We start from the raw sequence: 137,914 nt of genomic DNA on the forward strand, positions 1-137,914 counted from the left end.
GGGGCTGTGGGCCCAGGAATGCCTGGCCCGGGAAGGAAGCAGGGGCGGGAGCGGTGGGAGATAAGAGGTGGGTGGAGGCTGGAGGCCCGGGGAGGTGGGGGGAGGGGGAGGAGAGGGGGGTGCTCCCCACCCTGCAGGTGAGACGTCCCACCTTCTCCAGGAGCTGCCGGCCCCCTTTCCCGGAACCTACGTGCTCCTCGGCGGAGAGGGGCGGCAGGGGCCCGGCAGGCGACGCCCCGCGCACGGTGCCAAGAACCCGAGCGGCCGCGATTCAGAAGGGAATATCTGAGCCAGCGCTGATGCCAGCAGTCTCAGTTCCCACTTTCCCCGACGCCTGCAAAGCCCTTGGTGCCCTGGGTGCTCTCACGGGCAGGGGGGGCGGGGGGGCTGACAGGCCCGGCCCCTCTGCTAAGAGTCGTGGCATGAGCAATGAGCAAAGGCAGCCGAGGGCCATACTTCTGCTTGGGCCTTGCTGTGTGTCTTTGCATCGGCCACTTGCCTTCTCTGGTCTCGGTCTCCCTGTCTGAGTCGAGGTGCTCTCTCTGGCTCAGCCCGGCTTAGGAGTTGAGACTTTCCATAGAGCTCTGTGCGCCTCCCCCGCCCCCGCCCCATGCACCCTCACCCCTGCCCAGGTGGGGGTGGCCAGGCCACGCCAGAGGGTGTCTGCTGCTTGTGGAAAGAATGTGAGGGCAGGAGGCCCAGAGGGTGGGGTCCGGGCTGGACAGCACAGAGGGCAGCGTGAGATTATGGCGTCTGGGGCTTCTGCCCAGGCCCTCTGGGGGTTGGGGTGTCTTCAGGCCACGCCCCCAGGTCAGAAACAACCACCTGGCTCCCTCCCCGCTGGGCCCAGGACAGGCCCTGGACAGGCCTGAGTGCGGCGTGCAGGGAGCACTGGGCCCCGTCTCCTCGCCTGGACCATGGCGGGGTCAGGGTGGACAGTGTGGGCCGCTGTGTCCCCCAGGCAGGATGTGTGTGGGGGGGGCACAGCTTTGTTCTGGCCAAGCCCCCCACTCCTGTCAGCGGTGAGCAGGGCAGGAAGCGGGGGGCACCGCCGGCCGGGCCAGCCTCCCATCTTCTGAGCGGGTCAGGCGGCAGGGGCCTGGGGTCACCAGGTCTCCCCAGGAATGCGCCACAGGAAGCAGTGCCCGACAGGGGCCTCTGTCCCTGACGCAGCTGGGGAGGAGCTCCAGCCCCCATCTGTCTGTCTGTCTGTCTGTCTGTGTGACCCCCCCACCCGCCACCCCTCCCCGAGGCCCACAGGCCCCCACACTATGGACAGCGCCCCCTCCCCGCCCCGGCTCTCCATGGGGTCCCCGACTGGGGTCCAGGGGGTGGGGACCACACAGCAGGCCAGGCCATCCCCCTCCCGGCTGCCGTGAGCCCCCAGCCTGCAGGTCCCCCTCCACCCTGCTGGAGTCTGTGGGAACCAGACGGCCCAGGCTGTCCAGCAGACTCGCTTCCTCCCAGGCCCCAGGGGACCCGGCGGGGGAGGGGGCCGGCACTGCGGCTGGCCCAGCCGTGGCAGCCTGCCCGGCCTCAGGGCCCCTGGAGAGGCCTGGGCTGCCTGCCTGGCCCCCCGCCCCCCTGGGTGTCTCCCCGTGAGACTCAGACCCCCTCCAGGCCCCTCTGCCCCAGACCAGAAAGGGGGGTCCCTGCCTGTCTCTGGCCGGTCTTGCCCCCTCCCAGCCACGGCGCAGACGGGGAGGTGAGGCTTGGGGAGGACCTTTGCCCCCGCGCCTCTGGCACTGGGGGTCATGGAGGTCCAGGCCCCTCAGGTCCGGGCCGGAGAAGACCATTAGCCATCCAAGGTCATTCTGTCACTTCCCAGCCTCGCCCACTGGGAGTCGCCCAGGGCCATCCCTGGGAGCTGGGTGGGGGGTGTGCAGGGTGGCCCCCCCGCAGCAGGACTGGGTAGGCAAGGCAGATACGGGGGTTGGGGCTTGCCTTTAGGGCCTGGTGCTCCACGCCCCCTTCTAGGGTCTCTGGCTCCCTTGTGACCCTGTGTCCTCAGCCAAACTGTAGCTGGGGGGTGGTGGGGAGTCTCCGAGCTCTGCTTCTCATTTCCTCCCGCCACTCAGAGCCGGCTGAAACAGGGCGGGGGGGAGTAAGCCCCAAACTCGGCGTCTCCGAGGCCTTGTCGTGGAAGGGGCTCCTGCTCCTGCCACACGGGGCGCAGGGAGGGGACGTGGCCAGCTGCGGGGCACAGCATCACCGCCCTCTGTGTGGACCCCGTGTGGTCAGGCCGGTTCATCCCTGCTGTAGTCAGAGTTTGGGACGGAGGGACCCCCGTGGCCTGGGTGTTCCTGGTGGGGGTCCTCCTCTCCCTGCCCCCGCCCCCTTCCTCTGTCTCCTTGGGAAACTCCCCAGGAAGTCCCCAGTTGGAGAAGGGATCATGAGGGACACTTGCATCTGAGTCCCCTGAACCTGCACCCCGCCGCCCCCACCACTGAGAGCCCCCAATCAGCCAGCGAGTTGACCCTGAGCATCACATCACCTTTATTGGCCCTGAGGGCACAAAGCAAACTGCCAGGGGCCCCGCACCCCCTCACCCCCAAGTCGCCCCTCCAGTCTTGGCTTCTTGTCCCAGGGCCGTCGGCTCGCCAGGGAGAGGTCCTCGGAGGGCTGCCCAGATCCCCGAGTCAGGTGCGACCCGGCGGGAGCTGCTCCGGGCCAGGCCGGCTTCATTCAAAGAAGAACATTCCTGGTGTCCGGTAGAGGCAGGGCGTCAGCCCCAACGGGTAGCCAGAGCCTCCCTGGACAGGGAAGCCGCCGGCCACCCAGGATTCTTTGGGGTCGGCTGGCAGGGGCAGTGGGGCTCGGAGTGAGGCCGGCGGGGTGGGGGGCGCCGGGGAGGGGGCTGCTGAGGCCAAGAGGTGCTCCAGGCCCGAGTCGCTTCCCACGCAGAAGTTCAGCGTCTGCAGCCGGCACTGGTAGCTGCTTGCAATGCCCGTGTCAGGGCCCAAGACGGGCGTGGGGGTCTTGCCGAAACCCTCAGCCTCGGAAAAGCCCGCGGGAAAGCCGAACGCTGGGCAGGGGGACGGCGAGGTGCCCACGGTGAGCTCCCCGGGGCCTGCAGACTTGGGGGTGGGCATCTCCTTGGGCTCCGCCAGAGGCCGAGACCTGCTGTCAGTGGCGGCTGGGCACAGGGGGCCTGGCAGGGCCCCCACCAGGCCCCCGAAGCTGAGGCCTTTGGGCTCGGGCAGCTCCCGCGGGAAGGGGCACTGCCTTCCTGTCGCGGTGCTGGGGGCGCCCGCATCCTGGCTGCCGGCTCTCAGGGCTCCTCGGCGCGCCTTGGCAGGGCCCCTGGTGCCCTCGGTGCCCGCCCGCCGGGTGAAGCGGCGACGACGGCGCAGGAAGCTGCCGTGCTCGAACATGTCATGGCAGTCGGGGTCCAGCGTCCAGTAGCTGCCTTTGCCAGGCTTCCGGTCGTCACGGGGCACCTTGACGAAGCACTCGTTGAGGGACAGGTTGTGGCGGATGCTGTTCTGCCAGCCGGGCCGGTTGTGGCGGTAGAAGGCAAAGCGGCCCATGATGTAGCGGTAGATGCCGCTGAGCGTGGCCCGCTGGCCTGGGGAGCTCTGGATGGCCATGGCGATCAGGGCGATGTAGCTGTAGGGAGGCTTGGTGGGTTCGGCCGCGGGGGCCAGGGGCCCGGGCGGGGGCGGCTGCTGCATGCTGGCCGGGCGGGCGGGCTGGGCTGCGGCGGCTGGGACCACAGGGACCGGGCAGGGCGTCCAGAGCTGGCGGCCGGCACAACTGCCCGGGCTGGTTAAAAGGCCCACTGGCCCAGCCTCCCCGCCTGGAAAGGCAAAAAGGGGTGGGCCCCACTCAGCTGCCCTCCCTTTCCTCCCTCGCCCCCTCCCTCAGGGCCCAGGAGGGGCGGGCAGGAGAGGCCTGGATGGGGTGACCGAGAGCGGCCGCCAGGGGTGAGGAGAGGGGAGGGCAGGGACGGAGACCCCCAGCCCTCACGCCTCATGGGCTGGTGGCTGGGGAGGGACAGGACGTGAGGCAGTGGGACAGAGACGGGACAGAAAATAGACAGGGCGGAGAGAGAGGGGAGGGGGGAGAGGAGAGAGAGAGGGAGAGAGAGAGGGCAGAGGGAATAGAGGCAGAGACATAAAAAGAGGGAGCGAAAAGCAAGCTGAGGTCGAGGCATGCAAGACAGGAAACACACACACACACACACGCACACACACGCACACGCACACGCACACGCACACGCACAGCAGAGGGAGCAATTGAGAGCCGTGCAGAGAAGTAGTATACAGAAGGTTAGAATCACCGACACACAGATGGGCCAGAGAGCACAGAGACGCACAACGGGGAAGGAGGCAGAGTCGGAGAGAACGAGAGCCCCCGGGCCTCTCAAGGCCCCGCTGGCTCCCCGTCTTCTCGCACGGGGCAGAGTGGGCAGGCCACCCTATTCCCAGGCCTGCTGGCAGCGGGGTGTTGGCGGGCCGGCCGCCTGGCGGTCAGGAAGCCTTCCTGACCCTTTCTGCCGAGCCCCAGCGCCCTCTAGTGTCCTGTGGGGGGAGGGCAGCCACCCGTGCAGACATCAGCAGCTTTGCAAGTCCCGGTCTTGGAGTGAGCCCCAGTTTTCCCTTCCTGAAAGTGGACACGGGGACCCCCTCGGCTCTCTGGGCCATGGCAGGGAGCACCAGGCTCCCTCACATAAAGAGATGCCCTGGGGAGCTGTACACAGAGAAGAGCGGGGTAAGGCTGTGGCTCTGGACTGGGGGGTGGGAGCCCATCTCTACAGGCTGCAGCCTCGGGATGGGGGACCACCCCCCCCCCCCGGCACAGCTGGGCCTTCTGACAGAGGCTCAGCCTCTCCAGCCTCTCCCGCCCACGAGGGGGCACGCTGGCCGGGTGCCAAGTGTTGCCACTCCCTGCAGACCAGCTTCCCGCATGCCCCTTGGGATGCCTTTGACCCACCAGAGAGCCGGCTTATTCGAGAAGCACAGAGGAGACAGTGCTCATGAGTCACAGCACCAGGATTTGAAGCTGAATCCTCTTCCTTCTTTACACCACCCCCTTCTGTGAGGAGTAGGGGTGGAACAGCCCCCCCCCCACACACACACACTGGAAAAATGACTGTGAGCCCCAAGGGAGTAAGGACCCTTGCTCTGCTCCACCAGTCCAATACTAGATTGGAACAGAATAGATGCTCAATAAATATTTGCTGAATGCATTAAAAAATTTTGAGATTCAGGGGCTGGAGCGATAGCACAGCGGGTAGGGCGTTTGCCTTGCACGCGGCCGACCCGGGTTCAAATCCCAGCATCCCATATGGTCCCCTGAGCACGGCCAGGGGTAATTCCTGAGTGCAGAGCCAGGAGTAACCCCTGTGCATTGCCAGGTGTGACCCAAAAAAGCAAAAAAAAAAAAAAAATTTGAGATTCAATTGAGCTGCATCTTTTGTTGGATCAACACTCCCCAATTTAAAAAAAGGCTGAGAAAAGTTATTAGGTTGTCACCTGAGTTATCTTTATTTTATTTTTGTTTTTTTGGGGGGGCCACACCCAACAATGTTTAGGTGTTACTTCTTTCTCTGTGCTCAGGAATTACTCTTGGCATTGCTGGGGGGGTGCCCGTATGTGGGGAAGGGGATTGAACCTGAGTTGGCCACATCAAAGTAAATACCCCACCCACTGTACGATCTATTGCTCCAGCTTAAAACACCTGAGGCTATGCTCAGGGCTTACTCCTGGCTCTGCATTCAGGAATTACTCCTTGGAGTTCGGGAAGAGGGGAGGAACCATACTGGTCACTGGAGATTGAACCCTGGTTGGGCACATGCAAGGCAAATGCCCTGCCTGCTGTACTATCTCTCTGGCCCTGTCTTTCTTTCTTTCTTTCTTTCTTTCTTTCTTTCTTTCTTTCTTTCTTTCTTTCTTTCTTTCTTTCTTTCTTTCTTTCTTTCTTTCTTTCTTTCTTTCTTTCTTTCTTCTTTTTTTTGCTGTTTTTGGGTCACACCCAGCAATGCACAGGGGTTACTCCTGGCTCATGCACTCAGGAATTATTCCTGGCGTTGCTTGGGGGACCATATGGGATGCTGGGAATCAAATCCGGGTCGACTTCGTGCAAGGCAAATGCCCTACCCACTGTGCTATTGCTCCAGCCCCACTGGCCCGGTATTTCTAATGGGGTACCCCGAAGTGCTGGAGGAAAGTGATACCCAGGATCACTCCTGACAATGTTTGGCCTGAAAGTGGGGACCCTCAGTGCTCAGTTTGGGCAACTCAATGTTGCTCAGGGCTATGAGGGTCATGTTCAGTTTGGGGGTTTGAGGGTCTCCGTCAGTTTCTCCAAAGACGGTCTGGGCAGGCACCGAAGGTCACATTCTCGTTCTGAGTTTAAGTCTTCTGTTTGTTGGTTTGGTCTTGGGGCCATACTTGGCGATGCTCAGAGATTACTCCTGGCTCTGTACTCAGGAATTGCTGTTTGTGGGGCCCGGGAGCAAGGGATCAAACCCAGGCCGGTCACATGCTAGGTAAACGCCCTACCCGAGCCCGTTGTGCTATCTCTCTGGTCCTCAAGTCGTCTGGTGTCAAAGAGGAGAGACTTGTGAGAGGTGGGATGGAGGCTCTGGACACCCGGAGCCCCCAGCTTCTCTGCCAGTAGGTGGCCCCTCCAAACAGTCCTGAGGATCTGACTAACTGCTGAAGGCGGCTTGAACTTGCTGCCGTCTGTGGTACTGAATTTTGGGTGAAGCCACAGTCAAGAGTGAGCCCCCAGTTTGTTATTCAGTAGATGTGGTCACGGGCAGGAAAGGCATGAGCGAGGTGGCGTTCTCCAACCTTTCCACATCTGCGGGCCGTGCTTGTCTGTGCAGCAGCCGAAGACCGGGGCGCCCCGCGAGGCCTCCAGAGACAGTCTTGTTCCTCACCAGCCGTTCCCGGCACCTCCCGTGGAGCTGCCGTTTCCGCCTGAGGAGCCGGGCCCGGGCCCAGGGCCAGTCTACCCGCTGCTGAGCTGTCAAAGGTGGGGGCTTCCACTGTCCCCCCGACCCGGGCCTTGTGTGGTGCGGGGTTCCCTGGTCACTGGCACGGTGTGGGCAGGGCTGCAGGTGGCGTCAGCGGCCCGCTGTGTGGGGCAGACCTGAGGGACAGGGGCTGCGCTGGGCTGGGGAACCGTGAAGGACAGTCTGAGAGGCGGAAGCAGCTCTTCAGGCGGACTCAGCGGGAGACCCGGGGCCGCAGGGTTCAGACCCTTGGAGCGAAGGAGGAGTTCTCGGGCGAAGAGGGGTTCCACCTGTGGGTGCAGGCAGTGAGCCAACCATCTGTGGCATCCACCCCTGCACCCACCCTGAGCTTCCTGTGGAAACTGAAGCCCCCAAGACACTTTATGTGCAGCCTTCTGAACTGAACCTGCCAGCCGGGCAGGGCTGGGCCAGGGAGTGTGAGGGACAGTGACAGGGGCTGGGCCGGGGACCGTGAGGGACAGTGTGACAGGGGCTGGGCCGGGGACATGAGGGACAGTGTGACAGGGGCTGGGCCGGGGACATGAGGGACAGTGTGACAGGGGCTAGGCCGGGGACATGAGGGACACAGTCTGACAGGGGCTGGGCCGGGGACCATGAGGGACATTGTGTCAGGGGTTGGGCTGGGGACTGTGAGGGACAGTCTGACGGGGGCCAGCACATGCAGTCAGCAGCTAGAGTGGGGCTGACTCACGTGAGCCATGATTAGCCGCTCCTCAGGCTGGCCTGGGGGCCCCGGATACTCCTCCCCAAAGCACAGTCGGATCTTGTATTCAGGCTCCGGGCAACCTTCCAGCAAGTGGGCACGCAGTTCTATGGCACGAGACAGCCGGCGCTGGACCCTGATGGGCATCCCATGTGCCCCAGTGCCCACCTTGTGCTCATAACCCAAGCCCATGTCCTGTAATCCCACGCCCCCCCTGTGTGCCCAGGCCTTGCACCTTCTTGCCATCCTGATGCCTGCCTCATGCCCATGTTTTAGCCTCCCTCAGCACGTCCCGTGCCCCTCTACCCCTGGCCACTCCCTTATGCCCACCCCATACCTCCTGCCACTCTCTGTGCCTGGCAGTGGCATGCATTGCTCGTGCCTGACCCGTAGGTTTCTCAGCCTGCACAGGTGCCCGTGTCCAGCCCCAGAGCCCCGACTCCCGCTCACTTCTCGATGCCCCTGGCCTGGACGGTTCCCAGCCCTGGGCCCCGGAGTCCAGTCGAGGTCCACGTCTATCCCAAGCATCCCGAGCCCGCGTCCCTGCACCCACATCTCACGGGCCCCTCTCCTCTGCCAGCTCCCCCCCCCCCGCCCAGCCGCGGGGCCCCCGTGGCCTCACCCGCGAGGAAGCGGCGTGTGTCCAGCAGCTGGCAGGTGCGCTCTCGCTCCAGCTTGTTGGGCCGCGTGCGGTGCGGGGCGAGCGGGCCGCTCCAGTACACGCGGCCCTGGCACAGGCGCTTGGCGAAGACCCCCTCGGGCAGCACCCACAGCAGCACGCCGCGCTCCAGGTGTGGCAGCAGGCGCCGCAGCACGAGGGTGCCGGGCGGGGGCTCTGGGAAGCGAAACTGCGCCACGTGCCGGGGCCACCCCAGCAGGTGCTCGGCAGATCCCACGGTGGCCCGGGGGCACAGGTGGCAGCCCTCGGCCGTGCGCACCGTGGCTGCCCGCACCAGCTCCGCGCCGTAGAACAGCTGCACGCGCAGCCAGCAGTCTGACAAAGGAAGGGGGCGCCTGAGACCTCCCCGCCCCTCCCCGGCCCTGCAGAGGGGCCCAGGTGTGCCTCCCGGGAAGGCGTAGCAACTCTGCGTACAGCAGCAGCGATAGTCAGGACAGTGGTGGTGGCAACAGCGGTGAGAGTAAGGGAGTGGTGGTGGCAGCAGCAGTGGCTGTAGTAAAAGTGGCGAGCATGGTGGTGATGTGGCGGTGGCAGTAGTACTGATGGGAGTAGTGTTGTGGTGGTAGCAATACCAGAAGAGGAAGCAGAAGCAATGGTGATAGTAGCAGTGGTGGTAGTAAATAGTGGTAGTAGTAGAGTAGCGGTGGCAGTGGTAAAGGTAGCAGTGGTGGTAGTAAGTGCTGGTTGTAGTAGAGTAGCAGTAGACTAGTGGTGGTGGTAGTAGTAGAGTAGCGGTAGTATAGTTGTAGAGTAGCAGCAGTGGTAGTAGTAGAGTAGTGGTGGTGGTAGTAGAGTAGCAGTGGTAGTAGTAGAATAGCGGTGGTGGTGGTTGTAGAGTAGCGGTAGTGGTAGTAGTAGAGTAGCAGTAGTGGTAGTAGTAGAGTAGCAGTGGTAGTAGAGTAGCAGCAGTGGCAGGAGTAGAGTAGTGATGGTGGTAGTAGAGTAGTGGTGGTAGTAGTAGAGTAGCAGTCATAGTAGTAGAGTAGCAGTCATAGTAGTAGAGTAGCGGTGGTGGTAGTAGAGTAGCAGTGGTGGTAGTAGAGTAGCAGTGGTAGTAGTAGAGTAGTGGTGGTAGTAGTAGAGTAGCAGTCATAGTAGTAGAGTAGCAGTGGTAGTAGAGTAGCGGTGGTGGTAGTAGAATAGCGGTGGTAGTAGAGTAGCGGTGGTGGTAGTAAAGTAGCAGTCATAGTAGTAGAGTAGCAGTGGTAGTAGGGTAGTGGTGGTAGTAGACTAGCGGTGGTGGTAGTAGAGTAGCGGTGGTGGTAGTAGAGTAGCAGTCATAGTAGTAGAGTAGCAGTGGTAGTAGAGTAGCGGCGGTGGTAGTAGAGTAGCAGTGGTAGTAGTAGAGTAGCGGTGGTGCTAGTAGAGTAGCAGTCATAGTAGTAGAGTAGCAGTGGTAGTAGGGTAGCGGTGGTAGTAGACTAGCGGTGGTGGTAGTAGAGTAGCGGTGGTAGTAGTAGAGTAGCGGTGGTGCTAGTAGAGTAGCAGTCATAGTAGTAGAGTAGCAGTGGTAGTAGGGTAGCGGTGGTAGTAGACTAGCGGTGGTGGTAGTAGAGTAGCGGTGGTAGTAGTAGAGTAGCGGTGGTGCTAGTAGAGTAGCAGTCATAATAGTAGAGTAGCAGTGGTAGTAGGGTAGCGGTGGTAGTAGACTAGCGGTGGTGGTAGTAGAGTAGCGGTGGTAGTAGTAGAGTAGTGGTGGTGCTAGTAGAGTAGCAGTCATAGTAGTAGAGTAGCAGTGGTAGTAGGGTAGCGGTGGTAGTAGAGTAGCGGTGGTGGTAGTAGAGTAGCGGTGGTGGTAGTAGAGTAGCAGTCATAGTAGTAGAGTAGCGGTGATAGTAGAGTAGTGGTGGTAGTAGAGTAGCAGTGGTGGTAGTAGGGTAGCGGTGGTGGTAGTAGAGTAGCAGTGGTAGTAGAGTAGTGGTGGTGGTAGTAGAGTAGCAGTCATAGTAGTAGAGTAGCGGTGATAGTGAGTAGTGGTGGTAGTAGAGTAGCGGTGGTAGTAGAGTAGCGGTGGTGGCTGTGGCGGAGGGGGTGGTCTTGTGGCAGCAATGGTGTGGTAGAGGGAAGAGCCGTGGTGGTGGGAGCAGTGGCGGTGGTGGCAGGAATAGTGGATGGAGGTGGTGGTACTGGGAGAGTACTGATAAATAAGTCACTTTCGGCAGAAACAACTGGGAGTTGGGCTTAGCACAGGTCGGGGTCACCTGTACTGTGGGGCACGAGCGAAGCCCTCCCGCCTCAGCTTCTGGGAGTCCACAATTAAGTGCCCACCCGCAAATATTCAACCCTGTGGAAACAGTGACCACCAGGCAGGACCCTCAGGCGAGGTGCCAGCAGGGGTTACGGCGGTGAGGGCCATGGACTTCGCATCCCAACCTCTCACGGGCCCTCAGGGGTCCCCCACCTGTGACAGGCAGTAGGTCCTGCAGGGGCGTGGGCGCCTCGCACCCCCAGCGAGTGTCAGCTGTGGTCACTGCGGGTCTGGCTCCTGCCCTGTCTCTCCCCGGCTCTGTGCATGGTCAGCGGGCAGGGGCTCCATCTCCTTACCAGGGTGGCCAAAGTCCTGCCAGGGTGAGGGTGTCCAGGGGAGAGAGAGGTCCTGCGCCTGGTACCCTGGGGACAAAGCAGAAGCAGTGTGGCCCGCCTCACCCTGGGCCTGCAGCCCTACCGCCAGGTCGTGCCATGAGAGGTGAGGGGGAGCCCCGTCCTCGTCCTTACTGTGGTCAGCCAAAGGATCCGGGGCCAGGGCAGCCGGTGGCAGGGAGCCCCTCTGGGCCCATCGGGGGTGCGGCTCCTTGTCCTTCTCGGTGGCTGCTTCACAGCCATCCTGGGCGCCGGGGGAGACGGTCGTGGGGGTCCCGAGGGTGGGAGAGTGAGACTGTGGGCACGGACGTCCCCAGGCTGTCCCTCTGGGGTGGCTGGGGTTGAGCAAGACTTTGGGGTGTCTGGCTCCTGTCCCCTAAGCAGGGGATAAGAGAGTTGAAGACCCACTGAAGGTGATGGGCCAGACCGAGGCTTACAGGGAGCAGGGCGGGAGGCGCTGGAGACAGGAGCCACGGGACCAGCACTGGGATGGCGGCGGAGGGGCCCCAGGGACGGCGGATGGGCCCCGGGCGATGACGGGGACAGAGATGCGGGTGAGAGGAGATGGGGCTGAGGAGGTGGCGGCGAGGGGGGTGTCGGCAGAGGGAGGTGGTGGAGCGATGGCAGGAGTGAGATGGGCATGGCAGGGACTGCGCGGTAGGGCCAGAACTGCTCAGAGTAGAGGAAAGCGGTGGACGCGGATGGAGACGTGGGCAGAGAGAGCGGCAGGCGACGGAGGTGCGAGCACAGGGGGGAGAGGAAGCAGCTGCCCAGGACAAGGACAGTGACGGGGAGTGGGGTGAGGGGAGTGAGGGGAGCCTGCCGAGATCAGACAGGCCATCGGGGTGAGGGCACTGAGCGTCAGGGACCCAGGGGCTGGAAGGTGGGGACACGCTGACCTTTTCTGTACCACGGCCCAGCCCGGTCGTCACTTCTCCAGGGGGCGCCTGCTGGCTCCGGAAATGGCCCTTCTTTTCAAGGGGAGCAAAATCCTGGGGATCTGGGTGGAGTAGAGTGACCCGGTTGCCTTCTGGGTGCTGAGAGAGAATCCTCTCCACTAGTCTGATCCCAGACACGAGTCCCTCCCAACCCCCGCACGATCCTGGGCTCGCCCGGCTCTCTCTGGGCCTCGGTTTCCCCTTCTTGAATGGGGAGGGAAATGGGGTTGGTCTGTGAGGAGCTGAGTGACCAGCCTGGGACTCTGGGTTCCAGAAGCCCACCACGACCCATCTGGCAGAGGGGCAAAGTGAGCTCGGCCCGGCCGCGTGGCAGGGGCAGTGGTACCTGGCCGGGGGGCTCCGTCCGACACAATCCGGTAGACCTTGTAGGGTTCGGCGCAGTCTAGCTGGCTGCTCTCCCGCACCTCCAGGAAGTCGGTGCTCTTGTTGAGGGCACAGCGGAGCCGCGTCTTCCAAGCGGGGGGGTCCTCCTTGTCGATGCCCTCCTGATGTTTGCCCTTGTATATGGCCCAGGCCTGGGGGGTCAGCAGGGGGCGTTTGGGGGGAACAGCCTGGGAGGGCAGCAGCACCCCTGCAGGGGCAGGACGGCTCTGCCGCCCACCCTTCTCTGAGCACCCCCATATCCTTCCCTCTCTTCCTCCTTCCGTCCATCTAACACATTCCGGAAAATTTTAACTTTTGGGGGCTATATCTAGCCGTCCCTGGGGGAACCGTGTGGTGCTGGGGATGGGTTTGGGGTTCCCCACATACAAAGCATGTACTGCAGTCCATTGAGTTAGTTCCCGGTCCTCTGGGGAGTTGCTCTTAATTACCAGAGCTAGGGGTTCAGGGCTGAATGGGGAACACTACTGACATGTCCCTGTTCCCAAGGAACTCAAGTCTAAAGGGAGACAACAGGTGCAAAGAGCTGAGTTTATTACAATTCCAAGGTATGGATTGTGGTCAAGAAAAGCTAGAGAGAGGGGCTGGAGCAATAGCACAGCAGGTAGGGCGTTTGCCTTGCACGCGGCTGACCCAGGTTCGATTCCCAGCGTCCCATATGGTCCCCTGAGCAGGCCAGGAGTCATTCCTGAGTGCAGAGATAGGAGTAACCCCTATGCATTGCCAGGTGTCACCCAAAAAGAAAAAAAAAGAAAAGAAAAAGAAAAGAAAAGCTAGAGAATGGTGAGATTAAAAACCCATGGTAGCGATTTGCTATCTAGAGAAACATCAAACAAAATCCTGACCCAGTGACACAGATGGTTAAGAAAAACGAAGCTAAGAGGTGAACTATAAAACAGATAGGAGACAATATAGGGGGAAAATCTACAGGCAGAGAGGATGCTTCTTCTTTTTTTTTTTTTTTTTTTTGCTTTTTTTGGGTCACACCCGGCAATGCACAGAGGTTACTCCTGGCTCTTCACTCAGGAATCACTCCTGGCGGTGCTCAGGGGACCATATGGGATGCTGGGATTCGAACCTGGGTCGGCCGCGTGCAAGGCAAACGCCCTAGCCACTGTGCTATCTCTCCAGCCCCCGAGAGGATGCTTCTTAAATAGAACTTCAAAGGTATGAATCACAAGGCAAAAAAAAAAAAAGGTAAAAAACCCACAAAGAAACAAAAACCAGCATCTGAGATCAGCAAGAAACCAAAATCTAGAAGCTACCAGAGACTTCTGCAAATCAACAAAAAACAGAACATTCCTCACCGCAGCCCTGCAAGAAAAAAATTTCCCTAACAAAGGACAAGAACAGTTTCCAGTACAGACACGAAGGGCAGCAGATTATATGATCCCATTTACAAGAAATCTTCAAAATAGAACATTGTTAGAAAATAATTAGTGATTGCCGGCGCTGGGGAGGGTGGAGCGGAGAGTAACCATACAGGAAGCTGAGTTTCTTCTGGTGCTAAAACCACTCTGGTGTTGGCATGGAAATAGCAGCTTGACTTTGAGAAGAGCCTAAGACCCTGCACTGTCAACTCAAAAGGATGAATTGTAGAGCATGTGAATTAAATCTCAATAGAAACATCGATGTGGTTAAAAAAAACCAATACGTGCTTTACAGAGAAAGCTGGACTCGTAGAAGCACATGAGAAAGTCCTCAAACTCACGGGTGTCAGACAGATGCAGATAAAAATAGGAGCTGCCATCTCCGAGTTGACCAAGACCAGGGCTGGTCAGGATGTGGACACTGGTGATGGGCGGGGCTGGGCACATGCAAGTGCTACTGGGTGGTGACCTGAAGGGAAAGTCTCTTTGAGCGGAAATTTCAATCCCAAAGGAAATCTCACAGACACAGGGACATCCACAGCAGGGAGACTTGGCGGCAGAGAGGGGACCTGTGTCCCTTCTGAGAAGAACTATTGTGGCTGTAAGGAGAAAAGTTTAGGAAGAAGCGATAATGAATATCCTCCAGGCTAAATTTTTATTCTAGGGACCCAGGGTCCCTGAGGGGGTTGGAAGGTAGGGAGTAGTGTGTTAATGGATGGGTCAAAACAGATGGAGGGAAGTGGGGGACAGCCCCCACATATCGCCCGCCTCTGAACAGCACTTAAGTCTCTCTCTAGGAAGAGAAAAAGCAACCAGATGCTCTGCACGTACCAAGTACACCCTGAGTAATGCTTAGCACTCCCAGGGAAAGTTGTGGTAGTGGGGGGAGCAGAAGGAAGCAGGGGTGAGTTGAGGGAGGCAGAGTTGGGGCTGCATGCAGGCAGCTCCTCTGAGGAGCAGCTGTTTACGCTGAGGGGAGTTGGCCAGGCAAGGAAAAGTGTTCCAGGCGGAGGGAAGCGCCGTTGCCGAGGTCTGGCAGTGGACAGAGATGCGAACCATTTAGAAACTGAAAGAACTGTGGAGCCGGGTCTAAAGTTGAGGTGGGTAGTGGAGAGAGATGAGGCGAGGGAGGAGCCATTGCTGCAGGGCTTAAAGTCCTGGAAAGGAGTTGGGACTTTATCCTGAGGGCAATGGATCCACAGAAGGATCCTGAGGAGAGGAGTGTCAAGGCAAGAGGGCTGGAGTGATAGCACAGCGGGTAGGGTGTTTGCCTTGCTGGGTTCGATTCCCAGCATTCCATATGGTCCCCTGAGCAGTGCCAGGGGTAATTCCTGAGTGCAGAGCCAGGAGTGACCCCTGTGCATTCCTGGGTGTGACCAAAAAAAATGCAAAAAAAAAAAATCCCTCTGGGCAAAATGAAAGCAGGGGCTGGAGGGGTAGTACAGCGGATCACTGGCACCCCATATGGTCCCCTAAGTATCGCCAGGCAAGTCCCCTAAGTGTCACCAGGCATAATTCCTGAGTGCAGAGCCAGGAGCATCACTGGGTGAGTGATTCCTGAGTGCAGAGCCAGGAGTAACCCCTGAGCATCACTGGGTGAGTGATTCCTGAGTGCAGAGCCAGGAGTAACCCCTGAGCACCACTGGGTGACCCTCCCCAGTAAACAGAACTATGGAATCTTGCAAATCGCTGCGACATGGACAGAACAAGAGGGTATCAGGCTGAGTGAAATCATCCGGAGGGAGAGGGACAATGCAGAACGAGCTCTCCCAGATGTGGGGCCTAAGGAAACTGAGTAAGGGCATAACAGACGGCCAAGGTCCTTCCTCAGTGGTAAGACCTCGAGTCTGCCAAGGGGGCAGGGTGGGGGCAGGAGGAGACCTCGGGACCTTGGTGGACGGACGCTGACACTGTGGGTGGATGTGGAATTGGAGCATTTTATACACCCGAAAAGCTAATATTAACAATTGCAGATCACGGTGCCTAAATGAAACTGAGGGGAAAGAGAAAGATCCCTCTGAGGGGCTCCCTCTGAGGGGCTGAGGGGGGGTGCAGGAAGCCTGGGCACTTCAGGGTGGGGGTGGGGTTTTGGGGAGTGATGGTGGCACTGGGTCCAAGCTGCAGGACTGGAGGAGGCACTACCGGTCTCAGTAAGGGATCAGGACGAGGTAGGGACAGCAGTGACAGGCCCGGCACCTGCTCTGTGGTCTGGGCCGCGTGGGCCTCATCTTCCACAGGGGAAACAGGAGTGAGGAGGGGGGAACTGAGGTGCATGGTCTGGAGCTGTGCTGAGTGGGAGAGGGTTGGGCTATTGAAGCACAGAGTCCAGAGGTCCCTGGCTGGGAGGTGTGGGAAGCTCAAGGCTGGGGTGGTGGAAACATGGCAGAATAGGGACTTAAGGGATTGAAACACAGAAGGAAATTTGAGGGTGAGGGTCCCTGAAAGAGGAGAGGATGGGGTGGAGGCTGAGAAACACGGACTAACTCGGGAAGAGGAAACTGAAGCAGGTGAGAGGTGAGAGGTAGACTCGGAGGTTCTGAGAGCAGGGATGAGGGAGGGTCCCCAGCCTCAGACCCCCAGGGGTCCGATTAGACAAACACAATTGATCCCAGCCTTAAATGTAGTCTCTGGAGAACTTAGCAGCAGGGGTGGGGTAGAGATGGAGGTCGGGCGGCAATCAGGAAAGGGGCCTGTGAGAGGTCGAGACGGCTGAGGTCCTGGAGGTGTCTGCCCGTGGACGGGCTGGCAGCTGCTAGGGCTCCGGGCAGAGGTTCCCGCGTTAAAATGTGGGTGGGCAAGAGCCAGTGGGGGGGGGCGGGCAGAGACTGAGTGAGGACTGAGCAAGGGAAGCGCGGCCCTGGGGGTCCCTGAACAGCTTTCAGCGGGGAGTAGAGGGAATTCCCAGCCAGCTGGTGGCGGGGTGTCTGATTTCACCCGGGGAGCGGTGCTCAGAGGCATCCCGGGGCCAGGCCCGGTCGGGAAGGGCCAGGGCGGTGTCCAGAGCGTGTCCCCGGCGGCCCGCACCCCCTTACCCTGAAGAGCGCCGCGTCCTGCTGCGCCCGGTAGTCCTGCTTGGCCGCGTGCTTCCAGGGGATGCGGAAAACGGTCTTGGCCGCGTCCTCCCAGCGCAAGCCCGCGTAGCGCCCGCTCTCGATCTGCGCCACCAGCCAGTCGCGGAGGCGCAGGGGGCGCGGGCCGCCGGAGCCCTGGCCCTCCGTGGCGCGCCCGGGGTCGCGGGCCATGGGTGCGGGCCATGGACGCGGGCGCGGGCGCGGCCACCTGCAGGGTGCGCGAAAGCGAAAGTCGCCGCGGGCCCGAGTTTCGCTTTCAGTTTTCGGGCTCCCGGGCCAGCCCTTTGGAGGTCGCCGGGCGCGGAGCTTCCCTCTTCGCAGCAAAGCGGGCGCTTTGGGCTCCTTTCTCGGGATCGGCGGGGAGAGGCTGGCAGGGTGTCAGTGCTTCTCACTTCTCCTGCCAGATCCAGGTGGGCCCCCCCCCCAAAAAAAAAAACACAAAAACTCCAAATACCTACATCACATGCAGGCTCTTGGGTCAGAGGGAGAGTTCCCTGGCTGAGCGCGTGCTTCACATGCTGCAAGCACCTTTGGGTGACCCCCATTGTCGCCCCTCCTCCCTCCCCCCCCCAACTTGCATATTCTTGCAGACCTGCAGAATCAGATTTTCTGGCCGGAAAGCCCAGCCAGCCACTCTAAGGAACCCCAGCCCCAGGGGACGCTCCCAGCGATGTGTACAGCCACACTTGAGTATGATTTCCTTCAATAAAGCCCCGACACACCCATTTACTGGCTGCCCCCCACAGTGCTGGCTTTGCTAGAGCCTTTCCTGCACTTATTGCTTCTCACCAGGCAGCTGAGAGGAGGTTCTGAGAGCACCAAGTTCTGTAACAAGGTCTCAAGAGGTGACAAGCTCCCAAGAGGTGAAAACCTCTTCCTGCATTTTGAACCTGTGTCCCTCGGCACCAGGACCCCCGCAATAAAGCCAATGAATTCCTGGTGGTCTGTGACCTTCCCCTGGTGGAGCATTTTGCTAGTGTTTGCATCTCTCCTTGTCGAATGGGGCAGGTGGGTGGAAAGAGGTGAGGTAGTTCCGAAGGAGCCTCCTTGTTGGGTACCTGCAGAACAAACTGGGGGCAGAGGCTCCTTCCTGTGACCTCTAAGTCTAGAAGGATCTAGAAGGATCCAAACAATCGTCCTAGGATTAGTGCTACTGAGGTTCAAATTCAGCACCGGGCTGCTTCTCCTCCGTTGCAAGTGTAGCTGTTGGGGTTTTCTCTGAGCTCTTTTCCCAAGGGGGTGTGTGGGGGTGGGAAGGGACCACCTGCAGGGAGAGATGGGATTCGGCTGCGCTGCTCCAGTTTAATCTAGGGAATGTAAAACTGGGGCGGAGAGTGCAGGGCGGTAGGCAGGTGAGGTGCTCGCCCTCGGCCAGGAGAGATCCCTGAATGCAGAGCCAGGAGTCAGCCCTGAGCAATGTCAGGTGTGGCTCCAAAAGGAAAACACCAAATCAAGAATGGGGCAAGGCGGAGGCGGGGGCAGGGGAGGCGGCCTGGCTCCGGGAGGTGGGGAGGGGCTGCGGAACGAGAGAACCCGGCTGGAGGAGAGCAGGGCCCCAGAGCCTTGCTAGGACGCCGGCGCTGGGGAGAGGTGGGGTGCGGGTCGGGAAACGGTACTCTCTCCGAGTTGCTTATGGAGAAGGGCGGACTCCCGGGCCCCGGGGCTGCAGACCTACCCCTGTCACCCCGGCTTTCCCTTCTCCTGCCTTTGTTGAATGATCGGGAGACGCTCACACAGGCAACCACTGTGTCTCTTTAATACCCACCAGGCCGCGTCCAACCCTTCGCCCACCCACCCCTCCCGCCGCCTTTAAGGGGAGGCCCCGGGTGCCCCCTCCACCAGCCCCAGGATAAGGCACCAGGTGGCTGCAGCAGGCCGCCCAGACACAGAGACCGAGGACGCAGACGCGGACAAGCGAGGGGAGGGCGAGGGGGCCTCGGGCTCTGGGTCCGTCCCGGGAGCCGCGGGAGGCCCCGGCGGGCCCCGGAGGGAGGGGCCGCGGTCGGGAGCGAGGGGAGCCGCGGCGGGCGCGCGCCTCACTTGCCGCCTTTGCGGGACAGGCAGCGCGGGAGGCACGAGAAAGTCTGCTTGACGCGCGCCAGCAGCGGCAGCGGCCGGTGGGCGTCGCGGGCGGCGCGCGGCACCAGGCGCTGCAGGGCGGCGTCGGGGCCGCGGGGCTGCGGCGCCCCCGGCGCGCCCGACGCGCCCGACGACGCCGAGCCCTGGCGGCAGCGCTTGCACAGCGGCAGCAGCGTGCGCACGTCCTCCTCGTCGCGGAACGGGCTCTCGCCGAAGCGCTCCTCCAGCTGCCGGCGAAGCTGCGGGGGCGCGCGCCGCCTCGGTGGGTGGCCGCCCCCCGGGGCCCCGCGCCTCCCCCGCCCCTCCAGGGTCTCCAGCCGCTCCAGGAGTCCCTGCCCTGGCCCTGAGCCGCCCTGCTCCAGGGATCCCGGAGAACACAGCGGGGACCACTGTGTTCTGCTGCGTGTGCCGCTGCAGCACACACACACACACACACAAACACACACACGCACACACACATAATCCCTCCCGCTGCGCCCCACGCACACGCGTGCACACACGTGAATTCTTCCCGCTGCACTCCACGCACACACACGAATCCCTCCCGCTGCGCCCCACGCATACGCGTGCACACACATGAATCCTTCCCGCTGTACGCCGCGCGCGCACACACACACACACACACACACACATACATACACGCACACCCCTGCCTCCTCCTTAGCTTCTTTCCCCTTCAGGGGTGCGGCAGGACACCTGTTGAGGACCTACAGGTCTCTTTCTTCCCTCTCCCCTCTCCCCTCTCCCCTCTCCCCACTCCCCTCCCCTCCCCTTCCCTCCCCTCCCCTTCCCTCCCCTCCCCTTCCCTCCCCTCTCCTCTCCTCTCCTCTCCTCTCCTCTCCTCTCCTCTCCTCTCCTCTCCTCTCTCTCTCTCCCTCCCTCTCCCTCTCTCTCTCTCTCCCTCTCCCTCTCTCTCTCTCTCCCTCCCTCCCTCTCATTTCCTTGCCTTCTCTAGCTTGTTTTCCTTCTTTCTGTTTCTGTCCTCTCCCCTCCCCCTCCTTCCTCCTCTCCCTCCCTTCCCTCCCCTCCCCTCCCCCTTTCTCCTTCCTCTTCCCCTCCCAGAGCAGCTCAGTTTCAGATTCTGCACCTGCTTTCTGCCCCACACGTATTAGAGAAGAAACTACTTGGGCTTCCTCAAGGACCCAGAGATTGGACAGGAAACGGACAGACATTTCTCCCCAAGGAGCCAAACACTCAGATGCCTACAGGGTCCAGGCAGGTGGCTCAGGTGGCTCTGGGACCTGGCCAAATGGAAGGGCGAAGGCAGGCTCCAAGGCCACGCTCTGAATTAGGAAGGGCAGAGAGACCGTCCTGGCCAGAGAAATCACACCTGTGGGGTTTAGGCTAGCACAAGAGTCGTGAGGTCAAGAGCCCCCCACTCCCCCCCCAAAAAAAAAATCTTTGGATGGAAGCTAATCTCTTTCCAGCCCGTGCTCAGAGGGCAGGAGAGGCTGCCAGCCCCCGCCAGCCCCTGCCAGCCCCTACCTTTCGGGAATTGCCCCAGCCAAACTCTTCAAGCTGCTGCCGAAAGCCAGGGTTGGGGTTGGCGATGGGCCGCGTGGCCTTGATAGCGTCCAGCACGTCCCTCCAGCCCAGTCCTGTGACTGTCATCACATAGGCCGTCACGATGGTGGTGCTGCGGGAGATGCCTGCAAAGCTGGGACGCCCCCGCCGCCGGGCTTCAGGTAAGGCCCACTCCCCTCCGCCAGACACCCCGGCCCCCACGCCGCCCTCCACGCAGGCCTCCCTGAGCTCCAGCCACCGCGGGCAGCACCTGGCAGCCGCCTCCACACGTGCCCCTCTGTTCCCTCTGCCTGGGACAGCCCCAGGCCTTCTCCGGCACCAGCTCTGCTCAGCATCTAGTTCTTTCTCAGGCACTAGAGAGACGGAGGGGAGCCAAACGGACCTGGACTCTGCAGGACCTGGGCTCTGCAGTTCGGGGCCTGACCTTCTGGCGGAGGGAAGCAGATGCTAGCTCAGGGGGTAATTTCGGGCCAGTGGTCATGGCTTTGAAGATGAGTCTAGGGTCAGGAGCTGGCATAGGAAAAGATTTTAATCTAGTGGGGGGTAGGGGACAATTAGGGAAGGGACATCAAACAGCCCTGAAGATGGGTAGCAAAGAATGTTCTGGGCATGTGGAGACCCTGAGCGGGGAGCCGGGTGGATTGAAGGGCAGCGGGAGGGGCCGGGAGGCTGGAGCAGGGCGGTGAGAGCAGGACGCAGGAGCCCGAGCTCTGTCTGGGCCTCGGGAGAACCACCCAGCAGCGGAGAAGTCAGGGGCTGACTGACAGCCACTGCGCCAGACACCCCTGGGAAGTGAAGTTCATGAGTTCTTCCTCCTAGCCTGGGTACCAGTGCGTGCCCCATCACCTCAAAGGCCAGACAAGAGCCAGGCGTATGGCGGGTGGGCAGTGGTGCTGGCCTCTGGGAATGACCTTACCTCTCCCTGACCATAGTTTGCCAGATCTTCCCCGTCCCCCACCCTCTTTTACAGAGGGAGAAGTTGAGTTTTGGGGAGAAGTAGCTCTTTGGACCCGAGTCCCCCAGCTACTAAGGGACAGAGCCCCAGTTGGAGCTCCCCCCCCCCCCCCCGCCCCGACTTGGTCTCTCAGCAGGCATTGTGACAGGCAGAAAGTCTGTCCCCTGCTCTTTTTTTTTTCTTTTTGGGTCACACCTGGCGATGCACAGGGGTTACTCCTGGCTCTGCACTCAGGAATCGCCCCTGGCGGTGCTCAGAGGACCATATGGGATGCTGGGAATCGAACCCAGGTTGGTAGCGTGCAAGGCAGTGCTATGGCTCCAGCCCTTTCCCTGCTCCTAGAGGATGCGCATGTCTGGAGGACCCCCAACCGCCCCTGCACTCCCCCCCACTCACCAGTGCACCAGGCAGTTCCCCCCATTGAGGCGGCAACAGTGGATAAAGTTGATACATTCTTTGAAGTGTTTTTTGCTGGAGAAGAGAAAGACAGTGTCCCGCACTGGCAGGCAGAGATTCCCGGAGCTGGGACTCCCCGTTGGTGAGAGTTCCAGTCCGGGGGGACTCTGGTCAGGCAGGGAGCGGTGCCAGTGTCGTCGAGGGGGGTGTGGGTAGTGGTGGGGGCCATGGCCAGTTCAGTAAGAGCAAACCCTGCAGTCCAGGCAAGAACAGCTGCTCGGGGCCTGGGGATTCTGTGTCCACCTTCGTAGGGAACGGGCGGCAAACTCCCGGCACCTTTACCCTCTAGGCCCTGACTGGGAATGTCAGCTCAAGCCATCTGAGCTTTGAAAATCTCTCTCTCTCTCTCTCTCTCTCTCTCTCTCTTGAGCCACCCTGGCTGTTCTCAGGGGACCATACACGATGCCTGGGAGCAGCACATGCAAGGCAAGAGCTCTACCTGCTGTACTCCGTGTTGGTGGCTGCACCCCTACTTTTTGCTCTCAGAGAGAGGGGGTAAGCCTAAGGTCACATGGGAAACAAACGGCCAAAGGCTGGCCAGGACCCAGATATCCTCTGCATGGCCCAGCTGGACCCGTGGGAATCAGGGAGGTGGATCTGATGGGGTTGCGGGCCTGGGGGGGCCTGGGGGGCCTGTGGGAATCAGGGAGGTGGATCTGATGGGGGTGCGGGCCTGGGGGGGGCACTTGCTCCACTGCACCACAGCAGAGGCAGCGGGGGGAGGGCAGGGTAAGAGCCAGTCAAGGGGTACGAGAGTGGGGGTAGCTGAGAGAGGGCTCAACCTGGATCTGGGTCCCCAGGACAGCTCTCTGGCCTATGTCCTCTGTCCTCCCTCAGGACACCTCAGGCCCCCACCCCACCCTTTGCCCCCCACCCCACAGCAGTGGCTGCCTGGTCCATGTGTGGGTCCGTTCGGAACTTACATGTGTACCTCAGGGGTGTCACCCACTGGGATGCGAAGGTAGGTTATATCCTGCAAGTACAAAACAGCTTGGGCAGTGGGTGGTCCTGACCTGTGCCCCCTTCCCCAGGCAGGGCCACCCAAGCACCTTGGAACCCCAGGCCAGCTCCTGGCCATCTCTGGGTGGGCCACCATTGCCCTCTCTGGCCAAAGAGGGTGGATGCCATCTATCAGGGCCTTCCCGCTCTGACGGCAATTTCAGAACCCTCTGAGAAGGTCTAACCACATAGGTGACTCGGGCCCCAGAGACCCTTTTATTGGCGAGCTCGGAATGAACAGCTTAGAGTGACTCTTCTCCAGAGGAAGACTAGGAAGAGGGCATAGCAGGTGTTTATATATTGAAACTAACAAATAAAATGACCCCTAAGGGCTGGAGTGATAGACAGCGGGTAGGGCACTGTAGTCAGTACACACAGCTGACCTGGGTCTGAACCCCAGCACCCCGTATGGTCCCCCAGGCCCTGCCCAGAGTGATCCCTGAACACAGAGCCAGGAGTATCCCCGGAACATTGCCCGGTGTAGCAAAATAAAAAATAAAAATGTTTGAAATCCACAAATGGGATTGTAAAACTATGTGCTAAATATCAAAATGCTCCACCTGAAGATTAAAGTAAATATTTGTTTGGGGGGCCACTCCCAGCAGTGCTCAGAGATCACCCCGGGCGGGGCTCAGGGGACCATATGGGCTGCCGGGGATCCAACCCAAATCAATTACATGCAAGACAAGCGCCTTCCCCACTATAATATCTCTCTGGCCCCTAAAATCAATCATTTTAAATATTAAAATAATCACTGTCAGTAATTTCTCTGACAAACTTGCAGTAATAGCCTTTACTTTATGCTTGACCCTCACACAAGATTATAAAAGTTGATTTTGCCATGTTCCAAGGATCTCATCATCTTCTCATCACCTGCCCCACTTTTTTTTGGGGGGGGATGCCATCGCCTATCATGCTTAGGGGCTACTTCCAACACAGTGGTGGGGAACCAGGTGATGCTCAGGATGAAATCCAGGGCTTCTGCATGCAAAGCATTTGCTGCGGCCCTCTGAGAGATCTCCCGGATCCAAGAATCTCTCTTAACCCTGTGGTTGTCAAATGACCCTTTTCAGATGCCTTTTCCTTCGCTGGCTTAGAAAGCCTGATCAGGTCCTCATTGCTGATGGCTGTGTGTAAAACTCCTGTCCTTTCCTAACTCACTTTCTCCAAGGTCACAGATTCCTGCATCTTTTGCAAGGTTTGCGATTTCACTTTGCAATGCCTTTGGCCTTGGGTTGGCTGGACATTATCAGACCCTGACTAGTAATCTCACTGCAGAGAGGGGAGGAGAGAAGCTTGTGGGCAGAGCCAAGGGCTGTTAGGGCAGAGACTCATTTTGTAAGCAGGCATTCCATTAGTAAATATATTCATGACTTGACAACCTTCTCGTACAATCTAATGACTTTCTACCCCAAACACTCCAAAATAAGCCTGCCCTAAAAAGTGAAATCTGACTCCAGTGACCTGGAAAGCTCTTATTGGAATGACACAGAGAATCACAGGTTAGGGGAGGCTGCTCTTAGCTAAGGTCCCAGCTTACACGTGGGGAAAGTAAGGCCTGGAGAGAGGAACCATCCTGCTCAAGGTCACACCTCAGCTGGCGACAAAGCCTGGTCTGGATCTCAGCGGGCCAGTGCCCTTTCCCGCTCACAATTCTTTTCTGTTAGTTGGTGACACGGACTCTGGAGAGCCAAGGAGGGGACTCTATTCATGGGCTATGAAGATGATTAACTTGGCTATTTTAGCAGCTGTCATTTGTCAAGAATCTATTATGTGGCTCGCAATAACTCAGATGCTGGTATCAGATTCCCTTTTTACAGATTAGGCAACTGCAGCTCAGAGGGACCAAGGTCACTGAGCACAGGGAGAGGAGATGGACTTTCCCTAGTATGTGTGTGGTCTTAACGGCCTCCTTCCCTCTTCAGACTCACAGCACCCTCTCCCCCCCTTTTCTCCAGGACCTGAGACTACCAGCTCTAATCCGCTGGTGGGGACTGTGCTTGGCAGCAGATAAAGCACCTTCACTCTCCCACAGCCCTTTTGCAGCCTCATGATGGCCCTGAGGGCAGAAAGGGCTAAGGCCCGGAGTCCTGGAGTCGAGGTCACACAACCAAGACACATTCCCAGAATCATCTACTTGGAATGGTGTGTTCAGCCAAGGCAACGGGAAGGCCATGTGGGGCCTTTGAAAGGCTCAGGCCTGTGGGTGTGGACGGTCTGGGTTCAAATCCCAGCTCCTTACCTTCTTGGATTGTGGCCCTAGGTGAGTTACCTACCGTAACTCTGGCCTCAGTTGCCAAAGAAGGATGCTAGTGTAAACCAGGCCCGTGTTTAACCAGAGGTACCAGCCTGCATCAGGAAGGTCACAATCTCAGATATCTGATAATCTGGGTGTTGTGGGTTAAATTGGAGCACTTCTGACCTAGGCAGAAGCTTGGGGGAGGGGACAGGAATACCTGCAGTAGAGGCTGGGGGGACTCATGGATGGAAATGATGTGTGTGATCTTATTCCGGCTCAGCTGATCCAGGTCTTTGGCATCTGAAAGAAACAGGAAGCTCAAGCCAGTCTGACAGGTGTGACTTGTTCCCTTCCAAAGCCCAAGCTCTCAGCTGGCCCCTCCTGCTCCCCACGCCTCACTCTCTGCAGGCTATCACTCCTCAGGCCTTCCCTACCTCCTCCTTGGTGCTCTCATACCCCAAGGCTTCAGTCTTGTGACTGGGAAACCCCACAGCAACTGCCCAGCCTCTCCCTGGCTTTGCCTGTACTTTTTTTTTTTTTTTCCATTGCCAGCATGCTTCCCTGGTATCTTCTTGACCCTGCAATTCTACTTCTAGGAAACTTGTCTGCAGAATGCTTTGCTGACACAGAAAGCTGGGGGAGAACATGCTGGGATGCAGTGCTGCCTGGAACAGCGAACCCATTGGAATAGTTAAAAAATGGGAACACCAGGGCCATAGTACAGTGGGTCGGGCACGTGCCTTGCATGTGGCTGACCCAAGTTCAATTCCTGGCACCCCATTTGGTCCCCTGAGTTGAGTAAGGAGTAAGTCCCGAGCACCACCAGGTATGGCCCCCCCAAACAAGCAACAAACAAAAAATGGGAACAACTTAAGTGTCCACCCATTGCTGGGATAAACAGCAACCTGCTCATTGAGTGAAAACCATTGAAAAGGCCCCATGTGCTGATGCCAGGGTGTCTGAATTTCTAGTAAACGGGAAACACAGCTTACACAACAGCATGCAGCATCGGTTTCTACTTTTAAATATTCCATCTAAATCCACCCACCTTTTGACGAGTGACCAGGGCTATGCCCCCTACTACTCATGCGGCTGTCTCCAAGGGCGAGCTTTTCAGAGCACATGCACACCTCGTATAATCAGTGACTTATAACCAGCTACGTGACTAAGTGACTTCTCCCCCATCTCGCTGGAAATATCCACTTTCTCCTTGAACACATGCTTCCTGAGCGCTTGCTGTGTACAGCCTGACCTAGGGGCTTGGGGTCAGCCTCTTGGTCCCTGCTCTCTCACTGGCTACTTGAGCAGAAGGTTCAGGCCTCACGGAGCCAAATTCTCCAAGATCAAATGGCGTGAAGTACTCGAGCTGCTCTCAAGAAGATGGGGACCCCCAGAGAGACCCCCCCCCCCCGTTCAGCCGCCTACCCTCTCTGCAGCTTTCTCTAGTTTCACAGAGGCAAATGACTTTTCCCAACTTGAGCCCTCCCACGTCCCGAACCAGCCTGTCCTCTGCCCAGGACAAGGCCTCAGGACAGAATAGGCCTGGAATGGCCAAGAACTAGGCCTCAGGACGGAATAGGCCACTGAGGTCCAGCCAGAAACCAGAGATGTTCTCTCCACTGAGGAGCTGGTGGGGGGTGGGAAAGAGATTCCAGCTATTCAGCTAGAAGCAGCCACCCCCTCCCCCCTCGGCCAAATTCAGATCCTCAGGCAGCAAGAGCTCTTGGAGGTAGGTGGGCCTTGCACTGAAGGGAGCTGAAGTTTGGAGCAGACTGGCCCAGTGTCAGCACACGAGGGACCCTCCTGGGCTCCATGCCCCTGGTCCTCAGGCGCTCCCGCGATTCTCCCAGCCTGGCATCTCTGCCCTGGCCCACCCCACCGCAGTCCCCAGCCCTCAATGGCACAGAGCGTGAAGGCAGGTTGTGGGCCTGGGGACAGGGGATGGAGTGCTCACCAATGAAGTTTCCGAGGTAGAGTCCAGGAAGTACCTAAGGAAAGACAGGCAGGCCTCCGCTTAGGGGCGGCACCCCCAGGCCCACAGGCCCCCTGGCCCCAGGAAGGCTGGCTGGATCTCAGGCCTGGGAGAGTAAATCCCCCTCTCCAGGGGGCCTCCGCAGTGAGAGGGGCTGGGGAGGGGGCCTGGAGGGAGGGAGGCGAAGTGGGTAGAAATGAAAGGGGAGGGGGCAGAAAGATCTCGAGGGATGGGAGGAGCAAGCAGGGAGGGGCTGGGCCAGGACCACAGAGCAAAGGGGAAGGCCTTTGCCAGCTCGCTGCTGCCCACCCAGGTTCGGGTCCCAGCACCGAGTAGGATGGCCCAGGCGCCTCCAGGAGTGATTCCTTGAGCACAGAGCCAAGAGTAAGCCCTGAGCAGCACGGGGTGTGGCCAAAAATAAATAAATAAATAAAAGCAAACGGGTTGGGGAGGAGGTGGAGTTGCGGGTGGGTGGGGGGAGGCTGGGGATGAGAACAGAAAGGCAAGCACAAGTGGAGGGTCCTGCTGATGGGGGCAGGGGGCGGATGAAGCTCCCTCCCGTTTCACAGAGCCAATCCCAGCAGTCGGAGACGAGGGAGACTGAGTCTGGGAGGGACAGCCAGCGAGAGACCGGGGGTGGCTGGCGGCGTGGGGGTGGGGGAGGAGGATAGGGACAGGCAGGAACAGGTCCCCAGGCAGGGCAAGCCAGTGAGCCCGGGAGACCCGGCCTGACACCCGGGGAGACTCGGAGCCCAGAAGGTCAGAGCTGGGGGCAGCGCGGCCGGCCGGAGCAGCCCACCACCCCCACCCCCCGGCGGGCTACGCGCCCCCCGCCGCCGCCTTACCTTGGTCATGCCATTCCCCATGGTCCTGCGGACCGGGGGCCCGGCGCACCCCCAGACCGGCTCAGGGACGGCTCTCGGCTCACAGCTGCACGACCGGCCCAGGCTCGGCGCCTGCAGCCTGCCGGGGACCCGCGGGCCTGGCGCGCCTCGGCCCGCCCCGTCCTGCCCCGCCGCCGCCGCCAGCAGAGCCGGTGCCCGGCCGGGAGATGATGGTGGAGCCGCCACCGCCGCCGCCGCCGCCGCCGCCGCCGCCGCCGCCGCCGCCGCCGCCACCGCAAGCTCCTCCTACCCCCTCGGTCATGTGGGCCCCCCTCCCTCGGGTCGCGGCGGGGGGCTGGACAAAGCCTCAGTGTGCCGGGCCCCGGGCCCGCGGGACAACGGCAGCTTGTTGGGGCCGCGTGGGGCCGCCACCTCCGGGGTGGGGGCGGGGAGGCTCCCCCCGCCCTGGCACTGTCAGGCGCGGGCCGGCCGGCGCGCCCCTGGACAGAGCCCCTCGCCGGGGACGCGGGCACCCGGGGCTGCGTGCAGGCTCTGCCCGCCGCCTCCCTGCGGGTCCCCGGGACGCCCCGGCCAGCTCCTCGGGCCTCTGCTTTCCAGCAGAAACGGCATGCGGGCTGGTCTTGGAATGCTTGAGTAACGGTACTCTTGAGATTCTGCTGGAGATGAGGGAAAACGGGCACATCTGCCTCTGTCCATCCCTCTCCTGCCCCCACCAGGCCCTCGGACGTTCTACCTGGCAGCCATCAGCCTCCCAGACTCAGTCATCGCTTCCTTCCTTCTTTCTTTCTTCTCTCCCTCCTTTCTACTCCATTACCATTCATCTAGCTCAACTAACCATCCATTCATCCACCCATCCATCTATTCCTCCATCCATCCTCCTCCTCTATCTATCCTCTCTACACTCAACCATCACCCACTCAACTAACCATCTGTCCATCTTCTCCATCTATCTATCCTTCTATACATTCAACCATCCATCCACTCAACTAACCATCCATCCATCCATTCATCCATAATTCCTCCATCCATCCTCCTTGTCTATCCTCTATACACTCAACCCTCCACTCACTCCACTAAACATCCATCCATCCATCCATCCATCCATCCATCCATCCATCCATCCATCTATTCATTCACCCATTCATCTATCTACTCACTCACCCATCTATCCATCCTCTCATACCTTCCTCCCATCCTTTGGCCCCTACAAAGATGGTGCCGTTTGGATCAGCTCTGCTGGAACCAAGCATAACTGCCCTAATGGGTCCCCTAAAATCAGAGATAAATGTGAGGAGGAGGAGGGAGGCAGGGAGAGTTACAGTCACTTTGGTCCTTTGGATTAGAGGAGACTCCAAGGGATGGAGTCAAAAGCAAGAGTCCTGGATGATAAGTTTGGAAACCATGGTTCAAGAATCTGTTCACCTCTTACCTGCTGGGCAGCCCTGGACCAGTTCCCATGGTGGTGTCAGGACTGGGGCTCAGTGCTAGAGTTCATGCCTGGTGTTCTATACCCGCACCATATACACGCACAGGTCAACTTGGGGTCGCAGCTACCCTATACGCCGCAGTGTGTTGAGGTTGGCCCTTCCTGGCTCCTAGGACTAGCTTAAGAGTGCCAAGTAGGGGCTGGAGCAATAGCACAGTGGGTAGGGTGTTTGCCTTGCATGCAGCCGACCCGGGTTCAATCGCCGACATCCCATATGGTCCCCCAAGCACCGCCAGGAGTAATTCCTAAGTGCAAAGCCAGGAGTAACCCCTGAGCATTGCTGGGTGTGACCAAAAAGCAAAAAAAAAAAAGAGTGTCAAGTAAGTGAGATCAGAGGGACTGAAATAAAAGGAGTGGAACCAGCTTTGTTTTCTCCAGTGATCCCCTATGCCCAGTCCTTCAACTAGACTAGCGACCTTCATGGGCAGCATGACGGCACAGAGCAGGATAGAGAGTGGAGAAAAATAAAACTCTTCATCAGATTCACAGTGTACATGGGCCTTCCTCAAATTATGCAATTTCTCTGACCCGATTTGATCTCCAGCACTGCACGGTTCTCCAAGAACCATTAAGAGTGGCCCCTGAGCACAGAGCCAGGAATGGGCCCTGAGTGCACCAGATGTAGCTCCATTCCCCTCTCCATCCCCCAAATAGCACTTACTCTTTATTTAGGGAGCATCTACCTTACTGTAGGTACTAGGGATAGAGAGGTAGGCAGAGAGCTCTTAGCATCATTGGTAGTACTCTAGCCAACACTGCCCAATAGGAATGTAAGAGGCACTTATGCAACTTTAGATGTTCTAGGAGACAGATTATAACAGTAGAAACAAATTGTTAATGTTTGCATTTAACACAACAGATCCAAAATATCACATCAACATGTTATCAGTACTCACACATGATTGATGACAAATTTCACAGCCTTTGATTATATTAAACCTTAGAGTTTCATGCCTTGTGTTTTTCTGTCTTTCAAACGGAGCACACATCTCAGTTCAGGCTAGCTGCAAGTCAGATGCTTCATAAAACCCTGTTTGGCCAGTAGCCACACAGTGGATATCCCAGATTAAAAGAGGGAAGGTGAAGGAACAAATGAGGCAAACAGACAAAGCCTATACAAATGGACACATTGTTCTCTGAGGAAACAAAGGCAGGGCAGGAAGAATCTCTCTGAAGAGATGACATTTGAGATGAGACCTATCTCTGAGCTATTTAAAAACTATAGAGAACATTCTCCAGCAGATGGAACAGCAGGAGCAAAGGCCCTGTGGTGGGAAAAGCTTGACCTTTGTAAAGAACTAGGAGGACTGGAGAAATGCAGGCCAAAGGGAAGTGGCACAAGACCAGAATGAAGAGGAGAGTGGGGGACTCGGAATGCATGACCATTTATGGCTGGGATGGGTTATTACATTTCCTGGGGAGACCAGGGAGGCTGACTGACTTTTTGGTTCATGTGGAGCGAGATGGGGTGGGGGGATAGTGAGGAGGTAACCGTAGAACCGGGGAGGACAAAATGGTGCCCTGAGACAGAGTGGGAGCTAAGAAATGAGACACAGGAGTGGAAGGGCCAGAATCAGCATATATTAACCTTTCGGCAAGCTGCTGACAGCACTTACAGATAGAGTGGATGTGGGGCAAAGGAAGGAGTTTTGGGACCAGCTCCAATGCCCTGCCCTGTAAATCACTGCCGGGGCACAGAAGGAAAGCTGGGGTTATTTATCTGTTATCTGATGTTTACCAGGTACCAAGTTTGACACGAAAACCTGCATGCAGAATGTGCTGCTGTCTGGCTTGTTTCCCAGAGTGCCCCACCCCATGGCATAAAGAAAAACTGAACAATGAGGGCCGGAGTGATAGCACAGCAGGTAGGGCATTCGCCTTGCATGTGGCCGACCCGGGTTTGATCCCCGGCATCCCATATGGTCCCCTGAGCACCACCAGGAGTAATTCCTGAGTGCAAAGCCAGGAGTAACCCCTGAGCATTGCTGGGTGTGACCCAAAAAGCAAAAAAAAAAAAAAAAACAAAACTGAACAAGGGACCTGATCAACGAAGCCCTTTGTACCCATACTTGGTTGCTGGGAGGAGAATGAAATCATAGACACAGAAAAACTGCCATTTAGTTAAATATCCTTTAAAAAAAACTCATAAATGTAGTGACTAGAGTGATAGTACAGTGGGTCGCGTGCTTGCCTTGCACACAGACAGCCCAGGTTTGATCCTTGGCATCCCACATGGTCTCTTGAGCCCTGCCAGGAGTAATCCCCAATAACGGACTCGGGAGGAGGCTCTGAGCAACCCTAGGTGTGCCACCCAAACCAAAATAAAACGAAGCCAACTATCTCTCTGGCCCCAATCTTTTTGTATTTAAAACTAAAAGGTAAAACTGAGGTGTTAATTGACATTTATGTGAGAAATTTTTTTAAAAAAAATTTAGGCACATAATTTGCAATATTGTCAATGATGGGACTGGAGCGATAGTACAGGGGGTAAGGCGTTTGCCTTGCACGCTGCCGACCTGGGTTCGATTCCTCTGTCCCTCTCAGAGAGCCTGGCAAGCTACCGGGAGTATCCCGCCTGCATGCCAGAGCCTGGCAAGCTTCTCGTGGCATATTCGATATGCCAAAAACAGTAATAACAAGTCTCACAGTGGAGATGTCTCTGGTGCCCGCTTGAGTGAATCAATGAACAACGGGAGGACAGTGCTACAGTGCTACATTGAGCCTTTGAAAATGTGAGTTGTCTCAAAGTCCAATTTGCCTCATGAAGTGACTGCTTTGTAAAACCAATAATATGAAGAGGCTGCAATGTCAGGTTTCACGTTGTCATTTCTTAAAACCCCTCAGTGATTTATTATGATGGGTCAAGTAATTGAGGCAACTGGTAGCATGACTTTGGTATTTATCTGTTTTTAAACAGATACTAATATTGCCATACCCATATGTATATAGAATTACTTTTGAGTATGTGTTTATATCTAACACAGAATGTAATCTTTAAAATGTACTTTGTTTTTTACAGCTTATACCTAACACAGACTGTAATCTTTAAAAAGTACTTAGCTTTGTGGGGCTGGAGTGATAGCACAGCGGGTAGGGCGTTTGCCTTGCACGCGGCCGACCTGGGTTCGATTCCCAGCATCCCATATGGTCTCCTGAGCACCGCCAAGGGTGATTCCTGAGTGTAAAGCCAGGAGTAACCCCTGTGCATCGCCGGGTGTGACCCAAAAAGCAAAAAAAAAAAAAAAAAGTACTTAGCTTTGTACAGCTTTCTTTCATGCACTTCAAAAGTTTGGAGGATATTTCCATATTGATAACAATCTGAATATTCATTTTTCATATCCGTATGTATATATGCTATGTGTATTCATATATATTTTTGCAGTGCTGAGGATCAAATCCACATGGTTTACACATGGTTTACTGTGGAGCCACACCCACAGCCTGCAAGCATTTACTTTACCACTGTATAGTACTTCCTTGCCACATATCCCATTTTATTCATCCACCTTCCTATAAGTTACATTTAAATTGTTTCTGATATTCTCTATAATGGAGAATGTTGCAAAAAATACCCTTATATTGGGGGCTGGAGCGATAGCACAGCGGGTAGGGCGTTTGCCTTGCACGCGGCCGACCTGGGTTCGAATCCCAGCATCCCATATGGTCCCCTGAGCACCGCCAGGGGTGATTCCTGAGTGCAGAGCCAGGAGTGACCCCTGTGCATCGCCAGGTGTGACCCAAAAAGCAAAAAAAAAAAATACCCTTATACATATGACCTATGCACAAGTGTGAAAGTTTTCTTAGGAAAGGTTGTAACTTTGCACACTAACTGCAAAATAAAAGGTTGTTGGTTGTGCAGCTATATTTGGAGCTACTGCAAAATATATGTCCAAGAGTTAAATTGATGGGTTGTGTGCTATGTGCATTTTCAGCTCTGGGATATTATCAAATTGCCTTCCAGAGTGTGAGTTTTCCAGAGCCTATAAAGGTTTCCATTGCCCAACCTCCTCACAACTACTTGGCATGGATGCAGTTTCTATTTTTTGTCCAACTGGTGTAATTCAAAGCATATCTTGTACTTGCTTTAATTTCTCTCTGTCTTTGGCTTTTGGATCAAGGCTGGTGATGTTCAGGCACTACTCCCTGCTCATTGCTCTGGGTCACTGTTGGTGGTACTCAGGGGACAATACTAGGGATTAAACATGACTTTCTGCATGCAAAATATGTGCTCTCACCCAGTGAGTTGTCTCTCCAGCCCTGATTTGTATATCTTAATTTGCTTACTGGCTACCTGGACTTCTCCTTTCCTTTGTCCATTTTTTTCTTTTATAAGATTTTTCTCCCCAGTGGTTTATAGGAAGTTTTTTTTGAGGAATAGTTTTTTTTAAATAAATATTGCATATCCTTCTTCCTTAGTCTGTAATTTGTCTTTAAATTTACAGTATCGGGGGGCTGGAGAGATAGCACAGCGGGTAGGGTATTTGCCTTGCACGCGGCCGACCCGGCTTCAAATCCCAGCATCCCATATGGTCCCCTGAGCACAGCCAGGGGTAATTCCTGAGTGCAGAGCCAGGAGTAACCCCTGTGCGTTGCCAGGTGTGACCCAAAAAGCAAAAAAAAAAAAAAAATTACAGTATCGGGGCTGGAGTGATAGCACAGCGTGTAAGGCGTTTACCTTGCACACGGCCGACCGGGTTCGATTCCCAGCATCCCATATGGTCCCCCAGCACTGCCTAGGTGTAATTCCTGAGTGCAGGGCCAGGAGTACCCCTGTGCAATGCCGGGTGTGACCCAAAAAGCAAATAAATAAATAAATAAATAAATAAATTTACAGTATCTTTATGGGTGGGAGAGAGCCTGAGGACACTGGTGGAGGGAAGTTGGTGCTGGTGGTAGGATGGGTGCTGGAACACAAACTGTGAATAACACTGTAAATCACTGTGTCTTAGGAAAAAAATAATAAATTTACAGTATCTTTTGTTAAATGGTAGTTTAGATTTTGTTACACAAGAAAAGCTTCATTTTTCTTTCATGAGTTGTGCCTTATTTTTGTTTTTATAATAAATCCTATCCAACTGAGACTATAATTACACATATACATGTTTCTGTTTTTATTTTGGGGCTGCACTCGGTGGTGATCAGGGATTACTCCTGGCTCTCCAGTGAGGGATTACTCCTCCAGGCAGGGCTCAGGGGACCGTATGAGGTACCAGAGATTGAACCTGGTTTGTCTGTGTGCAAGAAAAGCATCCAACCTGCTGTACTATCACTTTAGCCCCTACACATTTCTAATAGTTTGAAATATTTGTCATATTTACCCTTCTGTCGACTTGAATTAGGCACATATTCTTTGCTCTCTGAAAGACAATTTCTGGGTACCATTTACTGAGTCCTCAATCTTTGAGTGGGGGCTGTTGGGCCACAGCCAACAGTGCTCAGGGGCTATTACTGGATCTATGCAAAGGAGTAATCCCAGGTAGAGCTCAGGGGATCATATCCTATGTCAGAGATTTAAACCAGGATAGTGGGATGCAAGCACTTTTACCACTGCATTCTCTCCAGACCAGTCTTCCATCCTTTCCACATTAATTTATGATGCTTTCTCTATTATATACCAAATTAAACCCCCCCTACATATATACCCATAAAACACTCATGTCTGTTTTTAAGATCTCAATTGTATTTCATTGATAATTTCCTTTCCTTGCGTCAGAGTGGAAATGAATGACAGAGAAATATCTTCCTGATGCCCCACATTTACTTAGTTCCTTTGGTTTGACAAGGTCTCCCAAAAATTCTGACTGAACTTGGAAAAAATACACATTTTCATACTGTCTTCCCATCCACAAACATAGTATATTCCTCCATTTGTTCACATCTCTTTAATGTCTTCAGTAATTTTCTAATCTTCTCCTTGACAATAGGAACTCCAGAATCACTTTGTTGATTTTGTTCATTGTTGTAAGCAGAGTCAAGAAAAGGGCCTGACATAGAGCATAGTTAATCGACTGGAGAGAAAGTCCAGAGGTTCAGGTCCTTGCTTTGCATGGGGACCCTGGTTCTGTGCCCCACCACCACTGAGAACAATCCCCAGCTAGATCCAGGGTTAATGCCGGATACAGGTGGGAGCAGCCCCACCCTCCCAAAAGAGTATACGTTAAATAAGACTTTTTGGTTTAATAAAATGTCTCCATAGATTTTTATACGTGTATTTCTATGTTTTGGTTTTGAGCCACACCCAGCTGTGCCCAGGGCTTACTCCTGGCTCTGCACTCCTGGCAGGGCTCAGAGACCATATAGAGCGCCAGGGATGGAATCCAGGTCCATTATGTGCAAGACAAGTAACCTACACCTTATAGTCTATCTAGCCTCTATACATCTTTTTGTTGCTCTAAAACAGCAATTTTAAAAAAATAGCTTCTAATCAGCTAGGATTGATATATAGACCCAGGGGGGCAGGAGAGAAGTGAAACAAGGACAGGGAGCAAATACAGATGCAACGACAAATTGCCACCAGAGATTACAAGCAGGGTTTTATAGCGATCCCTTGGCTTCAGGACAGAGAATGTCTTTGAACGGACAGGGCGAAATGGCACTAGCAGACTCGTCAGGACACTGTTGAAGGCAACCCGCAGAGTTAGTGCCTGAGAACTACTGAGTTGGAGAGAGAAAAGTGAATGACTGTTTCACCAGCTGACCAACTGAGCCGGTCACTTATTGCGAGACTAAGAAATCTTCGTACTACTACATTTCCCCAAACACTGGCAATTTTTCAGCCAGAGTCCTTAAGTCTGGAGGTGTTGCAGCGCCGGAAGTGGTCGCGGATGCGGAGGGAATAGGGGGCGGTCTCAGCGCGCAAGCGAACGTCTCGGATTGGGCGCGGCGTGTTTACCGCGCGGAACGAGCCTGGGGCTCATCCAATCAGAGCGGCGAAAGGCTGGCGGCAGCTACTCTGTCACCTTGGCAACAGGACGCACTGGCGGGCGCAGGGCCCGGCGGTGGTTTGTGTCCGGTGGCGGGGACAGGCTTCATGTCGCGCCCGAAGGTAGGCGTGCCACCCGACCCTGGGACTTTTCCCCGTGCCCCAGGCGGGGCATTTGGAAAGCCCCGGAGGATTCAGAGCTTGGGCAGGAGGTCTTGCCTTCCGGACGGGGCCGATGATTAATTCCCGGCAAAGACCAAAGTCTTCCCGCAGCGGTCAGCGCAGTCGCAGAGAGCCGGCAGGCGGCAAATGTAGGAAAACTCGCGGGTCTAAGCTATCCTCAGCCCTTTCTGTGGACCGGGGCGGGGTGCCGAACCTTGCAGTTCCTGTCCTGGGAAAGCACTTAGAGATCTATTTATTCCACCAGCGGTTTACCCGTCCTTACTATTTCATAACTCATCCATCCAAAAAAAAAAAAAAAGTGAATTAATGCTTTTTTTCGAGCGAGCTGTCCTAGGGCAAAAACAGGTGAAGCAGACAAGCCAAGCTCCTGCGCTCTAGGGATGCACAGACGACCCCTTCTCCATTTGAAGAATGGAGGGGGCGGAAAGGAGACCCCCAAGAAAGTTGAGAATCCAGCTCCTCCAGCCCTACTCTGGGCTTTTGGTTTTTTGTTTTGTTTTGTATTTTTGCTTTTTGAGTCACACCCAATGATGCTCAGGGATTGCTCCTAGCTCTGCACTCAGGAATTACTCCTGGCAGTGCTTGGGGGACCATATGGGATGCTGGGGATCAAACCAGGGTCTGCCGAGTGCAAGGCAAACGCCCTACCCGCTGTGCTATCACTCTGCCCCCTCCATTCCCATCTGCTTTTTATGCCTTCCTTCTCCCACCTCTTCTGAATGGCAACCCTGTTTCTTTCATTCCCTCTTATTATGAAAAAATGAGTGATTTGGTCCATCCAGCAAATTCAGGATTCTATTATTGTTGTTGTTTGGGGGCCACACCAGGCAGTACTCAGGCGAATCCAGTATCATCTCTATATTATCATTTTCTGTTGTTTGGGGATCACACCAGGCTGTGCTCAGGGCTTACTCCTGGCTCTGCTCTAGGGGATCATTTCTGGTGGGGTGAAGAGCACCATTTGGGATGATGTAGATCTAACCGGGGTCTGCCAGGTGCAAGGCAAGCACCCTACCGGCTGTACTATTGTTCTGACCCTAGGATCATCTCTATTTTAAAGTCACTTGATGAGCAACCTTAATTTTATTCTTAACCTAATTTCCCTTTGCCATATAACTCATCTATTTAAAGGTTCTCAGAGATGTGACATGGACATCATCTGGGGAAGAATTCTATCTTCTAGGATATCATTATCAAATAATTAAAAAGTGAAAATTTGAAAGTACTTTGTACAATCATACAAGATAAGATACGAATAAATTTAATTAAAAGCATACTGAGAGATAGAAAACATTGTGGTAGAAATTGAGACAAATTAATGGAGCAATGAGCCATATTCATGAATTAAAAGATCCAATATCTTATGTCACCTATTCCTAAAATAATCTATAGATTCAACACATTCCCAGTCAAAATTCCAATTCTGTAGAAATTAACTTGCTGATTCTGCAATTTATATTGACAAACAAAGGACCCAGAATTGCAGAGATAATTATGAAAAACAAACAAACAAAAACCAAATTTGAAACAATTAGGCTACTTAATTGTTAAGGTTTACTAGAAAGTTAGTAATTAGTACTTGTCTGGTAGTGACATGAGGATAGATAAAAAGGGAACAAAATAGAGATGAATCCTTATGTGCACAGTCAATTAAATTTTAACAATACATAATGCCGTTCAGCTAGGAAAAGAAAACTTTGTCAAAGACTGACAAAATGTGATAACAGTGAAAGCATGAGAGTATGAAAGATATAATTTTTAAAACATGAGAACACTTGACTAGAGCTGTGGGGTTGCTTTTTTGTGAGGTGCTTCATCCTGACAGTTTTGTGACACAACATCCTGTATCTCCTTCCACTGGCTCTTTGACAGAGCTCTGAGACGGCCTCTAAGATTCTTGTCCCTGGTGTACAAGGTGGAGTTTGTGAATTTGATGGGATAGTTATTCCCACGGCAATAATATACAGGTAACTCAGCTGTAACTGACTCAGAAAGGGGAAGATTGTAAGTCCTTTTTCACACCTGGCAGTGCTCAGGGCTTACTCCTGTCTCTGCATTCAGGGATGACTCCTGGTGGGCTCAGGGAACCATGCTGGGGATCGAACCCTGGTCAGCTGCATGCAAGACAAGGGCTCTACCCACTGTACTATCACTCTCTCCGCCAGTTCTCCCTTTCTTTAATTCCAAGTCATGCCCCAGCTTGCCTGGCAGAATGTTAACATCCATGTTTAGCCCTGCTGACCTGCTTAAGGGAGCCCCATTGACAGGAACTGCAATGGCTCTGGGGGCCAAGAGCAGTCCTGAGCCAATGACTGGCAAATAAACAGTGACCTCAGTTCTACACCCCTACCAATGAGTTCTGCTGACAGTCCAGATGATCTTGGAAGAGAACCCTAAGCCCTGAATGAGAACAGTAAGCCAAGTCTTTTTTTTCTAATTCTAGTTGTAATTAAGTTTTTAAAACTTTTTAATAGAATCACTGTGAGATTCAAAGCTGTTCATAGTAAGGTTTCAGTCATACAGTGTTCCAACACCCATCCCTCCACCAGTGTAAGAAACTGAGTTTTTTTTTTTTTGCTTTTTGGGTCACACTTGATGATGCTCAGGGGTTACTCCTGGCTCTGAACTCAGGAATCACTCCTGGTGATGCTCGGGTGACCATGTGGGATGCTGGGAATCAAACCCAGGTTGGCCACATGCAAGGCAAATGCCCTACCTGCTGTGCTATCGTTCCAGCCCCAAGAAATTGAATCTTGAATATAGCTCTTTGAGCCCTGAGCCAAGGAGTCAATGAACTTGGGGCCAGACTTTGGATAATCTAAATTGTCACTGTTTTAAGTTTTTGATGTCCCATAATAGAAAACAAATACAGTTGCTAAGTCTCTCCAAGCTTCAAAGCATAAGGCCAACTTTATTTTTCCAAATACATGCCTTAGGGATTAGTCTGACCAGGTCTACGGACCAGATTGCTTTGAACATGGTAGGAAATAAATAACACCCTTTGAGAATTTGAAAGGTTTATTTTGGGTGGAAAAAATAGAAGCTTCTTGGAGTCTTTGACTCAACACCTTCTGGATCCTGGGTCGAGCATACATTCAAAATAAGTAGAGTAGAAAGTCTAGATCCCTCCTGCAAGTTTCCTGAGATCAGTCATCAAAACTTGGAGCCCTGAGATCATAATGATCATGGTGAGACTTATCCTCAGATAGTTGAAGGGTTCTCTCTCTCTCTCTCCCTCTCTCCCTCCCTCTCTCCCTCCCTCCCTCTTTTACTCCCTTCCTCCTTCTTTTACTCCCTTCCTCCCTCTTTTACTCCCTTCCTTCCTCCCTCTTTTACTCCCTTCCTCCCTCTTTTACTCTCTCCCTCCCTCCCTCTTTTACTCCCTTCCTCCCTCTTTTACTCTCTCCCTCCCTCTTTCCTTCCCTCCCTCCCTCCCTCCTTCCCTCCCTCCCTCCCTCCCTCCCTTCCTTCCTTCCTTCCTTCCTTCCTTCCTTCCTTCCTTCCTTCCTTCCTTCCTTCCTTCCTTCCTTCCTTCCTTCCTTCCTTCCTTCCTTCCTTCCTTTGTAAATTCGATTCCCTCCTTTCCTTTTTTCGTTATGGTTGAGGTTGCAAAGACTGAGGCTGCATGCGTGCCTGGCTGTGCTCACTGTACTCACACAGCCTTAGCTGAGCTGCTTACTGGGATCATCAATCAGGTATTGGTACTCACTGAGGCTTTTGTTCCTTTAGCATGCATGCATACATGCATGCTTAAATGTGTGTCATACTCATAGTTGATGTCCAACAAGTTATTGCTATGGTGCTTCTGGGGGTGGCTCGCCAGGGCTGACACTCCTTGGCTATGGTGCTCACACATCTTTTAGATAAGATGCTTTTGTGGTACACACCCCTTTTTTGATGCTTTTGCACACGTGGCTGTGGTGTGACTGAAAGTTGCTTGTGGTACTGAGTGTCGTAGACAGTACAGCTGCCAGGATTGTGCTTGGTGCATGCAGAACACTGAGGACTTGAACTTCTGATCATACATTTGCACATCAGAATCTAAGCCCCGGTGTTATTATTCTGAACACCCCTAATTTTGGAGAAGGAGTTTGGGGCCATATCCCGTGTTGCCTAGGAGCTGGTGGTGCACAGGGGACTGTGTAGAAATGAAGATAAATCTTGGGCCTCCCATACCAAAGTATGTGCACAAGCCTGTGCAGTTATCTCCCTGACCCTGGGATCAACATTAAAAAAAATAATTATTTTTTATATCAACTTCCCCAGTGGGGCCACTTCTGGTGTTGCTCAAGATAGCCATATGGTGCCTGGGATTAACTCGGGTCATCATGGATCCAAGACACCCCCTTTCAGCTGTCTCCCTGGCCCCTTTGGAGCTTCATTTCAAAAACCAGGTTTTTGGGCACATGGTGCTCAGGAAGAACTTGGCCAGGCAGCATAGTTGTGTTTCAGGATAGGGCTGGTGCTGCAGCGGATAGCTGGAACGCTTTATCTGCAGTAAGTTGAACTGAGGAGATAGAACAAATATACAAAACAGGGAATATCACTTACATCACTTTCCTTTTCTCATTACAGAATCAAATTTACAAGGGCCATGGGGCATCAAAGGGAAAAGAACGGTGAGTATCTTACCCTATCCAATAAACACAATTAAAAAAGTCTCTTCCTTTCCTCCACCCCAGCTTCCTGTTTCTTTGCTCCTGGTGATGATAGTAACAGCAATAAGAATATTAAGCAATTATTGGACTCTTAGGGGCCATTCCCTGAGCTAGTCACTTTGTATTATCTTGTTGACTCCTCTTTACCACCGTCCTTGAAGGTAGATACCACCGCTGTGCCCATTTTATAAAATGGGGAAATGGAAGGTCAGGGAACTGGTTCAACTGAAGTTAAATAACTTGTTCAAGACCCTGGAATCAGCAGCAGCTGAGCTTGTTGAACTCTACCTAGTTTCTGCCTCCTTCAGTTGCCACATGGTGACTTGGATTTTTTTTCTAACGTCAGCTCTTCCGAGACTCTGCTCCACTCTGCATCGGTAACTGAAGGCAGGACTCAGCACCTCTTTGAATTCCAACCACAGAGTCCCCGTGCACACAGCAGGAGTGATGAATGTAGGCTTCGATGAGAGAGTACATGCTTACAAAGTACAAAGTGTTACGGGATGTAGTTTGTATTACACCCATGATGGCAAATACTTGAGATATTGCTTCCATTAATTATTTCTGTTTCCTTTAGAGTCCCCTCCCCTGCCCGCCACGGCTGTGCCACCTCTGGGGAGGGGAGCTGCAGTTTCTGACCCTTCTCTTCTAAAGGGCCCGTCTTTGCCCTTTTCCTCCCGGTACTGACTCTATCCTCTCATTTTCAAACCTCTCGGTTTCTTAGGCAGAGCAGCCCAGTTCTGTCCTGGGTCTTGCCCTGAACTTAAACACCCACTCCCAGCGAACAAAGAACACTTCAGTTGCCAGGACTCACCCACCTGTTTTTTTTTTCTTCAGGCAATTGGAAATGTGTTTGGCTACAAGTGGCAGAAAATCCAACTAATCCTAGCTTTAAAAACACGTATTTGATTTTTTCCATGTAACCTGATGGGCTGATGGTGTGGTTCCACAGTGTCAGAGTGGGTATTGCCACATTTTTCCATGTGGATACTGGGTTTGGTGAACTTCTAAATAGGAACCTTCCATTCCTTCCACCTCTGCCAACCATCACGTTGTGTTCTAGCTCTGCTGTTTGACTATTTTCAGTCTGAGGAGACTCATACAATAGTTGTCCTTCTGCAACTGTTTATTTCACTGAGCAAAGTCCTCAAGGTTCACCTGTATCATAATTGTTAGTGATTTTTAAGGCTGATAAATATTCCATTGTATGTGTATGTCCCATTTTGTTTATTTTTATTTATCTGTTAGTGGATTGCTTCCATATTTTGGCCACTGGGACAAATGCCACTATGAATGTAGATTATTCTCATTGTCTGCCATAGAGGCAGGGGGAGGGTGAGAAAGGGGGGGTTATACCTGAGTTATTGGTGGTGAGGAATGTGCACTGGTGGAGGGATGGGTGTTTGATCATTGTGAGATTGTAACCCAAACATGAAAGCTTGTAACTATCTCACGGTGATTCAATAAAATTTAAAATTTTTTTAAAAAAAGAACGTAGATTAAAATTAGACCTCAGGTCTCTGAGGTCCTTTTAATTCTTGGAGCATATGCAGATTAGTGGAAATGCTGGATGATATTCTAATTCTCATTTAAAAATTTGTGGTGCTCTTGCACTGTTTTTCCACGGAAATGTTACCATTTTACATTCCCACCAACAGTTCCAAGAGGGTTTAATTGTTTTGTTTGATTTTGTTTTGTTTTGGGCCCACACCTAGCAGTGCACACGGGTATTCCTGGTGGTGCTCAGGGAACCATATGCAGTGTGTGGGGTTGAACTGGTGTCGGCTGTATGTAAGGGAAGTGCATTACCACCCGTGTTGTCTCTGCAGCCCCAATTTTTCTATATCCTTGCCAACGCTTTTCATTTTCTGGTTTTAGGACAGTATCCCTTCTAATGGGTGTGAGCTGGTACCTCATTGTATTTAATTTGCATTTCCCTAATGATAGTAGTTGTGTGCCCCACCAATTTGTTCCATAAGGCTTAGCTAGGGTTGAGTAGTTATGCTGTCTCTTATCTTGCTAGATTGCCCCTCTCCTCATCCTTAACAGCCTAATTTTTTTTTCTTTTTTGGTCATTCCTGGCAATGCTCAGGGGTTACTCCTGTCACTACATGCAGGAATTACTTCTGGTGGTACTCAGGGGACCATATAGGATACTGGGGATCGAACCCAGGTCAGCTGTGTGCAAGGCAAATGCCCTCCCTGCTGTACTATTCCTCCGGCCCCCAACAGTCTAAAGCCCCATATGTGGTATCTGAATGCATAACTGCATGGCGGGGGGGGGGCGGGTGGATAGGAAAAACCTTGTCAACTCTAAAAGGTTTCTGAACGCATAGTGACCCCAACTCAGTGAAACATCAACTGCATCATGAACCTGAGGTTTTCATGGCAACATTAACTCATGCTGCATTTCTTGGGCAAAAAGCTATGATGCGTGATGAAGGCTTAAGGAGCCCTGCTTGCATGCAGACTTCTTTGGGTCTGTTACTCATTGGTGAGTCTTGCCAGCTCCTTGCCTCCTTGTCTGGAGGTATGAGGCAAAGGGACCGTGCCGGGGAGCTCTGCCACACTGCTCCCGAGTCCTGAGCTCACTAACCGGCCTTCTCCAGGGTCTTGTTGCTTGCATTTGTTTTCTATGTGATTGTCCTGGGGCTCCGGTTGTGCTAGCTGAAGGAATAGGGAAGAATATTCCTATTTTACCTTCCCAGATGAATGTCAGAGAAGGAATGTGCAAGCACCCGTCGTTTACTATAAGAAGGAGCTCTGGCATCTGTGAGGCAGCCAGACCATTCCTGGCACGTCGTGGGTGTGGAATCAAATGATGCCTTGTTATTTTGCTCTTCTTTCCCAATGAGTCAGAGTCTATCATACTCAACAGGATTAGATGAAGTGTTACATGCTATGACTCTAAATGTTGAAAGTTGGTAATTCTGTGGGTTTGGGTAGTTTTTTTTTTGGGGGGGGGAAGGGTGAAGTTGGTGGTTTTTTGTTTTTTGTTTTTTTTGCATTTCCAGGTGTGGAGCTTTCCTGTTCTCCCCTTCCCTTTTCTTGATCTTCTGGGACCATCGTGCGTGGGTCCTGAGCAGGCGTCCCTGTGCCTTGTCTTTCAGAGACCAGAGAGTTCTGATCCGGTTCAAGGCCACTCTGGTGAACACGCTCATGGATGTCCTTCGCCACAGGCCAGGCTGGGTAGAAGTGAAAGAGTAAGACCAGCCCTCCCTCAGCTTCATCCCCCCTTCCCTGTCTCTTCCTTCCCTGGATCCAGAGGAATGGAGAGTTGGGGGAGGAGCAAAGGGCTGGCAGGTCGGGGTGGTATCTGGGCAGGGGTGTGGTCCTGACCTGTGAGGTGGACCCGACTCGCCCCTGTCTCCTCCTCAGCCTCATCCCATGTGAGTTTCCTGGCTGGCCTGACAGTTGGCTTGGTGCAGATGGCTTAGGAGTCCTTGAAGCACATTGCTTGTGGCTGATCCCGAGTTGCTTAAGGAGCTTCCAGTGGAGTCCCATGGGACAGGTTCTTCAGCTCAGACAAAGCTCTCTGACTTGTGGCCCCTTATTCAGGCTTTGGGGTTGGAGATCTCCACACATCAATGCAGTTTCAATTCAGAAACACAGTTTCTGTGCAAACACAGTTAAGAACCAGTGGGGCCAGAGCCACCCCTTCCCTTGCTTTCCCCGGAGAAAGCTGATGTGATGCCTGGAGTTGCAGCAGCCTCTCTGATCCCCCAGGGATGAGCAGAGTCCAGCATGTTAGGAACAGAGGCCCGGGGGTGGAGGAACTAAGATCCATACTGACCGAGCTGGGTAGTTTTGTGTCACACCGAGTGTCATGTGACTGTGATCATCATGCAGATGGTATGCAAAGGAATGAACTTTCATAATTCGAGAAGAACCCAAAGGCTCTTCCTGGTTGTCTCCTGCCCTGCCAATGGTTAAGCTTTACCTCTGACCTCTCTGCCCCTGGCTCTTCTTTCCGACTTAAACGTGCCCTTCTTGTGGCCGGCCCCTGGCTGTCTCTCCCAGGAGCCTCTTGCCACTGCTCTGACCTGGATACTCCCTGCTTCCCTGAGTGCTCAGCTGCCATGTCTCCTCAGAAGCATCAGCCCCTCAGCAGCTCTGCCTCCCGGCCTCCTGCTGGGCTCGGGGCACCTTCTCGGTGTCTCGTCATAGAGGTCTAGGGTTACCTGCCGTCTCCCCGTTTCACATGCTCTATACTCCACCTGTCTCCTTGCACTCAGCCGTGTACCCCACATTGTCTCTGATACAAAAGCAACTTACATATGTGTTGGATGAGCGAACAAATAATGCATTATTCATCCATTCATCTATTATTCATTCCCTCATAACAAAAGGGTGGGTTTTTCTTTCTTTTCTTTTCTTTCTTTCTTTCTTTCTTTCTTTCTTTCTTTCTTTCTTTCTTTCTTTCTTTCTTTCTTTCTTTCTTTCTTTCTTTCTTTCTTTTTTTTTAAAGCTCACTTTAGAAGGAAAAATTTGATTGTTAAGGAATCCAATGGCCTGAGTTAAAATCCAGCTTAGGCTGTTACTAGCTATATGAACTCGGGCCAGTTGCATCACCTCTCTGTGCCTCAGTTTCCTCCTCTATAAGTCAGGCATGATACAGAACCTGAGGCTGGAGAGAGTGCAGGAGTTAAGGCTCTTGCCTTGCACAGTGGCCAACTCTGTTCAGTCCCCAGCACCTCCTGGTTCCCTGAAGGTAAACCTGGGTGTGTTTTGGGGAGAGTCCCCGGTAATTCCCAGCACCCCAGGGCCCGAGCATAGTCTTTTTCCTTCACATTGAACTGCCAGGCTGGCTGGCCAAAAATTGTTGGGAGGACCCCCAGGGCCCATTGAGCATCACTTGTGACACCCCCTACCCCCAATAATAGAACCTAGCACTTTTTCTGGAGATTAATGAGTTAATATTTGTCAAGTACTTAGAATAGTGCCTGGCATGTGCTAAATAATAAGTCTTGGCCCTTAGAAAGTGAAAAACTTGCAATCTCGGGAGACACATACAGGCGAATAGTAAAACCATAAAGAAACTTCCGGAAATGACACACTCCAAATGCAGACTCAGCACTATTTTGGGGGTGGAGAGGAGGAGATGGAGTCTGATAGAGTTCTATCTGTGATGTTTTCCTTAAAGCAATCAGACTAATCTTGGAGATGCTATTTTATTTCCTGTCCCACAGTCCTCCACCTCCAGTTCTGTCCCCTTTGATATTGTTGTTGTAGAGACTGGAGTCATATTCTTGCACTTCTGGGGGCACACTGGACAATGAGGGGTGGTGCTGGGGGTGTTCAGGGGATTAAACCAGTCTCTAGCCTGCAAGCTAGGTGCTCTTATGGTGGAGTATCCCCGAGTCCTGTCACAGGTATTTTAAGACCTCCTCCCCCCGTCTACACCCCACCTTTGGAAACTGCATTTCACGGGTTCTCCTGGATTCGCATCCCTCTCCCTGGTACGGTGGTGAAGAATGGGGTTAACATTTGGAGTTGAGCGGTCCTGGGGCCAATCCCGATGTAGCCTTGTCTGTGGTCACCAAGTCTGCCCTTGTCTCAGGGCTGCAGAGATGAGCCTAGTCATTTGGGGGCTGCTCTGGGGGCTCACAGAGTGGAAGGGAGGGTGCCCCAGATATCTCTTTAATCTCACTTCCTGGTCACACAGGCTGGAGAGGGCGAGGTGACATGTGCAGGTGAAGTTGGTGGTTGTGACAGGGGCCAGGGAGGCAGGGAGCCCTGCTCTGGAGAGGGGGTGCCCTGTTCCAGGTGGGGCCACTCCTCATCCAGCCAACAGGTGCCAGGAGATCCCTGTGCTCCCTGTGATCCCTGTGCTCCAGAGCCGGTGGCTCACAGGACGCCTGGGTTGTCAGCGTACAGTCCCCAACAAAGTAGACCGTGGGCAGCCGCAGCCTGGGGGGCCCCTGGACCCAGAAATTTGCATGGACTCAACGCTGCAGCCCTAGGCCCTGGGAGAGGCAGGGTGCTGAGGCGCTCAGGGCCTTTGTCCCCTCCCTGCCGCAGCGAAGGGGAGTGGGACTTCTACTGGTGTGATGTCAGCTGGCTGCGGGAGAACTTCGACCACACCTACATGGAGGAGCACGTGCGCATCAACCACTTCCGCAACCACTACGAGGTGACAGGAGGCAGGCACTCGGGGCGGCCAGGGGTGGGACAGGGACCGGAGGGAACTGGGGGCCCTCGAGATGGGAGGGGACGGGGTGGAACCAAGCCAAGAGATAGGATTAGAGGAGCCGGCGATGGCAGATATTTTTTTTAAGATTTTTTTATTGAATCACTGTAAAATAAACCCTTACCAAGCTGTTCATGATTAAGTTCCAGTCATACAGTGTTCCAGCACCCATCCCTCCACCAGTGCACATTTCCCAGCACCAGTGTCCCCAGGTTCCCTCCCATCACCCCCACCCCCCTGCCTGCCTCTATGACAGGTGCTTTTCTTCTCTCTCCCTCCCTCTCTCTGTCTCTCTCTCCTCTCTCTTTCCTCCCTCCCTCTCTCTCTCTCTTTCTTCCCCTCCCTCTCTCTCTCTCTCTCTCCGCCCCCCGCCCGTGGTGCTGGGTGGAGGGTCTGGGGCCACTTGTGTGATGTTTGGCCGTTAGAACTACACCAGAGGTGCTGGGGCGGGGTGGGGGGCAGGGATGGTCATGTGGTGCATGGTGGAACTCAGACCTGACACATGCTAGGCCTAACACATGCTAGGCATGTGCTCTGCCCCTTAAGCTATCTCTCCAGCCCCCAGTGGAAGGAGATTTTGCGGCTTACAGAAGCATGAGCCTGCAGGCCTGTCAGACCCTGGCTGGGCCACCCTCGCTGCATAGCTTGGGCATAGTGACGCGTCAAAACCCCACCACACTGGTCAGTGGCGATAATTATTTCATCGCAGCCTTTCAGTCAAAGTTGCTTCCTTTTTTATTTTTCCAGTTTTTGGTGCCTGGAGGTTACTCCCAGCTTGATACTTGGGTGGTTGCTTGGGGACCATGCAGTGCCAGGGATCGAGCACAAAGCTCAAATGAAAACTTACGCTCAAACCCTTTCAGTCCTGTCCCCAGCTCCGAAGTGATGTGTGTGTGTGTGTGTGTGTGTGTGTTGGCAGGGGAGGGCAGAGCGGAAAGGCTTCAGGGGCCACAAGTGCTAATGGCTTGCCACAACCCCCACCTCTAACCCCGGTGCCCAGCTAACCCGAAAGAACTACATGGTGAAGAACCTAAAGCGGTTCCGGAAACAGCTGGAGCGGGAGGCGGGAAAGGCGGAGGCAGCCAAGTGCGACTTCTTCCCCAAAACCTTTGAGATGCCGTGTGAGTACCACCTGTTTGTGGAGGAGTTCCGCAAAAACCCAGGAATCACCTGGATCATGAAGCCCGTGAGTGCCCAGTGCTGGGGGTGGGCGGCTGGGATTGGGGCAGGAGGGGGGGGAAGCCCCCCAGGCAGCAGAGCGTTGGTGTGTGCGGGGGGGCATTCCTGGCACCCCTCAGGACAGGATGCAGCCACGGGCATCCTGTCTGCTTCCCCTGAAGGGCAAACTCCAGACTCCTCCTCTCTCTATCATGTGGTCCCAGTAGGTGCCCCCAAAGAGCGGGAGATGCTGAGACAGGTGGGTGGAGGAGGCAGAGCCTCCCTGGAGCTTCCATCCCTGTCTCTTCTTGAACCAGAAGCAGTCAGTAGCCAGGTGTGAAACACGCTGTGCTTGCTCCCTCAGCCCTCACCTCAGTCCTGGGGGGAGAGGCATTACCAGTCCCATTTTTAATTTTTTTTTTGCTTTTCGGGTCACACCCAGCGATGCACAGGGGTCACTCGTGGCTCATGCACTCAGGAATTACTCCTGGCAGTGCTCGGGGGACCATATGGGATGCTGGGAATTGAACCCGGGTCAGCTGTGTGCAAGGCAAACGCCCTACCCGCTGTGCTATCACTCCAGCCCCCTAATTTTTTTCTTAAAAAAATTTCCCCCCTTTATTTAAACACCATGGTTTACAAAGTTGTCATGTTGCATTTGTTACAGGCATTCAATATCCCACCACCAATGTGACCTTCCCTCCGCCGTTGTCCCCCTTTCCCCAACCAGCCCCGAAGCATGCTCCGTGAGCACGCACAGAATAAGTCACTATGTATTGCTTGCCACAGCTGAATGGCAAATGGAATGATCAAAAATTACTTCAGTACGAGAAAATTTGTGAAAATTATTGTCTCCCCGCCACGGAGTCTTTAAGTCCTTGTCTGAGGGTTTACTGAGCTGTTTGTTGCTAGCTGAGCCCCCTGTGCTAGTGCTTTTGCTCACTAGGCATCCTTGGCTTCTCTGTTACTTCCCACCTGATTGGGTGTGCTCCTACAGGGCTGTCAGTATCGTGGAGTTTGGAGGTGTCCAGAAACTCCAGCATATTTAACTGGGCCATGGGTTTCTAGAGCAGCAGTTGTGGGATGTGGGTGTGACTGCTGGAGCTTCCAGAAGTATGGGGGTGGGGGGAGGCTGCCCCCCCCACAGGACCCCAGAGTTCTCAGCCTGGAGGCCAGTGTACCTGGAATTACTGGCAGTTTGTTTTCGCTGCAGAGCTCAGTTGTGCGGGCTGCGTCCAGTCACTGGGATGGCGGCAGCTGTGGCGTGTGGGTGCAGCTGCCGTGGCTTTGGCAGGGTGGGGACCCAGTCTGCGCCCCCCCCTTCCTGAGGGCGCCCCAGAGTTTGCAGCCAGGAGATCAGTGTATCTGTAAATTTCTGTGGCTGGTTGAGATTTAATCACGAGTGTGTAATGCTGGGCTGATGGGTGAGCTTACATGGCGGCGGTTGTGGACGTCCTGTTTTGGGACCATACCTGGCGATGCTCAGGGATTACTTCTGGCTCTATACTCAGGAACTACTCCCGGAGGTGTTTGGGTGACCATATAGGGATCGAACCCACGTTGGTCGTGTGCAAGGCAAATGCCCTACCCACTGTACTATTGCGCCAGCCCCGTTTTAAAGAGAAGGAGCTGGCGCTCTACTTATGCAAGCATCCCAGAGACTTCGTAAGAACTCGGACCTGCTGGGCCTAAATCTAGGCACTGGGGAGCTGGTCGCCAGCCAGCAAAAGGGACCCATGCTATGGTTACAGTTTGTGCTGAGGATGACCTTACGGTTCTGAAGGTTGTGTCGGGTGGGGCGGCAGTGGGAGGGCGGCCCCAGGCAGGCAGGCTTCTCTGGAGAGGGCAGAGACCGGGTTCTGAGAAAACCCACCCCGGGTCCAAATACCAACTGCACTCATCACCAGCTGTGTACCGCAGGCAGGTTGCTTAGCTTCTCTGAGCCCTTGGAGGCTCCCTGTAGTCCCTTTGTTATAATGGTTCTGTTAGACAGGGTGAGCCAACCCAGGAAAAGCACACTTACAGAGTCAAAAACGGTAGTAGTTGTTACTCTAAGAGTTAGTATTGAAGTGTGGTCTGGATGGGACATAAATATCAGCCAGAAGGGGCTGGAGCGATAGCACAGCAGGTAGGGCGTTTGCCTTGCACTCGGCTGACCCGGGTTCGATTCCCAGCATCCCATATGGTCCCCTGAGCACCACCAGGAGTAATTCCTGAGTTCATGAGCCAGGAGTGACCCCTGTGCATTGCCAGGTGTGACACAAAAAAGCAATATATATATATATATATATATATATATATATATATATATATATATCAGCCTAGAGTTTTGTTCCATTTCTTTTAGAAAAATTAAAACATTTCTTGGACTTCAGGCTCTCTGTACACTGTTGTTAATAAATAAGCTGGTCTGGTCTTCACGCCTGCAGACACTTCCTAGACTCGAGCTCCCCTTCTCCAAACCCAGGTCTCCACAGCTTGCTGAGAGATCTCACACAGTTGGGTGGAACTGTCCCCCTGACCATGGCCAATGAGGCACTGGAGACTTTGCAGTATTATAGACATGAATAAAGCCTCTTCCAGCATGGCTCATGCAAGTTATAGGTTGTGTCTGATACATCATTTTGTGTAATTCTTTAGTTGTAGAAAATACATACAGAATCTGTCATAAGTATAAAATATGTATTGGTAGGGGATTTTTTTTTCAGAACAAGAGTTGTTAATTTTACTTAAAAGTTTTAAATTTAATCATTGTGATTTACAAAGTTACAAAGTTATTCATGATCGGGTTTCAAGCATACAATGTTGCAACACCAGTCTGCAGCTTTCCTCCTGCCCTCCGCCTGCCTCTGTGGCAGGTGCTTTTCCCTTTAAGGCACTGTGATTTACAGTCCTGTCAATGCCAGGGTATCCTACACATCACTCTACTTCCTTCCAGCACCCAGTCCTCGTCCGGAGTGACCACTTCCCTCTCTCACTGTTGTAGTTGGTCCCTTTCCTGACCTCTTCTCCTCCCTCGCCTCAGTGTCAAGCTTCCTACTATGGACCAGTTATCTCGCTCTTCATTTCTATTGTCTCTGGGCATTTTTTATTCCCTGCCATGTTTCTTTATGGGGCTGGAGCGATAGGGCAGGTACACAGCAGGTAGGGCGTTTGCCTTGCATGCTGCTGACTTGGGCTCGGTTCCTTCATCCCTCTCGGAGAGCCCGGCAAGCTACCGAGAGTACCCTGCCTGCACAGCAGAGCCTGGCAAGCTCCCCGGGGCGCATTTGATATGCCAAAAACAGTAACAAATCTCACAGTGGAGACGTTACTGGTGCCCGCTCGAGCAAATTGATGAGCAACGGGATGACAGTGTCAGTGATGTTTCTTTATATCCCGCCTATGAGTGAGATCTTTCTGTGTCCGTCCCTCTGACTTCTCTCACCCAGCATCACACTCTCCAGCTCCATCCATGCAGCATCCATGCAGCAGTGTGTGACTTTGTCTTTCCTTATGTCTAGCTTTCCTTATGTGTAGTTGCCTTTTTTTTTTTTTACCTTAACTGGCATTCTGACTTAAAAGTAATAAGGGAAGAAGTCAGCCTAGAGTGGTTGGAGGGAGGGGGAGAGGGACCTGCAGGCAGTAAGGCCTTGGTTTTAGGGGTCTTCCTCTGCGAGTGATGGTCTCACCCCGCAAAGCCAGGTGCCAGCAGAGCCGGGGCCACAAGAAGGGAACTTGGGAAGAACCGTTGTGGCGCAGAGGGAAACTAGGGCTGCTCTCAGGCCCACCAGGATTCCCCAGCCCCTCGCCCTGTGCAGCCTGCCGGGAGGAAGCTTTGTGGCCCCTCCAGGGAGGCGCAGAGGAGAGGCTGTGAAGATAGAGCAGGAGGGTTCAGGCTGAGGGAGGCCGCAGGCCCACTGGGTGGATTCCAGCTCCCAGCCTCATCCTGGAGACAAATGGTAATTTGTGCTAATTGGGAACAGGCAATCGCATATTAAGTTGATTCCTTTCCCAGCCCACAGCCTTTGTTCGAAGCAGACGCAATGACAGCTGTAATTAAGAGGAAAAATCTGGGCACTGAGTGTGCATGCGTGTCTATTTGTGTGCCTGTGTGAGTGTGTGCATGTGTGTATGCATGCCTGTGTGAGTAGATGCATGCATACTTGCATGTGTGCGTGTGTGAGTGTGTGCATGCATGCATGCCTGCGTGTGAGAGTGTGCATGTGTGCCTGTGTGAGAGTGTGCATGTGTGCTCGCGTGCTTCGTGAGTGTGTGAGTGTGCATGTGTGCCTGTGTGAGTATATGCACACATGCATGCATGTGTGCATGAGTGTGAGTATATGCATGCATGCACGCATGTGTGCATGAGTGTGTGAATATATGCACGCACGCATGCATGTGTGCATGTGTGCCTAGGGAGTGTGTGCAGCATGCCTGCGTGAGGTATGTGTGTGCCGGTGTGAGTGTAAATGTGCTTTCATGCCTGTATGTGTGAGTGTGTGAGTGTATGCATGTGTGTGTGAATATGTGCTATGTGTGCCTGTGTGAGTGTGCTTCTATGTCTGTATGTGAGCGTGTGTGAGTGTATGCTGAGTGTGTGCTCGTGTGCCTGTGTGAGTCGTGAGCGTGCTGCGCCCTCTCTTCTGCACAGCTGACGCATCCCTGCTGCTGTGTGGAAGGTAGGGAGTGGAGAATGCCCATTCTGGTGTGACAGGCTTGGTCTGTTGTTTCCCACCTCGCGCTGTAGGACACTGAGCAGGTTTCCCAGCCCCTTCTCGGGAAGTGGAAGTAACAAGCCCTCCCAGCCACAGAGCCGGGCATCCTGTCCGTGACTAATGCCAGGCACATAAAGCAGCGGGGGACTGTATGGATATTCCGAGGGGGACACCGGTGAACATCATATGATCAGGGAGCCATGGCCTGAGCCCAGGGGGACCAGTCAGGGATGGGGGAGGCCACATGAGGAAACAGATGGGAGGGGGTCATCGTTATTGTTATTAGTTACTGGGGGTAACTCATGCCCAAATTAGGGGATAACTCATGCCCCTAGGAGGGGAATAACCGATGCCCAAACAGTTGTAAAACCCTGAAGGCCAGGGCATTTAGGTATCAGTAATTGATCTTTTTCTGTTGTTATTTCCTGGGGACCCGCCATGTCTTCTCTCTGCCTGCCCCTGGAAACACGAGGTCAGCGGTGCCAGGCGTAAATGTGCCCGCAGGCCCCTGGATGGGATCCCAGAGCCTGCTCAGGCAGGGCAGGTGTGGCCCAGAGTCTGTTTCTGACAGGTTCCTGGGCCAGTCCTGTGCTGCCCGTGGAGAAGTGGAATGTGCAGGTGTGGTTCTCACGTAGACAGTGCCTCAGACGGCGGCCCCACCCTCCCCGGTGCCCCAGGCCTGGGCCAGCAGCCTGCTTACTGGCCTGGAGTTTTGCATTTCTTTAACATGTTTTTATACTTTTGATGATTTTTTCATTTTATCAATAGAGTATACACACACACACACACACACACACACACACACACACACACACACACACATATATATATATATATATATAATTCTGTTGGGGACACTCCTGACACTGCTCTGGGGACTATATGGGTGTCAGGGAGCCGCCCTAACTGCTGTCCTATCTCTCTGCCCCCCCCCCAAATTAATTTTTATACATGCCATGCTGCTAACTGCAGCTACAGCAGAGAATCATGTGTGTATGTAATGACTGAGGCACAGGATACCGTGAGGCCGACATCTGTACTCTACAGAGCAGATGAGCAGGCCAGAGACTCAGGCACGAGTGCTCTCTTAGCACCTTGGGGCAGAGCTGCTTCTCCTTCCAAATCCTCCGGTTTTGCTCTCAGGCCCTGACTGGGTAAAGCTCCTCTCCCAACACACACACACATGGTGGAGGGCTCTGTCCTTGCGTTGCGGTGTCCTGGAGACCCGTGTGAGTCACACCCTCAGAGTGCCCCGACAATGCCACCTGGGTGTCTCTCTGCCTGGGCAGTGGGCACGTGGCCCAGCCAGGCTGGCCAGGAAGTAGACTGTCATGCCAGCCTTTGAGGGTGCCACTGGCCTGGACACCACAGCCTGAGAACAGGTGGCACCGAGGTCAGGCCATTCTGGGATTTGCTACTTGGCTTCCTTTGGGATTGAGGAGGAAGACAAAAGCACCCAAATTATTTTATTATTATTATTTAGGGGCTTGGGGCTACCCCCCAGGAGTGCTCAGGGCTTCCTCCCGACTCTGTGCTCAGGGGTCACTCCTGGTGGTGCTCGGGAGACCCTATGGGGTCCTGGGGACCAAACCTGGCTTCGCCACATGTGAGGCAAGTGCTCGAGCTGCCATACGATCTCACCACCCACCCTCCAATTTGTTTTTCAATAGAGGAGGAAGGTGTCCCCCACCTGTTCTCTCTGACCATCTCTGTTTGGGTTCTGGGGAAATGGGGGTTGACTTGGACTTAGGAACAGGCAGCTTTGTTGCCCCTTCCACGCCCCCCTGGGGGGGTGGAGCCCTCGTTTCCCCCTGGCTGAAGCCCCGGCCTTCATTGCTGGGCTTTGCTGTCCCTCACAGAAATATAGGACCGAAGGCCGCCCAGGAGTCCTGTGTGGTGTGGAAAAGGCGTTGGTCGTGTTTTCTCCCCTCCCAGGATTCTTCTCCCCTGCCAGCCCAGGGCTTCTGGGTCAACCGAAAGGGGGCAGGGTCTGCAGCAAGGGACCACGCTGGCTCCCCTTGGATGGCAAGAAGGCAGGCACTGGACTCTCCATCTGTGGCCTCCGTGTTGAGGACACTTCACTCAGGACCCCAGAAAACCAGTGGGATCTTTCAGCTTTGGGGTGGGGGTGGGCGTCTCTGTCCAAAACACATGGGTTTATTCCCGTCAGCGCTCCTCAGATGTCCTCAGGAGATCTAGGAGTTGGGTTGCTTCGGGCAGCAAATTAACAGCACACGCAACCCACAGTCGCTTAAACCAGAAGGCTGGGGCTCTGAACTGTTTTCATGCCTGGGGCCTCGGGCATCTGGGAAAATGTGTGGGCCCAGTCACAGAAGAGTGTGTGTAGAAGCCTACAAATAATTAAAATTTTATTCTGAAGGAAAGCAACCATATTGAAGAACAGTTATCAAACTGTTAGTCTGGGTCCACTGAGAAACATGCCAAAACAAGATTCAACCTGCCAGAGTTTTGTCTGTGAGAGATAATGGGAGGGAGTGGGTGAGGCTGTCAGACGTTGAAGCCTGGAGTTGAGGAGGGGAGCTGAGGAGAGGGGCTGAGGAGAGGAGCTGGAAACTTAGGGGCTGAGGAGAGGGGCTGGGGGCTGAGGGGCTGAGGAGAGGGGCTGAGGGACTGAGGAGAGCGGAGGAAGGCTGGCAGAAGCGCTAGACTTTCTGCAGCCTAAAGGACCTGCCAGCAAGGCCTCCAGCCAGAGTGCCTATAGATGGAGCCCTGGCACAGCCTTCATGCCTCAGCCGTTGGTTTCGAGCCCCCCCCTTCCCCCCAACCCGGGCCGAGCTGCTCCTTGTCAGTCACTGTCCTGCAGGGCTGCAGAGACAGCACAGGGGTCAAGGCCTTGTAGGCAGCAGACCCCCCATTTAATCCCCAGCCCTGCTTGTGGTCCACCGGCACTATCTGGTATGGCCCCGAAGCCCCAAACAAAACAGGAACAAAAAGCCAATCAGTGTCCTGGAGTTGGGAGGCCAGTGGGTGTGATCCACTGCTGTGGCCCCTACACCAGCGGCTGAAACCTTCCTCCCCTCACTCACAATGACAGAGGATCCACTAGTGGGCCGGGGGTGTGGCTCGGGCCTAGAGCACAGACCTGTCATGTGGAGGCAACTTTGATCCCTGCCATCACGTGGTCGCCCCCAAAGCACCCCCAGTTATCCTTGATCAACCCTGCCTCCCTGTTCCTGGCACTGGAACTTAAGCACACATGGCCAAGTTTCACCTCTGGGCCCCCTGGAGCACTGCTGGAGAGAGTCCCCACCCTGAAGAATTAATAATAGCAGGGTCAACAGTTACTACAATTTCAAAGTCGTAATCATAACCGTTAACCGCACTAGAGGTGTCAGCACTGTGACTGTAAAGCCATGGAAAATAACCATTGCTTTCGAGAGCAGCCCCGGGTAAGGCTAATGGGACTATGAATTAATGCCTGCCTTTCTTGTAGAAGCGCATGTGGAAACCTGATTAGGGGGTAGTGAAAAATTGAGATGAACATTTTTTTTCGCCTTCGAGTTGACAAACCCTGGGGAATTTCCTTGAATGATGGAAGGGAACGGCTTTGCATTCTTACCTTTTTCACCATGAGGTGGTGCTCCTCTTGGTTACAGCATGGCTGCCAGCTCCCTAGCTTCACTGCATACCTCCACTGGCCCCAGGAATAAAGGAACACCTGGTCTTTGTCCTCTGTTCAAAGAAGACTCCCCAGTCCTCCGGAAACCCCTGCTTCAGGCTCTACCTATGCTTATCTCAGAGCAGGGGCCTGGGGCCTCTGTGAGGGCTCAGACCTTCCCAGAGGGCAAGACAGCTGGGAGGAGGCATCCAGTTGAGGCCCGGTAGACTGGGAAAGGAGAGTTTGTTAGCTGCTGCGGAGTCCTCACCACATCTGTGGCACGAGGAGCACCACGGCGCGAGTTCCACGTGGTGAATGAGTCGGTGAGGCGCCACGGGGGACCCAAAATCAAGTGTGGTTTGTCCTCACTGTCCACTCAGAATCTGTTTTCCAGCCCACTTAACTTTTTATTAAAAACGGCAACGACAGGCAACTGGAGTGATAATACAGCGGGTAGCGTGTTTGCCTTGCACACGTCTGACCCGGGTTCGATCCCCGGCATCCCTTATGGTCCCCCAAGCACCGCCAGGAGTAATTCCTGAGTGCAGAGCCAGGAGTAACCCCTGTGCATCGCTGGGTGTGACCCAAAAAACAAAAACAAACAAACAATAAAAACCAGCAACAACATCAAAACATACACCCCTCCTTAATTCTCCAGGAAAGCTGTTACTCCCGGAAGGAGCCCATATTCATCACGGGTCATTTCCTGTCCCCCTGGCTCCTTTGCAGGGGGCCCACGAGAAACACGGGTGCAACTCCCATGGAATGTCACTTACTGGCCAAGTGACCATTGGCTGGTGGTGGCCCCTCTTTACCTTGGCTTCTTTCTTTGCGGAAGGAACACAGCACTGCCGCCTGCCTTTGAGGTTCTTTCCGTGTTACTGAGGCCATGAGTGCAGCCTGCGTGCCTGGCACAGAGAAACTATCCGAGAAGAATTAGCGACAGGCGTCACTATCGTTACAGCCACCGGCCCCCTGACATTTGTGTCCTGGTTCTGTTGTGGAGTCGCCGCCCACCCCCAGAGTCAGTGATTCTGCATGTAGTTTGCAGAGGAGCTTCCAAGCCTTGACAGGGCAAGCGTCTGGCTGCTCTGGGATCTACCGGGCAGCTACGCTGGGGGCGGAGGCCTCACTTCCAAACTGGCTCGCGCTGCTGGCAGCCTGGTGCTGGCTGGTGGCTGGGAGCCCGACAGGGCCCCGGGCTGGACGTCTCTGTTGCCTTGCATGCGGGGCTTCCCCGGGTCACCTGGGAGCCTCACAGCTTGGGCTTCGTCCTGGGGGGAGCCTCCTCAAAGAGCAAGTCACATGCGTGGAAGTGGCCTTGCCTTTCGCGTCTCGGCACTGGGACTTATCTGTCATTTCTGGTGGGTACAGTGAGTCGAGATGGTCCTAAATACTCTCCCGGATTTAGGGGGCAGGGACTTGGGTGTTATCTCTGAAGGAGGAGGGTGGGCAGCAAGGTTGAGAACAAAATGTATGGAACGGGAAAGATGTGACTGTTTTGGAAAGTAGATAATGTTCCAAGGAGGCATCGGGGAGCAGGAGAGAGAGTACCTGACTCAGGGAGCTGTCTGTGGACACACCTGATTTGATCTGGCATCACTGGCACAGGCCCAGAGGACCCCCCCACCCCCACCCCCCAAGCACCTCCAAGAATGTCTTTGGAGCTCCCTGAGCACTGTGAGGATGGCCCAGGAGATGCAGGACCCAACCAGCATCCTTGGGCTCTTGCACTGAACTGTGGGTCTGTTTGGTTGAGAATCACTGGGAGGGGACCCAGGGCCTCGTGAGTACCACTTAGGAGGTTCCCTGCCCCCCAGATACAAAATAAATAAAGAAAAATGAGCCACTACATGATTTCCCATCTTAGCAGCCCTGATACTTCACCAGGCAGGTGGTTTATTTCTCGCTCTTTAGGGCTCTTCCTCTGGGGCCCAGCCAGCCTGCTGGTTCCTAAGCTGCCTTACAGTGGTGTCCTACGCCCAGAGCGGTGGGTCAGTTGGTCTCCTCTGTGCTTTGAGGAGCTGTCGGGGTGACGGGCCTGACCCCTGAGATGGTAGCAGTAGAGAAAGAAAGAAAAGGGGGGCTGGAGCAATAACACAGCGGGTAGGGTGTTTGCCTTGCATGCGGCTGACCCGGATTCGATTCTCAGCATCTCAGCATCCCATATGGTCCCTTGAGCACCGCCTAACTCTGTGTGCAGAGCCAGGAGTAATCCCTGTGCATTGCTAGGTGTGACCCAAAAAGCAAAAAAAAAAAAAAAATGGAGAAAGGAGGAAACGGGCCGCCGAGGACACGGCTCAGTGCCAGGACACCTACCTTACAGACATGGGAAAGCGAGGCTTGATCCCGGACACAAACCCTCCTGAGAGACAGGAAAGGGCACGTCACCCCCGCCCACCCCCTGTTGTATCCCCTCTTGCTCTCTAACATATACTTTTGTTCGTTGGTGTGGTTTGGTTTGGGGGCCACACCCTGCAGTGCTCAGGCTTACTCTTGGTGTGCGCAGGGGTCACTCCTGGAGGGGCTGGAAGTGCCCAGGGGCCTTGTGTGGTGCTGGGCTGGCCCTGGGTCAGCCTCACCTACGGCACTATTTCTCTGGCTCTCCCTTTCCCACAAATATAGGCTTCGGGGCCACACACCTGGTGGTGCTCAGGGTCACTCCCAGTGGCGCTGGGAGGACCATATGTGGGGCTGGGGATTGATCCTAGTTGACTGCAGGCAAATGCTCTATCCAGTGTCGGGGCTGGAGCCGTAGCACAGCGGGGAGGGCGTTTACCTTGCACATGGCCAACCCGGGTTCAATTCCCAGCATCCCATAGGGCCCCCCGAGCACTGCCAGGAGTAATTCCTGAGTGCAGAGCCAGAAGTAATCCCTGTGCATCACCAGGTGTGACTCAAAAACCAATGTACTGGCCTGGAGCAATAGCACAGTGGGCAGGGAATTTGCCTTGCACACGTCGGCTGACCCAGGTTCGATTCCCAGCATCCCATATGGTACCCTGAGCACCGCCAGGGGTAATTCCTGAGTGCAGAGCCAGGAGTGACCCCTGTGCATTGCCAGGTGTGACCCAAAAAGCAAAAAAAAAAAAAAACTAAAACAAACAAACAAAAAAAACCAATGTACTATGTCTCTGGCCCTTCCATTTAATATTTTTAACAAGGAGAAATATCTTTTTCAGAAGCCCCGGACAAATGGGGCTTCAATTTCATGGGACATACTGGTCACTTGGCTTCCATTAGTTGCCAGGGAGGCTAAGAAGCAAGTATCTGGTCTTCCTAATCTCACGTGGGGACATGGGGACAGTGCGGTTTTCCTGAAGAAGAGGAGGGGAATGGCTCCAGGGCAGGCAGCCAACAGCCAAGAAGATTTCTAGATTAAAAAGTCTCCCACTTGGGGCTGCATGATAGCACAGCAGGGAGGGTGTTGCCTTGTATGCTGCTGGCTTGGGTTTGATGCCCGGCACCCCATATGGTCTCCTGGGCACTGCCAGGAGTAGTTCCTGAGTGCAGAGCCAGGAGCCAGGAGTAATCCTTGAGCACTGTTGGGTGTGGCCCAAAAACTGAAAAGAAGGGGAAAAAAATACTGGTTCAGTTCCTGGCACTGCACAGAATTCCCTGAACACCGCCAGACTCAGGAACGGCCCTCAGCACTGCAGAGTGTGGCCACAACACCCTCCCCTCAGTGTGATATTTTTAAAAATGTAAATTAAAGCATAATAAAACAAAAATGACAAATTATAGGGATACCAGTTGATGCCTTTTCAGCAAGTGGGTGTACCCCAGTAACCAGCACCCAGTCAGAAATAGCATCAGTAGCCTCTCAGCGGCATCCCTCAGCACTAACCCCTCAGCCGCACCCCTCAGCAGCACCCCTCAGCGCTAACCCCTCAGCACTAAGCCCTCAGCGCTAACCCCTCAGCCGCACCCCTTAGCGCTAACCCCTCAGCCACACCTCTCAGCGCTAACCCCTCAGCTGCACCCCTTAGCGCTAACCCCTCAGCTGCACCCCTCAGCGTTAACCCCTCAGCACTAAGCCCTCAGCGCTAACCCCTCAGTGGCATCCCTCAGCACTAACCCCTCAGCGCTAACCCCTCAGTACTAACCCCTCAGTACTAACCCCTCAGTGTCACCCCTCAGCACTAAGCCCTCAGCGCTAACCCCTCAGCCGCACCCCTTAGCGCTAACCCCTCAGCCACACCTCTCAGCGCTAACCCCTCAGCCGCACCCCTTAGCACTAACCCCTCAGCGCTAACCCCTCAGTGCTAACCCCTCATTGGTTAGGCTCTGCCGGCTGGGTTGCTGCTGTAACCTGCAGCCTGGCACCCAGGGGGTGCCCGGTCTGTGCCGCCGTGGAGTGGACCCTGGGTGGGGTGGGTTGGCGGGGTGGGTTGGCGGGGTGGGACGAGCAGATGTGCAGGGCCAGACAACCTCCGTGCAGGTCTCAGGGCAGCAGTGGTGGCCTTAGGCAAGGACTAAAGCTGCTCCAGTCCCCTGCCTCTGGGACGCTGTAAATCATCCATGCCGGGCTCCGGGAGAGGCAGGCTGACTCCAGTGTCAGCCAAAGCAAAAACCTAATTAGGAAAGCAAATTGATTTCCAAAAAAAGAATGGATGAGAAGTTCCCAGGACTGTAAGAAACGGGGCTCTAATTGTCTGGATTATTCATGCGAGTGTGTGACTTTGTGCGTGCAGGAAGCTGTCTCGCCCTCCCCCTCCCACTCCCTCCCTTCCCGGCACCTTTGTCTGCTGCTCTAGATGTTCCTCAGGTGGCAGTTGGGGGGGAGAGGGAGGGGGGTGCACAGTGCAGCAGTGCAGAGGGGAGGAAGGGGTTGGATGTGGGGAGCACCAGAAGTGCTGGGATTGGCCCAGGCCCCACGCGGAGCCCAGAGCTGCTGGCACCCCTCTCCCCAGGTGGCCCGCTCCCAGGGGAAGGGCATCTTCCTCTTCCGGAAGCTGAAGGACATCATGGACTGGCGGAAGGTGAGCTGGCCTCCCGGCTCCCCCCCTGCTCCTCCCCGGACACTCCTCTGCCCTCACTGGGACAAGGAGACCTTCTCTCCCGCCCTCATAGCTTCAGAGCTGGCAGAGTTCTGCCCGCAGGGCCGCCCCTGCGAAGAGCGGGTTCGAATCCTGACCTGGGCAGTTCACGGCTGTTTGCCCTTAGGCAAGTTACCTCACCTCTCTGTGCCCAAGTAAACTGGGGACCATTGCTAGTACCTGCAAAGCAGGCGATGAGTTCATATGCCTAAAGCCCGAGCACACTCGCCCTCATTCCCCGGGTCTTCCCTGGTCTTCCTCTGGGTGGGGGGCAGCAGGATGACCAGGAGCTCCTAGGCTGGGCTCAGGAACGGAATTCCCGCCCCCACGGTGTCCAATTCCTCCCGTGAAACTGTCAGGGGACTGCGGGCAAGAAGCTCACCGGCCTGGAGGCCCAGCTAGCCAGGAGCACTGTCAGTTCCTCAGGCAGCCACGTGAGTAGACAGGATGGCCTGGGGAGGGCCTGGCGGCCTGGTCCAGGGTGGCCTGAGCCACGTGGCAGGTTCCCGGCCGTGGGACCTCCCCACACCTTTGGGCCTCTGGGCCTCTGTTTCCTCCAGAAGGGGCCTCGCAGACAGGGGTGCTGGGTGCAACCCTGGCAGAAGAGGAAGAGGAAGGTCGTGGGGGGGACCTCGCCGCCCAGACCAGTAGCAGTTTGACAGCAATGGGAAGAGTTCTCCAGCACGGTGCCCACGCGCCCCAGGCTGACGCCGAGTGCTAGAACTAACACTCGGATGGCGGGAGAACTGAAGTCTTCTCTTCCCTCCGCTTATATCGTGGGCAGATGCACAACACTGGCAATAGGCCGCTGTCAGCACAAAGCTCAGTGGCAGGAAACACGTTTGTAGTTCTGGGAAACCCTGGTGCTTCCGTCTGCAGAACCTTTTCATCACCTGCCCCCCTAAACGTTGCCCCCTGGCCCCCTGCCAGCCTTCCACCCACCAGTGTGATGGGTAAGCGGAGTTAAGCAGTAGCTGACCCCGTGGGACCAGACTGTGTCACTCACAGCTAGTCCTTGCCTGTCACTGGAAACAGTCACCTGTGGCCGATGGAGATTGAGCTAAAACTTAACTGCCCAGGCTGTAGGCCAGCCTGTGTGGATCCCGCGGCACCCCAGGCCCGCTGCGTGACCTCTTCGCACTCCCTCTCAGCGCTGTGAAACGCAGCTGGCACGGGCCATTCCCGGCGAGGGCTGATTCAGGGATCAGAGTGAGTGTCCCGAGGAGCCTGCCCCGTACAGAGCCAGGCCGTGCTCCAGCCCCGGTGATGGGAATTCTTACCACAAGCAGGACTCAAGATGCACCGATGACCAGAAAGATGAGGTCACTGTGGAGAACTACGTGGCTCAGCGCTACATCGAGAACCCCTACCTGATTGGAGGTGAGGAGGCTCTTCCCACCGGCTCCCTCCTGAGTGACCGGTCAGTGAGGGGGGGAGGGCGTGCAGCCCTGACCTCAGTCCACTACCAGGCAGTCTCTTGCTACTCTCTCCCCTCCTCAGGGCATGGACTTGCCAGGCAGTATGTGCGAAGGGGTGTGATCCTGAGGGTCTCATCTGAGAGGGGCCAGGCACTCAATGGGGCATCACTGACCAGCATTGATGCCAGTGGCCTCCTTCTTTGTCTCAGCTGTGTTCTTCCTCAGGAAGCAGCCCTAGGGGCACTTCTCCCACTACCCCAGGGACTTAGCTGTTGGTTCCCGTCCGAGCCCCTACACCCTGGGCCCTAAGGTGCTCACACACAAACACACACACACACACACACACACGAATGCACACACACACACAAGCATGCACACACATGAGCACAGATACACACACTTACATACATGCACACAGACCCACTCACAGAGACATACATGTGCATACATGCACACAGAAACACAGACATGCATGTACTCACACATGTACATACACATGTGCACAGAACACACACAGACATACACACACAGACACATATGTACAAACACAGACATGCACACACAGACATGCACACACAGACATGCACACACATATGCACACACGCATCTGCGCGCACTCGCACACACACACACACACACACACACACACATATAGCCCCTGGGGACTGGGGAACAGCAGCATAGGAGTCAGGGCGTGTGCTAGAACCCCGCTTTCATTCCTGGCACCGTGTGACCCCCCCGCACCCCAACATCCAAGGAGCCCATATCCTTGGGTCTAAACATTAAATAGTCTGAATTGCTAAGCGTCACCAGATGCTTAGCCTGGAGGGTCCCTGGAGAGCCTCCCGGGACCCTCAAGCACCATCCCCAACCCTGAATTAAAATCTAACTCCTGTCTTCCCTTTCCTTCAGACTCGGTTCCTCGTATCCCCTGGCTGCTCCCCTCTCTCCCCACGGCTGCTTCAGTCCCCGTGGTCCCTGTCCCCTCCATCCCACACCCACTCCCCGTCCCCTCCCTGCCATACCTAGTGTCACCTGTAGAGGTGTTCCCTTAGGGGGCAAACTCCCCAAAGGCCATGTCACCTGCGCCCCCACCCCTCGCCAACCTCAGTGGTAACATCACTTTGCTCCCTTTGCCCCCCAATGCCCCCAGTCACACAGCTCCTGCCGGTTCCCGCTGCCCCTCAGTCATCCAGGGTCCCAGCCTGGCCTCGACCTTGACCCTCATGTTCCCAGTCCCCCTGCCTTCCTCTCAGGTGACTGCATGGGGACATGTGTCTCTGTCTCCAGCGGCACCACCTGTTAATTCTCCCCTTGCCTGACAGGCCGCAAGTTCGACCTGCGAGTGTACGTGCTGGTAATGTCGGTGAGTCCTGCTGGGAAGGTCAAGCGCAGCAGACGTGCTGGGGACACCTGAGTCAGGGGACTGGGTGACTGTTGGGTGGCATCTGAGAGTGGAACATGGGTATTGCCTTCCCAGCACCTGCCACCCCGGGAAGCACCACTTTGCACTGGCGTTGGGCAGGTCTTATCAAATTCATCCACCCCGTGGCTGGGGGGGGGTGGGGTGGGTAAGCTGAGGAGTTTCCCCATTTTAGAGATTAAGTGACTCGCCCAAGGTCACACATATGGCAAGTGGCAGGGCTACTGCGATTTCTGTCCAGAGAGAGTCCCAGAGCCTGCCCTGGTGATCGGGGAATTAACTGTATCGCTTCTCCTCCTTTCACCAATGCCGAAGACTTCAGGGTGCGCTGTGGGGGCCCGCAGATAGGGGTACCCACGGCTCGAGCCCTCACTCTGGGGAACTATGGAAGTAGCCGGAGCTGGGGCTGGGTCCCAAAGGGGGCCACAACTCGTTCTATTCCCTCCTGCACGCTCCCCGGGGAAGGAGGAAAGAGAAGAGAAGGAAACTTGGGGGTGGGGTGGGGGGGTGGGGAAGGGCATTCAGGCAGGTGCGCAGCCAAGAGGTGTAGACGCGCTTGCCTCAACCCCTTCCCTGTGCTCTCTCTCACCCGACACAGTACCTCCCACTGCGGGCCTGGCTGTACCGGGACGGCTTCGCCCGATTCTCCAACACCCGCTTCACCCTGAGTAGCATCGATGACCACTGTATCCTGGGAGCCCTGACGCCCTCCCCGCCCTCGCCCCCCCCACCCCTGCCCTCGTCCACCCCAGGCCCAGAGGAACTCGTCCATCCTACAGTGTCTGCTGAGCTCTGACCTCCGGGCCAGGCACAGATCTGGCTGTGAATGAGACAGGTGTGGTCCCTCCCTTGGGTAGCTCCAAGTCTTGGGGGTCGGGAGGCCCCCCTGAGATGCAGAGGGGGTGAGCCCGCCTGCTCAGAGTTGCTCACTCACATTGCTTTGCTTGATGACCAGGCTAGATTTGGGTGGGGGGGCACGGAACATTCCCACCGACTCGTGTCCTGAGGAGGACGGCGTCTGCCCCTCTGGAGAACAAGCACGTGGTCTCACGAGCCTTTCTCAATGCTGGCCATGCTGCGTTCCCACAGCACCCTGGCAGGGCCCAGCCTGCTGGCATGCTGGGTGGGGCCCCTGGGCACAGCCGTTCATTGCTGGCGGGATGCAAGTGGGCAGGAGTGGTCCAGCCCACGAGAAGGCAGATGGACCCTCCTACTCAGTGTGCGGGAGAAGGAGGCCCACCCATTTGTGAGGGAAAGAAACGGAGGAACAGAATGCTGAGCAGCTGCGAACAGGTGGGGAAGGTGCTCCTGCCTAGGAAATCAACTCCAAGACCCCTGAGTCAGTTGGAAAATAACCCCCAGTCCAGAACTCTGCTGGAAGCAGGTGCCCTTCCATGCAAACAGTCAGGCGCCTCGGGGCTGGGGGGGGGGTCTTATACCCCGGCTCCATCCCCAGCGCCACACAACTCCCTAAGCATGCTGGGTGGAACCCTCACAAATGTGGGGGCGAGTTACACCACTGTGTTTGGGGGGGCTTTTCAGCAGTGCTGGGGGCCTCTAGGAGCCACTCCTAGTGATGCTCAACCCAGCACTGCAAGTCGGAGTTCAGACCCAGTTGGTCCTGAGAGCCACAGGGTCACACCAGGCCACGCCGGGTGGGGAGGGACACGAGGCACCAGGGTTAAAGTCTGGGGTCTCGGGCACGTAGATCAAAGCCAGCCCTTTGAGCGCTCTGTGTCTGTGTTTCTGCACTGGCATCTCTGGAAGGAAGCAGGAGATGGGGAGAGAAGGTGCCATTGGGGAGAAACAGGTGGGTGAGGACAGGCCGAGAAGGAAATGATTTCCTCTGTACATTTCTGTTATGTTTGTTTTGTCTTTGGGGCCACACCCGGCGGTGCTCAGGGGTTCCTCCCTCCTCTGCACTCAGGAATTCCTCCTGGTGGTGCTCGGGGTGCCATATGGGATGCTGGAGATCAAACCCCAGTGGGCTGCGTGGAAGGCAAATGCCCCGCCCATCACTTCGGCCCCTTTCCTGCCTACACTTCACTTCTGAGCCTTTTCGCTTTGGAACCCAGTGAACGTATTATCTGGTCAAAATATAAACACCAGTGTTGTTTTAAGAAGAATTTTTAGACTTAAGCTTCAAAAGAAAAGGCACAGACGACTCAGAAATACTGAGGGGACAAGGCAACAGGACTTAACGGCCAGCCGGGGGGGAGGGGGGAGGAGAGCTCACTGGGGCTGGGGCCCTGGGCGGGGCAGGCACCCCCCAGCCCCCTGGCCCTGAGCTCCCCTGCACTGCCCCGAGTGTAGGGCAAGACTGGCCCTCCAGAGGATTTTCCACGAGTTGCCTTATGGTATGATTGCCAATTTGGGCATGTCCAGGATGTTTGTTTTTATGATTCAAGCAAATATTTATTGTGCCCAGGAGAAGCCATTGCATTCATTCAGTTTGTGCTGTTGTTTACCACCTTGGGTTTATGAAAATTCAGTGATGCCCTGTAAAGCACTTAGAACAGTGTCTGGCCCAGAGAGACTGCTACCCCCGGCCCCTACCCCACCCCCACACCCTATCCCAGGTTTGAAAGTGTCTCTCCAGGCCCCAAGAGACTGTTAGGGTTACTGTTAGTGTCCATCTCTCTGTACCCCTTTGTCTCGGGGCAGGGGGGTGCAGGCTGGGAGAGGGTCAGCAGCCTGCTCAGGGCAGGATCTGGGCACGGGTCCCTCCAATACTAGCCTGCGTGTGGCCGCTGTGTCACTTCCCTCCCCGGTTCCCAAGCAAGGGTCTTGGTTTTCTCTGGGGGGCAATGGACCGGGGCTTTCCCTTCTGGTCCACACTGGCCCTTGACTCCGGCTCTGCCAGATGTTCACCTCACCAACGTCGCCGTGCAGAAGACCTCCCCCGACTACCACCCCAAAAAGGTGAGGAAACTGGGAGCAGCCTCCACCCCCTGCTGTCGGAGGGAGGGGAGGGCTCCAGCTGCCCCAGCCAGGCCCCTCTCGGGCTGGTAGTTCAGCAGCAAGCCCAGACCCACCCTGCCCATTTAGACAGAGGGAGCGCCTTTGTGTCATCAAGTGTCATCATCGTGTGTCATCAAGTATTAGGGTGACAAGTGATACTAACATACCCTTCAATAAAATGTTTCCTGCCCTCTTACCTTGACAGGTATTCACCTACCCTCCCACTTCATCTTCCATCCTGCCTCTATCTCCATCCACCTATCCATCACCTCCATCCCTCCATCCCATTTATTCACTCACCCATCTATCCCATCTGTCCATCTGTCTGTCCATCCACCATCCCTCCATCCCTCCATGATTAGCCCATCCTATCTCTCCATCTGTCCATTTATCCTCCCACCCATCCATGCATCCATCCATCACCCGTCCCAGCCAGTCAGCCTTTCTTATCCATAGTCTGTCTGTCATGTGGCCAGCTTCACAGAAAGCATTCTCAGCTCAAAGTTGAGGGCTAGAACTAGGGACCTCGGGGGAGCTGGGCCCAAGCTCACCCCTGCTGACCTCTTCTCCCTCCCCCCAGCTCCAGCTGACACAGTTGGGGTGTGGGCATACCCTGCTGCCACTCCTGGGTCTTGGATACGCTCCTGGCCAGTGCAGAGAGTCCTCCGGGAGCCAGTGCTCGGGACAGGCCCACACGGCCATGTGGGCAGGGGTTTCTAGGCTCCTGGGCTGTGTACAGGCTCTGGGTGGACACAACCCCATGGGCATGCAGAATCTTTCCCACCCAGGGAGGGGCTCACTCAGAATCCTCTGAATCACAGGGCTCAGGGCAGGGCCCCTCTTGTCTACACCCTGGGGCCAGGCTGAAGATAATATGGGGAGGGGGTCCCATTGGATGGAGACTCCCTCTCCCACCTCAGGGTTGCAAGTGGATGCTGCAGCGCTTCCGGCAGTACCTGGCATCCAAGCACGGGCCCGCCACCGTGGAGACACTCTTCAGGGACATGGACAACATCTTTGTCCGGAGCCTGCAGAGCGTGCAGAAGGTGATCATCAGCGACAAGCACTGCTTCGAGCTGTACGGCTACGACATCCTCATCGACCAGGACCTCAAGCCGTAAGCTGCTGCCCGGGGGCCCTGGCACACCCCGGGCTGGAGCTCAGCTCTTGCTGCCTCCAGGCTGGGCACACTCCTCTGCCTGTTCCTCTGCCTGTTCTTCTGCCTGTCCTCCAGGCTGGGCACACTCCTCTGCCTGTTCCTCCAGGCTGGGCACACTCCTCTGCCTGTTCCTCCAGGCTGGGCACACTCCTCTGCCTGTTCCTCCAGGCTGGGCACACTCCTCTGCCTGTTCCTCTGCCTGTTCTTCTGCCTGTCCTCCAGGCTGGGCACACTCCTCTGCCTGTTCCTCTGCCTGTTCCTTTGCCTGTTCCTCCAGGCTGGATGCCAGTCCTCTGCCTGTTCCTCTGCCTGTTCCTTTGCCTGTTCCTCCAGGCTGGGTGCCAGTCCTCTGCCTGTTCCTTTGCCTGTTCCTCCAGGCTGGGCGCCAGTCCTCTGCCTGTTCCTTTGCCTGTTCCTCCAGGCTGGGCGCCAGTCCTCTGCCTGTTCCTCTGCCTGTTCCTCCAGGCTGGGCGCCAGTCCTCTGCCTATTCCTTTGCCTGGTTCTTCCAGGCTGGGCTCACTTGTTTGCCTGTCTGTAAAATAGCGGGCGGGCAGGGCGGTGGCCAGTGTGCCTGGGCATTGTCTGTGGGGATCAGCACAGACATTCCCACAGATCCCTGCACCCCCAGGCCTGGCACTAAGAGGCCTTTCCAGCACAGGGCTGGGGCCCGGAGACTCCTGGGCCACCAGGCAGGAAACCTGCGTCTCCCTGCCCGGTGCCGAGGACACTGCTGCTACACTCCCACTTTGTCTGGAAGGGCGACAAGGCTCACGAGCCTGAGCTGGCAGGGACCAGGGTGGTAGTCTCCACAGGATACAGCCATGGTGTGCAGAGCTCGTGTGGGAGCTTGGGGTCACACAGTGAGTCTGGGCAGGGCAGGCCAGGGTCCATGCGCCTGGGCTAGGCTGCTCCCCGCCAGGACTTCGATACCCAGGGCCTCCAGCTGGACACTGGGGGGGCTTTCTGCACCAGGGGCAGGCACTGAAGCCACTGCGGCTCTCTTCGAGGCTGTTCCTTGCAATGAGAGATGTCTGCGGGCTAGAGAGTGGACACTGACCCCCGTCAGTGAGGGCGAGGCCTCCCACCCACCACTCTGCGGGGAGTCCGGGCTCCCTCGATCTCACACAGGCAGGGCCAGGGCCCTACCCCTGAGCCAGCCCACTTGGTTTGCAGTCTGACACGTTGGCTTCGGCACTGCCATGTGTCTTCATTAAACCACCTTCAAGTGTGAGCCACCGGTGGTACCAACTGGCGTCCACATGTTGGACTCATTTACAAGCTCCCAAATTAGGAGACTTTTATACACGTACCCTCTGGATCTTTGGCTTTTCTGGAAACCTCAGATGATCTCATGATCCCAGGAGCCCTTTCCAGGAGGGCGACGCCTCCCAAGAGCTGACCAGAACTCTCTGGTAGCTGTGAACGGTTCTCCTCCCCACCCCCCACAGTTTCCACCCATCCCTACTGCCCGCCAACCCTGATCTGTCCGGTCAGTCGGCATCTGCAGGTGGCTGTCACTAGGCCAGGGAAACTGTGAGAAGAAGGAAGCCGGGACCGGAGAGGAAGCAGCGGGATCCAGGCCTTGCACGCCCAGACTCTGGTTTGATCCCCAGCTCTGCAAAGCTCCACAAGCTCTACCCGATGGACCCCTGGGCCTCAGTGGGTGGCCCTGGTGGCCCCCACCACCACAGGGCCCCTCAGACTAGAGCTGCATCTTTCTCTCTGGTCTGGTTGGCCGAGAATCACCAGGAGCTGGCCCCCCGGCCGCTGCAATACCACTCACGGGAGGTTTTTCCCTAAAGAAGAAGAAAAGGAGGAAGGGCAGTCACAGAGCTTGGAGCCCCGAGCCGCCGTGCCCCCCTGTGCTCCCCACCTTGCCTCTGGGCCCAGGTCAGGTTTACGGTTGTTTTTAGATATTTCCAGCCAAGGAAGTCTCCCTTCCAGTGGAGCGTGGAAGGAGCAGCTCTGGCTGAACAGAGGGTGGTCAGATCCCCATCTTGCCTCGGAGAGGTTCCTGGGGCTCCAGCCCCCAGCAAGCCCCGGGCCTCCTCTCCTGTTCCCCCACCCCAGGTGGCTCCTGGAGGTCAACGCGTCCCCGTCGCTGACGGCCAGCAGCCAGGAGGACTATGAGCTCAAGACCTGCCTCCTGGAAGACACCTTGAATGTCGTGGACATGGAGGCCAGGTGAGGGGTGGCCCGAGGGGCAAGCAGGATGTGGGCCCCCGAGGGACAGGCCCGAGGGACACCCAGGGAGCGGTGGGCGCTCAGTGGGGCTCTGGCCCATCCCCTCTGTCCACAGAGAAATGGGTGTCCGTGCAGGGTTGGTCGCAGCCCAAGATTTCTGCCTTTCAGAAGGGCAGAGTGAGGGCCGGAGCGATAGCACAGCGGATAGGGTATTTGCCTTGCACATGGCCGACCCAGGTTTGATTCCCAGCATCCCATATGGTCCCCCGAGCACCGCCAGGAGTAATTCCTGAGTGCAGAGCCAGGAGTAACCCCTGAGCATCGCTGGGTGTGACCCAAAAAGCAAAAAAAAAAAAAAAAACCAGAAGGGCAGAGTGGCCAGTCCAGCCACTGGAGGATTCTGAGGTTGGGTCCAGCAGGATTGCTGGGACATAGGACGAACCACTTCCTCTCTGAGCCTCCGTGTCCTCCTCCTGACAGGACACAGCCTGGCTCCCAACCGGGCTTGTTAGTCATGTCCCGAGAGGGGGGCAGCAGAGTGCTCACAGGAACATCTGGGACGGTGGTAGCCGTGAGTCCCGGACAGTCCCGGACGTGAAAGGTGGCGAGCCCCCGCTGTGACTCCTGCTCTCCACAAGTCCTGGCTGCTTCCCTCTCCCGCTCTCTCTCTCCTCCCTCCCTCCTGCCGGGGCTGCAGGACCCGACCTTCATCGCTGATCTGATCGGTGGCTAAGCCACACACCCATCCCGGCACCCCTGGGCCAGACACACTGCGCAGGGTGTGTGGGCGAGGGGTCCTCAGCAGAGGGGACACAAAGCCCAGGTGGCTGCTCTCTCCACTTGTGCCCCCTCTCCCCACACCCATGGGAGCCCCTCACACCTGCCAGGGCACGCCTTGAGCCAGCAGTCACGCGTCTGGCGCCTCTGAGGGCCTTGTGGCAGGGAAGGATCGCAGGCTTTATCCACTCATTCACTCATTCGGTCATTCATTGGTTTATTTCGGCCTGCCTCATGGTGCTCAGGTGGCCCTGGGCCCCCACTCAGCCCACCAGACCAGTGATGTCATGCATAGGGCCTGAGCAGTGCCAGTGATGACCCGTGTGCTCGGGGGGCCTCCCGGGCTGTAATAACTCAGATAGGAAATGATACAGGGATGGAGCCAGGTTGGGCTCATGCGCCCTTCCCTGATCCCAGACCTCAGGGCCGCTGACTCCTTTCTGGGTCTGGGCCACATGCAGCAGTGCTCAGGGGTCACTCCTGGTGGGCTCAGGGGACCCTAGGTGGTGCTGGGGATAGACCCTGGGTCAGTTGCGTGCAAGGCCAGTGCCCTTCTGGCTGGACTCTCTGGCCCCACGACTGCATATTTTTATTTTATTTTTATATTTTTGCTTTTTGGGTCACACCCGGCGATGCTCAGGAGTTATTCCTGGCTCTGCACTCAGGAATTACCCCTGGCGGTGCTCAGGGGACCATATGGGATGCTGGGAATCGAACCCGGGTTGGCCCGTGCAAGGCAAACGCCCTGCCCACTGTGCTATCGCTCCGGCCGCCCAGTACTGCAGATTTTAAACCAGAGAACAGAAATAGGTGTGGGTCATGGAGGCCAAGTGGGGGAGCAGGGGCCTTTAGGAAGGGAAAGGACCCTCTCAGGCCTCGTGACAAGACAGACGGAAGAAGGAATTCCGAGTGTGGGCACTGGAGGGCCTGGGGGCCAGGGGCCGGGCCTGGTCGCAGGGGCCCACCAGGCGCACCCTTCACGACCTCCTGTGTCTCCTGCCTGTCCAGGCTCACGGGCCGGGAGAAGAGGGTCGGAGGCTTTGACCTTATGTGGAACGATGGCCCCGTCAGCAGAGAGGACGGGGCTCCTGACCTGTCAGGGACGGGCACCTTTGCCACCAACACGCACCTCGGTATGTGGGGCTCGGTGGGTTGCGGGCAGCCGGGCTGTGCCATGGGAGAGACCAGACAGCCAAGGAAGCAGCTCGGCCTGGTGGCTCGGCTGTTTTCATGAGCTCTCCAGTCTGCCAGCTGTGTTGCCTTGGGCCAGGGACTTGACCTCTCTGTTCCTCCCCTGAAACAGCAAACCGTTTCCATCTCACTATATGCCTCCAATGCCACCTGGCACAGAGGGCAGGAGACTCACTGATGCTAATCAGAGGCTCCCAAATTAATTTGGCCCACCACCTCCTTTTCAGAAAAAAAAAAAAAAGTCACTCAGCGTCCTCCACAGAAATCTACTTTCTTGTTTTTTTTCTGGCTTGGGGCCATACCTGAGGGTACTCAGGGCTTACTCCTGGCTCTGCACTCAGGAATCACTCCTAGCGGGGCTCAGGGGGCCCTATGGGATGCCAGGGATTAAACTCAGATCAGCAGCATGCAAAGCAAGCACCCTACCCATTGCACTATCTCTCCAGCCCAGAAATCTACTTTCTTTTTGTTTGTTTGTTTGTTTGTTTGTTTGTTTTTTGGGTCACACCCAGCGATGCTCAGGGGTTACTCCTGGCTCTGCACTCAGGAATTACTCCTGGCAGTGCTCAGGGGACCATATGGGATGCTGGGAATCAAACCTGGGTTGGCCGCATGCAAGGCAAACACCCTACCCACTGTGCTGTCGCTCCAGCCCCGAAATCTACTTTCTTTAAGTGAACAAACTTAAAGAAGAGTAAGAGTCAGGAAGCACCTGACTCTTAACTCCACCACCCCCACCTCACCCCCAACACACTATCATTTCAGCAACACGCAGGGTGCTGGGGTCAGGTACTTCGGGAAACATCACCTTTCCTGGTCTCAGGAAGTGGATTTCAAAATGCTTATGTGGGAAACAGGCCCCAACATGCAGGTGCTCTAAGAGCGAAATCAAGGACTCCAGAAATTGACTTTAAACTTGGCTTGTGAAAACGTGTGTACATATATATATATATGTGTGTGTGTGTGTGTGTGTGTGTAATATATATACATATATATAAAATCCCTGATTATAAAAATTGTTCACACTCATTCTAGAATATTTGAAAACTAAAGAAGGAAAATTTAAAAAAACATCCAGACACAACCAACATTAACAATCTGGCGTGTTTCCTCCCAGTGTTTCCAAGTTGCATACATTTCATCCTTTCTCTTCCAAAAACCTTGGCTTCGGGCTGGAGCCTTGAGTCCTCCTGCTCCCCAGACCATTTCCATGTCATCTGGCAGTATGAGTTCGAGCCTCCCTTTTGGAAACCTCTTTGGCCGGCCTGTCCAGACTGCATCGTTTACATGATCTCATTTCATCTGAGTCCAGTTTTATGATTGTTTGACAGGAAAATCACCTCCAGATGTTCCATCACTCGCTGAAGGCCCGGGTCACAGGGGCGAGCCCGAGCGTGGCCTCTCGGCTGCCTGACTCAGACCTGGAGTCTGCGGATGCCCAGGGCTGCTGCCGGCCAGCACCCATAAAAACCAGACGGGACAACCCTGCAAACCACCCTTTCCTGCTGGCCCACACCCCCAAATTCACCACAGTCAGTGCATTGTAATTGGGCATTTGGCCCAGTTCCAGTTCTTCACTTTTATCCATAATGCCAGGGAGAACCTTCTCTTACATGGCACAGCTCATTTGAAATTCTGGCTCCTTCTTTTTTTTGCTTTGTTTTGTTTTGTGTTTTTGGACCACCCCCAGCAAGGCTCAAGGGTTCTTCCTGGCTCTGCACTCAGGAATCCCCTGGCGGTGCTTGGGGGACCATATTGGATGCTGGGCATTGAACTCAGGTTGACACGTGCAAGGCAAACGCCCAACCCAAAGTACTGTCTCTCAGCCCTGAAATTTTGGCTCTGTGAGATATCTAGAAGTAGAATTACTGGGTGAAAAGGACTTACCACAGCCAATTTGCTTTCTAGAAATATTACACAAGTTTGCCGGCTCTGAATATGAAAAAAGAAAAAAAAAAGGCAGTTTGGGCTGGGGATGTAGCTCAGCAGTAGAGCATGTGCCTTGAATGTGAGGCCCTGGGTTTGATCCCCAGCACTGCCAAACCCCCAAATCTTTGCTAACTCGACTCATTTGGTTACTAGGGAGGCTCCTGGTTTTTATGTTTGCATTCCTTCTTTTGTAAGCTGTCCATTATTTCTTGTTTTATGGAGCCATACCCAGCAGTGCTCGGGGCTGACTCCTGACTCTGTGCTCAGGGATCACTCCTGGCAGATCTCGGGGGACCATATGGGGTGCTGGGGATCAAACCTGGGCCAGCCACCTGTGAGGCAAGCACCCTGCCCGCTGTACGATGGCTTTGGCTCCCTCCGTTATTTCTCCGTATTTTCTTGTTGCTTGGTGGTGCCGGGAACAAACCCAGGTTCTCCCAGGAGAGCCAAGTCAGTGCTTTACCGCTGAGCTTCCCTCCCCCCGCCCTTCTTGTCTTCTTTTGACTTTTCTCCCCTAAATGTATAAAGGCCTTGGGTATTAACATGTTAAGGACGTGAGCCTCTGTCAAATGTGTTATAAACCTTTTCCTAAGTGTGCCGTTTGATTTTAGAATATAGGTAGTACAGGGGGTAAGGCACTTGTCTTATACATGGTGACCTGGGTTTCACCCCTGGCATCCCATATGGTCCTCTAAGCCTGCCAGGGGTGATCCCTGAGCTTAGAGTCAGGTGTAAACCCTGATGTGGCCCCGAACAAAGCAAACAAACGGGCCTAGAGAGATTGTACAGGGGGTAGGCCATTCCCAGCCGGCATCCTAAGCAGTCCTGTGCACTGCCAGGAATAATTCCTAAGGCAGAGCCAGGAATAACCCCTAAGCATCGCTAGGTGTGGCTCAAAACCCAAAATGTTGCGTGTTTTTTTAATGAAGTGCTGGGTTTTTTTAGGGCTTGCTATGATTTTAGGACTGAATTTGACAGCAAGCAACCAAGAAGCCAACTCATGGTTACACAGCAGGACTCATTTGTCTGAGCCACCAGGAGTCTTAGGGTCGGTCACACAGACACCAGGCCTGCATGGTGCTCCCGAGGACCTAGCTTTTGTTCTGCTTTGCCATGGTCCACGGGGTTGCCTGGGTGTGTGTTTGTTGCCTCGTGGTTGCAAGATGACTGCTCCAGCTCGAGGTTACATCCTTGTCCTGGGCAGGAAGAAGCAAGGCCCAGGCCTGGAAGCCTTGACTATTATAAGAACGTCTTCCCAGGGGCCGCAGTTACTATCTGCCGGTCTGGGTGACGTGTCTGCTCCAGCTTCACGGAAGCCAGGACTGTTCAGCAGTTTGCCGTGATGACGGCAAGGAGAGCAAGTACACGAATGGCTTTTCTGCAGCAGGTCCCTACTGTCTGCCACGTTGCTTTATGGAAAGAGGATGGCGTGGAGCATTTCCAATGTGTACACAGTACTCTGGCAATCCTGATAAAATGCAGATGATGACTTACATACGCCTGGGGTAGAGGGCAAAATTCTGCATCCCTAGCAGGATCCCAGGTGATGCTCTCTGATTACTAGGATATAAACCCACCCAAAACTAGCTGCTTAAAGCTTCTCTTGGCTGATGAGTTAGTTCAGGGGTTAGGGTGCTGGGTGTGGGTGTGGGGGTCAACAGCTTGTCCTTGGAAGTGAAGTAGTCCAGTTCAAAGCACATCCTGCTGAAAGGTGTGGCTGGAGCAAAGAGACTTGACCTGCACTCTTTCGCACACGGGTGCTGCGAGGGCTCAGTCCCTGGAGCCCCCCTGCAGGCCGGAGGGAGCCCCAGCAACCCCTTTCTGTTATGCTTCTGCACGATCCTATGTTCACCCCCACAAAGCAAGTGTCCTGCTTACAGAGTAGAAATGTACACGATGACCTGGTGCTGTCAGAGTCCCCCTGTCACAGCCCACCGAGCGGGTGGGGACCGGGCCCCTACCCCAGGCCAGGCCATTACAGCCAGCGCTTGGCTTCTCTTCCAGGCTGCGTCAATGATCGGAAAAACCAGCTGAGGCAGCTCTTCCGCTCCCTCCAAGGCCACAAGAAAGCTTCCAGCTAACCTGTGAGGAGAGTGACCGTGGAGGTGCCAGCCAGTCCTCCCGGTACCAGCAGAGCGCCTCAGACCACGCACCTCCCTCCCACCGCGGCCTGGCAGCCACTTTGCTGGTTCAGCAGCACTCTGGCTGCTTGTGCTGAGGCCTCCCCCTCGGCCCCGGGCATCTCTGGACCAGGAGACAGCCAATCCCCGGGACCGGCTCGGCGCACGGTCCGAAGAGGACAGTGCAGAGCGCAGGTCCTGCACCCCCAGAGTCTAATAAACAAGCACGGGCTCAACCCAGAGTGACTGGCACGGGGCCTAGCTTGGGGGGCAGCTGCAAGCAGCAACCAAGTAGCCTTGGCTTTGACCTTGTGACAGCCAGCGCCTGACGAGGTTTTTCAGCTACCAACAGGATCCTTTCAGCAGTGGTCCAGAGGGAATTTACCTTTAGCAGTGACTAGGTTACGTTTACTGGGGCTCTGGGGATGGCTGAGCCCCGTGCAGCCTGCCCTGCTGGCCCTACCCAGTGTGGGGTGTGTCACAGCACAGGCTACTCTGTGCTGTGTACGGGCACTCCACCCCGGAGTGGGCCGTGGGGTTCCCCATCCCCTAGAGAAAGGATCTGATGGGCTCTTCTTTGGCCTGGCGACCACCTTGCCACACCAAACCCATCGTTCACTGAATCCCGCAGCTCGTTTGCAACACGATCACTGTGGCACTGTCACCGTCACAGGGATGTCTGTAACTCTGCAGCTTCCGTCCTCAGGGATCTGTGTCGTGGAGTCTAAACTCGTCAGTGATCAGACGCCCATCTGTCTGGTGCTTCTCTCACCTGGGTGGGGGGAGCTCACCTGATTGGAGCTGTAGTTCCCTTAGCCCTGCTACCACGGGTGAGACTTTTAGTTCCCACTACTACATGCCCTACTTTCCAGGACCACCACAGGGAAAACACTGTCATTTCTACTTGCAAAAACAAACAAAAGGCCTGCGGACAGAGCCCAAGTCGACCTAGGTAGGGTATTTTGTTTGGCAAACACCCAAGCTTTGCAGCTTTCCGAATGTGCAGTCGTGGACAGAGGGTTCAGCCGAACGGTCCAGGCTCCCAACCCTGGGCCAGCGGCAGGTACGAGCCCCCACCCCCTCACCAAGGTTCCCGATCCCCGTGTCCCTGTCTGAAAAACTTCCTTCCAGGCCAGGGGCTGCCTGCCCGCCCTTCGTGGGTGAGTCTCAAAGGAGTAGCCGGCCCTCAATGGAGACTGGAAGGAAGAAAAGTTGTGAGCTGCATGCATTCATCCTGGCAGTTTATTGAACCCTCAGGGGACATGAGCTCACCCTCCTGGCCCGGTCACCGAGGGAGCTGGGACAGCTGAAGGCAGGTGGGACTCGGCTGGCAAGACCCTCCTGACTAACGACAAGCACGGTGGTTGCTTAGCAGCCCCCACACTCGTTTTGTCCCGGGAGGCCAAGCTGGAAGGGAAAAGGGGCCACACTAGGTTCATGGGGGGCAGCGGGCCCCTCTGCACCGACCACTCTGTCCTCCCTGAGCCTCTTCTGGGTCCCACTGTCACCCACGGGCCGTGTGCACACGCCTCCCTTTTGGAGAGGAATACTGGCACGAGACTCCCTCTGCCCCCCGCCCATCCCCTCCCGGGCCCATAGGACAGCTGGCCATTGTCTGAGCCACCCCCACAGCGCAGCCCCCAACCATCCGCTGGCAGCCGCCGGCAAGCCTGTCAATGGGCCTTGTGTCCAGCCATGGCAGCAGCCGAGCCCGGCTTCCGTCTGTCCACTCGCAGGGCTCAAAGCTTGAGAGTCCAGGGTCCTCTGTGACCTCAGCGGGGATGATGGTCTGAGGTTCCCCATCCTCGACCTTGAACTTCATCCTTTCAAGATGATCTTGATGGCTTTGAGCTCATCTTGGTTGAGGGGCGTCAGGTTAAAACCCTTCAGCTCTGGCTTGCCTGTGGAGGAGGAGACAATCTGCTGGGAGCCGGGCTTCCTGCTGGGCACTCAGGCCGCCACACCCGGACCCTGCTGAGGAGGAGCCCTGAGCCCCGGCCCTGCACCCCGGGACGCCACACCTGGCTCTCCCCGCAAGCAGGCTGGTGCATCCCCGGGCCTGCAGGAGCACCAGAAACTCAGCTTGGAGCTCGCCCCCTGCAGGCCTAGAATGCAGTCGGCTCGCCCGGGCCGCTCACAGGACCCAGACCTAACACTCATCTTGTGGGGCGGCCGCCACTGCCAACAGCTTCAGCGCCAGCGGTCGGTCCTGGCCTCGCCCAGCGGGGAAAGACGTCCCTCCCTCGCCCTTCCAAGTCCTCCCCAAGGGCCCTTCAAGGGGCTCCCCCTCCACCTGCTCCCCCTATTTCCAGCCCTCCCACGCCATACCTTGGGCCTCAAAGAGGCGGTTGACCTTCACTTTCAGGCGTTTCCGGATTTTCTCAATTTCTTTATTCAGATGATCCTGATCTGAAGGAAAAGACAGACAAAGGATAAGGTTGACCTACAGACACGCAGAGGGGATGGGGGACCCCAGTGTCCGGAGAGCCGGGGCTCTGAGCACTCAGGAAGGAAAAGGGCTTCCGAGACCAACTGCAGAACCACGGCCAGAGCAGGGAGTGGCCTGCCCGGGCTCTGCGGGCACCGGGCACAGGCTGGCCCTTCCCAGACCAGCACCTCATCAGGAGAGAGGCTGCGGAGGGCAGCAGCAGGGTTCAGGCCCTGCCCGTGGGGCGGCCACAGAAACTCCCAGGGTCAGAACATGATGGCTGTGAAGACTTGAGGGCAGGTGTCAGCCCCGCTGTGGTCGCAGGCCCCGGAGGCCGCTCCCCTTACGGTCTCCGCTCTCAGCTCAGTCTCGGCAGTGGATGTGAATAAAGCTCCTGCCACCAGGCCCTCTGGCAGCTCTGCGTGCAATGTGACTTGGTTTTATTTATTTTTGTCACTTGTGGTCACACGCGGCAAAGCTCAGGGGTTACTCCTGGCTCTGCACTCAGAAATTACTCCTGGGGGTGCTCAGGGTAGCATATGGGATGCTGGGATTGAACCTGGGTTGGCCGCGTGCAAGGCAAATGCTCTACCCGCTAGACTATGGCTCCAGCCCTAAATGTGGCGCAGTCCTGTCCAGGAAGTGGCCACATGTGCCCAGGAAGGGCAACCTTAATTTCCCAAATAAATCCAGGCCGCATTTGGAGCAAGTCCCTGCCTTTGCCCAGCCTGAGGGGACGAGACCATTGCCAGGGGTGTGGCAGGCGCACTGGTCTGACCTCAGCAACTGCACTCAGGAGACCACGTCCCTTTGGAGACCAGCTCTCAGTCATCACTCGGACACCCAATCTCCAACCGCCTGCACCCTCAAACACCCTTGCACCGAGCCGTCCAAGCCTGACTGTCCCATCTGGGTGAAGAGGATATGGTAAAGCTGAGGTGGAACTGGAGGGCACCAATTAGTCTGTCGGGAGGAGGAGAAAACCTGATGATCTCACTTATCTGTGCACAGACAAAACCAGGGAAGAGGCAGCTGGGAGTGATGACAAACCCCTGGCCTTGGAATGAAGAACTGAGACGGCTAGTGGCGGGGAAGAAAGAGGTCAAGAGGAGGGGACATGAGGCTGGGGGCTGGGCTACTCGGCGGTGGTAAAGGTGCAGAAGCTTCGTACTGCGAACCATAAATGTTAGCACTATTGCAACCGGGATGGAGAGAGCACAGGGCTGAAGGGACCTACTGTCCTTGCAACTGACCTAGGTTCCATCTCTGGCACCACTTATGTTCCCCCGACAGTGCCAGGGTGATCCCTGAGCACAGGGCCGGGAGGCAGGCCTAAGCATCGCTGGGTGTGGCCCCAAGGCAACAAAAAGCCAAGGCTGGAAGGGTGAGCAGCCTTGCCCCTAAACTACCCCAGAAAGCCTTTACCTTTCTCGAGCATTTCCTTTGTTTCCCGGTGAGGCATCTTGATAAACATGTTCCCGAAGCAAACCATCACGTCTTCTGAAATGACAAAGGGCCGACTCTTCAACAAAATCATTCTTCAAAATGCCGTGCAGTATTAGAAAGGCCCACACAGAGCTGACAGTACAGTGGCGGAGAGGGAATAAGCAATAGAGATACGGGTCCAAACGCTTAAGAGGGGCTGGAGAGAGTTTACAGCAGGGAGGGCACTTTCCTTGTATGTGACTGACCTGGGTTTGATCCCCGGCATCTCATACGGTTCCCTGAACACCACCAAGAGTAATTTTTGAGTACAGAGTCAGGAGTAACCCCTGAGTATCACTGGATATGGTCCCAAAACAACAAACAAAACCAAAAAAGAAAAAGATAAGACAGGAGAGAATACCAGTGCCTCTGTCAAGAGGGACATATTTGTGCAGGGGCCTGGAGGCCTCTGGATTACATGGCTTTTGAGGAGAAAAACCACTTTCCTATATAACATGCCAGCACCTACTGGCCTGTGACAAGGTCCTCAGTCTTGCAGATGTACAAGGCAGGCAGAGAAACGAGAATGGCACAACTGAGTCACATGCTTGGGAAGTGAGGACACCAGCAAGACAGGCTCGAGAGGGGCTGAAGCAATAGCACAGCGGGTAGGGTGTTTGCCTTGCATTCAGCCGCCCTGGGTTCAATTACCAGCATCCCATATGGTCCCCCGAGCACTGCCAGGAGTAATTCCTGAGTGCATGAGCCAGGAGTAACCCCTGTGCATCGCCGGGTGTGACCCAAAAAGCAAGAAAAAGAAGACAGGCTTGAGAGATGGGGAGGAGAGATGAGGCCGGAGGGTCCCAGGGGGTGTGGGTCCTGCAGGGTCCTGCTTTGAGAAGCAGCTGGAAGCTTCCTGACTACCCGGTGCTCTGTGAACAAAACTCTCCCTTCCCCTGGCGCCTCAGGTCCTCTGTCATGGCCCAGTCTCTCTTCAACACAGCGTGGCCTTCCCCTGTCGACTGTCATAGCCACCTGCCCTCCTGGAAGGAGGCGCCATCCCTTCTGCCGACACCCAGCCCACGTCCAATTCCTTCTGAAGCGCCCTCAGTTTTCAGTAATATTCTCAACTCCTTTTGCCCACCTGGGCAGCATAAGGATGGGAATATGTCTTCCACATCCTTTCCCCAGCACCTTCCTATTGACAAGCCAGCACCTAATGGCCTGTCACCAGGGCGAGCAGCTGCCTGAGCCACGCTCACACCGACACCTGTGGCCTCCGGCCCGGTCCCCATCAGGACGAGCTTGCCTACATGACGGCAAACCGGCCAGGCTCAGGGCAGCAGTCAGAAAGCCGCGACTTACCGGAGAGGCTGAGATCCCGCTGCAGGGCCCGCAGACCCTCCCGGTTCTGATTCCGTTTGGTGTCCAGGTCCACAATCTGAAAAGCACAGGAGGGCACTCGGTCATCTCCCCCCAACCTGGCAGCTCCTGCGAGACCAAAGGCTGTTAGAACCCGACAGAGCTGAGACAGCACGGTGGGGGAGGGGTAAAGGCTCGGGCCTAGCATGCTGCCAACCCTGGTTCAAGTCCCAGCACCACGTGGTCCTCAAGCATGGCTGGGTGTTGCCCTGGAGACCTCCAGCTACCACCAGCCCAGCCCTGGTAACCTCTGGCACGGCCGGGCCTTAACAACACCACCTCTTCCTCCACAGCTGCACGGAACCACCAGACAACTGGACCAAAAATCTCCGCAAGGGACCCTGGGGCATCCCGGGCAACGCCTGGGAGACCCCCACACCCATTTAAAAAAAAAAAAGAAAGAAAAGCCTGAGAGAAACAAGAGACTGTTCCTGGGTTACCTCCCATGTCCTGCCTAGAAGAGACTGAGGCACGACTCCATTTCTTCCCCCTGCTCTGTTCCCAAGTCCCAAAGACTATGCTCGGTGCCCCACCCCCTCCTCCCTCTCCAAACAGTACTGGGTAAATGTGTGCTGATAAACCCATCACACTCCTACGGTCCAGTAGAAAGCGAGGTTATATCAGAATCATCAGGGCGCAGACAAGCTCCTGCAGCTCCTTCTGACCTAGTGGCAGGAGGGACCAACAGCACTCCTGCGGGGGGAGGGGGAGTTTGTGAGGGGACACTGACAGTCCTACATGACAAGGTGATAATGTGGTGCTCTCAGCTGGAGAGTTTCAGAGCCAACCCCCAGGCTGGCATCTGGCTGCCTGCTGGAATTGCCTAAATTCGCCTGTTCCCCTCTGAGCCCCGGGAACACTCCAGACCTCACGGGTTTGGAGCCAGACATCAGCACCGTCTCTAAGGCCCAGTAAGACGCTCGTCATCCCCAGCACACCTGGATGCAATGGCCAATGGCATGTCCCCCTAGATGCTTCCTAGGAGACCCTGAACTCATCCAGTCTCCCTGGAGAGGCTCAGTCAGGAGCCACTCCCGGCACCTCCCGCCCCACCACGGCCCGCCCCCAGCACCAGGCCATACCCTGCTCTCACTATTCTGGGGCAGGGACCCCACACCGGCGCCTGGGGCCCCTCCATTCCACATTAGAACCATCTCTTAGCTCACAGACCAGCACCTCCTCCAGCCCTTCCAACAAATTCCTTCCCTCCATTCAGAACCAAGGGCCACCTTCCTCCCCTGCCTCCATCACTTGGGCCTGGGGACCGTTCCTCTTCTCCCCTCAAGGCCATGGGGGCCCCCCGCCCCCCCCCCCACTACTTTCTGTGGCAGGTAGTCAAATAATCTTCCATTTCCTGTCCAGCGTAATTCCTAACTATTATTGTCAAGAACTAAGTGTTGAAAGTAGGTAAAGGGATGTACATGATAACCTTTCAGGATCTGTACTGCCAACCACAATGCCCAAAAGGAGGAGGGGGGAGGGAGAGGGAGAGAGAGGGAGGAAGGGACCGGAGTGGAGGGAGAGAGAGAAGGAGAAGAAAAGTGCCTGCCACAGAGGCAGGCTGGGGTAGTGGGGTGGAGGTATTTAGGGGGTGGTGGGAGGGAACTGGGGATACTGGTGCTGGGAAACGCACTTGTGGAGGGATGGGTGTTGGAACACTGTATAACCGAAACCCAATCATGAACAGCTTTGTAAGGGTCTATCTCACGGTTATTTAATTAAAAAAATAAAATTAAAAATAAAAAACTCCGAATCGGCGGTGACTGGCAGAGCGAAAGGACGTGTTCATTCCAAGGGGCCGAATCAAAGCGCTGGAGGGGCGCCGGCCATGCCTGGGCCCACCTGTGTCCCCCGCCCGCCCGAGGCCTGTGTCCACGGCCCTGGACCCACTGCCCGGGTCAGCTCAGGGCCAGCCCACGCCGCCACGGGCCCCCGCGTCTCCCACCTGCTGCTTGTCGGCCAGCACGTCCTCGGCGAGCTCCTCCACCTCCGCCAGGTAGCGCAACACTCGCTCCGCCTCCGGGGACAGCATGATGCCCAGTGGTACCCAGCGGCCCCGCCGACCCCGCTCTCCGGCGCCGCGACGGCCCGGCCCGCCTGCGCATGCGCCGCGTTGAGCCCGCTTCCGGCGCGCAAGCGCAGATCAGGGAAGCATGGAGGCGAGTCGTGGGAGGGAGACGCTGGGCGGGCGCGAGGGGCGGGGGCTAACTTCGGGGGCGGGGCTGGAGCGCCCCCTGCAGGACAGAGAGATACGTTTACCCTCCGCGAAGACCCAGCCCGTCCTTTCATTGATCCTTTCCGGGATTTTTTTTTTCTTTTTGGGTCACACCCGGCGATGCACAGAGGTTACTCCTGGCTCTGCACTCAGGAATTACTCCTGGCGGTGCTCGGGGGACCATATGGGATGCTGGGAATCGAACCCGGGTCGGCCGCATGCAAGGCAAACGCCCTACCCGATGTGCTATCGCTCCAGCCCCTTCCGGGAATCTTTCAGCTTCCTCCCAGGAAGGGGCAGATTTTAGGTGCTGAGGATGCGGCAGTCAACGAAACAGACCACTTTCCTCAAACAGCTTCGTTCTAGCTGAGTCACACCGACAATCAATCACAAAACAGAATCTGCAGCGATGGTACAGTGCGTAGGGGCGCTTGCCTTGCACGCAGTGCACCTCGGTTCCATCCCTCCGTCACCTTCGGTTCCGAGCCCCCCGCCCCCTCCCCCCCCCCCCCCCCCCCCCGGCAGGAGTAACACCTGAGCACCAAAAGCCAGAACAAAATAAAACTACAGGGGCCGGTGTCATAGCATAGCAGGTTAGGTCCTTGCCTTGTACACTACGACCCGGGTTCCATCCCTGGCACCCCATGTGGTCCCCCAAGCACCACTAGGAGTGGTTCCTGAGCGCAGAATCAGGAGGGAGCCATCAATACCGCCAAGTGTGATCCCCAAACAAACAAACAAACAAACAACGCAAGACAAATTTGAAATACTATATACGGGGACTAGAGACATAGTACAGGGTTATGCACTTCTTGCCTTTGGTACTGAACATAGTATAGATCCCTGATCACCGCCAGCTGTGATCCCTGCACACAGCTGGGTGTGGAAATATAGAGATAGGTAGGTAGGTAGGTAGGTAGGTAGGTAGGTAGGTAGGTAGGTAGGTAGGTAGGTAGATTGACCCTGGGGCTTGTGTGTCCACTTACACCTGGTTGTGGGTTCCTTCCCCTGCAACCATGCCCGGGTTCCTCTCTCATTGTGTCAGTGTTAGTTGGTTGAATGCATGGATGAGGAAGCCCATGTGCGCACGTGGAGGCCTGTTTGGAAATGGCAGCTGGAGCCACTGCAATCCTCACCCTGGTTCCGTATCCCCCACCTGTTCAAGGCTCAGCAGTTCCATGGCGGGCACCGACTGGGCTCTGAAGAAATGCAAACCATCCCCCCACATTAGAGTAGCACCAAGGAGGTCCATGAATTATTCATCCTGATAAGGTCAGTGACCAGCTCCCAGAAGGGAAGTGATGAATAGTGTCTCTTGGCAGGGGGGAAAGGGAACAGGAATCCTTTGGAGGCTCGTCTGACCGCTTCCACTCTTATTCTCCTCTTTGTGACCCATGGAACAGGCCCTTCATGCCCCTCTTTCCTTCCTGAAAATCCTCAACCACCTTTATGATGCAAGTTATTCCTGCCTCAGTTCACAGCTGCAGACAAGCCAGGAAGGCCAGAGGGCCTGCGACACGTGGCAGCAGAGGCAAACATAGGCCTAGAAGCTTCCATATCATGGCTCTAGGCCCTGGGAGAAAACAGCCCTCCCCCAAATTGTGGCCTCCGACGTCCCCGAAGCCGGGCTGCTCACACTGGCCTTTGACTGCCTTCAGCTGCCAGAGACGACACTCATTTTCCCCGCAGCCGCTCTGCGTGGGGAAAGAAGGAGATTCATTAAGGATTCTTCATTGAGGGTGAATTTGTCGCCAAACCCAGGATGTTTTGTGTAAACACCTTCTGGTTCAGAAAAGCAGACGGGCCCTGGAAAGGAAAGGGGAGCGTTTGCTGAGGAGACACAGACTCTTCAGGCGTCCCTGCAGCCTGGACCCCCAGGACTGGGTCTCCTCTACCTTGGGGCCCTAAAAAGACTGGACCAGGCTGCCCCCTGACCTCTGCAGATAGGCCTGAATGGGGTGACGTTGGGGGCAGCTCCTATGTATTTCTTTTCTATCCTAACAGCATTTTTTTAAATTTCCCTTTACATTTTATGTAAACACTGTGGTTTACAAAGTTGTTCATGATGATTTGTTACAGATAATCAATATTTCAATCCCCATCCCACCGCCCTTTCACGTTCCCTCCACCATTGTCTCCAGTTTTACCAACCAGCCCTGAAGTGGGGCCCCATCAACTCCGCCTTTGAGCTGGCTGTTCAGGGACACCCCTGCGTGACCCCTCATGACACAGTGGTGTCTCTAGGGGCAGATGAAGGCAGTCAAAGGTCAGCGTGAATGAGGTGTGTCAAGCAGGGCTAACACCACATGTTGTCACGGTCCGGGACTGGAGTCAGTCTGACCTGCCAGGACTCTTCTGTTGGAGCCACTTATATTTCTGAGTTGCCTGTTTTGTAGATATGCACTAACTGCCCTGGCTCTGTGTTATAGGCTGTGAGCAAGGCCAGGCACAGTCTTGCTCAGGAAGCTTCCGATCTGGTGGGGGAGACGGTCAAAAACAAAAACAAAACAAAAAAAGATTATCACATCAGGCGGTATACTAAGTGCTATGGAGAACAAGAATAGGGCACAGGAGAGAGGGAATAATGAAGGTGGTCCCGAAGGACTTCTCAGAAGAGGTGGCATTTGGGCAGAGACATGGAGAAAATGGGGGGAGCCACCTGGCTCTCTGCAGAAGATGCGTCCAGGCAGAAGGAACAACAGATGCAAAGGCCTTGAGTGGAGCCACTGTTTGGCCAGCTGGAAGAGCAGAGAGGCCAATGTCAGTGGAATGGGCACACGGGGGAGATGTGTAGGGGAGGAGGTGAGGAGGGGAAGGAGGTGTGAAACACATGAAGCTCAAGAAGGAGCACCGGTGGCCCAACCCCGTGGGCATGGCCCCGGGGTGTGCCTGCAGAACGTGCTATCCAGGCCCGTGGCTTCCTGCCTCTGCCCACCCATGGGTGCGGGGCGTGGACACATGTTGTCCAGGGAATAGCTGTGGGAGGACCCCTCAGCAGAGAAGAGGAGGCAGTGGGTGTCCTTGCCTCAGAGACCCTCTGCCAGCTTTTTTCCCCTCTCCCATACCCGGTGGTGCCCACAGCTTACTCCTGCCTCTGTGGATCAATGCTGGACAGTGCTCCGGGGCCTTATGTGATGCCGGGATCAAACCTGGCAAGAGTCCTACCTGCTGTACTATGGATTTGGTTCTCTGCCGGCTCCACTATCCCTTCGTAGGAGGTGACATGCTTCCTCCTTACATCTAGCATCCTTCCCCACTCAGTTCCTCATCGTCTCTATTTTCCATAGTCGCCGTGGGGCAGCATCTTGTCTGTCTGGTCTGAGCTAACTTCTGAGCTCCGCACGCTGCCTGGTCCGCGACAGTGCTTTGTGTCGGTGTTGCGAATAAGCAGCCTCAACAGCAAGTAGAACTTGCCTTATTATTATTTCATGTATTTATTTTTAGTTTGGGGACCACCGCTGGTGGTGCCCAGAGATTACTCATGCCTCTGTGTTCAGGGTTCACTCCAGGCGGAATTCAAGGGAATATGTGGGGCTCTGGGGGAGCGAACAAACTCAGGTCAGCTGCATGCAAGGCAAGTGCCTTACCTGCTGCACCATCTCTCTGGCCCAGACTGTAGCCGATCATGAACCCCCCGAGCCCCAGCCCGGCCCGCCACAGGTGGGGCACAGCAGAGACTGGTCCCTACTGGTTCTTTCCTAATTACAAAGCCTCTAGCAGGGCACACAGGAGTGCGGCATCATCTTCCACCCCACCTCCCAGCCCAGATCTAAAGGGACATGGCTGCTAAGGATTTAGTTGGGGGGGCAAGGAGACTAGGGGTCCTAGACAAGATGTGCCACTATTGCCCTGAAATCCCCCTTTTTTAAAAAAACATTTTTCCAAGCCCCCCCAAGTGCTTGGGAGCCAGTCTGCACTCCTCTCCCCAGGGGGCAGGGGGGCTGCCGCAAAGTAAGTCCTGCTTTCCCCGCCTGGCTGGAGCTCGGCACTTTAGGGCTATGCAAGCCACCTTCCTGGGCTGGGCTGGGGTGGGAAGCAAGTGGCTGGCTCGGTGGGACCAGATGCACTCCCGGAGCATGGGTGAGAGATGGCTCAAAGGGCCGGAGCACCTGCTTTGTGTGAGGGAGGCCCTGGGTTCCATCCTGGGCACCCTGAGCACCACTGGAAATGCCCCCAAAACACCACTGGGCATTGCCTGCTCCCCAAAGACTTACACTCCAAGGTTCCCCAGGTCAGGTGGCAGGGGTCACCCCAAGTCACCCACAGGCCCTGTTTGGCCCCTCCTCAGCCCTCTGTTGCCTCCCCATCCTGAAGTGATCCAAATCCTCCAAGTGAATACTTCTAGCTCAATAGCAAAACCAAAGTCTTCGATGAGGCCCACAAGGCCCAGACCCCCACCCCCCACCCCCCGCACCTCGCTCCTGCTCCCTGACGCCTCTCACAGGGACCAGAACAAGTCCTACCACAGGACCTTGGCACTTCCCCCTGGTGCCTGTGTGCCCCTCTCACCCACCTCCTACAAGGTTTTGCTTCAGTTTTACCTGTCTGGCTCCAACACACACACACACACACACACACACACACACACACACACACACACACCCCACTCTTTAAAATTGGCACCTGCCCTCCAAGCATATTCCTGATTCTTCTCCCCTTCTCTTTCTTGTTGCAAGTGACATACATGTATTGTTCATCTCCCTCTGCCAGAAAAGAAGCTCCATGAAGACTGAAGTGGGGCTTCAGTTTTACTGATATTTTCCAGTGCTGAAAACAGTGCCAAGCCCATAGTACATGCTCAATAAGAAGTTTTGAATGAATGAATGAAGACAAGAGCCAGATTCTGCTTTGGCTCTCACTTTTTGTTATTGCTAATTTGTTTGGGGGGCCAAACCCAGGCATTCTCAGGGCTCACTCCTGGCTCTGCACTCAGGGATCACAACCTGGAGGGACTCAGGAGACCCTATAGGGTGCCAGGGGTCAAACCCAGGTTGGCCATGTGCAAGGCAAATACCCTACCTGCTGTGCTATCACTGCCGCACCAAGAGTCAGATGTCTAACCAAGATAGGAGTCTCCCTGAGACCAGGCTCCGAAACGTTATGCTGGATGTGGGGAGTGAGAGTAGCAGATCCAGTCCTCTGGCTAAGCGAAAGGGACTGGACTTGGTCCTCAGATCTATGCAAAGCAAGTGATGTGATTGTGATTTACTTGTGAAAGCGCCCTTTGACTGGGATGATGGGATGGGGGAAAAAGGGGAGGGGCTAAGTGTGGGGTGATACTCCATGTATGTGTTGGTGTGTGTGCAGGGGGGGGCGTGGTGGAGGACGTGGGGTTGATGGAGGTCTGGAGAGGTAACAGGGCTGTGGCGAGTGGGGCTAGGAGCCGTGAGAGGCCGGCTCATTATCTCAGTTCGCCAGGCAGCCTGGGTGGCTGCCCCCCGGGCTGTGGCCTGTAAGTGGGCCCCGCCAGGCCTCCCAGCTGCTGACAACATGCCCCTGTCCTCCAGATGGTCTGTTTGCTCTCCTGGGTGGTCCCCAGCTCCTCCCTCCGCTTCCTCTGTGCCCTTGTGGGTTTGGCAGGTGGAGGGAAAGCCTCCCCTCCCTCACCTCCCTGGAGCCGGAGAAGAATCACTTACATTCATGCAATTCTCCTGTGCCCTCGCCTCATCCGCCTACATCCCCGGGCAACACAGAAATATGAGTCCCTTGTGGGAGACCAGGACAGCGAGGCCCAGAAAGGGGATGAGACCTTCCTGAGGTCACGTAGCCAGATGGGGACACCAGGTGGGGACCTGTCTCCTGACTCCCCAGGCCTTGATTTCATCAGGCAACAGATGGTCCTGTGATTGGACCTGAAAAATCTTAAGTGACCTCAAAGACAGGACTAGCCCAGAATATTCCCAGCCTCTCTGAGACCGTCTTTTCTACCCCCTTGAATACTAAATCCATTCATCACGAATGCCACAAATAGATCCTTCTTAATGAAAATGGAAACGCTACAGAGATGACAGAAGTTCCTTTTGGCCACCCTTCCCCAAGCTCGGTTCCCTCCCAAATTCCCACTTGGGCGTGTTCTTATACAATTGAGATTTGCAGGCAAACAGAACACAAACCGGGCAAGATTCTGGGTACAGCGGGGCAGGCAGGGGGGACGGAGGGGTCTGTGTCCATATCTCCCTGCAGCCCGTTTGTATTGGGTCATCTCTGGCGCACTTCCATCCCTCTTCTGTTTTCCACCAGCTGCCAGATATTCTGTAGTGTATTCTCAAGTGTTTACCCAGTTCTTGCAAATAAATAAAATTTGCATTTCTTTCTCAGGCACTTAAGTGTATAGGGGCGGATTAGTCCCACCTCTTCACGCTCTCTTATTTACCTTATTTACCTTTTGTTTTATTGCTGGAGTGGGGGTGGTCCCCCCCTTGTGCTCACAGAATCTAGGGACGACTTCCTATGCTTGACTTGTCTGGGTGATCAGGCCAGCGATGGAGAGGTGAGAGTCACCAGGGCTGCTCCCTAGGTGTGAGGGTCCGGGTGGGACATGCAGTGATGGGGATGGAACTTGAAGCAGGATCTCCTAGCTCCCACCTACTCCCATTTCTATTGTTTTCCTTTCCCTTCACCTCCACCTAATCCTGTCCTCTCTGAAGGCCCCCTCCGCTGTTTTAGATGTGTCCTTAAACATTTGTGTGTCTTGCGAAAAAAGCCCAGTCGTTGCTTTAGGTATTTCTGTATAAAATTCTTAAGGTATAAGACCCAAAGGATCTTGTAATCATTTTTGAACTTTCAAACCGGAAACATTCAGGCAACCAGCAGTCGGATCAAACAACTGACCATCAGCAGTTTCTCCAAGACATTCCACATCCCACCCCCAGGCCCTTTAACCCCTACTCCAGTGTGGCTAGATGCCAAGGAGCGGTGGGCTGAAGCGGTAGGAGATGAGGCTGAATGGGTAGGTAGGAGTCAGGACATAAGGAAGGGTCGCTGGGCAGAGGGAAGATGGAGAAGAAATTCATTTGTTCAATAGTTATCGGACACACACCATTGCTAGGAGCAGTGAGCATGTCGGGGAGGCCCTGCATCCCACAGGCTAAGCAGTCCGAGGGGAACAATAGCATTAAACAGAGGAGGAACATTGTGCCTCTAAGGAGGTCCTCTTTGTGCCAGGAACTGTGTCCAGCTCTTTCCAGAGCCCTTTCAGATGGGACACCAACCCGTCTGACATTCTTCACCATCCCATCAGGTAGCATCTCACTGAGAAGGACATAGGCTCAGCACGACGGGGTGCTGCCCATCTTCCAGCTGTCTTGGGGACTGTTACAGTCCATTTTGCTTTTATTTATAAATAAGAGCTTACTCCTGGCTCTGTGCCCTCAAGAGTGGAGGGCTCACGGGTCCATATGGGATGCCCAAAATCAAACCCAGGTGGGCTGCATGCAAGGCAAGTGCCCTACCTACTGTGCTATTTTCCAGTCCTTGTCACAGTTCTTTTTTTTTTTTTTTTTTGGTTTTTGGGTCACACCCGGCAATGCACAGGGGTCACTCCTGGCTCATGCACTCAGGAATCACCCCTGGCTGTGCTCAGGGGACCATATGGGATGCTGGGATTCGAACCCGGGTCGGCCGCGTGCAAGGCAAACGCCCTACCCGCTGTGCTATCGCTCCAGCCCCTGTCACAGTTCATTTTAAAGGGCCTTCTACCGGCATCTTTACTCGAGGCTGATGTGGAAGGAATAGAGGGGTCTAGTTCCCATATTAGGTGTCTATCAATTATAAATATTCCAACCACAAGCCCATGAGTATGTATATACCCATTATCTACAGATGTAAATGTGTGTCCATTGAAGTGCTGAACTGGGTTGGAGATGACTGAACTGCCCATCATTTTTTAAAAAATTTTTATTACTGAATCACTGTGAGGTACAGTTACAAACTTAGGAACTTTCATGTTTGTGTTTGGTTTACATCCCTCCACCAGTGCCCATTCTCCTCCTCCAATATTCCCAGTATCCCTCCCAGCACCCCATCCCAGCCCCCACCACCCCACCCTGCCTCTGCGGCAGGGCATTCCCTTTTGTTTTCTCTCCTGTTGGATGTTGTAGTTTGCAATAGAGATATTGAGTGTAGAGGGTCATGACGTGAAGTAGATCGTGGCATGTCCAGACAATGCAATGCTGTGACACCATGAAGTGTGCTCTGTGTGCCACAGAGAGTGATTCCCCAAAATAACTCAACTCCTAAAAGGTTCACTTGCTTTACAATGGCTGAAGAAGAGCCCAAGTGATAGTACCATGGGTAAGGTGCTTGCCCTGCAAGCGACAAATCTGAGTTCAAGCTGTGGCACCCCATATGGCCTCTGAGCCCCGCCAGGAGTGATCCCTGAGTGCAGAGCCAGGAGCAGGCCCTGAGCATCACCGGGTGGGGTCCAAAAACAAACAAAAAACACCCCCCAAAAAATGGTCCTTCTGGCCAGGAAGAAAGCCCAAAGGATGGTAGCACATACCTAGCAGACAGGAACCCTGAGGTCTCTCCCCAGGACCACAGTGACTGTCTGAGCACAGCCTGGAGTAGCCCTGCTGACCCCACCCCGCCCCCAACCTCTGATGAGGTCCCAAAGCATCAACTAAAATGACCCCTCTGGCTAAGGGTCAAGCTGAAACGTTAGAAGCCTAATGAGGAGACTGTTGCAGCCTTTATCCCAGAGAGAGGTGACAGGCTGCTTGCTGTGACGGGGAGCAGAGGCCTCCACACGTGTGCAGAGGACTGATTGGATGGGGAGATCCCCCGGGGCTTCTTCCCTTCTCTGGGGCCTTTCCGGTCCAGGTTCCCTTTCCAAGTAGCATCTAGTCATGTGTTGAACACGGAGCTGACACCAACCAAGTATAACCAGATGCCTTCTTTCCTCTCCTCGAAACCCCTTGGCTTCCCCTCTCAGATCCTGGATCTGAACAGAGTCCAGTGATCTGGGGCTCAGTGTGGACGTTCCTGCCAGGAGCACTCCTGTCCCCTCTGCCCAGGGACAGATGGGTGGGCAGCAGGAAGCAGCTGGGCCTCCAAGCCCCAGGGCCCCCGGGAAGGGAATGATCTGAGAGTTCTTAACCTCTAACTGCCTTTCAGATCTTGAGTTAAAAGCCCCAAATGGCATTGCCCTAAGGATCCTGTGTTGAGGGTGCCTGGGGAGGAGCAGGGTAAGCTCTTTTGGGTCTACACTGTCCACATGGGGGTTCAGAGGGCTCGGAGAACTGGGGCTACTAAGGGGGGCAGGGGGCCTCAGGCTGTGACTGACTGACCTATTTATTTGGCCTAAAATGTTCAAGAAACATTGGATCCATCTTGATGTTTAAAATTCAATGTACTGTGAACCAGAGCGATAGTACAGTGGGTAGGCAGTTTGCCTTGCATGCGGCCTACCTGGGTTTGATCTCCAGTATTCCATATAGTCCCCCCAGCACCACCAGGAGTACTTCCTGTGTGCAGAGCCGGGAGCAACCTCTGAGTATAGCTGAGCATGACCCAAAAGCAATATATATATATATATATATATATATATACATATATATATGCATATATATTTACTATACAGTAAAATCAAATTTCCTTACTTCTCTTGAATAATTAGAAACTCATCATATGAACCACACCTTGCCATATGGCAACAGTCAGCAGTTACTAGGCTGTATTCTCCTTTATTTTAGTAATATATTCACGAATATATCCACAAGGTCCCCCTGCCCAAATTTTAATGTGCATATAATCAAGTCTCACATTCTTGTTCCCCTTCTGCCCAGGGCCCCCTTCAGTAATCTCTTCCTAGTTTTCTTATGTAATCTTCCAGAGTTTCTTTACACATATATCACTGTATCAGTCATCCCACTGCTCATCGATTTGCTCGAGCGGGCACCAGTAACGTCTCCATTGTGAGACTTGTTACTGTTTTTGGCATATCGAATATGCCATGGGTAGCTTGCCAGGCTCTGCTATGCAGGCAAGATACTCTCAGTAGCTTACTGGGCTCTCCGAGAGGGGCAAAGGAATTAAACCCAGGTCGGCCACGTGCAAGGCAAACACCCTACCCACTGTGCTATTGCTCCAGCCTATTAAAATACATAGTCTGATTAAGTCTTTGCAACTACATTAATTAAGAGGATCTGACTTAGATCCTTCCAACTCCTGACTCTTGTCCTATCTCTTTTGACAGTTAAAACACAAGGAACCAAGTCACTAATTTATTTTTTTTTGCTCTTTGGGTCACATCCGGCGATGCACAGGGGTCACTCCTGGCTCTGCACTAGCTCAGGAATTACCCCTGGCGGTGCTCAGGGGACCATATGGGATGCTGGGAATCGAACCCGGGTCGGCCTCGTGCAAGGCAAATGCCCTACCCGCTGTGCTATCACTCCAGCCCCCCCAAGTCACTAATTTAATAAAAATAACAGCAAGGTTAGATGGTGCATTCTGAAAAAATCATGGAACACAAGTTTGGCTTAAAACCACCAATGAATATTCAACACAAAATCCTGGAATAAATATAGAAAGAGAAGAAAGTGGTAAGAAAATTGGCAAACAATTATTAATTTTCTACTAAGCCATATGGACATAAAGTGAACTACTAATTTCCCGCTAAACCATAAGGTGAGATATACACAGTCAATCAAGAATTTAAAGAATAATGTCAGAGACCATTAAAGACTTTAAAGAAACTTAAAGAATAACCAATGCATAAATTATTATTATTCTCTCATTTTTATCTAGATTTTGGCCCTGTTTTGTCCCTTGCTTTTCCCAATGTGGGGGTTCTGTGTCAGGAGGAGACAAAGAGCTATGTCACCTCAGCTACTGCCACATGCATAGGTAAGATCAAGGCCAGGAAGTCCACGATGTCCAGCCCTGACTGAGGGATGTTTGGGTTGTTTCTAGTATTCGCTGGTATAAATAGGGCTGTGTCCATTTTCCTACGCATAGTTTGCACAGGCACTAAAGGAATATTAGAATCCAGACTGAGGACACAGCAGGCTCTCAATTGGACAAGGAAATGCGAGACTATTCATGAGAGTGATTTCCAACACCAGACAGAGGAGAGACTCTCAGGCTTGCTGCTACCACACACTAGCCAGGGTAGATGTTTTCAGTTGGCCTCAGGACTCCTGTCTGCAAAAAATGAGCGAGAATTGCAGAAACTGGGTGGGATTTCAAAGGGCCTGTCCAGTCCTCATCTGCTGTGGTCCACTGTTCCACCCACACTAACCAGCCTGAGCCTCTCTTCAATGGGCCTAGCCCAGTCTCATGGCAGAGTGTTTGCGCAAGCAGTTGTGCCACGATGCCCACTGCCCACCCCTGGGGGCTCCTGTATTGGCCCTAGACTGATCATCTCGTTGGTCTCTGATCTCAGGCTGCTCAGAACACACAGTCCAGGCTCCCCCAGTGCACAGTCCACCTACAATACTATTGACGAGTCGCTTCAACATACCGTCACATCCTTCCTGTGTCAACTCCCTCCTCTCCCCCCACTTGCCGGAACTAGAATTCTTAAATACCAACTTGCCGCTTCTTCACTGCAGGACCCTGGCATCCTCTCCCACAGGATGGCTGCTATGAGGATAATATGTGGTTGTGTCAGGAAGATTCTTAGCCCAGCTCCTGACTTACAGAGGGCCTGGTCATTCCACTGACCTTACCTGAATCAGTTACTGTATTTATGAAATGGGACAATAACAGTCCACTTTATAGAGCTGAGCATTCATTCACTAATTCATTCTTTTTTTTTTCTTTTGCTTTTTGGGTCACCCAACGATGCTCAGGGGTTACTCCTGGCTCCGCACTCAGAAATCACCCCTGGCAGTGCTCGGGGAACCATATGGGATGCTGGGAATCGAACCCGAGTTGGCCGCGTGCAAGGCAAACGCCCTACCCGCTGTGCTATTGCTCCAGCCCCTCACTAATTCATTCTTTTTTTTTTTTCTTTTTGGGTCACACCCGGTAATGCACAGGGGTCACTCCTGGCTATGCACTCAGGAATCACTCCTGGCGGTACTCAGGGGACCATATGGGATGCTGGGAATCAAACCTGGGTCGGCCGCATGCAAGGCAAATGCCCTACCCGCTGTGTTATTGCTCCAGCCCCATCATTCACTAATTCATTCTTTTAGAGGGTGGGGGCCACACCTGGCTGTGCGCAGAGATACTCTTGGTTTTAAGCTCAGGTTTCCTGGTTGGCTCAGGGGACCATATGGAGTGGCAGGAATTGAACCCAGTCAGCCGCATACAAGACAAGTATCCTACTGGCTGTACTATCACTCCAGTCTGTCACTCATTCTTATGTTCAGTGATTTCCTAGACTGTAGAGTCAGGAAGAGTAGTAGTTACTGGGTAATTTACTGGTAAAAAACATAGACGAACGTGCCAACTCGAAGGAAGCTCTAGGTAATCCCAACAAGCAAACATAGGAAGCTAAGTCATCATTTTATATATATATATATATATATATATATATATATATATATATACTCATGTTAAGAAGAAAAAGACTGGGGCTGGAGCAATAGCACAGCAGGTAGGGCACTTGCCTTGCACGCGGCTGACCCGGGTTCGATTCCCAGCATCCCATATGTTCCCCCGAGCAACACCAGGAGTAATTCCTGAGTGCATGAGCCAGGAGTAACCCCTGTGCATTGCCGGGTGTGACCCAAGAAGAAAAAAAAAAAGAAAAAGACTGATGAGATGCTACAGGGAAAAAGACTTTAGAATTACATGCAGTCAACCCTGGTTCTACTCCAGGTATCACAACTTGTCTCCTGAACAATACATGAGTAAAGGAAGAAACAGGGGAGGAGGAGGAAGAGGAGGAGAAGAAGGAGAAGGAGAAGGAGAAGGAGAAGGAGGAAGAAAAGGAGAAAAAGCAGGGGAGGAGAAAGAAAAGAAGAAGGAGGAGGAAGGGAAGAGGAGGCAGAGGAGGAAGAGGAGGAGGAGGAGGTGTTAACTAAAGTGTCATACTAGTTCATAAAAGAAACACAGTCCTCCACTCCTCCCCCACACACCCTCAGCTTTCCTTTCTTCACTCCTCCTCCCCTTAGAGGCCATCAAGCTTTTCAAGCCAGAAGAAGAGTTTTAATTTGACTCTTATTATGGCACTATTAAAGTAAGTGCCTTGGTACAGCCAATCTGTGCACTGAGAGAGGGAGCAATAGAGAGATACTGTTAAATTCTAGTCTCTATCTTTGTTGTGTTTTTCCTATTTTTTGTTTGAAGGTAGAGGTGGGTTACACCCAGCTGTGCTCAGGGACCACTCCTTGTGTTTCTCTGGGGACCAGATAGGGAGCCAGGGATGGGACCCAGGTCAGCTATGTCATCTCTCAGGCTCCTATTCTGGTCCCCCCATGCGCAGGCAGCTACCCTCTGACCCTCTGACCACTTCTCTCCTCCTGCTTGGGGGGGTGTCTCCCTCCCCCCAAATCGTGTTCACGTTGACTCCCCTGCTCCAATTCTGCCTCTACAGAATTGCTCCCTGAATAAAGGATGTCTTCAGACACTTTGGTCTCTCCTCTCCCGGAACTCTGAGAACCCCATCTTTCCCACTTCCCACCTCAGGGGGTCTCTCATCTCGACTTTCTTGAAAAAACGTGCTCTTCAGTCTCGAGCACTTGCTCTTTTCTCCACCTGCTGTTTGCTCTCATCACTCCCCCCTGATGTGCCCCCTTCCCTGACCCTCCTCCCAGGCTAGGGCTGGATGAAGGCGGTGGAGACAGTCCCGGGAGGGGAGCGCGGGGAGTAGGGGGCAGCCGCGGCAACTCCGCGAAGCCCTTTCCTCGGCTTCAAAGCCAAAAAAAAAAAAAAAAAAACCAAAAAGACAATAAGAAAAGGCGCTTCGGAGATCAAAGAAAGGGATGAACCACACGTTGCAAAGTCGGGAAATCGGAGGCGGGTGGGGTCGCCCGGAGTGACTCTTAGAAGCTTAGGGGGCGCCTCAGCAGCCCCCTGACTTCCAAGTCCTTGGACACCCCGCGTTCCGCCCCCCTCGTTCCCGCCGCACCCAAGGGCGCGCTGGAGGGAGGGAGGAGAGGGGACGCCAGGGCGCGGGGAGGCCGGGGCGAGGCGGCAGCGCTGTCGGGGTGGCGGGGGTCCCGCGGCCCGGCGCGGGCGGGGGAGCCGAGGGGGGCGCGGTCCCCGGCGCCAGGGTCCGGCCGGGCCGGCTGGGGGCAGGGCGGGGGCGGCGCCGCCGGCCGGAACCGTTGAGCCCGCGGCGAGGAGGAGGAGGAGGAGGAGGGGGAGGGGAGGAGGAGGCGCCGCCCGCACAGGGTCCTCCCCGCGCCGCCCGGAAGTCGCTCCCGCCTCCCGCTCCGCCAACATGGCCGCGAAGTCGGATGGCGCGGCGGGCGCGGCGGGCGCGGCGGGCGCCGAGGGGGCGGCCGGCGGGGCCCGGGCCGGGCCGGGCGGACGCGCCGACGCGGCGGCGGCGGCGGCGGCGGCGGCGGCGGCGGCGGGCGGCGCGGGGCCGCGCTACGAGCTGCGGGACTGCTGCTGGGTGCTGTGCGCGCTGCTCGTCTTCTTCTCCGACGGCGCCACCGACCTGTGGCTGGCGGCCTCCTACTACCTGCAGGGCCAGCGCACCTACTTCGGCCTCACGCTGCTCTTCGTGCTGCTGCCTTCGCTCGTCGTGCAGCTGCTCAGCTTCCGCTGGTTCGTCTACGACTACGCCGAGCCCGCCGGGGCCCCGGGACCCGCCGTCAGCACCAAGGACAGCGCCGCCGCGGCCGCCGCCGTCAGCACCAAGGACAGTGCCCTCGCCCTGCGGACCAAAGACGGCAGCCCAGAGCCCGGCCCGCCGCTGCCCGCGCCCCCCTCGGCGGCCGCCGCCTACCGCCGCCGCTGCTGCCGCCTCTGCGTCTGGCTGCTGCAGACCCTCGTCCACCTCCTGCAGCTCGGCCAGGTCTGGAGGTAGGCGACGCGCCGCGGGAGGGAGCGGAGCTGGGGGGCGTGGGGGGGGGGCGCTGGGGGCGCGGCGGCCCCGCACCCCGACCCGCCCGGACCCGCGGGGGCTTCGCCTCCTCAACCCTACCCCACCCTAGTGGGGCTCGGATTCCTCCTCGACCAGGTCCGCCCCGACCTCTGCCCTCCAACTCTGACCACCCCGGTACTATCTTTTCGGGTCTGAAGGGGAGAAGGGGACCCGGGTGAGAAGAGAGAAAGTGATCCTAAGAGGTGTGTGTGTGTGTGTGTGTGTGTGTGTGTGTGTGTGTGTGTGTGTGTGTGTGTGCAAGAGAAGGGGGTGCTGATGGGAGTGAGTGTGAAGTTTGGAGCGGGAACGCCTGGCTTCCTCCAGCCCTGACCCTCTCCTCTCCCTCCACCTGAGCTGAGCCGGGCTTATGGAAGATCTCAGAAGCCCTTCTGTTCCCAGAGAGTTCTCAGTTTTGGAATGGCACTCTGTTCCCCACTTCCCCCAGAGAAACAGAACCCGAGTTGAATGAGTAATATCCTGACCAAAGTTTTCGGACTTTGGAAGTGGTGGGGTGCAGGTGAGGAAGCAGCCTGAGAGGTTCCCTGGCTCCTGTTTTCTAGTTGCCCGCTGTCAGCCTGGTAGGAATCTTGAATCTCAGACTAGAGGGCTGTGAGATCTCCTTGCAACCTAGCAGAGACAAAACTGAAGCTCTGTGCAGTTTCCCACCCCCAGGCTTCTCCCTCTGCCAGGACCGAGGGTTCCTGTGAGATGAGCTGAGCTCATGGGGGGAGGCAGGAGGGGTGCTACTCCTAGGGTTTCCCCCGTCAGAACTCTGATACTTCGGGTTCTAACTGCACTGACAGAATGAACTTGCTAGAGAACTTGCTCCTTGGTGTCTTCCTCTCTTCAAGCCTCGTTTCCTTACCTGGGAAGTGAGAGAACCCTGCTCTGCACATCCCATGGTCTATCACCACTTTTGCCTTATTGCTTGCGTTGGTTGAATGGGAGAACAGATCTCTGCGAAGCCTCTGTGGACTGAAACTTTTTTTAAGGAATGTAATAGAGCATGGTGATTATTACAGACTTGGGGAAAACAGAAAAAAACTCAAAGTCACTTCAGAGATGAAAGGGGTGATTATGGCTGTTGTTGTATGTGTTCTGCTACTTGTTAATACATTCTGCCTAACTCAGAAGATTCCATTCTGGGCTGAGGGTTGGAAACAGGACTCCCAGGGTTTGTCCCAGCTGCTCACTTGCTGTGTCACCCTTGATAAGTTGCCAGATCTCACTCTGCCTTAGTTTCCCCTCTAGGCCTGCCAAAGATGATGTGTATGTTCCAATTAGATTGCCCTAGGGGGAAAAAAGGGGGTGGAGCGCTATCCAAACAGGGTGGTGTTATTATTATTAGCTTGACACATAAAAATATTCATGTCTACATCCAGGAATTAATCTGCATTTATCATTCTGTGCCCAAGTGGACAGATGGTGAGGATATTTTTAGACTCTGACATGGTGACTTCCTATTCTTGGTAGCCAAAGCTTCACCCCCCCCTTTCCCTTACCCTGAAGTGGGCCACCTGCCCCCTCAACTCCTAGCCACCTCAATCCCTCATCTTCCCCTTGTTCAAATTCTACTTACACTAAGCTAAGAATTTTTTCTTGAATATACACTGAATTTCCTTAATCCAGTGTATATTCCTAAGGGCCAAAAATAATAAAATAAATGACCTAGGGTCTCAGGAGAGTAGCTGACCATTCATTTGGATACCTAGTTTCTTAGCTAAAACTTCCTCTTCACCCTCTTTTGTAAAGTGAAGGAAGACTGGGGTGATGAGATGATCCTGCAGGAATGACAAATTAATTGAACCTGGCGTGCTGGAGTATTTTGTTTGGCTTGTGTAGTAGTTAAAAAATCCAGAGTCCTAGCTTCTCTTGAAAAAAACCTGAGTGGGGGGTCAGAATGATAGTACAGCGGGTAGGGCATTTGCCTTGCATGTGGCAGACCTGAATTCGATCCCCAGCATCCCATATGGTCCCTGAGCACCAACAGGAGTAATTTCTGAGTGCAGAGCCAGGAGTAACTCCTGAGCACTGTTGGGCGTGACCCAAAAAACAGACCAAAAAAACTCTGAATCTAGTAGCATCAGGCTGTAAGAGTTTACAGAGGGCAGAGAGACATGGTTCAGCTTGTCCAGTTCCACTCTCTCAATCATAGCTGATGCATTTCACTGAGGCAGGGTCATGGGAGACCTTCCTGACAGTCCTGTGAAAATTATTTTATTAAGCACTCACCTTGTGCCGTGACTATTGGTTGCCCTCTGACTGGTGTGATGTCCCATGCCCCTCCTAAGGACTCTGCCATGTGGCTAGTATTACCATTCCTGCCAAACAGATAAAGATGCGAGCTCAGAAGACAGGCATCCTTGCCCAAGGTCACACCGCACAGCTTGGGACTAGAAGGACGAGGACACAGAACTCTACCTTCAGGAGCCGTAGTGCAGTGGGAAGCTCATTTGCCTTGTATGTGGCCAACACAGCCTTCATCCCTGGCACCCCAGATGATCCCCCAAACCTGCCAGAAGGGATCCCTGAGTGCAGAGCCAAGAGTAAGCCCTGAATACCACCAGATGTGACCCCCAAACAAAACCAAAAATTAAAAAGTCTAGCTCCATTTATCACTGCAGTCCTTCCACTAGAGTGTCCTCCAAACCCAGAGAATTATGAGTCTGAGATCCCAAGATTCCAGGATGATAGAAAGTCAGGGCTTCTGCTGCACAGAGATAAGAATGTGAAAGAGGGGGAGGGAGTTGGACTATGTGGGTAAGGATGCAGAGACGGTGGATTGTGGGGAAGTGCTGGGCTGAGGACACTGGCAGCCAGGGTTGTGACTAGCTTGTTAGCTGACCTTGAGTGACACTCTTCCCAGCTCTGGGCCTTTGTTTCCCTATAAGTGATATGAAAAGATTGGATTTGATGACCATAAGAAGCTGCCCTCCTTTGGAATTCTGACTCTAGGTCTAGTTATCAGAGGCAAAGCCTATTTATCTCAGGTTCCCCTATACCAAAAGTTTGATCAGGGGTCAGAGAGATAGTACAGGAGGTTGGGTGCTTGCCTTGCATATGACCGACCTGGGTTTGATCCTCAGCATCCCATATGGTTCCCCCCCCCCCCGCCCCCGGCCCATCAGATGGGATCCCTGAACACAGAGCCAGGAATAATCCTTGTGCACCACCAAGTGTGGCCCAAAAATGAACAACAGCAACAAAAGTTTGATCCGAAATTTATTTTTTTTTAATTTTTTGGGTCACACCTGGTGATGCACAAAGGTCACTCCTGGCTCTGCACTCAGGAATTACTCCCTGGCGGTGCTCAAGGGACCATATGGGATGCTGGGAATTGAACCCAGGTCGGCTGTGTGCAAGGCAAATGCGCTACCCGCTGTGCTATTGCTGAGCCACCATTCGAATTTTAAATGGCTGAGCATGGACTAAAGAGAAGATTCGGAGAAGGTATAACATTTGTGGCTGGCATTCCTAGAAATCAAGCAATGTTGGTACAACATGTTTGCCTACCACATGAAATATTCTCACAATGAACAGGTTTGTGGAGTGGCAGAACTTGCTACAGATGTTCTGTAGCAGGGGGTGTGTCTGAGAGATGGTGTCTGAGCGCTCCAAGGCTAAAAACAAGGCATTTCTCGATCTCAGATCTCCAATTCTAAGTAAAAATTATTTGAATCCTAAAAGGCTCAGGTTTTCTTTATTTCTCTTCCTTCCTTCCTTCCTTCCTTCCTTCCTTCCTTCCTTCCTTCCTTCCTTCCTTCCTTCCTTCCTTCCTTCCTTCCTTCCTTCCTCTCCCTCCCTCCCTCCCTTCCTTCCTTCCCTCTTTCCTTCCTTCCTTCTTTCCTCTCCTTCCTTTCTTCCTTCCTCCTTCCTTCTTTCCTCTCCTTCCTTCCTCTCCTTCCTTCCTCTCCTTCCTTCCTTCCTTCCTTCCTTCCTTCCTTCCTTCCTTCCTTCCTTCCTTCCTTCCTTCCTTCCTTCCTTCCTTCCTTCCTTCCTTCCTTTTCTCTTGCTCGATTTCGTTTTTTCTTTCTTTGTTTCTAACCTTCTTGTTTGTTTTTTGGCCATTCCCAGTGGTGTTCAAGGCTCCCTTCTGGCTTTTTATTTTCTTTTTGGGTCACACCCAGCTATGCACAGGATTTACTCCTGACTCATGCACTCAGGAATTACCCCTGGCGGTGCTGGGGGAACCGTATGTGATGCTGGGGATCTAACCCGGGTCAGCCACGTACAAGGCAAATGCCCTACCCTCTGTGCTATCACTCCAGCCCCTCGCTTCTGGATTTGTGTTCAGGAATCACTCCTGGTGGTGCTCAAGTACCATATAGGGTGATGGGATCAGACTGGTGTGAGGCAAGGGCCTTCCCACTCTTTCAGCTCTGGATGCAATCCAAACAAAAAACTCCAATACTTTGAGGAGACTTGTCAGGGGGTGGGAGGCAGTACAGTGGGTAGCGTGCTTGCCTTGCACGGGTGCAGGAAATTAGAGGCATGCAGTTTCCTAGAGAAGGGGAGCCACCTGTCCACCTCTAGTAGATGGTGCCTGCAGAAACCGAGACTCCGATATCGACAAGTCCTGATTTCACAAGAGAAGTGGGAAATTGTGTTGTTTATGTGGAACCTTCCCATTTTTAACTACAAATTAAGACATTGTTGTTGTTTGGGGGCCACTCCTGGCTCAAGGGGACCATATAGGGCACCAGCATTAGAACCCATTTTGTGGCCATAGCTACATGCAAGGCAAGTGCTTTAACTCTGTCCCACCACTCATGCCCCCTAATGAAGATTTCTTAAAATATCGTCAACCAAAATAAAAAGTAAAATAATGTCAATCCAAGGAAACATATTTGAGGGTCTGTCTCTTTTGTATACCTCTGGACTAACTCTTCACGGTGATCAGGTCATTTCACACACACACACACACACACACACACACACACACACACACACGTCATCTTATTCTGTTCCCTATTCACTGCACTATCACTCTGGTTCAATTATCTGTAATTATTTTAAACACACAACCAAGCTCTGAGGAGGGAGTGGCAGGGAAGACCCCAGGTGAGGTGCTCCAGACACATGATCTCATTTTACCCTGACCCTCCCCAGTGGGGGCAGCTGGTGTACTCATCAGTAGCATCAGACTAGTAGAAGGTGACGTTCAGAGAAATTGGGTCAGGTGACTGACACCATTGAGGAAGTGGGAAAGAGAAGAGGGGGCCAAGCCAGCTTTGTCCAATTCCTACGTCTCAGCTCCATCTCTGGTACAAGCTGCTGGTGACGTTGGTGGATCCCAGAGCCCTGCAGAGACACCCTGGCTAGACCTCTGGGAAGAGCACATGTGTTTGACAGGAAGCCGGTTGATACCAACTTGTGTTTTCCTTCTGCCCCAACCCTCTGAGCTCTTAAGCCACTCAGGACTGTTAAGCCAATTAAAGTCCCTAACCCTGTCTCCTCGGACCCTGTGGGCAGCAGAGCAGTGAGCCACGAAGCCCCCTGCTAATCCTGAACTCCCCGGGCCCTGGCTTTGCCCAGATAAGCGTAGTTTGCTAAGCCAATTAATGGGAGCTGATCTGCCATGGGATTCTTTCTAGACCGTCAGAATTTGGGGACTCCAAAACAGGGAGAGAGGGAGATGGGTTTCAGGCTCACTTCCCAATATCCCTTCTCTATATAGCCCCACCCCCCTGAATCCCCCACAGCTGCTCCCTCTGTCTTCTCATAACCCCTACAGCCAGGAGCAATCCGAGTGTGGATTAGTGACTGTGTGAAGTTGGACTCTCAGGGTCCCTATGGCAGTGACATTCTTGGCATCATAGTCAAGACACATTCTGAGTTTTGTTTTGCTTTGTTTGGGGGCTACACTGGTGGCGTAGCACTCCTGGCTCTGTGCTCAGGGATCACCCCTGGCAGAGCTCAAGGGATGGAACCCTGTTAGCCACTTAGAAGGCAAGCACCCTGCCTCCTCTCCTCTCTCTCCAGCCCCGAGACGAGCATTCTGTATCCAAATGTCCTCAAGTCAAATCTTGACCTTGCCACCTCCTCCATGTGATCTCGGCAAGTCGTCTAATCTCCTGCCCAAACCACGTCCCTTGCAAACTCAGGATCGTTTTTTGGGTTATTTGGAGGTTTAACAAGACCAAGGATTTAACCAAGGACCTAGCCCTTTCTTGCCAAGCTGTTGGCAGTGAGTCGAGAGATCAGCCTGGGTTTTGTTCCTTATAGAAGATGTGTTCGGCGAGCAGGTGGCCAGGGAGGGGGCAGAAGGGCAAGAAGGCCGCAGGGGCCCCTCCAGCCGCAGGGTTGGAGCAGCTGCGAGTTCAATCTAAGGCATCCATTTTGCAGCTCTGGGGAGCACCTGCGGGACACCAAGAGTGGTGCAAATTGCTGGGAATGGAATGATGGACGGAGGAAAGTCTGGTGCATTCCACAGTCTCCTGGGAGAAGCCAATAGGCCAGTAAAACATAATGATACATACAGTAACCCGGGAGTAGGTCTGAGGCCATGAAAAAGGCACAGTGGGCAGGTGGTTGTGGGTGGGTGGGTGGGTGCTGAGTGCCAGGGATAAAGCTCTTCAAGATGCTGAGGTCAGGTTGGATCTCTATAAAAAGGAGGTGCTGGCTTGCCTGCAGAGGCAAACTGAGGTGAGAGCAAGCTGTGTGGAGTTTAGGGAAGGAAGCCGGGGCGGGGGGCCCAGGTCAAAGGAAGATGTGCAAGAGGCAGCCCCAGAGCAAGGGAGAGGTGCAGAGGATGGCGACAGGTTGGCTGGAGTCAGGCCACACAGAGGCTGCGGCAGGCGGGTGCAAAGATGTGGGCTTTCACTCCGCGGAAAGTGGAGGAGCCCTGGGATTCAGCAGAGGAGGAGGAGGGTTTGGCGTATGTTTTGCCATGTGGATTCTGGCTGTTTGGTGGGAAATCAACTAGAGGGAGTTCAGTGTAAATCTGAAAGATCCAAGAGGAGGCTGTAGGGAGAGGCGGTGGGGGAGGAGAGGGGCGGAGAGACTGGACCCCGGTGGTGGCACCAGGCTTGGGGTTGTCCTCAGGTAAAAGTGGACAAGGGCTACTTTCCTTCTCTGGCTTATTTCCCTGTGGGTAAGAATTCACATAGTAGAGGCCGGCGCGATAGTACAGTGGGGAGGGTGTTTGCCTTGCACACAACTGACCTGGGTTCAATCCCCGGCATCCTATATGGTCCCCCAACGACCGCCAGGAGTGATTCCTGAGTGCAGAGCTGGGGGTAACCCCTGAGCATTGCCGGGTGTGACCCAAAAACCAACCAACCAAACAAACAAAAAAACATTTCACATGCTTGGAATTAACCGTATCCGGTGTGTGGACACTATCTGTGATTTGACACATGAGTAACTGGTCTCTGCCTCAATGTTTTCACCTGCAAAACGAAAAGTATTTTTCATAAGTACAGATATATTTTAGCTATCTGTACCTGTCCGTGTGGCCTGGGGGAGTTGCCGATGAAGTTGTGCATGTATAGTGTCCAGTGCAGTGCCCGGGACACAGGAAGTGCTAAGGCCTCTTTAGCCACGACCACTGGCATCCTGATCTCTCGAGCAGGTCGGCAGGCAGTGCTCCTCGGCCCTCTCACTGACCATCTCTGCCCGCGTATCTCAGAGTCTCTCTTTCCATGTGTGAGATGTGGAACCGCATGTCCAGGGCCTGGTTTTGGTGGTTCCGCAGCTGAAACCTGTTTAACACCCGTGAGCTCAGGGGCGAGGCTCAGCCTCTTGCTCGGAGGCTGAGGGTCGGTCTGGTCCAGCCTCATCATCCACCTCCCGGAGACCCCCTCCGGGATGCTCTGCAACCCTCCCTCCCCCCATGCCCTGCCTTCCTCTTGCCAGCACCAGGCAGCAACAGGCCATTAGAGCTCCTAGCAGACACAGTGGCGGCAGTGGGGCTCACAGTCCCCCGTTTGATCTATAAAGACCACACAGGAGAAGCCCTGGGGGCAGGTGGAGAGCTGCCAGGAAATGGCTTTGAACCCCGGCAGCTGCGGCCAGTCCCCCTGAGAGGAAGGAGGAGGGGTTAGGAGTTCCTGGCCTCTCCCTTCAGCACCCTGCCTTTGTGAGTGCTCTGGAATCCCTCCCCTGGGAAAGTCGGCAGCCTCGACCCCTCTCGAGGCCCCTGCCCCACAAGCCCTGCCTCCCCCTGCGGCCAGCGGGTATCCTGAAGCCTGGAGCCCAGCTCCGCTTGGGTCCCTTCTGGCCGAGCCGGTCCCTCGAGCAGGTCCCTCGCTGCTCCCACAGGCCGCCCTCTTTCCTTCCTGCTTGAGACCCCTCACCCCTCCAGCCACATTCTCCAGCCCTTCCCCAGCCCTTCCTTCCTGCCAGGCCAGCCGCAAATGTCCCCTCTTCTGAGAAGCCTTCCCTGATGAATCCCAACTCAGCCTCCCCACCCTGACACTGCTCCACCCTCCCCCCAACCCCCAAACCACACAATCAAGTCCCGAAATTGCTTGATTGTATCATCTTTTGTTACAAGTTCTAGGCCCTTTTTGACACATCCGGCTGCACAGAAAAGGTGAAGGGAGAATCCAGCCCCCTTCCCACAACCTCTGGGGATAGAGAGGATCGAGCCTGATCATTGGAAGATTTTACTCTTGCTTTAGTTTGCTTGGTTTTCTTTTTTTAGAGGGCCCAGGATGGGGCCACAGCCTGCATTGCTGAGGGTCTATTCCGAGTTCTGCGCAGGGGCCACTCCTGGTGGTGCTGGGGTCCCCAGATCAAACTGAAGTTGGCCGCATTCAAGACAGGCACCTTAGCACCTGTACTATCTCTTTGGCCCTTTACTCTAGATTTTTTTGTTTGGTTTTGGTTTTGGTTTGGGGCCACACCTGCAGCGTTCAGGGCTTACTTCTGGCTCTGTGCTCAGGGATCATTCCTGGTAGTGTTCAGGGGACCCTGTGTGGTGCCAGGGATTGAACCCAGGTTGGCTACGTGCAAGGCAAGTGCTTTATCTGGCGTACTATCTCTCCAGCCCCTTTACTCTGGCTTTTAATTACATAAGAAATACATGTATACTTTCATTTTTTAAAAAATTAGATATTACTGAAAAGCTGGAGCAATAGCAGAGCGAGTAGGGCATTTGCCTTGCACGCGGCTGATCCGGGTTCGATTCTTCTGCCCTTCTCAGAGAGCCTGGCAAGCTACCGAGAGTATCCCGCCCACACGGCAGAGCCTGGCAAGCTACCCGTGGCATATTCGATATGCCAAAAACAGTAACAAGTCTCACAATGGGGAACGTTTACTGGTGCCCGCTCGAGCAAATCGATGAGCAACGGGATGACAGTGACAGTGACAGTGATTAATGAAAAGCAGTTACCACTTATACGGCTTTACATTACATTATTCCTCTTCAGACAGTCCTGGGGGCTGTGGTAAGAGAGAGGCTCCGAAGCTCAGACTCTGGCTTTGACACAGGATCTCAGTGGCTTTGGGAAAGTCACTTGGTCTTTATTTCATCAAGGAATAATTACATCCCTCAAGGCTGGAGCAGTAGTCCAGCAGATAAGGCACGTGCCTTGCATGCAGCTGACCCAGGTTGGATCCCTGGCACCTCATATGGTCCTCCAAGCCCTGTCAGGAGTGATCCCTGAGCACAGAGCCAGGAGTAAGTCCAGAGCACAGCTGGGTGTGGCCCCAAACAAACATAATATCCATCTATGAATGACCCTTATAGATGGAACATGCTGTCCACTGTAATTAGCACATGGTAAGTGTTCAATTATCATCAGCTGGCATTACTGACCCATAGTACAGAGGTGGACACTAAGGCACAGGGCAGTAATGGTCTTCTCCTGGTTGGTAAGTAGGTTTCGAAGCCCCAGAGTCAAACTCCCAGATCCACACAAGTGACCACCAAGTACCACTACCTTCCAAGAGTTAAGTGGCTCCTTACAAACAGTCAATCATGTATTGCTTTGGGAAAGCAGAGAACCAATCAGAAAGGCAGTTCGAAATCTTTATTTTAACATAAAATTTCCACTATTAACATCCTGGGTGCTTCTGCTCTGACTTCCCCCGTAGGCACAATTACTCATGCTTCTTCAGCCCTGATCATATTCTATTGTGATTGTCTGCCCACCTGGCTGGGTTTTCCACCAGATAACAAGGCTCTGGGGAAATAAAGACTTGTCACTTCTCTCTTCCCCCACCCTCTCTGGGACCAACCCAGAGCAGACCCTCAGCTGCTGTTGATGGCCTTGTACCCAGCTGGTCTGTTGAAGAAACTTTGCTCCTCTGGCTGATTAGGGGCTGGAGGGGAAGCCGAGGCAGGGTGGGAACCTTTAGCAGCTGCGGGTCCTCACCGAGGTCTGCTAGACCTGCATTCACAGCCTGGAAGACTGCCAGTGGATAAATGCAGAGATGCAGAAGGGACAACTGGAGCTGTTACCCCAGAGACATGGGTACGGCCGACTGCCTTGATCAATCTCATCTGTGAAATCAAGACAGTGACAGAGACCATCTCCCAAGGTGCTCTTGTAAATATGTCTTAAGAAGACATAAATGCATGGGGATCGTCACATACTATAGACTCAGAAAACTTTCCTTGGGGTGCCACATCTGGCAGTGCTTAGAGCTTATTCCTGGCTCTGTGCTCAGGGGTCACTCCTGGCAGACTCCGGGGGCCCTATACAGAGCTGGAGATTGGACCAAGGTGTTTGAATCAGGTACCTTATCCCCTGCGCTATCTCTCCAGCCCTCAGAAAACATTTTTATCATCATGGTTGTCCTGGGCCCAAGCAGCAGCCCATCCTGCTTGGTTGGCAACAAGGGTGGGGAGGGGCTTGGGGGGTCCTGATCAGGCTAAGCCGCACCCACCGGCTCTGAGCCGAGGAAGGAGACTTGTTTTATGGCACCCCAGAATACAGAGGCTTCTGTGCAAGGACAGAAGACCCCAGGATTGGTTTGGGTCAAAGCGAGAACAGCCCACAGTGGAGCTTTCCAGAGCTGGTTCTTCCCAAGGGTGTCCACTCCACATCCCCACACCTGCCCGGGGAAGAGGCTCCTCTGTCGGGGAAGCTGTCGGGGGGCCTCTCATCGGTTTTGCTGGTACAGTAGATGGTCCAGGAGATGGTCCCTGAAGCCTGTCGCTGTTCTTAGTCCTCGCATCTGACACAGGGGCTGTGCCATGACCCTCCAGGCCGAAGGCTGCTATCAGTTCAGTGGCCTGCAGACAAATCCTGCCTGAGGACCTGTTTGTTTGGCCTGCAGTATTTTTTCCATCTAGTTTTTTTTTCCTTGCTTTTTGGGTCACACCCGGCAATGCACAGGGGTCACTCCTGGCTCATACACTCAGGAATTTTCCCTGGCTGTGCTCAGGGGACCATATGGGATTGCTGGGATCCGAAACCAGGTCGGCCGCGTGCAAGACAAATGCCCTACCTGCTGTGCCATCACTCCAGCCCCTCCATCTAGTTTTTAATGAAAATGTTATTGTGGAAAATATACAGAAATAGGACTAGAGAGATAGCCTAGCAGGGAGGGCACTTACCTTGCAGATCACTGACCCGGGTTTGATCCCCAGAATCCCATATGGTTCCCCGACCCCCATGGAGAGTGATCCATGAATGCAGAGCTCTGAGTACCACCAGGTGAGGGCCAGAAACAGAAGGGGACAGACAGACAGACAGACAGACAGAGACACACACAGACATATACAGAGAGAGAGAGGGGGAGAGAGGAAGAAAGGGAGGGAGAGAGAGAGAGAGAGGGACAGGGGGGAGAGGGGGGAGAAAACAGAGAGAAAACAGGATAATGAGCCCCAAAATGTCATTTCTCTGCTTCAGTAAGGATCAGTTCTGGGCCAACCTTGTTTCTCACAGACGGCACCACCAGTGGAAGGTCGTGTGAGGACAGAGGGCTCTGTCACATTGCTTAGTTCCACTGCCGAGAACCACACAGGCCCGCTGAACACTTGAAAATGTGTCTACTAAGACCAAGGAAACAACTCTTCAATGTTAGTTATTTCAAATTGGTCTGAGTCTAAATAACCATCGGGATTGGCGTCTCTGACGCTCGAGGCCCTTGGCCGAGACTCCGCCTCAGTTTTGCCCCTTCTATGTTGTTTTGACGCAAATCTCAGACATCCTGGTAGCCATAAATACTCCAGTATATGTCGAAGAAGACTTCTAAAAAATATAACTCAACTATGTAATGCTGTTATCACACCCCCCCTAAAAAAGGAAAAATAATTTCTTAAAAACTCACATGGTATTTTTTAAATTACTTGCCAACATTTCCAAATAAGCTATTTTTTTCTTTGGATACGAATACCAGCATTTCTAGCTATCCTTGAAAAATTGAATTTACAGCCACACTCCTCTCAGGCAGGAGTCAGCCAGAGCTGAGGGCAGCTGCCTGTTCAGACAGGGCACCCGGCTGTCACTGCCCAGAGTCCCCCGTAATGTTGGCCTGGCACCTCCTGCTGTCTCCATCCCTCTCCCAAATCAGGAACAGAGAGAAGGAAGGCCTTTTCCTGGTCCTGATTTCCCCGTTCCATCCATCTCCATAGGAGACTAAACTATAGTCCTCTCTCCTTCCCTGGCTCAGGATACTACAATATCACACAGGAATATCAGGAAAAGAGTAAAGTGGGGGAGGGGGACAGAGAGCCTTGAGTTAAAGTATGAGGTCCTGGGGTTTAGTCTGCTCGGCACCCATTTTACAGATGGGAAAAGTGAGGCCAGAGTGGGGAGATCTGAGAGATGGGTGTTTGGTCCCAAGTGCATTTCTGAAAGAGGGCTGTCTGCTTCCCTGGTGGGGAGGCTTGGGGGAGAAATGGCCCCAGCTGGGAGCTGATGGGAGTGGGTGAGATGAAAGAAAGAGGGTCTCAGCTTTTCAGCCAGAGCCTAAAATTAGTGGCAGGAAACTGTTTGGCCTGGGCCCAGCATGAAAAAGAGGTGCTGTGAGGCTGCAGAGGGCTGCCAGGAGGGAGACAGCCCAGTTCCCAGCATCACCGAAACCGGAGTCACACGTGTAAAATCACATTCGTTACTGACATTTCTGAGTCATCTGGCTACCCACCCGGGATGGTCCCGTTCCGCCTTCTGGCAGGAGCCCGCTACACGGCGGGTGGGGAGGAGGATTAGGACCCTTTCCCCCTGGAGCTTGGGGGGCCACATGTAGGCCGCTGTACTGCATGGGCCCTGTGCATCCCAGAAAACCTGCAGAACGTTCTGGGTCCACAGGACCTTTCCGCCGGTGTGGGGCGGGGGGAGGCGGCCATTCCCGACCTGCTCTGCTGTTTCTGGCTGGTCTCGGGCAGAGCATCACTCTAGAGAACCTCCCAAATGTCACCATATTTCCTTCCCTCTGGATCGTCCTCACTTCCCTTGGAAACTGGTTTCCCGCCTGCCACCCTGGTCTCCCTCCAATCTCTTCCCCGGAACCCAGAGGCCCTCAAGAATACCAGAGTGCTCTCGAAGCCCATCGTGCCTTGGTTTAAAGCTCTCTGCGGGCCCCTCAGTTGAAGATGAAGATTGAGTCTTTCGCCACGGCTCAGGCGTCTCTCTCCTTCCCCGCCCGCTTCTCTGAGCAGCTCTCACCTCTGCCTGCTTCCTCCTAAATCAGGGACTTTGTCTCACTTGCTCCTCTGTTGGGAACTCCCTCTTTCTTCCTACTACCTCTTGGCCCTTTCTCAGATCATGGCTCAGCCCCAGAAAGCGCTCCCAAGCGAGGTGGGGCCCTTCTCCAGCACCACCGCCCTCCTCCGTGCCTGGGGCCCGGGGAGAATGTCTGGAACCCTTGGAACATACTTCTCATTCCATGTTGACTTGCTGCTTGCATCCCCGTCTAGGTCCTCCTGTCAGACCGAGTTCCAGACAGGCGGGGTCTGTCTGTCAGGAAGCCAGGGGGTACCCAGATGCCAGGTGACTCATTGTCCAGTGAAACTCTTTTTCTGGGACTCAATTTCCTTTTCTGGAAAACAGGGAAAGTGCCCATGAAACCTCCTAGGACTGCGCTGAGGATATTAGCACGGCACATTTAGAAGGTCTTCAGGAATGGAAGTTGTTTTCTGGGAAAGGCGAAGACCCTATGGACGCTCCCCAAAGGGACTCCCCTGACCATCTGTCTCCTGGGGACAGTCAGAGAGAGCCAGCCTTGGAGGGGGCCTCAGCTCTACCAGAAACTCCGAGTCTTGTCTTCCAGAAGGGCGTCTGAGCACCCACTCCTTATTGCCCCCCAAGGGCCGGGCGCCCAACTCTGGGCTGGAAGTGTTTTATATAGCCCCCACTTGCTGCTTTCATCGTGGGCACTGCCCAGGGGGCTCACTGAGGAGCGTGGCTTGCTCTAGACCTCACAGGTGTCTGTCTGGATCTGCATCCGTGTTGTCTGACCTTTGCACTTGGGATCTTTGCCTGCACCTCGAGTACCTTTACATGAGCAGCTCACAGAGCAGGACGTAGAAAGTACATGTGTGTTCTTTGTTCGCTAATCCAAGAGACAAGCATATACTGAGCATGAGGACCGTCGGTGTCCAGGGTAGTGTAGAAAAACGGATAGTAAAGATGTTGGCAAGTTAATGAGACCAGTTTCACCTGTGATATGTGCTAGTAAGAAAACAAGATAGGGGGCTGGAGCGATAGCACAGCGGGTAGGGCGTTTGCCTTGCACGCGGCCGACCCGGGTCAAATCCCAGCATCCCATATGGTCCCCTGAGCATGGCCAGGGGTAATTCCTGAGTGCAAAGCCAGAGTAACCCCTGTGCATCGCCAGGTGTGACCCAAAAAGCAAAAAAAAAAAAAAAAAAAAACAAACCCAAAAAAAACAAGATAGGGGGCTGGAGCAATAGCACAGCAGGTAGGGTGTTTGCCTTGCACGTGGCCAACCCGGGTTCGATTTGCAGCATCCCATATGGTCCCCTAAGCACCGCCAGGAGTAATTCCTGAGTGCAGAGCCAGGAGTAACCCCTGTGCATCGCTGGGTGTGACCCAAAAAGCAAAAAAAAAGAAAGAAAGAAAGAAAACAAGATAGGGACCGGAACAATAGAACAGTGAGGAGGGCGCTTGCCTGAACACTGCCAGGTGTGGCCACAAAATAAGACAAAACAGGGTATATTGGGGATGAATTAATAGTACAGAGCTTAGGGCACTTGCCTTGCACCTGGCCAACCCCTCAGAGCACCGCCAGGGGGGATCCCTGAGCACAGAGTCAGGAGTAAGTCCTGAGCACCACTGGGTGTGGCCCAACCCACCCTCTTCCCTCCAAAAAAAAAAAAAAAACTTGTTATGTGTGACGGGGGGGCGGGCAAGAATCAGGGCATTTGGGCCGTTTTCTCAAAAAGGACTGAGGCCCAGAGAAAGACTAGTTTTCTCAGCAAATCCCATGTGAGACTTGAGTCACGTTTCCTGATTCTGAAAGACTCTCAGCTCTTCCCCCAGGTTTCTCCAAGCCCAGGGGATCCCCGGCAGTGCTCGGCTCTCTGTCCGTGTCTATCAGGGGTCCCCCCCCCCCGCCTCGCTGGCTGGTACCCCTTCTGGGCATCCGGACAGGCTGCTGGAAGGACTGAGCCAGAATGGAGCGAGGCGAAGGGGCCAAGTCTCATCCTGGGTCTGGCGCTCACTTGGGGAGTGACTTTTACAAATTGCATTTTCTGGGTTTCTGTTTCTTGGGTTGTGAAATGAGGTTAATAGTAGCAGCCACGGGGAAGATCTGCTGTGGGAACAAGCTATCGAGAAAGACTTAGCACGGCTGCTTGGACCGCCCGCCCGCCGGGGCACAGCAAGGGTGAGCCCTGGAGTGGGCTTGCCCCCGAGGGTGCCGGCTCCATCCTGTCCCCCACTCCGGAGTCTGCAGGGCCCTGCCCCAGACTAAAGAGCTGGGGAGGGGGTGGTTCCTGGAGGGAGCGGGAGCCTGAGCAGCCCCCGCCCCCCTGCCCGGTGGAAGCTGCTGTGTTTTTGGCCCAGAGCTGTGAGGGGGAGTGGAGAGGGGCGAGAACACACACTCGGAAATGTGGAGACCGACAGATGGAGGCGCTGAGGATGTGAGAGACGCAGACAGACAGAGGCCCGAGCTGGGGAGAGGAGGAGCAGGCAGCGGAGGGCGGCCGGAGAGCTGGCAGTCACACCGCGCCACGAGCTGAGCAGCAGATGGATGCAGCCGCCAAGGGCCCGGGAGCCGCGCAGGCGGGGCGGCACGGTGTCTGCGACGGAGGGCGGGCTCGGCACCCCTGGGGACCGACAGACAGACTGACGTGCCCGGCCTCTGGGAGCGGACAGGCATGCCGGCCCAGCACTCCTGGGTCACACTAACAGACAGACAGGGGGACACAGTGTTTGAAAGACAAGGGGACCCGAAGTCCCAGGGACAGACTGACCCAGGGCCCCAGAGCTAGACAGACAGAATGACCGAACAGACAACAGACGTGGGCGGACCCCGCTCTCCAGGGGCAGACATGAGAGACAGACTGATGGGTGCCCTCTGGGTCAGTGGTCTCACCGCCGGCAGGGGACACTCCAGGCCACAGCCCCCAGCTGGCACCAGGGCGCTGGTGACAGGAGCAAAGAACAGAGGAGAGGTGGGCAGAGAGAGGCGGGCCTGGCCAGGAGCTTCCTGGCTGACTGCTCGGGAAGGGGGGATCCCAACACTGCGTCCCAACACAACCAGACCAGGGAGGAAGGGACAGGCTCCTGCTGTGCGTTGACCCTGTGGTCAGCGTGTGGGGCCCACAAGGGCCTGAAGAGGCAGCTTGGGGGGGACCTTCTCATGGGGAGATTTCTCAGGCGTAGCTGCTGACTTCCTCCTTCTTCCCTTATTTTGGCTCCCGTCCCCACCCTCCGCAATACTCGCTTCCCACTTCCTTTCAGATCTGCTTCTCTGAGCAGCAGACAGGGAGTCGGCAAATACTTTCCTGTCTCCTTCCCTTCTGCCCTGGTAAAGTGGGGGTGAGGAGAAGCGGTCTGCCAGGCTCTGGCTCATGGCAGCCTTGGGGTGCTTAATTCTGGGAATTTTCTGAACGAGGTCCAGGCTGAGGACTATCGGGAGAAGGCATCCTGGAGGAGGAAGAATGGTCATGAGTCCATGAGCACCGGAGTTCCGAGCAAGGTGTCTGGCACTACTCAAGCTGAAATGCCCTGTGGCTGCCAGAAAGAAAATACACTCAGACTCAATAGATAAGTTAGCGAGTGTTGACTGTGTATGCTGAGGCGAGTGGTGGCCAAGGCAGCTGAGGACCCTACCGACATGGCTGTAGCGAAATAGAAAATAAACGTGGCCCTCAGTAAGACAGACTATGGGGCCCCAAGGGAAGAGTACAGCGGGAGAGATGCTTGTCTCCATGTGGCTGACCCCCACACCCCACCAGGAGTGGTCTCTTTGCACAGAACCAGGAGTGAGCTCCGAGCACCACCAGGCGTGACCCCAAAACCAAAACCAGGGGATCAGAGCGAGAGTGCAGCAGGTAGGGCTGTACTTGCATGCAGCTGACCCGGGTTCACTCCCTGGCATCCCATGTGGTCCCCCAGCACCGCCAGGAGTAACTCCTGAGCAAGTGCAGAGCCAGGAGTAACCCCTGAACATTGCCGAGCATGACCCAAAAAAACAAAACAAAACAAAGAAACAAAGAGACTGAGACATAGCATAAGTGACAGAGAGGAGTGACGTGTTGAGGGCAGAGAGGGGACTGGGTGGGTGGCCTGTTGAGCCCACCTGGGTGCCAGCCCAGGGAGAACATGGGGCAGAGACCCCAAGGAACAGGAACCAAGCACGAGCGTGCTGACGGGACTGGGTGTGGCGGGTCGGAGGCACCAACCGCCAGTGTCCGCTGGGAACCCATGCGACAGTGGTGTGACAAGGCGAGAGAAACAGGCAGGGCCAGATGGCCGAGGGCCTGCCAGCCACAGGGAGAAGCTCGAGTTTTATTCCAAATGTGATGGGAGGCCCCGGGCAGGCCTTGAGAAGGGGCATGACATGATCTGACAGCTTTTACAAATATCCCACTGGTCGCCATGTGGCAGTGGGCAGCAGGTCCGGGGGCGGGGGGCACTCGGCAGGTGGGAGTGGACTCCCGGAGCCCCCAGAGAAGAGAAGAGAAGAGAAGGCAGTGGCCAAAACCAGGCTGGAGGCCGGGGGGAGAATGGACAGACGACAGACCGGGCACGCATTTGGAGAGCAGCATGTGTGCACATGTGGATGCCTTTCCCTCCCAGAAGCGCCCCTCTGTGGGGGCTTGTGGTGAAGAAAGAAGGCAGTAGGGCTGGCTTCCTGGACGAGGTGTCAAAAGAGGTGATCAGGAGGTGTCAGGGGTTTCTCTCCTGGTCCCGGCTTCCCCTCTCTGTGTGCACAGTTTTCTGCAATTCCACAGATGTGTTGACAAGGAGGAAAGTGAGGCTCAGAGAGGCTCAGAGATGATCTCGGGGCCACAGAGCATCAAAGGCAGGGCTGGTACCTCCGAATCCAGCATCGTGCCCGGGGGCAGTGACACGGGTGGGATGGTGAGTGCTCTGGCCTTGTTGTAGAGAAGGTGAAATTGAGGCCCAACATATTGAGGTGTGTGTCCTGAGTGGACTGTCTTAAAACCTTTGTGTTTATTTAAAAAAAAAAAAAAGGTAGGGGAAAGAAAGGCTAGGGGCAGAGAGATAGCACAAGGGTTAAGGCACTTGCCTGGTACCCGGCTGACCCTGATTTGAGTCCTCAGCATCCCATATAGTCCCCCAACCACTGCCAGGAGTGATTCCTGAGTGCAGAGACAGGAGTAAGCCCTGAGCACCGCCAGGTGAGGCCACCCCTCCCCCAACAAAAAGGCCTTTGTGTGGGCCCACATCTCTTTACCATATTAAGATGCAGAAACATCAAACACCAAATGTAAATTATATATAACCCGGTATATATTATCAGAGAAAAGCCAAATTGCAGTTGACTGGCTGGTATCATGTTCTGTTTTGCAGATATTTAATTAAACATTTATTCGTTTTTGGTTCTGCAGTTTTTCCCTGCGTTTTGGAGCCAATTTTCTCCTCGGGCCTCAACTAAATGTTTTCTGAGACCCATGAAAACCTCACAGGCCCTTTGACAACAAGCGCTTCGGGTCGGCTGGGATAGTGAAAGGTTCTGTCCCCTTGGCAAAAGGGGTAGAGGCGGGGGCAGAGCGATAGCACAGCGGGTAGGGCGTTTGCCTTGTATTCGACCGGCCCGAGTTCAATCCCCAGCATCCCATAGGGTCCCCTGAGCACCGCCAGGAGTAATTCCTGAGTGCAGAGCCAGGAGTAACCCCTGAGCATCGCTGGGTGTGACCAAAAAGCAAAAAAAAAGAAAAAAACGGGAGGGGGGTAGAGGGAGGGCAGTGGCTGGCCCTTTCCTCCCCCAGCCAGCGGCGTGGTCTTGCCACACTGACTGAAGTTCTGGGGCTCAAGGCCCCTTTTCCCCTCCTCCCAGCTCCGGCCGGGTTCCAGGGCTGCAGGGCCCTTTGTGTGCGGCGAGCAGCAGAAGCTCACCCGCTCGCTGTTGGGGTGATGGATGCTGGCCCGGCTGGGGCCTCCCTCATGCTGACCTGGGCTGGGAAGCAGATGGTCCTCCGGCCTGAGAGAAACATCCAGGGGGGGCGTCCTCCGCCAGCTCCCCAGGCCCTTCCCAGACAACCAGCTGGTCTCTCCTTCCTGTCCAAAGCCAGAGCCTGGGGATGGGAAAGGAAACGGGGTCGGAGGGAGAAAAGAGGCTGAGGACAGTGGTGTGTGCTGAGGGTCTGTGGGCTATCTTGGTCCCGCCACAAGTCCGGCCCCTCCTGCCCTGAGACCTCTGACCCCCTGCTAGCTCTGCCCGCTGCCCCTGCTAGGCCCCTCCTCTCAGGCCTGGCCCCAGCCTCGCCTGGCTCCGGACCAAGCTGCCCTCCAGCGTGCACTTCCTCCGTCACGGAGCTGATCGCATCAGCCCCAATTCTGGGATAGAATTCAGATGGAGAATGAAATCGGAACCTTTCGGCCCCAAATTGGATGCCCTTCGCAATTCTCACCTTTTCAGGCTGCTGACCATAACCACCCCAGCTGCCCACCACCCTCTACCCCACCAGGTCCAGCCAATCACTAACTGTTCCCCTAAAAGACTATATTCCCCCACGCCGCTGGGCCTGTGCCTCGGCTGGTCCTGCCAACCCGTGTGCCTCCGTGCTGAGCTTTAAACCTGAAGCCAAACGCATCTCCCTCTAGAAGCGTTCCCTGATGGCCCCCGCCCCTTACCTCGCGTCTCTGCTCTGACCTTGTCTCTCCTGTGGGCTGTGGGATGCTGAAGTTCCCAGGGCCTGGTAATACCAACAGGTTAAAATCCATGTGCTCTGGGGCTGGAGCGACTGTACAGCAGGGAGGGCATTTGCCTTGCATGCAGCCAACCCGGGTTCAATTCCTGACACCCCACATGGTCCCCGAGCATCGCCAGGATTCATTCCTGAGTACAGAGTCAGAAGTAACCCCTGAGCATCCCTGGGTGTGACCCAAAAAGTTAAAAAAAAAAATCCACTTTCTCTGTGAATCACTGGTTCTCCTGGGGAAAACTCTCTGCTCCTCAGGAGAAAGGCTCCCCGGTGTGCAGAGGAAGGTGGGGCTCCGTGTCCCAGGAAGTGTGTGAGCAGAGGGGAAGGACATGCCCAGCTGAGGGTGGGGTGCTGAGGAACACCAGTGTTTGGAGGGGACACTCAGAGGAACCTGCGCATTTCAGACTCTGTTTCGGATGGAAAAAGCCTTGGCCCTGGTCTCACTCTGGTGCTGTGTGAGGATGTGCCCGAACCACAGCCTGGGAGCCCCAGAGAGAGAAGGAGAGCCCCGGGGAGGCGGGAGGGAGGGGGGCATTTCCAGCCACATTTCGGGGGGAGCATTTGGGACCCAGAACATTAGCCCTGGAAAGATTTCAAGTTATCATGTCCATTCCCTTGCTGACATGTGGAGAATCTGAGACTCAGACAGGATTCTCATGGGGGGCGGGGGGTCTCTGGGGCTCAGTTTATCCCAAATTCCAGGGCACGGGTGGCTCTTCCCTTGGGTGGGCCCCATGCCATTGAAGAAAACTGACCCCTTGGTTCCCACACAAAGTGCTGAAGTGTCATCTCTTCGCTTCTGTGAGTGACCCCTTGGTCCCCACTCTGTTTTGTGCCACACTTGGTGGTTGCTCTGGGCTCAGTGATCACTCACTCCTGGTGGGCTAGGAGGACCACCTGGGGTGCTGAGGATCAGATCTGGGTCAGCATGCTGTTGCTTTGGTCCCTGATCCCCACTTTTGGATTCAGAGAGCAAGGCCACTAAATTGGGGGGGTTCTCCCCATCTCAGGAGAGAAGCCCTGTCTGTTTTCTGCCCCAGGAGTCAGAGAATTTGGGGATTTGGGGGGAGAAATTCAGAGTTTCTGGTGGTCAACAGTGGGGGTGGAGCTAGCTGCTGGGCAAGAGGGGCAAGTCAGATCAGAGATGTGCCGCAGACACCCACTCACCCCACGTGGTCAGTGCTCTTTGTAGTTGCCACGTGAGTTTCATCCGTTTAGTCACAGCCACTTGGACAGGATTAACTAGCACGCAGAAGGGGTCTTGCTGAAGACCGCTGAGTAGATCTGAAGCCAAGTCGGGAGCTGCATTCAGGACTCCCTCCCCGCACCCCCCACCGCTGCGGAGTTACCTCCATTCAACCAGATAAGCACGCAGTCACGCACACACAGCAGGAGCACTTACTGCGTGCAAAGCACCCAGCAAACTGGCCACCTCCCCACAGAGGTCACCAGCTGGAGAAGCATCCCCGCTGTGATGTGCTGGGTGAGCAGCCAAGCCAGAGAGGGTGGGGTTAGGGGGGCCTTGGAATAAAAGCCAGCGTGAGTAGAGTTTGGTGCTGGTGTGTGTGTGTGTGCGTGTGTGTGTGTGTGTGTGTGTGTGTGGCAGGGCGTGCAGGGGAACAGCAGGTGCAGAAGCTCAGCCGTGAGGGAGAACATGTGAACATGAGAGGCAGAGGCTGTGCAGACAACAGGCTCCAGGAGCTGGGTGGGAGAAGCCACTGTAGAAGTGGCAGCAAAGCTTCCTGCCAGGCAGAGCACCCAGGAGGGCTGTCCCTGTGCTCCCTAGGGAGAACTGGGGACCTGGAGGGGGAGGGAGGGTGCAAACAGGCCGGGAAGCTGCCACTGACCACAGAACAGGAAGTGGGCACCAGAGAGTGTCCTGAAGTGCCACCCTACCCTCCCGGCTACAGCAGAGGCAGCAGTACCTAACAAGGTGACCGGGCACATGTCTGCTTGGGCCTGTCCCCCTCCCCCCAATCCTTGTTTCCCACTGGGACTTAGGGCAGTGACACTCCTCTCTGGGTCTCGGTTTCCTTGCCTATAAAATGGGAACGACAAGGATGAGAGATAGTTCAGCATGTGCCTTGCACACGGCCAACCCTGGTTCGATCCCCAGCACCACATTAGGTCCCCTGGGCACCGCCTGAAGTGATCCCTAAAGTAGATTCAGGAGGAAACTTTGCACACCCCGGGTGTGGCCCCAGAACAAAACAAATCCCTCCAACTGGGGGGACGGGGGAGGAGACATGCCTGTAAGTTCAGAGGCTCCAGCCTGCTATAGTGTTAGGATGATTATGCAGCGCTTGGCTCTGCCAGGGCTTTGAGCTGTAAGGATGGAGCTCCAGGAAGTGAGCCCTTCGCTTAGCCCGTTCATGTTAGAGCCCAGGAGACAGCGCGGGGCGAACACACACTGCGCAGCCGGAGAGAGGAGGCTCAGGCAGCGGAGTCTGGCGACCTGGGGCGCGGACCCCAAGCCTCAGTGCCCCGTGCCTCTGCAGGTACCTGCGCGCGCGGTCCCCGGGGCGCGCCCCGAGCCTCAGTGCCCCGTGCCTCTGCAGGTACCTGCGCGCGCGGTCCCCGGGGGCGCGGACCCCGAGCCTCAGTGCCCCGTGCCTCTGCAGGTACCTGCGCGCGCGGTCCCCGGGGCGCGCCCCGAGCCTCAGTGCCCCGTGCCTCTGCAGGTACCTGCGCGCGCGGTCCCCGGGGGCGCGGACCCCAAGCCTCAGTGCCCCGTGCCTCTGCAGTACCTGCGCGCGCGGTCCCCGGGGCGCGCCCCGAGCCTCAGTGCCCCGTGCCTCTGCAGGTACCTGCGCGCCCTCTACCTGGGGCTGCAGAGCCGCTGGCGCGGGGAGCGGCTGCGGCGCCACTTCTACTGGCGGATGCTGTTCGAGAGCGCAGACGTGAGCATGCTGCGCCTGCTGGAGACCTTCCTGCGCAGCGCGCCCCAGCTGGTGCTGCAGCTCAGCCTGCTGTTGCACCGGGGCGGCGAGCCCGACCTGCTGCCGGGTGAGCCCGCCCCGCCCCGCCCCGCCCTGCCCCGCCCCGATTCCCGGAAGCGTTGGCCTCCGATGGTCCACTCGCTGTCACCATGAAGGGACACCTGGGCCCTCCACTTCCTGCTTTCTGGGCGCTCCTCTGTCCCTTCCTATCTCCCATGTCAGAGCGGACCGGTCCTACGTACTCCAAACCCCAAGGAGTCCTAGCCAGGGTCTCCTTGTCTTCCTCTGGGAAGCCCTCTGAACCCCACTATCTCATAGACCGCCCAGTCACCATCAGTTCTTGGAGAAACTATTTATCTTCCCCTCAGCACCCCCTTGGAGTTTCTCCAGGGCTAGCTTTGGCCCCCGTACCTCTCCTTAAACAGACAGCCGGCCCCTTCCCTGAGGCCGGCCCAGCAGGCCATGTCTTAGAGGTCAGAGGAAATTGCAACCCCATGTACCCCAAAGCCCCATGCTGGACACCGCCCAGCCCCCCCCCAGCATCCTTGAGACTGCACTTCTAGGACCATGCAGGGAGCCCAGGACCCCGGCCCAGCCCGAGACTCTGTCCCCATGCCCTCAGCTGTGCCCAGCTGGGAGATCCCTCTCCACACCTCAGCCCCGTCCTGGCCAATCCCAGCTTCTTACTTTGTCCTTTCCTGGTTCCTCCAGGCCCTAATGATAACCCCCCTTCACCTCCTTTCCCGTTCTCAGAGTCCCGAACCCTAATTTTCCATCCTCCTGCCAAGACCTGTGAACCCTAATTGCCCTTACTAGAGACCCCCACTCACCCCACCTTTCCCCTCCACTGCCCAAGTGTCCAGACCTTTCACTCATACCCCCATCCTCGCTCCTGAAGACCGCCCACCCAGACCATCCCCACCACCCTCCCGGTGCAGAGACCCTTGGCTCATAACCTCCCTTAGCACCCAGATCCTGATCCAGAACCCCACCCCACCCCACCGTGTCCCAGACCCCTAACCCAGCCCCGCCCCTAACCCAGCCCGGCCTGCCCCTGTCCTGTCTCCACAGCCCTGTCCACCTCTGCCTCCCTCGTGTCACTGGCCTGGACACTGGCCTCCTACCAGAAGGTGCTGCGGGACTCGCGGGACGACAAGCGGCCTCTGTCCTACAAGGGTGCCGTGGCCCAGGTGCTGTGGCACCTCTTCACCATCGCGGCCCGCAGCCTGGCCTTCGCACTCTTCGCCAGCGTCTACAAGCTCTACTTCGGCATCTTCATTGTGGCACACTGGTGCGTCATGACCTTCTGGGTCATCCAGGGCGAGACGGACTTCTGCATGTCCAAGTGGGAGGAGATCATCTACAACATGGTGGTGGGCATCATCTACATCTTCTGCTGGTTCAACGTCAAGGAGGGCCGCAGCCGCCGCCGCATGACGCTCTACTACTGCATCGTGCTGCTGGAGAACGCCGCGCTCACGGGCTTCTGGTACTCCAGCCGCAACTTCGCCACCGACTTCCGCTCCCTCATCCTGGTGTGCGTGGTGGCCTCCAGCTTCGCGCTGGGCATCTTCTTCATGTGTATCTACTATTGCCTCCTGCACCCCAACGGGCCCATGCTGAGTCCTCAGGCCCCAGGCTGCATCTTCCCCGAGGCCCCTGGGCCCTGTGGCCCCCCAGCCGAGCCTATCACGAGCCCCCCCAGGTCTCTGCCGAGGACTACAGGCACTGAGCGGGATGGGGTCTACATGGGGGGCGAGCGTGCCGGGACCCCCACTCCGCCTGTCTTCCAGGTGCGGCCAGGCTTGCCTCCCACCCCTGTGACCCGAGCCTTGCGGACAGAGGGGCCGGTCATTCGGATTGACCTGCCCCGGAAGAAGTACCCGGCGTGGGATGCTCACTTTATCGACCGGCGGCTCAGGAAGACCATCCTGGCCCTGGAGTACTCCTCCCCCGCCACACCCCGGGTGCAGTACCGGAGCGTGGGGACCTCCCAGGAGCTGCTGGAGTATGAGACCACGGTGTAGGCCACAGCCTGTCCACTGACAGGGACAGGCTTGGCTCAAGGCCATCACCCACACGGATCAGTGTTGAGCCTGGAGGGCCCAGGCCACCGGGCTCGAGGGAAGGGAGCTGTTGGTCCCAGGTGGAGTAGCCTCACCTTTGGGTTCTCTCCAAGGGGGGGGCAGCCTGGCCAGGTTCCGGCCCGTGCTCTGACCCTCTGTCCTCTTTTCAGTCCTGTGGCCCATTTCCTAAACTCCCCGGATCCAGGGCCCAGGGAATCAACTGGTGCTACCCTCCTCCTAGTCTGCCTCCTTTCCTGTAGGCCTCCACATGCTTCTCATGCTGGTGGGGCTCCCATAACCTGTCCCTGACCTGGAGTTGCCCAGGGTCACCCACCAGGGAAAGGGCACTGTCTGGGGGACCCAGATTCTGGGGCCGGGGGTGGGGGGCGCCTCTGTGGTAGGAGGTGTCTCAAGTGGACGGAGGAGGCCATGGTAGAGGGCATGAGGAGGAGGACAAGGCTGACACCATGGCCGGGGTTGGGGGGGGGGTCTACAGCTGGATGGGGGGAAATCAAAGGAGGGAGTTGGGGTGGGTGGGGAGATGGGGGTGGGGGCTGACAGCACCGCAGATGGACCAAGGGGGAGCCCTGTGACACCAGAGGGGTCCAGGCTGGCAGAGCACAAAGGGGTAGCTGACTGCAGGGAGGAGAGCCTGCACTCCAGAGCCCAGAATGTCCCAAAAGTGATCTCCTCAGGAGATACCTCCGCGGCATGCTCTACTGTCTGTGAGGGGCCATTCGCCCCCACTAAGATGTTCTTCATGCAAGCAGAGCTCCCGGACTGTGTCTTCGAGATAAAAGTCTCTAGCGCATAAGATAAAATGTCTGGGAAGACACATGGTTGGGTTCCGTTAGAAGTGAGTGTCCAGCCCGTCGAGCAGGGGACTGGCTAGTCGCCATTAAACTCTAGAGCACAGAGCTGATACAGCATGCCAGGGAGACCCTTTTCTCTAAATTCTAGAACAGGGATCAGGGCACTGGCACCCTGCTCTAGCCACTGGGATGACTTTAGCACCCTTTGTGAGTAGATTGTTCTAGAAATGAGTGTTCCGGTTCTAAAGGTTTAAGGCTTATCGGAATTCTGTGCCCTCGTCTACTCTGGTCCACAGCCATCATCCCGGCAGGAAATTATCCTCAGAAACCCCCAAGACATCCCAACTGCCAACTGGCTTCCAGCCAGTAAACGTTAGCTCTGGGGAGGGAACTTGGACTTGGCTCTCAGCCAAACTGCAGGTGCGGGTCCCGGGGCAACAGCTGGGAAGCTCGTGCATTTCGCCTCCCATCTGACAGGCCTCTAGGACTTGGCGCCCTTTCCCATGGCCTGAACATCCCAGAGTAATCACAGGTCCACTCACTTTCCTCTTTCCTCCTGGGTGCGGGCAGGGCTGTGAGAGCGGAGAGGTAGGGTTCTGTGGGCAGAGCTTGGACGTGCCCTGGCCTCCTACACACACACACACAAATACACACACAAACACACACACACACACACATCCCTCCAGGAAGGCTCATTCCCTGCAACGACAAGACAGATGCAGCCCAAGGCGGCCCCGTGGGGTGGGCCACAAGAGGCAGAGACTGCGCAGTCGGAGACACACTGGGTGAAGGGGCCCTCTCTGGCTCGGCATCCCTTTGGTCCCAGGTGGGAAAGTGAGGTCTGGGGAGCCTCCTGTCACACAAGGTCCCACACTCTGGGCTGTCTTGTAGAGGATGTAGGGAGAGGAGCAACCTCGGGGTGCAAGGTGACCCCCCCAAAGCAGAGAAGGCAGGACTGCCACCATCCACCTGCATATACACACACCCTGACACGGTCACTGGCACAGCCCTGGTGGTGGGCACCGCCCCCCCAAACGCACACACAATGCTCTCCTTTCTTCCCCTTCCCTGCGCCCCAGGAAGCCCCAACTTCAGGAGTGATGCGGCGGGTGGGGAGCCTAAGACAGACCCAGCCCGTCTGGGGAGCCTCCCATAATCTATGTCCCCGGCCCAAATCTGTCATCTTGAGACTCGACGTCACGGTTGTTTTCACACTTCAGACCCTTTGGTGAGATGGGCACATTGAGGACCTGAGCTAGTCACCCAGTGACTACACCCCGCATCCTGCTGCATTCACCCCTGCTTCACCTAAACTCTCCCATCTGCAGCGGAGAGCTTAGCCGCATCTTCCTGGGGAGGAAACTGAGGCTCCAAGACCTCACACCAGGCTCATCTTAGGGATTTTCTTCCCGTTTCTCGGCGGGGCATCCGGAGCAGTTCTGCTCCCCAACACCCTAACTGGAACCCTCATAAATACCCTTCCCTGGGAGACGCCGTCCTCACGGCTCCCGGAGCGCCCCAGGACACTCGGGCAACAGAGGGGAGCAGACAGTGCCGAGGTTGAGCCTCCCAGGCACATTTTTGTATTTTGTTTGTTTGGGGCCGACACCCAGTGGTGCTGAGGGGACACTCCCAGACCAGTGCTCAGGAGACCACACTGCCGGGCTTCCAGTCCAGACCTGCTGCACACAAGGAGTGTGCGCCAGCCCTTTGAGGTATCTCCCTGACCTCAGCCTACCCCCCTTTTGGACCACACACACACACACACACACACACAAACACACACACACACACACACCACTCTGCTCCCACAAAATCTTCTCTCCCACCACTATCTCTAAGAGCATCTGTACATTGGGAATCATCACAGCCACACAGCCTGAGGAGCCGGCTGTAGCACCTTCTGCTTCTCCCCCTGAAAGACCCCCTTCCGGAAGCCCAGGACCCCCTCCTTCCCAGGTCTGTACCCTCCACCCCGCCTCACTGTGACCAAGGAGCTGACAGAGAGGGCTGGTGACACCAGAGCTGTTGGTTCTCCTTCCTATGACACAGTCTACCTCAGTGCATCTCTCTCTTCCCCACAGGAAGTGAGCTCCCCGGCCCCTGCCTCCTGCTCCCTGCCCTGTGCCCACCCCAGTCTGGCTGCTCAGTTCTTTTCAGAATTCCGACAGGGCCCTTGCAGTGACGGAAGGCTCTAGAACCACAGTCCAAAGGGGCTCTTGGAGTTTCCCACAGCTACTCGAAAGGAGAATGGATGCCCAGGGTGGGCAGGGACCTGCCCAAGCTCCCAGGGCAAGTCACTGGCAGAGCCAGGCTCTTCCCGGGGCCAGTACTCCAGGCCCAGCCCTGGCCCTGGCCTGCCTTCAGGATCTCTCCCCTGGCAGGCCATGTTCCCCGTTCCAGGGCAGACAGCTCACCCCCAGTTTTCTTCGACTGTCCCCAAGGTGCTGATTGCTCCCCAGACGCCCAGGCACCACCCAGCCCTCACCTCACTCCCAAGCACTGATGTACCACGTGCCTTGTAAGCATCACCCCAGTTGGACAGCAACCCTCCCCGGCAGGGACCTGCCCCCCAACCCCGTGAGGAAAGGCTTCTTGGTTCCCTCCCCTCTCTCCCTCAATCTTGGGTCTGCCTTATTAGCCCTAGTCAGGTTCCCCAGTGCCATCAAGCAGAGAGCGGGGAAGGGCAAAGGTCAGAGGGTGGGGGCTGGGCCTCAGGGCGAGGAAAAGGTGAGGAAAGGTCTTCCCCAAAGACCCACCCAGGACTTGAACTTGGAGTTCACAGAACCTCCATGGGCGTGAGGGGGCGGTTCTGGAACAGGGGTATAGGGGGTTTAAATTCAAATGCCTTCTTGGATATGAGCAGTCGAGGTGCTAGAAAATTAGGGGGGAGGAATCTGACAAATAGGGCAGCACAAATCTTGCCTGTAGATTCTCAAATGCCAACTTGGGAAAAATATGCGCCCTCCAAACCTGGCTCACATAGGGCCCATGGGCCACCAATCAAAAGTTTCTGGAAAGCCCTGCAGAGTCAGGAAGCCTCTCTGGGGAAGTCAAGGAGAGGCTCTCCTTCCCTGTGGGACTCCTCTAGACCAGCCCTCAACTCTCCACTGCTTGCCCAGGGCTGACCCCACCGCTGTCTCGGCTGAAGACGGGAGGAAGGTTTGAGTGTCCCTGGGACAATCATCTGACAAGGACTCCAGGGCTGTGGTCTTCTCCAGTTTGGGGGACCCCTGGAGAGGAGGACCCTGCATTAAACGGGGGTGAGGGGTGGGGAAAGTCCAAGTAGGACGGTGTGTGGAAGCCAGGGCCAGGGCTTGACCCTGTGCCGGCCACTTGGCCCATGTGGGGATCCAGGTCCCCCGCTTGTTGACTCATGTGTTGTGACGTCAAGCAAAAGGGCCGTGGGAATGGGACCCGAGCCCCTGGGCAAGAGGAATTGGGACTCTGGCACCGTTCAGACAGGGGTGTGGCATCTGGGCCTCACTGGGTGCTTGGTGGCTGCAGTCAGCGGGAAGGACGAAGAGAAAGACATGGAACTGAGACCACAAGGCCAGTCTGGGACCGACTGGCTGCTGAAGGCAGAACTTCCCCCAGGGCTCGAGTCCCTCCCTTGACCCTCACCTCCTCCACCCTTCTTCTTCCAGCCAGGAAGGAGCTGCCCACTCCTCAGCAATCCTGGCCTTTTATTCTATGCACAAAAGCTAGAAGGGCGCCCCCAGGCCAGGCCCAGCGCTGGGCCGAGGGGAACCTGCAATAATCCCAGAGCGGAAGGTGGCCGAGACACAAAGGGGCTGAGAAAGGCCTCAGCAAGGAAAAGAATATTCCTCCTCTTCCCTCTCCCCCAAGCCCCAGAATGCAAACCAGGCCTGACAGGCCTGGGTCACACTGCCAAACCCGGAGGGTCTCATGGAAGCACACTTCAGAAGAGCTGGCAGGGACCCCCAACAGTGCTCAGAGAGCCGTCTTTTTATTTTCAGCCCTGAGCAAGCATCCTAGTATTTCAGAGATCTTGCTCCAAAACATGCCTCACTTTTGAAGAATAATTGACTCACATTAAATTCACTTAGACTGAGTTTCTGATTGCAGATGAATGCGGCCACGGCTTCCAGTTAACTTCTAGGACCCGGAAGTCCGGGGTAAGCTGGATTCTTGCCGAGTGATTCAAACTCGGTTCTCAAGACTCCTCGTGGGTCCCCCATTCCTGCCTTCCAAAGGGACCCCAGGCTGGGAACTGGTGGTTTAATTCCCCTGTGTCCTGTTTTATTGAGAGGATGCCACCCAAGGTCACAGGAAGAGTGGGTGGCAGGTGGAACCAGACCCCAAGCCCTACGGGGTCCCACCAGAATACCTCCACACAGTGCCCTCTCCTCTGACTTCAGGAACCACTAGCCATGCCTGAGCGGCCAACCTCCGGATGACTGTCCCTTCCCTGTCGGCCCCCAGCCCTGCCCTTTCCAGCCTTGTTACCCCAAAGCCCCTTCCTGGTGTCGACTACATCTGTGCCATCCTCGGTCCCCACCCCCACCACCCCTCAGCTCTTCCCCCTGGGATGGGGAAGAGACCCCCCCACCCACCCACCACTGGGGTTCTGTACTGAGACTCTTTTGTACACCACAAACTTTTTGTATATTTTTAATTTTGCTGCGACATGAGATATTAAAAGTCATTTCAGTACGTGCTGTCTGTGTCCTATTGCTTGGCTGTTGTGAGCCAGAGGAAGGGGAGTAGTGAGGAAGGGTCTCCTCGGCCCTCAGCACTGTGGCTCCTTTCAGAGGGGGGTGGGAGGGGAATGTGAGTTTATACAGAGCTCCCCCATTGACTGCAGAGCGCTCTGCTCTGTGAAGCAACCAGAATTTCACATTTCAAAGCGATCACTCCAAGTCCTTTATGGAGGGAATACAAAGTGAGAACCAACTTGCTAGAGGTCAGAGAATAAGTTCCCCACCCAATCAGAACCCAGACTGAGGTGACACACACAGAACCCACTAAAACACGTGTGTAGTGAGTGCCAGGTGCATGGCAGACACTTTCCTCAGCACGGTCAAGAGGAAAATCTCAACAATCTAGAAAGTATTTGCCCCAAAAGGCCTCACTGCCTCCATTTGTTTAGCAAACTTTAACACACTTCAAACTCACTTGGAGAAGGGGCCGGAGCAATAGTGCAGTGAGTGGAGCATTTACTTCGCACATGGTTTGCCCCCTGGCACCCGCTAGGTTCCTCCTGAACACTGCCAGGTGTGATCCCTGAGCACAGAGACAAGAGTAAGCCTTGAGTACCGTTGAGTGTGACCCCAAAAGAGAATAAAATTACTTGGGGGAAAAGGGGCTTGTTTTAAATGCAAATTTCTTTCTTTTATTTATTTATTTATTTTTTGCTTTCTGGATCACACCCGGCGATGCACAGGGGTTACTCCCGGCTCTGCACTCAAGAATTACCCCTGGTGGTGCTCAGGGGACCATATGGGATGCTGGGAATCGAACCTGGGTCAGCCTCGTGCAAGGCAAACGCCCTACCCGCTGTGCTATTGCTCCAGCCCCTTAAATGCAAATTTCTACCATCCAAGCCAGAAGGTGGAATGCTCATACTTGTGAACTATCCCTTAAAATTTTTTCTCTAGAAGATTCTGATAACAAAGGGTCTGAGGATCTCACTTTGAGGACCACTGATTTAACGCATCCCTACACACGTACGCACACACACACACACCAATCAGAGCGTAACATTTCTTACTTGAGAACCTCCCCAGGGTCCCTAAAGATCAGTGGTGTCTCTTCTGCCTGGTGTTGACATATTACAGCCCCAAATGCCCTTGTGTCTCACCTCCCAACACCAACGCTCCATCCACACGGCCCTCCAAACTATCTACTCTGTTTTCCCGAGGCCCTCTAAAAACTTTCCCACTTTTGTTTCAGGAAGAGAGGGCCCTATCCCCAAGGGCCCCCATCCCAAGTTCTAGGGCCTGGAGCCCCAACCTGGCCCTGAGAGACAAGTCACAAATGGCCTAAGATAGGGATGCTCCTAAGCAGTGCTCAGAGAATGTTCAACATGTCCCTAGACCAGCAGCAACAGAATTGGTGTGAGGGGAGTAGGGGCCCTCACAGCAACTCTCGGTCAAATAGGCTGGTGAGGATGTGGTGCTGCTCAAACTCTGTAGTGCCAGGGGTTACCCAGGGGCTACCCAAGTCACCCCAATAGTGGTGCTGGGGGACCCTAAGACCACATGAGGGACTGTGTGGTGACAGGGGTTGAATCAGAGTTGGCTGCATGCAGGGCAAACTCAACCCCAGTAGTAGCTCTCTAAAGCCCAGCCTGTATTTTATGAGAAATTAATTCTTGGGGGAGAGGGGCTGGAGAGAGCACAGTGGGTAGAGCCCCTACCTTGTGTGCAGCTGACCAGGTTGATCCCCGGCACCCCATATGGTCCCCCTAGCCTGCCAAGAGTGACCCATGAGCACCGCCAGGGGTGGCCCCCTCCCCCACAAAAAAAGAAAGAAAAAATTGATTTTTATAGCTCTGGAGGCTAGAAAGTCAAAATCTCTATCTCAGCAGATTAACGCCCTCTGCGCCTCTCTGTCATTCATCTGAATGTACCTCTGGTACATTGCCTTGCATGCGGCTGACCCGGGTTTGATTCCTCCGTCCCTCTCGGAGAGCCTGGCAAGTTACCCACAGTATCCCACCTGCACGGAAGAGCCTGGCAAGCTCCCCATGGCGTATTCGATATGCCCAAAACAGTAACAATAAGTCTCACAATGGAGACTTGTTACTGGTGCCCGCTCAAGCAAATCGATGAGCAAGGGGATGACAGTGACAGTGACAGTGACAGTACCTCTGGTATCCCTCTAGGGGGCCAAATTACTTTTTCTTATAAATAGGGCCACAAGTTAGGTTAGAGTCCACTCTGCAGCCTCGTTTTTCACTTACACCTTCTCTCCAGTCACCTACCAAGGTACTGAGGATTAGGGCCCCAGCACAGGAATGGGGGACACTCACAAGGCACAAGGCCGTATTTAACCCCCGTCCAAAATATAAGGAACTTGCCGTTTTGAGCGGCTCAAATCAAGCAGCCCTGAAAGCACTTCCCACCGGCCTTCCTGTCTTGAGAGAGAACAAATTTCTCTTCTTGTGTGAGCCACGTTGGGCAGCTCACCAGAACCCTCACAGCTTGGATACCGTGTCTTCACTCAACTGCATCCTCTGCGCAGACCAACCTCCAGACTCCGGTGCCCAGAGCTGGCGACTGGGTCCCGATTCTGCCTGCTCCCAAATCATCCCTGTAGGGATCAGAGTTGTTTGCTTGGGTGCCTTTCTCTCTAACCCGATCTGGGTCAGCAGCTGCCACCTGCCCCCGTCCTGTCCCATGGCAGGTGTTGATAACCAGTCCCCTTTCTCACACCATCTTTTATAATTCTCTACACAGAGCTCCAGGGAGCACCCCCGTCCGTCAACTGATGGTGTCTCCAAAGAGACAAATGATATTTGCCATGACTGTTAAGCTGAGAGCAGAGGCATGCTTTCTCACGCAAGGCTTTCTTCATGCACAAGCTAAGTTTAATCATCAGTTCTCCATTGTATGCTTCATGTTCCCATTTAATCCCCACAGCCACCTTCTGATTCAAGTGTCACCATTATCATGCTGTTGACAAGTGAAGATGGAGTCTCTGAGAGATGAGCTCGAAGAAACATCTGGGCCTTTGTCCTGCCTCCACCCACACCCCCTGGCATTTCCTCTGCTCTCTCGGTGACTCTGGGCTGGCTCAGCAGGGAGCACAGAGTGTGGGCGCCTTATAAAGCCTTTGGAACTCCGGGTGCTCCCTTTGCCCTCCCCAGTAGTTCAGTGGTGTTTGGGGTGAGTCCAGGAATAACCAAACTCCTCGTTTTATAGAAGGAGCTTGAGAAAGGCTTGTAACAAAGCGGCCATGGAGCAAGAGATCACTTTCCTTTCCCTGTACCACTCTGATGGGGGCATTTGGAACCAAGTCAAGGAAACACAAGGAGCGGATGCAGGGATTGGGTTGCACTTCAGGCTTCTTTCTGCTGGCCCAGCAGGTGAATTAAGATCTTACTTCCTGCCGCTAGGAAGTGAGGCAGGGGATCTGGAGGGAGCAGCTCTCTCTGCCAGCTTGGGCCCTTGCCCTACTCCCCAAGGAGGGAGGGAAGGGGAAAGGCTGGTGGTTGGGAGCGCCCAGAGGAAGCACTGACCCAGCTCCCCTGGCCACTGAGCTGGGCTGTCCATGCTTCCAGCACAAACTCAGAGCTATCTTGTGCTTTGTCCCCTGCGCTGCAGAACTTCTATCTACTTTTCTCTTCCTGGCCTGATGTGTGTTTGCCGCACCTCCTACGGCAGGCCAAGGCTTGAAGAAAGCTACAATAAGCATCCTGCCCGGAGTCATGCAGCCAACAAACTCCAAAGCTGAGGTCTCCAGAACCCCGGCATCTTGGCAAGGTGCAAATGGGTGTACAGAGCACTTTGAGCCTCGAGGCCCCGAGCAAGCCTTCAGCTCCAGAAGAGGCAGAAATCCCAGGCCCACCTCTTATTCACCACGTGATCTCCTTAACCCAGCTTCTGCAGTTCTACCTGTTTTTATTATTGTTGTAGAGCCACACCCATTAGTGCAGGGGTGAGGTGGGTGCTGGGAGGGGTCATGGTCTGCAGGGGGTCATACTCAGGGCGTCTACCATTGGAAAAATCTCATCTGTTTTTAAAAATTCTGCCTAATAAGGATTTCTATTCATCCCATAAACTGGTACCCTGGGGTTAAGGGGAATAAGTGAGATGAAAGTCATTAAGTTGGGGCTCAGCAGAGAGCCACACAGGGAGGCTTTTTTCCCTAATATTCTCCCAAGGGACAGTTAAACACTGGCCCTGAGCACTGGACCATCAGGTCAGCCTCGTCAGGAAAGACCCTATTTAAAGAAGCCCAAACTGCTTAGAACAGGAAAATTCCTAGACAGGAAAATTAATTAATTAATTAATATTTTTTTATTTAAAAAAAAGAATCGCCTAGACTTTCATATACTTCATACTTTTGTTTCTGTGTGGAATCCACACCTGGAAGTGCTCAGGGCTTAGTCCTGGCTCAGTGCTCAGGAATTACTCCTAGTGGTGCTCGGGAGACCATACGAGGGCCTGGGGATGGAACCCAGGTCAGCTGAGTGCATGGCGAGCCTCCTACCCGCCATCTCTCTCTCTCTCCAGTCCCACTTCATACTTATCTAGTGCTTTTAATACGCCAGGAGATTTCCTCATGCATTTAATTTTACAAAGTCACTGTGAGGCCAGACTCAAAGTAGGACCCATTTTGCAGATGCAAACCCAAGAGATTAAGAATCCTGTCCAATGAAAAAAAAAAAAAAAGAATCCTGTCCAATGGGGCCAACGTGATAGTACAGCAGGTAGGGCATTTGCCTTGCATGCGGCTGACCTGGGTTCAATCCCCAGCGTCCCATATGGTCCCCCAAGAACCACCAGGAGTAATTCCTGAGTATAGACCCAGGAGTCACCCCTGAGTGACACCAGTGTAACCCAAAAAGTCAAAAAAGAAAGAGTCCTACTCAAAATCATAGCCCTAGTAGGTGACAGAGCTAGAGTTCAAACCCAGCCAGCCTGCCTCCATGTGTACCCCCTTCCATTAAGATAATTAATTTCTAAAATATTCTCTTTCTGGGATAAAAGGTCTGATCATTCATGGTGCTTCTCCCACCCACTCACGTTTACTTCTCAGGCCAGTAGCCCGAAGAGGGAGGCGGTGTTGACTCCCCAATCATGGAGGGGAAATTGAGGCTGCGAGAAGGGAAACTGACCAGTCTTGCCAAGGTCAGGGGACCAGCTCAGTGGCAGAAGTGGGAGTGGGATTTGGGATTTTCCGACTCCAAATTCAGAGGTCGTGGGGCTGGAGCGATAGCACAGCGTAGGGTAGGGCGTTTGCCTTGCACTTGGCCAACCCGGGTTCAATTCCCAGCATCCCATATGGTCCCCTGAGCACAGCCAGGGGTAATTTGTGAGTGCAGAGCCAGGAGTAATCCCTGTGCATCTCTGGGTGTGACCCAAAAAGCAAAAAAATAAAATAAAATAAAATAAAAATAAATAAAATAAAATAAATTCAGAGGTCGCTTCCCCACCTTCCTCCGTTCCCAAGGCCCCGAAACTGCCTCCTGGCGGAGGGCCACTCCTCAGCCAGCCAGTGGGTCCCCAGGCTGAGTCCTTCAGTGTGTCCCAGCCCCCCTCACTGTCAGACAGGAGGGGCAGGAACTGCGAGGCTGGTGGAGTTTCCGACCAGGCAGGAAAAAGAACAAAGGGATTGTGGGGGAGAGGCGGAGGGGGCGCAGGGACAGTGGCCACACAGGGAACGCTGCACCATGGAATATGAAGTCAAGAAAGGGAAAAAGGTAGGTGGGAGACCGGGAGAGGCGTCCTTGGAGCTGGGGGAGCGAAAGCCGGGGTGGGGGGCGGTGCAGGGGGTGGGGTGATGGATAATGAGCTGCTTCGGGAGGAACTTTCTTCTCCCTTGGAAGGTGCGTCCCCCCCTTTACTCTTGGGAAGTCAGATGTTCGGGCTCCAAAGCCCCTCACCTGTGTCTCCACTCCCAGTGCCTGCCTGGAGTGATCAGGGAACCTTCTAGAGAAACCGGGAGACATGGAGCCATTAGGGAGAGCACCCCACAGGCTTCTCCAGGGTTCCTCGTGCCTCCCTTCACCTCCTTCTGAGACGGAGGGACAGACAGGCCCCACTGCCATCCCCCTTCCCGGTCAGGACCTCGTCTGGGCGGTGCTGTGCTGAGAAGCTGAGACCCTCATTCCGAAGTCTCTGTGCAGAGGGGTTCCAATCGAGCACACCGCACTGGGCCGCACGGTCTGCTCTTCATCCCTCTCTGACTCACGGGTTTTCTACTCTGAGCCTAGAAGCGTAACACAAGGTCAAGGCGCTGGTTTTGCACACAGCTGACCCAGCTTATTCCCCAGCCCCCCATGCGAGTCCAGGGCCCAGAGCCAGGAGGAGGCCCTGAGTCCTGAAGGGTGTGACCCACCCCAGGCTTTCTAGTCTGATTCTCTGTGCATCTCCCTCGGCTGTCTTTGCTCTCAGCTAGCCCTGGAGGTCCCTCCTCCCCCCTATCACACTATCAAGGTGAGACAGAACAGGTAGGGTAATGGGCTAAGCCCAGAGTTTGCATTTAGGAAGCCCAGGTTTTATGCCTTGTCCCCAGGTGTGACCCCCGGAGAAAGAGCTGGGAATAGTCCTTGAGCACTGCCAGATATAGTCCAAAACCTTGCCCAATGTCAGTAAACGTAAAGCTGCCAAAAAATCTGAGAGATGAGATAGCAGGAGACCTAGCCCTACATAGGTCAGCTTGAGCCTTAGCTGTGATGCTGGAAAGAAAGGGAGATAGAAGCATATTTCAGGCAGAGAAAAACAGCATATGCCAATGCCCTGTGGTGGTAATAAAGGACGTGACGAATGAGAATTGTAAGGGACCTTTTTGGTACTTGGAATGAGGTGCAGGCAGATCAATCAAAAGGAGATTGATCTGCAGGGCATTGGGTAGAGCTGGAATATTTGGGACTATAGACAAAATATTTGGGGCAGCAGACAAAAATAGGTACGGCTGCATGCCATTCACGCATGCGCACATGCTTGCACAAGCAGCATAGTCCTAAACCCATTCTGGCATTCAAGAGTTCCACAAATGACCGTTTCTGCACTCAGCCCCAACCTCAGTGGAGAGGCAAAGAGGAAATCTCCCCTACCCATCTAGGCTCGAGGGGTGCTGAGCTAGCAAACTAACAGCAGGCCACCTAGTAGGAGGCAACGTATTTTTGAATGAGGTAAGTCTGGAGAAGCTCTCTGGATGTAAATTCTAATGTAAAGGAGCCCCAAACAAGCTTCGCTTTTGATTATTTATTTATTTATTTATTTATTTATTTTGCTTTTTGGGTCACTCTCGGCAGATGCTCAGGGGTTACTCCTGGCTCTGCACTCAGAATTATTCCTGGCGGTGCTCAGAGGACCATATGGGATGCTGGGAATCGAACCCGGGTCAGCCGCATGCAAGGCAAACGCCCTACCCGCTGTGCTATTGCTCCAGCCCTCCTTTTGCTTTTTTTTTTTTTTTTGCTCTTTGGGTCACACCTGGCGATGCACAGGGATTACTCCTGGCTCTGCACTCAGGAACTACCCCTGGCCGTGCTCAGGGGACCATATGGGGTGCTGGGATTTGAACCCGGTCGGCCACGTGCAAGGCAAACGCCCTACCCGCTGTGCTATCTCTCCAGCCCCCTCCTTTTGCTTTTTAAAGCCAGAGCTAAGGAATGGGACTGGGGCTTGAGGTTCAAGGAGAGAGGAGGAGGACTTGCATGAAGAAAAGACCCCAGACTTTCTCTTGCCTGTTCAAGTTGGTTTTTTCCCCCAGGGCCAGAGTGATAGTACAGCAGGTAGGGCATTTGCACA

The 137,914-nt window shown here is 55.0% G+C and overlaps 7 protein-coding genes across 11 annotated transcripts in view; 3 read left to right on the top strand and 4 right to left on the bottom strand.

The window, feature by feature from the left end:
- Positions 1-2,570: 2,570 nt before the first annotated feature.
- FOXS1 (forkhead box S1) lies at positions 2,571-5,196 on the bottom strand. The gene has a single exon (XM_004612589.2). It carries the CDS (start codon positions 3,672-3,674, stop codon positions 2,682-2,684), a length of 993 nt encoding a protein of 330 aa, XP_004612646.2. The 5' UTR covers positions 3,675-5,196; the 3' UTR covers positions 2,571-2,681.
- Positions 5,197-5,425: 229 nt separating this feature from the next.
- On the bottom strand, positions 5,426-17,241 carry LOC101558882 (interferon regulatory factor 4). Of its 2 annotated transcripts, XM_055139420.1 has the most exons (9): positions 17,187-17,241; positions 16,690-17,095; positions 12,232-12,421; positions 11,847-11,947; positions 11,083-11,323; positions 10,912-10,977; positions 8,311-8,682; positions 7,677-7,795; positions 5,426-7,254 (listed from the first exon to the last, which is right to left on the bottom strand). In XM_055139420.1, the coding sequence occupies exons 2-9, from the start codon at positions 16,897-16,899 to the stop codon at positions 6,979-6,981; spliced, it is 1,575 nt and encodes a 524-aa protein (XP_054995395.1). In that variant the 5' UTR covers positions 16,900-17,095; positions 17,187-17,241; the 3' UTR covers positions 5,426-6,978. The 2 variants fall into 2 exon arrangements, with proteins under 2 accessions (XP_054995395.1, XP_054995396.1); XM_055139421.1 differs by lacking the exon at positions 17,187-17,241 and having other exon boundaries at positions 7,116-7,254; positions 11,083-11,316; positions 16,690-17,159.
- Positions 17,242-18,509: 1,268 nt separating this feature from the next.
- Positions 18,510-28,085, bottom strand: DUSP15 (dual specificity phosphatase 15). 3 transcript variants are annotated; one of them, XM_055139422.1, is made up of 7 exons: positions 27,798-28,075; positions 26,935-26,968; positions 25,198-25,280; positions 22,666-22,715; positions 21,683-21,757; positions 20,293-20,464; positions 18,518-19,046 (listed from the first exon to the last, which is right to left on the bottom strand). In XM_055139422.1, exons 1-7 carry the CDS (start codon positions 27,816-27,818, stop codon positions 18,765-18,767), a joined length of 717 nt encoding a protein of 238 aa, XP_054995397.1. In that variant the 5' UTR covers positions 27,819-28,075; the 3' UTR covers positions 18,518-18,764. The 3 variants fall into 3 exon arrangements, with proteins under 3 accessions (XP_054995399.1, XP_054995398.1, XP_054995397.1); XM_055139424.1 differs by lacking the exon at positions 25,198-25,280 and having other exon boundaries at positions 18,510-19,046; positions 27,798-28,085; XM_055139423.1 differs by lacking the exon at positions 22,666-22,715 and having other exon boundaries at positions 18,515-19,046; positions 27,798-28,078.
- Positions 28,086-36,305: 8,220 nt separating this feature from the next.
- On the top strand, positions 36,306-78,009 carry TTLL9 (tubulin tyrosine ligase like 9). Its single transcript, XM_055139033.1, has 14 exons — positions 36,306-36,328; positions 40,964-41,007; positions 44,157-44,249; positions 47,068-47,179; positions 48,237-48,422; positions 61,624-61,692; positions 63,039-63,129; positions 64,493-64,533; positions 65,189-65,276; positions 67,454-67,512; positions 68,472-68,668; positions 70,782-70,895; positions 72,681-72,805; positions 76,797-78,009. Exons 1-14 carry the CDS (start codon positions 36,314-36,316, stop codon positions 76,871-76,873), a joined length of 1,311 nt encoding a protein of 436 aa, XP_054995008.1. The 5' UTR covers positions 36,306-36,313; the 3' UTR covers positions 76,874-78,009.
- A 127-nt stretch (positions 78,010-78,136) lies between these two features.
- Positions 78,137-84,304, bottom strand: PDRG1 (p53 and DNA damage regulated 1). The gene is made up of 5 exons (XM_004612587.2): positions 84,133-84,304; positions 82,131-82,206; positions 80,766-80,840; positions 79,241-79,321; positions 78,137-78,813 (listed from the first exon to the last, which is right to left on the bottom strand). Exons 1-5 carry the CDS (start codon positions 84,217-84,219, stop codon positions 78,731-78,733), a joined length of 402 nt encoding a protein of 133 aa, XP_004612644.1. The 5' UTR covers positions 84,220-84,304; the 3' UTR covers positions 78,137-78,730.
- Positions 84,305-98,740: 14,436 nt separating this feature from the next.
- XKR7 (XK related 7) lies at positions 98,741-132,947 on the top strand. 2 transcript variants are annotated; one of them, XR_008630269.1, is made up of 4 exons: positions 98,741-99,330; positions 122,452-122,654; positions 123,659-124,733; positions 132,890-132,947. XR_008630269.1 is itself a non-coding variant. In XM_055139744.1 (3 exons), exons 1-3 carry the CDS (start codon positions 98,741-98,743, stop codon positions 124,612-124,614), a joined length of 1,749 nt encoding a protein of 582 aa, XP_054995719.1. In that variant the 3' UTR covers positions 124,615-124,993. The 2 variants fall into 2 exon arrangements, 1 of the variants encoding a protein (XP_054995719.1); XM_055139744.1 differs by lacking the exon at positions 132,890-132,947 and having other exon boundaries at positions 123,659-124,993.
- A 2,478-nt stretch (positions 132,948-135,425) lies between these two features.
- Positions 135,426-137,914, top strand: part of CCM2L (CCM2 like scaffold protein) — a 20,286-nt gene continuing 17,797 nt past the window's right edge. Inside the window, exon 1 of the mRNA XM_055139532.1 lies at positions 135,426-135,858. Within this exon, the coding sequence (XP_054995507.1) occupies positions 135,829-135,858 (30 nt within the window). The 5' untranslated portion in view covers positions 135,426-135,828. The remainder of the gene's footprint in view (positions 135,859-137,914) is intronic.

This window comes from Sorex araneus, chromosome 5, assembly GCF_027595985.1.
Source record: "Sorex araneus isolate mSorAra2 chromosome 5, mSorAra2.pri, whole genome shotgun sequence".
Lineage (NCBI taxonomy): Eukaryota > Metazoa > Chordata > Mammalia > Eulipotyphla > Soricidae > Sorex > Sorex araneus.

Excerpts from the sequence above, each read along its gene's own strand:
- TTLL9 (XM_055139033.1), top strand. Across the intron at positions 44,250-47,067 it reads GGCTGGGTAGAAGTGAAAGA|CGAAGGGGAGTGGGACTTCT; the intron begins GTAAGACCAGCC and ends TCCCTGCCGCAG. Across the intron at positions 72,806-76,796 it reads TGCCACCAACACGCACCTCG|GCTGCGTCAATGATCGGAAA; the intron begins GTATGTGGGGCT and ends CTTCTCTTCCAG.
- XKR7 (XM_055139744.1), top strand. The coding sequence starts at position 98,741 with ATGGCCGCGAAGTCGGATGGCGCGGCGGGCGCGGCGGGCGCGGCGGGC. Across the intron at positions 99,331-122,451 it reads CAGCTCGGCCAGGTCTGGAG|GTACCTGCGCGCCCTCTACC; the intron begins GTAGGCGACGCG and ends GTGCCTCTGCAG. Across the intron at positions 122,655-123,658 it reads CGAGCCCGACCTGCTGCCGG|CCCTGTCCACCTCTGCCTCC; the intron begins GTGAGCCCGCCC and ends CTGTCTCCACAG.
- DUSP15 (XM_055139422.1), bottom strand. The coding sequence starts at position 27,818 with ATGGGGAATGGCATGACCAAG. Across the intron at positions 25,281-26,934 it reads CTACCTCGGAAACTTCATTG|ATGCCAAAGACCTGGATCAG; the intron begins GTGAGCACTCCA and ends TGTTTCTTTCAG. Across the intron at positions 20,465-21,682 it reads GGGAACTGCCTGGTGCACTG|CTTTGCAGGCATCTCCCGCA; the intron begins GTGAGTGGGGGG and ends GGGGCGTCCCAG.
- LOC101558882 (XM_055139420.1), bottom strand. The coding sequence starts at position 16,899 with ATGGCCCGCGACCCCGGGCGCGCCACGGAGGGCCAGGGCTCCGGCGGC. Across the intron at positions 11,948-12,231 it reads GGACGGAGCCCCCCGGCCAG|ATCCCCAGGATTTTGCTCCC; the intron begins GTACCACTGCCC and ends TACTCCACCCAG. Across the intron at positions 8,683-10,911 it reads GCAGGACTTTGGCCACCCTG|ACTGCTGGCTGCGCGTGCAG; the intron begins GTAAGGAGATGG and ends TTCCTTTGTCAG.
- FOXS1 (XM_004612589.2), bottom strand. The coding sequence starts at position 3,674 with ATGCAGCAGCCGCCCCCGCCCGGGCCCCTGGCCCCCGCGGCCGAACCC.
- PDRG1 (XM_004612587.2), bottom strand. The coding sequence starts at position 84,219 with ATGCTGTCCCCGGAGGCGGAGCGAGTGTTGCGCTACCTGGCGGAGGTG. Across the intron at positions 80,841-82,130 it reads GCGGGATCTCAGCCTCTCCG|AAGACGTGATGGTTTGCTTC; the intron begins GTAAGTCGCGGC and ends TTGTCATTTCAG. Across the intron at positions 78,814-79,240 it reads CCGCCTCTTTGAGGCCCAAG|GCAAGCCAGAGCTGAAGGGT; the intron begins GTATGGCGTGGG and ends CCTCCTCCACAG.